Source organism: Pezoporus occidentalis, unplaced genomic scaffold (genome assembly GCF_034315485.1).
Source record: "Pezoporus occidentalis ecotype Australia unplaced genomic scaffold, CSIRO_AGI_Poc_V1 ctg26, whole genome shotgun sequence".
Taxonomy (NCBI): domain Eukaryota; kingdom Metazoa; phylum Chordata; class Aves; order Psittaciformes; family Psittacidae; genus Pezoporus; species Pezoporus occidentalis.
Window position 1 is genome coordinate 1,820,252 of NW_026914502.1, and position 108,234 is coordinate 1,928,485.

At 41.9% G+C, this 108,234-nt stretch overlaps 3 protein-coding genes and 4 long non-coding RNA genes across 11 annotated transcripts; 1 reads left to right on the forward strand and 6 right to left on the reverse strand.

Moving 5' to 3' along the window:
- Nucleotides 1-9,379: 9,379 nt before the first annotated feature.
- LOC134166414 (uncharacterized) lies at nucleotides 9,380-13,927 on the reverse strand. 2 transcript variants are annotated; one of them, XR_009965867.1, is made up of 3 exons: nucleotides 13,856-13,927; nucleotides 9,769-9,823; nucleotides 9,380-9,680 (listed from the first exon to the last, which is right to left on the reverse strand). It is a non-coding gene; the product is annotated as an uncharacterized LOC134166414 (long non-coding RNA). The 2 variants fall into 2 exon arrangements; XR_009965866.1 differs by lacking the exon at nucleotides 13,856-13,927 and having other exon boundaries at nucleotides 9,769-11,186.
- Nucleotides 13,928-20,314: 6,387 nt separating this feature from the next.
- On the reverse strand, nucleotides 20,315-42,974 carry CIP2A (cellular inhibitor of PP2A). The gene is made up of 20 exons (XM_062623935.1): nucleotides 42,773-42,974; nucleotides 41,140-41,287; nucleotides 40,820-40,932; nucleotides 39,654-39,748; nucleotides 38,920-39,016; nucleotides 37,956-38,078; nucleotides 37,660-37,805; nucleotides 36,795-36,870; nucleotides 35,111-35,338; nucleotides 34,476-34,632; nucleotides 33,688-33,829; nucleotides 32,921-33,020; nucleotides 31,582-31,700; nucleotides 29,046-29,238; nucleotides 27,187-27,261; nucleotides 26,993-27,103; nucleotides 26,048-26,244; nucleotides 22,864-22,946; nucleotides 22,214-22,353; nucleotides 20,315-21,149 (listed from the first exon to the last, which is right to left on the reverse strand). Exons 1-20 carry the CDS (start codon nucleotides 42,872-42,874, stop codon nucleotides 20,979-20,981), a joined length of 2,616 nt encoding a protein of 871 aa, XP_062479919.1. The 5' UTR covers nucleotides 42,875-42,974; the 3' UTR covers nucleotides 20,315-20,978.
- A 1,134-nt stretch (nucleotides 42,975-44,108) lies between these two features.
- SH2D1B (SH2 domain containing 1B) lies at nucleotides 44,109-50,037 on the reverse strand. 2 transcript variants are annotated; one of them, XM_062623943.1, is made up of 5 exons: nucleotides 49,855-50,037; nucleotides 49,599-49,755; nucleotides 47,229-47,292; nucleotides 45,123-45,291; nucleotides 44,109-44,518 (listed from the first exon to the last, which is right to left on the reverse strand). In XM_062623943.1, exons 1-5 carry the CDS (start codon nucleotides 49,862-49,864, stop codon nucleotides 44,481-44,483), a joined length of 438 nt encoding a protein of 145 aa, XP_062479927.1. In that variant the 5' UTR covers nucleotides 49,865-50,037; the 3' UTR covers nucleotides 44,109-44,480. The 2 variants fall into 2 exon arrangements, with proteins under 2 accessions (XP_062479927.1, XP_062479928.1); XM_062623944.1 differs by lacking the exon at nucleotides 49,855-50,037 and having other exon boundaries at nucleotides 44,114-44,518; nucleotides 49,599-49,842.
- A 1,804-nt stretch (nucleotides 50,038-51,841) lies between these two features.
- Nucleotides 51,842-70,188, reverse strand: LOC134166363 (uncharacterized). 2 transcript variants are annotated; one of them, XR_009965844.1, is made up of 6 exons: nucleotides 69,709-70,188; nucleotides 69,415-69,576; nucleotides 68,386-68,549; nucleotides 56,658-56,838; nucleotides 54,641-54,728; nucleotides 51,842-51,921 (listed from the first exon to the last, which is right to left on the reverse strand). It is a non-coding gene; the product is annotated as an uncharacterized LOC134166363 (long non-coding RNA). The 2 variants fall into 2 exon arrangements; XR_009965843.1 differs by lacking the exon at nucleotides 51,842-51,921 and adding an exon at nucleotides 51,965-52,366.
- A 669-nt stretch (nucleotides 70,189-70,857) lies between these two features.
- LOC134166415 (uncharacterized) lies at nucleotides 70,858-75,506 on the reverse strand. Its single transcript, XR_009965868.1, has 3 exons — nucleotides 75,250-75,506; nucleotides 73,828-74,002; nucleotides 70,858-71,533 (listed from the first exon to the last, which is right to left on the reverse strand). It is a non-coding gene; the product is annotated as an uncharacterized LOC134166415 (long non-coding RNA).
- A 4,547-nt stretch (nucleotides 75,507-80,053) lies between these two features.
- Nucleotides 80,054-98,483, reverse strand: LOC134166364 (uncharacterized). Its single transcript, XR_009965845.1, has 3 exons — nucleotides 97,699-98,483; nucleotides 97,308-97,427; nucleotides 80,054-80,142 (listed from the first exon to the last, which is right to left on the reverse strand). It is a non-coding gene; the product is annotated as an uncharacterized LOC134166364 (long non-coding RNA).
- Nucleotides 94,347-105,080, forward strand: LOC134166361 (T-cell receptor-associated transmembrane adapter 1). Of its 2 annotated transcripts, XM_062623941.1 has the most exons (7): nucleotides 94,347-94,550; nucleotides 99,004-99,123; nucleotides 99,468-99,572; nucleotides 101,118-101,154; nucleotides 101,769-101,830; nucleotides 103,054-103,112; nucleotides 104,253-105,080. In XM_062623941.1, exons 3-7 carry the CDS (start codon nucleotides 99,470-99,472, stop codon nucleotides 104,514-104,516), a joined length of 525 nt encoding a protein of 174 aa, XP_062479925.1. In that variant the 5' UTR covers nucleotides 94,347-94,550; nucleotides 99,004-99,123; nucleotides 99,468-99,469; the 3' UTR covers nucleotides 104,517-105,080. The 2 variants fall into 2 exon arrangements, with proteins under 2 accessions (XP_062479925.1, XP_062479926.1); XM_062623942.1 differs by lacking the exon at nucleotides 94,347-94,550 and having other exon boundaries at nucleotides 99,004-99,119; nucleotides 99,462-99,572.
- The last annotated feature ends 3,154 nt before the right edge of the window (nucleotides 105,081-108,234 follow it).

Below are 108,234 nucleotides of genomic sequence, written 5' to 3' on the forward strand. Positions count from 1 at the left end.
GTGCATAATGTTTGTTAGCCACAAAGGAGAACAATGAATCAGGGCTTTAGAAAGCTCAATTCCAAGGAAGAAAAGGGAGGCAAGGAGAGAGCTTACCCACAGCTTCACTGAATTCTTTGATGCCCACAAGAGCAAATGGTTTGGTTTGTGACCAGGCAAGAAGAAAAATGTTTGCGTATTGAGTCTGCTCTTTGGGAAGTCATTTTCCTGATGACTGGACAGCAACAGGTTGCACGGACAAAGCAGGTTTGTAACAAGCAGAGCAATTTATGGGAGCAGATGGACGTGGCAGGTCTGAGGACCTGGGTGCTTTAGCAACGTGGTATTTTTAGCATTTGGGGAACGCAACCAAGAGACAAAGAATCACTATGGCTTTACTAGAGACATGCACATCTCAAGACAGGCTTAAGTTGAGGAGAGAGACCTCTCCTAAAGCTGGGGGTGAAGCTTTCAGTCCTAATCTGGATATATCTGTGAAAGGAACATGCACTTGAGCTGAAGATGAGTGCTGTTTGTCACACTCCAGCACTTGAATGGCTGTTGCGCTCTTCTCCCTTGGTTCCTTAAACCAGATCACTTCCCACCCTTCCCAGCCTGCTCCTTTGGAGGTGCTCTGTGCCCCACAACACGGATGTATGTTGATATAGGATCTAACTCATCACCTTTTTGCTTTATATCTGACAAAATAGAAAACAGAGCTAGTAATCTCAGGCTCCTTAGGTGAATGGTGAAATGCTCAAGCAGACACTCCTGATTTGAAACAAGGTAAATTGCATGCATCACCAAGATTTATAGATGCTGTTAATCTGATGCGAAGACTAAGAAAATGATTATCTCAATGCCACGAGGATATAGCATGCTGATACCCCTCTTCCTGCTCCTCTCTCACATTGCCAGTAGCTTTACTTCCGAACACAATATTCCTATTATCATCTACTTTGCTTAGAAGAAGGCATCTCTGTACAAATGTGCTGCTATCACATTTTTCCTGTTCTGCAAATATTCAGCTTTCATCAGTCCTTTACGAACACCAAAATCTCACTCCCACGCCTCCCTTTTCTTTTTTGGGGCTGCAAACAACTGTTTCGTAGCTGATGCCAATGCAATTTCAGTGCTGGTGTCACTTAGAAAGGGACACAGCCAGCACTGGTTCAAACATGATCAATCTATTTTTCCTTGCTAGCCTGATGTGAATTGCGACTGCACATGTTATTTCTGCCTTTCTGGGGTTGAGTTGCTTTCTTTCAATGTGCACCAAAATTTGCAGCACATTTCCCCTAGATTAAATTGGTGACACTGACAACTAAAGACATTTGTCTCTCACAAGGGCTACTTTTAGAAAGGTTAATGCTGGTCACTGTTTCTAGGGAAACAAGGGACTTCGATAAGAGGCCCTTGTGACCAACCTATTTTTAATAACATTACATATTGGAAAGGAATGCAATAACGTTTATCAGCTCTAGACATGGATAGTGTCAATATTGTGGTCTTATATAAAAAATTTGGCATCTGGGATCTGTAAAAGCCCAGTTATGAACCCCCTCTATTTTCTTCGGAAAAAGATTGACCAGCCAGGTGTGTTTTGACAAAAGGAGGCCTTTAGACTACTAATAAAATGTGCGCTGCAATAACGTGGCACTCATGAAAAGCAAGATCAACAAGATAAAAGGATGCTAGTTCAAGATACAGATGCTCAGAGAAAACATCTTCTGAGTCAGAATCCTTCGGACTGCTTTATAAGCAAGCAGACAGACTAACCCTCCATGAGATGCACCTAGAGAGATTGAGAACCTGTTATTTACCTTGAGGTGGTGGTTGCTTGTTTTTAATCACTGGTCCCTGCTGCTATTGCAGTCTCCATTTAAAGGAGAAAAGGGAAAGAGCCAAAATGATCTAGTCAGATGCTTTTTGAAAGAGAAAGGCTATCCATATGGGAATAGTTTTAGCAGAAGAAAAATGTGAACATCATACCCAGCAGCAAACCTGGGGCCATTCTGTACGAAGGGATGCATTTTCTCTTGTGAAGAATTATGCTTTAGTTCTTCAAGCCTTTGAGGCCCCAAAGAGAAACTGGAGGGGGAGAGAAGCTTAGCTTTAAATATAGTTGCACTCCGCTACATCTCTAAAGGCTAGGAAAATTGGCACTGAACAGTACATTTAAAGTGTGTTTATGACAGCTCGATTCACATTATTAGAAGTGGGGATTTTCAGGTTTCTGCAAGCTGTTGTGCTCCCCCTGCTGCAGTGCACAGGCCAGGCAGTGGACACAAGCCTTTGCAACCTGAAGAGGCAGCGGGAGCTTGTGTTCAATCTCCTTTCAGAATCATCGTTTTAAATAGTTTCCTCCAACTAATTCTTTGCTGATAGCAACCATGTGGTGTATAGTATAAAGGAAGTTTAAATTTCCCTATGGGAAAGCATCTTGTCTCATTCAGGCATGCCTGGGGAAATAATTTCTAAGTCATCAAAAATGTTTTAAGCGCCTTTTAAGCCACCGAAATCCATGATCTACTGCTATTAGCATGCAGACCCCTGAAACAGAATACCACTTCCCACTTTGAACAGCTTGAAACCACCAGTGACTGTGGAGAATTAATGCACAAAACCACAAGAGGCAAGTAGCCGATGCCATTAGCTTGGTAGCGCAGAGCAGCATCCATCCCTGCGCCAGCCGGCCCCCAGCTCTCATCCTGTGCCAAGTGCCGAGCTCCGGACTGCATCGGCATGCTCCCTTCCTAACCCAGGCTAGGATAATAAACATTTCAGAGCTGTCACTGCTGCCTCTCCCCTGCTGACATTTGATCATTACGGTATCTTAAGAACGTTTAAATAGGTCAGGGTTTTAATGGGAGAGCTCGGCTTCTGGGAGCAAGAATGACAGGGCTTTGAGAGCAGATTAGCAGCACTGATAAATCAATCTCAAACTGACTCACGACCCTAAGGAAAGTAGGAAGATGAAAACAGTAAAAAGTGAGCCTAACCAAATAAATGGCCTCAGCTCTTCCACTCTGGAGATGTACCGGAAAAGGGAAAGAAGGAATTTTGCCATGTGCCTTCTCTCCCTTCTCTCTCCAAAAGCTGATGTTCCCCCATCCCATCTTCAGGCTTCAGTCTGAAAAGACTGAAAAGTCTTCAGTCTCCAATAATATTGAGCAGCCCTCCATGCCTGTCAGGTCAAAGAGTGTGCAACAGCATGTTTTCAGAATTGCTGTGCATAGTTTTCCCAACTCTCACCTATCTTAATGGCCATTAGTGAGTTTTGGCTACCCACCTCCACTTTAAACAGCCCTGCATTACCCATAACCACTGAGGAAAGGCAGGGAGTTAAAAGCCCTAATCGTGTATGTAAGTAGTTCAGGTTAGTCTTTTCAGCACTCATCAAGCAAGCATTTATTTGCACAGCACGTCATTAGAGTTACCATAGCCCATTCACCAATTCTATTATGCCTTTCTGAAGCTAACAGTCAGAATACTTTAGCCTTGATCAATGCGGGGGGGGGGGGGGGAATAACAATTTAAAAGAATAATCCATAAACATCTCTCTAGGGTTTGTATTACACAGACTGGCTTCAAAACCAAGGTACTTCATTACCCCTACTTCAGCCTTTAACTATAATGCATGCTCTCTGCTCAAGCTGCCAGAAAACCACATTTCCATTTCAATAGGCAGCACTGCCCTAAAACACTCCTAGGTCTTCAGACACAACATATTCTAGCTCACAGTGCCAAGCTCCTGCAAGACAACTTGCCTTTCTTTGCCTGCTTTCCATTTCATCCTCAAGGATTCAGAGCCTGCCTTTCAGGTATGGGCAGAGGTGGTCCAGTCGTGGCTGATCGCCTGGGGTTTGCTGCTGTGGAGGTTTGTTTTCCCCATGAGGTGAGGGAGAAAGGAAGGAAAACATTAATGCCTTTTTAGACACAAGCAATTTTCCAACTTGTGTTTCCTTATGAGTTATAACTCAACTTTCTGTCAAGGATCTGCATTTCCCTGATGCCGACTGCAGACTATTACTAAGAAATGCAGAGACAGTTTAATTGCTGAAATAATTACCATGGGGGGATATTTTATTAACATTGCCAGTGCTGACAGATTAAACCCAATGTGATTGGCGTGTCACTAAATAGCAAGAAGGTACTGAAGGAAGTAAACGGTGAGGCTTTCAGCATTTACATTCTATAAGCCAAGAGCTGGTCACTTCCCCCAGGAAGCTCAGGCAGCAAAGCTCCTTGACAAAATAAGGCCAGTTTCTAAAGAAAATCTATTTCCAGAGGTATTATTTTCTGCCATAAGCTTAGAAAAGCACAGGTCTGTGCTTCTCACATGGTCGAATGACTCGGTGCTTCTCATCAGTCAAATTTAAACACTTCCAAACATGGACATGACATCCTTCTCTTCAGCAGCAACGTTCTGCAGCAACTGCTGGTGTATGCATGTAAGTATATATACACACACACATGCATATATATTTATATGTCTGTGTGTATATCTAAACATATATACACACACATATATAGAATTAAAAGTGTGAAAACAAGTTGATTTTCTAAGCTCTCCCCTCCCAGCTATGATGCTCCACACTCAGAGCTTAATACTGTATAAAAACAACTTCTCCCTTGGAGACCTGCTGAATGGATCCGTGGCAGCTGAGCCATGGCAGCCTCTACCACTGCTGTTCTTCCCACTCTCACTCCACCAGACTCCTGCTACTCAGACTCAGCACCAGTGAGACAGAGGCTGACGCTAGAGCTGAAATCCTGCCACCGGCAAAGCCCCCGCAGCACTTTAGACTCAGCCTCTTTTTTGCACAGGGCATTTCAGCTGTGCTGGAGGAGCACATCTTGTCTAACCACAGAGTCGTTTCTGAAAAAGCACAGCAGGGAGAGATCAGAAAGGGGGGGGGGGCTGCAGCACACTGGGCTCCTGCAAAGTCCCACTACTTCAGCACTGTTTGGGAAGTCAGAGTTACAAGAGGGAGGCAAGGGTGAGAGAAAATGCCATGCTGGACCACCCAGAGAAACCCAGAGCCCTTTGGAGAAAGGCTGCACTACATGTCTAGACCAAACCCCATGCAGAGATGAGTGCCGAGGTCAGCTGGGCATTGCCTCTGCTGCACAAGCGAGCAGCAGCTGAGATTTCTAATGAGGTTATAGGCATAACTCCCCTTACAGTCCCACTGGCTTCCCAACAGCAGCTAATCCTGTTGTAACAGAATTAATTTATTTAAGTAATTGAAATACATATTTTGTCTTTACAGGAAAAAAAAACCCAAAGGAGATAGGGAGGGGAAAAAACCCAGAAGATATGCTTGAGGCTTACTGCACAGAGCCAAAGTACCTGCCACATACAGAGTTTTAGGCACTTCGGTTTCACACAATGGTCTAGAAAAGAAAAGGGAAAGAAGAAAAGAAATAGCACATCTGGCATGATGATGTAAAGCTGGACCGGTGCAGTAACACCAAGCAAGAATGGGAAATATGCCCTGCCGCAGCAGGGGCCTCTGAAGCTTTGCTTTAAATACCAATAGCTCAGCAGCATGAAACCAGTGAACAGCCCATTTGACAGGACCACCAGTGCAGCTGCCTAACTCGTTTGATTTGCATCAAAGCTCACTCAACAGAAAACATCAAGTTTTGATCCATCCAGCCTGGCCCACAGAAACTTCTCTCCAGCAGCAACCTCTACCTATGCAAATCTATTCACAAGAAAGCATTCTGCTCACCTTTCTCGATGCTGTTCTGCAGGTCTGGTGCCTGTGTCTTGCCTCTGCCAGAGGAGAGAATGGGATCCTAACAATAACTCTTGTAGGGCAACTACAGAAATACATCTATACACACACATATTAAAAACCATCCCCAATGTTTTTCAGAGAATCAAAATTTAGAGCAGAAGGCTTTGCTGCAAAACTTAACCCAGAACTTTGACAAAAAATAAAGGTTCTTTTGGGGTATGAAAATAAACTGTAGGCTGGGGGGAAGGAAGCTTGATTTCTTAAGTTGGTTTACCCTGCCTCTTGCCTGTCAAGATACACTGATTCTGGTAGACACTCTGGTCCTTCTTATTGCATTGCAATTGATGAACAGGGATTTCCCAGAGCAGAAAAGTCTCCCCTCACATCCTCACCCCAATGTGCACCAGAACCATAGAGAAGGAATTGCAGAGCTTAAGTGCAGATTATATCCACTATGTTGCCAGCATGGTCTGGATACCTGCATTCAACTATAACTGAATGGGAAAGGGAAGCTGGCTGAAGCAAAGGTAGGGGCTACATGTATATAACCAATGAGGCATTTAATTCCCACTGCTTTCTCTGTGTGGAGTTACAAAGCTGATACCTGCAAAGAGGGTCTAAGCAGTCTGCTCATGGTCATGTTGGACCAGGTAAAATCATAGGGCAATAGATCTGTGAGAATTTGGCAAGACTCGCTCCTCTCCGTGTGAGGATGGGCTTCTCACCAGATATGTCACCTCTTTCACCCTTATTTGGTTTAAAATGAGGAAAGTTTACCTGGGTAAATACTAATGGCCAGTTTATTCTGAATCAAGAACAAGAAGGATAGATTTTAGATACTGAAAGTATAAGGAGCAATAACACTAGTGTTCAAAACAGAGCAGGTAGACACATTCAAATATAATAGCAATACCCACTATGTCTCAAGTTACATCTCAGAAATATTTGGCTTACTCTTCACTGGAGAAAGACTTGAATTTTAGCTACTTGCAGCAATGAGAAAACTCACTTCAATGCACCTGAACTACTTAACAGTTTTTTATTGCCACAGGGTGTCTGTGTCTCAGTGCGAAGAAAGCATGAAAATTGGAGTGTGAGGTCCATCAGTAGAATTTATTTCAATGAGTGAGAGAATCAGAGAGCAGACTTATACACCCATTCCCCAGAAATAATAAACCAAATGCTGTATATGACTGAATGCAACAGCAGGCACCAAATCTATCCCATACCCATGCAATGCAGACAGGTCTTACCAACTTGATAGGAGTATGCATCAAGTTCAAAGAAAAGAACACCCAAATAATTTTAACTGGAGAGGACATGGTCTTTCAGACTACACCTTCAAGGTGGGGTTTTTAATGCTCATTAAAACACAACAAACAAGTACGAAAGAGCGTTTTTGTACAGCTTATGGAAAGGAGGCTCTGAAAAGACTAATGAAATCTCCCACTCTTTTTGTATTCCCCATACCACAGCCTGTTTGTTAGCAGTAACAACGTGTGACATGTCACACGGGGCTCTGCTGAGCTGAGTTCCAGGCCTCTGACACTACACCACTGATAAAGGGCTGCCCAAGTGCCTTCACAATTGCAAAGCTCTCTGGGAGTCAGCAATGCCTGCTTTAACCCAGCTATCTCGAACAAGTGCCTCCCACCACCATTATCAGAACCAGAAGTGAAAAGGTATTAACAAAGGAAAGATATTTTTGCACAGTGCTTTTTCACTGGATAGGGTTCAAGTCTGACTTCCACTGTCCAGCTCAGCAGCAACAGGCTGAGCAAGGAGAGCATGTGTGCAAGGGCACACATAAGGACTTAAGGACCTCAGCCAGATGTGAGGGTTGCTTGTAACTGTGTGCATTCAAGGAGCAAGCCAAATACCAACCATTCAGCTATGCCTTAACTTATCCATATTATGAGGTCATTTTCCTCAGCATCACCTCCTTTCTCTCCCTGCCCTTACCTAAGCACAAGATAATCTAGGAGCTGGCCCATCATTTCTCTCCTCACCACTCTCTTCTTGGACTCCCACGAAACACATGGAAGGAGAGCACCAGGAGAGTTCATTGCTTGTGGCTCTGCAGTTACAAGACAGCCATATATGGAGAAAAAAAGAATAATTAGCAGATATTGTTTCAATCTTACTCTTTCTTTACTCATTACTATCCCCAAAGACACCGCCTCCTCCCCCAAAATAAACTCCCCACTGAAACAACAGCATGGACACACTACCTTGGGTGTTTTTACAACCTGAAAAAATGTATTAAGCACTGACATGTAACTCTTCATTCTCAAGATCCAGCACTTGTGGTGTCTCTCAAAATTTCTTTAGAGATCTGAGATACCAGAAAAGGAACCCAGCACTTGCTAAGAGAGAATATTCCTATCCGTAAAGGAGGAGGGCCCTTAAATAAAATAGAAGCTGAAAATTCTGCATGAACTGATGATAGGAACAGATTATTAAGATATACCATCCTCCTACACCAACAGTGTTTCTGATGAGCCAGCCTAAGTAAATCTAGTCCAGTATTTGTGTATTCAACCTGAAGAAAAATACACACGAAGGATAAAATTACAGTTAGGAATATGATAATGATGCTGCCATTAGCCTCCAACCAAGAAACACTGATCCAGAAATCAAGAGATTAGACAAAAAGAAACCCAACTAAACTAAGCAGCAAATAGTTAGGGAGTTCCAAAAGTCTTAATGTCACTTTGTAGTGGAGACGGGCTATGACTAAGGTATCCACGTGTTTGTATTCCTACAAGCTCCGATTCCACCTTTTTGACTCATCAGTAATCAGTAGCTCTCATTCATTTTGTCAGGCTTTATTTTTTTTCTCCTTTTCTCCTCTTCAGGAAGTTCCTGTTTCAAAAGGGCTGCGTGGAGACAGAATGAGGAGAACCAGCTGGTGCTCCTGCACAAGATTCCTGGCCTTCTGGAGCTGCAGAGCAAACAGCAGAGCTCTATTTTAAGGGCAGGGCTACTGGAGAGGCATGAAAACCAGTAGTTGCCAGTCTTCTAAAGAGGCTTGCACCTATTTTGCATGACTGGCACCTCAAAACAGCCCATTCCACTCACAGGTTCGGCTCCTAATTTGCAATAGATGAACTGGTTTAGGGCTTTTCCTAAAGGGCGAACACATACAAAGGAATGGTGCAGAGATCCCACTCTCTGAGCCCTATCAGCACCAAGCTTCTGGCTTTCTCTGTGGTTCTCCTTCATTCCCACCAGCAGGCAAGGTTTCAGTGGCATGGGGGACGTTTCAAGCAGAAACATGCAAGCTACTCAACCATGGAGCATTTGAACCTTTAAAGACTGAAGCTAAATAACACAGTTAATCCACTGGTGAAAGTCTATGCGTGTGCTGTCTCTCCAATAAGAGTGGCATTTCAGCCAGTGCAGAAGATGACAGTAAGTGGCATTATCTCCGAGATCACGGCGGACCTATTTAAGATTCTTTTAGCCTAGCTGTACTCTATATGTAACATTAAATACAACCATCACTAATAACTTGTCTTAATTATTAGCTGATTTCTTCATATACATGCAGGCAGATGATTTCAATTATTTTAATTATATGGGAAGTTCAAAGTGCATTTTATTCCATTAAGATTGTTCAGAACTCAGTAAAACCCACAAACGCCTAATTCTTTAAATGACAGTTTTTAATTAATTTGAACTCAGGCTAATTAAAAGATTTGCAGATTGCAGCAATCCAGTCCGTTTTCAAAAGGCAAGCCTTAATGCCTACAACAAATACACTCTATTTTCTGTTAGGATTAAAGATTCAGCACCTACTTTTAGTGCAAAAACCTCTTCAGCCATAACAGGCTGAATCACAGCTGACAGCAGGTAATAGAAGTGCTCCATCAGTTTGGTCTCTAAGCTACAAACCATCACTGGAGAATATCCAAGTCCACTGCTCCCACTTACATGGAAATCCGGGCACTAGAGACAGGGACAAGAACTTTAGCCAGAACCTTTGGTGGCAATAGACTTGGTTTAACCCCCCCCCCAACACTTACCAAACACTCACCTGTTTGTGCAGCACTGTATAAAGGAGGAAACAACACCCAGCTCTGGCAATCACCCTGCAACAAAATAAGGCAACTCTATTTGCTAGATACCCCACAGAAACACTAGCCTCAGTGGACGACTTCCAAAGGAAAGATGGAATATTTTACTTTAAATTTGTAGCCAACAACAAAAAAAAATAGGGCTGTGGTTACACTGCAGATCTCTCCCCATCAACAGTTACTTTTGTTCTCACCAACTGATTCCAGTGACATTTGGCAAGGGAAAAGTGGCTCTGACAGTCGCACAAGTCAGTAGCTGGACTCTGAGGCCAGCACGGGCAGAAGATGTTTTTCTCATATCCCGTGCACCAGAGCCTGGGCCAGCTAGCATCTCTGTAATTTCCAGTCATGACTTGCTGTTTCCATCCTAGTGGAAAAACCTCCCCAGGGACACGGTCAAGCCCCCATCACTGGAAGGTTTTAGGGTGGGATTGGACAAGGTGTTGGATAATCTCATCTAGGCTCTCTTTCCCACAGAATGTTGGACAAGATGAACTTTTGAGGTCTCTTCCAACCCAGGCTGTTATAAGATCACTAGGGGCACAGAGGTGAGGAAACTGAGGTCACTTTCCCATACAGAAAACCACAGGCTTAAGGAGGACTAAGGACCCAATACAACAGTGCATAAGTTTTCCTGCTTTCAGTATGCACTGCTTTAAATGCATGAAAGTCACTAAGTCCTTGACTGGCATGAACAAAGTTGGATTTTTAGCATGACACCTTCACACAGCTGCTGGCAATGAGCTTCCTTCATATACAAATATAGTTAATGTATACAATGACTGTCGGCTTGATTTCGCCATTTAGAGTGAGTAATGCATATAGCCATAGTAACCAGCTCCCGCCACTGAGTCTTCCTTCTCTTCTGAAGTCAACCCACTTACGCATGGATCTACAACGAGGAGTTTACATTTCTCCTGCTTGGAAGAGTAGGCAAGGGAGACTTGGCTCCACAGTTCTGCAGAAACGACATGGAGTGACCTTGGTTATTGTTCTGTCAGTGGTTTTCCAGCATGTCACATGCCCTGTTACCCACTTATCGACCCACTTGAGTCTATATAAACCAGCCAATATTCCCTTTGCTAAACAGGGTTATTAAAAATGCAACATTGATGTGCAGTAATATCTCTAAACCAAATTTTCCAGTCAAGGTATTAATAGCTTTAAGGTGTTGGAAAACCATTTTTAATGAGTTGATGGAGTTTCACAGCAAAGTAGGTTTGTAGCCAGCATCCACATTAGCGTTTCTCCTGCCTGAAGGATGTTGAATCTGAGGACATTTAGCTTTTAATGTTTTAAAGACACAAGCATACCAGAGCCTTTAACACAAGATAACAAAATCCAATTTCACTTCCCTAGATCAGCCTTTGCAAGTGTTGCTACCCGAATGCTGAACTCAAGTCCCAAATCTGATCTAAGATTTATCCCTTTCTAAATGGGTAAAAATAAACACATTCTTTCTTATCCTTTACGGAGACAAAAACATTGCAAAGAAGGAAGATACATGTGTATCGTGAAGAACTTAGCCAAGCAGCAAAGATTATTCCAAAAGGACATGGAGCAAGTACTACTTCAGCTATCGCACTCTTTATAGTAAATAGTGGTGTTTACATATAAAATGAATAATTCAGATGGTAGCTTAGACTACAGACCTATTGCTGAAAGAAAGGAAAATCCCACCTCCTTCCTCTGGAAATGCTAAAGACATTAGAGACCTTTGCATAGAGGAATAAAATGTAGAGAGTAAGAAGCAGCTGAAAGCTACTGTGATTTTTCAGTACCTTATCGAAGGGGAAGCTGGCCATGTGCATGAACTATGGAAAGCAACTTATTTTTGACAGCAGTGAAACAGGTTTGACCTAAATTGCAGAGTTTAACTTCACCTTGGGCTATACACAAGAGCTGAAGTTACCAGAGCCCAGCTGGCACAGCAGCCCACAAAATCCCTTAGCTGAATCCCTAAATTGTGAGGCACCATTGTAACTATCCAACAAAACCCTGCTGGTTTGTATCACTGGTGCGATTGGTCTTTCATATTTCAGGCCTGCAGAGCTCTCATCCAAACACACGTCCTTGTTAGATTTGCCTGGGACTGATGATGCTTAATGAGTCTGGGAGAAATCCAGGGAAACGTTATCACTGAACAACAGACAGAGACTAATGCCAGGCTTCAGCTACCTGACTTTAAATTTTTATCACACTTCGACACTGCAGCGAATGGAAAATACTTCTCAAAGATTAGCACCACTCCTCCTATCTCCCCTCTAATCGCTTCCTACCTCAAGTTCTGAGAAATGGAAGAATTCTGGGGAGGGGAAAGGGACAATCCAGTTTCTGCAATGCCACCCCTTGCTTCTTAGCTTGTGGGGGTAATAACATTCCTCTGTCCTGGCTATCCGTGGCTGTTTGTAGGAGCTTTTTAAACTGCACGCATGATGCTAAGATTCTGACAGAATTTGAACAGTGACGTGTTAAACATGGTCCCTCTAACCTGAGGCTTAATGACATAAAATTTCAGTTTTATCTCAACAGAGGATTAAGGAAAGATAGATGAGATTTATTAACTATCACCCCCCCCACCCCCCATCAAACAGTGAAACCATCTCCTGCAGAATCATATCTCAGGACTTGGCTGAAAGCCTTTTCACCCTCTAGCAGTGGTCACTTGCAGTCCTCCTTGTGTGTGGATTTGGTAAGCTAATAAAATTCTATCTGCAATTTGGGACTAGCTTCCGTCCTTTCTGCTCACCAAGTTATGAATAAACATGACACTATCATCGGGCCTGGAGTAGTTACATTTATAATAAACAAGGCTGGGGAACAGGAGGGAAAGGGGGAAGGAAAAAATGTCATTTGAGTACTCCAGGCTTCAGAAATAGAACTAAAATTGGAGGTTGTGCGACCTCGCTTCAGCACCTGCGCGTGTGTAAGCGCTCTGCTTCCAGTGATGTGATTAGATGCTATTTTTCCCCTGGGGGCTCTGCCTCATTCTGCATATGAGAAAGGCCTGCGTGGGGAGGAAGGCAAAGTCAGGTGGTGAAGGAGATGCTGCTGTCTGCATGCCCCTTTCCACTCTGCTGCAGAAGCTGCCTTTCTGTATGAGTCAGAAATGGGAAACAAAACACTATTTTAAGATTCGAGTAATTGCTTGCTGCATTAGTATGACAGGAGGCTTCACCACAATGTACCTATGTGATGGCAAGCAAACCATTTACTCCACAGTTTAGACAGGCAATCACCATAACTGGTTTTATTTTCCACACAACTGAGAGCTGAACCCCCCCGATTTGCATGGAAATGCTGAGTGGAAAAGCACGGAAATACTGCATACCAGGGCTGCAGCCAAAGACACTAAGAACAACTCTTTGGAGCTACAGAAAGCATATCTGTGCACGCATGCTTCAAGTGTTGATGTACTTACAAACAGAGGCTTTCAGCTTTTCACATAAGGAGCCCCAGATTAGCAGTTTCCTCCAATTTGCATCTTGATTCTCTGCTGGTAACATGAAGGTAATTGTATGTAAATACTCAAACGATAAGTACCATACAGAAATGAATGGATGGGAATGGCTATGCATTAGATATTTTATCTTCATCTATTTCATAGCCACGTATAGGCAAAGGTTCTTCACACATACACAAGTATGCAAGCACACTCACAGCACGTTTGAGCAGCTACAAGCGGCAGCTGTGTTCTGCTCACGCAGGGAGAGGCAGGAGCAACCTCTGTTCTGGCACTCCACAGAGCTGAGTACCCCATTAACCTCTCTAGGGGAGAAGTCACCTTGGAGGGGATTGTGCATCAGCCAGCCCAAAGATTGCGCTCTCTAAGCGCACCATGCCTAAAAATATACAGCACTTCAGCCACAGACACTAAACAGGTGAAGGAGTGACAACAGCCTCGCATGCAGCGAGGATGCTGTTCCCCAGCATATCAACACCACCCCTCTCTCCCCCCCCTAAAAACAGCTTCTGCTTTTGCCAGTGAAAGGCATAAAAGTATTTACTTGGTCTTTACAGAACACAAGCAAGTCAACAGTACAATACCTTGAAGCGTATTCCGAGGAGCTTTTCAGTGTTGAAGGAAACCATTAAACTGATACTGAAACGAACACAATAGCTCTCAGATTTCCTGCTGCCTTAGAAAGCCACAACAAAAGGAGTTGTATTGATTCACCTTATCCTGAATATAAGCAAGAAACTTAAAGGCTTCTTTTAAAAGTAGATTCACTTCCACTTGCTGGATACATGATAAAAATAAACCAAAGATTTTTCTAAGCTTTATCCTCAAAAGATAAAAGAGAAACAATTAAGGCACTTGATATGACATACAAGGAAGCAGAAATAGCTCCTGTGGCCCCCACCCCCCAACAAAGATTAAACAAAGTATATTGTAATTGAGCAGCTGTGGATTCCCCCCCCACCCCGGACTTTATAGAAGCCTCTGGATTTTTGAATTACTGCAGCCTCATATTTCCTTCAAAGGTTATAGGACATTCTGGCTGTACTGTAAAACACAACTGAAATGCAACACTCGAGTATCAATATAAGCAAATAATACACCCAGATAGATTATTCTGAATTACAACTGAGCCAAAACAACAGCTGCTTAATTAAAAACCAATTTTGTAAGAACTTAATACACTGCAAAACCCTAAACCATATTGTTAGTTCAGTTACTGTGAAGAAACATTTAACTAACACAGTATTTGTTCTTGCGTGTAAGGACTTAGTTATGTATGGATAATAAAGAGCTAGCTGTCCCTGCTATGTGGGAGATCCCAGCAGTATGATGTGCTTGTTATCCATGCAGAGATAACCTTTTCAAAGATGTTCTTTGGCCCAAACGAACAGGATCCTACAGAATTTAATCAGCACATATTAAGTGACAACCCACAGGCTGGAGACTGCCTCACAAGCCAACCACATTAAAAGCAGCCAACTATTATACTCCCGTAGCTTAGCCAAGGAAATGTGGGATTTTTCCACTCCTATCAATTTCTTCAGGATCTGGTGACACAATTTTTCCTTCTCCCTGCACTCTCTTCTTTCCTTACCCCATAGCATAAGCGGTGCTGGGAACATCTACAGGAAAAAAAAGTTGCATTGGCTGTCTCCCTAGGCTTCCCACATTGCAACGAGGAATGTGTAAGCCACCTTCATCACATTTCTCAGACACTGAAGAGTTCATTTCTGATGCAGAGCTGTAGAATGAAAAGATGTTTTAAAGCCCTGCAAAAGCAAACACGGCTTTCAAAGCCCATCCAAGCAACAAGAGCTACAACGCCTACTTCCAAGTAACATGTGTTGCCCCTGGTTTCGCCTCTCCTTCTTTAAGGGTCCAAGAGGTTTGTGTCACATACACACAGACACAGAGAATATGCTGTGTGCATGCATTGATGGTCCTGCATATTCTCCTGTAAAGACAGGCTTGTGGGGCAAGTACCACTAAAGTTTTAACAGGGTTACACCAGTAGACTTGTATATTTCCATTTCCAAAGACATCCTCAATAACAAATACAATAAATCTGTTGTTATGAGCAAAGGGGGCTGCAATTTTTGCTCAACCCAACCCAACCTGACAATTGTGAGTCAGGAAGACAAACTGCAAACACATCAGCGGTAGCAACATATAAAGGCTCCCATTATTCCTGAGCTTCCATTTTCAGACAAAAGCTAATGGCCATAAAAAACCCCAAACCAAACCACCCTTCCAGATTCAATGTAGCATTTATAGTTCAGTTAGAAAACCATACAGGCATAAAAGGAGACATGGAGACTTTCTAATCACATAGACGACACTAATGCCAAGCATGACACACACGCATGGATCCAGCTGGCTCTTCTTACCAATCTCCCTTTACAAGAATCGTTCATAATAAGATATTTTTGCTGACCACCAGCTCTTCAGCCAAGACCATCAGTTAATCCCACATCAAAGGGCAACATGGCAGAAAGGAAGAGTTTAACATGCTGCAACTATGAGGACCTCAAGTATATCAGATCCAAACAGAGGCTGGACAGCAAAATGAGGCTCATACTACCTTGTTATTTCTGTCTGTTCTGAAACGGACACCCTCTGGGATACAAGTGCACAACTTTTCCAGCAGTGACTGGAACAATCCAGGCTGCAGCTCCGGAGGTGGGGAAGCACCTTGCCCTGGTTGCCTGGCATGGTCTGGGACTAGCAGGATATTTACATCAATAGCTGTACGGTTTCCAGTGAGGCATAATTTAGCCAAACTAGTTATCCCTCCTTTCTATGTACTCCAAGGAAAGTAGCCAATTTAAATGGGACCAGGGTAGATAGAAAGATACAAATGTGTCACTGGGGATCTAAAGCTAGCAGACTGTTCTCAATTCCATCACACTGCAGAAGGGAAATGGGTGAGAAAAAGCTGGAAAGGAAGCATGTTTCAGACAGCGAACAAATCTGAAGATTGCAAAAGTAACCAGATGGGAGTGCATGGAGGAGTTTATTTATATATAAACCAACTTTGCTAGGTTGAAAGCATTTTCTGTGAAATAAGTACTTGCCTAAAAATACCCGATCTTTGGCTGCTAACAATAAATTCTAACAAAAAGGAGCAGAGAACCTCTCTTCACAACACCACTTAAACCAAGCCTATAAAGCTGGGAGTCACAGCTTTAGTGGAGTTTGACCCATTTTTGGCCTGCATTTGTATCAGGAAAGTGCACTGCTAGAGAACTGGAGAACTAGGCACGTACCTCTTGATCAAGAAAATCATAAGCATAAGCATAAACAAGACATAGATCCAGCAGTCAGCACTTAGCACTGCTGAAACGGTAGCATAAGTGGGTTTTACACTTCTTTACTCAGAATTTTGTATCTGGTTTACACCATCACTAAATAATTCTTACTACTCATCCCTGAAAAAAAATCTATGAAGAAATCATATCAGCTCTTCATGATATTGCTTGTTTTAAACAGGCTTACTCACCTGCACTTACATTGAGGATCACCTTCTACACCAAGGCCATGCTTTCAGATTGTACAGCTCCTAAGTCCGACCGTGTGTGTAGGATATTAACTTCATTCTGAAGTTATGGAAACGCCAGTCAAAGTTTCACAAGCCTGGGAAGAAAGGGGGGTTTTGCCTACATTAAGTTGCACATGCTAGCACAAATATCATAGCATAAACCTGTTGACCACAATAACTAAGAAACAAATAAACACTCTGCCTTATTTGTAACACAGACAAGTGTAGGGGGAGGACAATGACAGCATGGGAACTGGTTCATGAAAAGCTTCACATTCCATCTTCTGTGGAGGCAAGGATAATCAATTCAATTCAAAAGTCAGAATTCCATTCCACAGCCTGTTTTATCCCAGAGGTGGTTAAGGCTCCACTACTAGATCCAAACAGCACACGAGAAAAGCTTCCTAATTTCGACACAAGACAGACTCCACCAGGGAAAAGCAAGTGGTAGGCACTGTCACTCTGAATCAGGGGTGAAAGAGAGATGGAGAGATGGAGAAGTGGGGGAAAGTGAAAGCCTAAAATAAACCACTAGCGTGGAAATAGAAAAAGATCAAAGAATGCAGAATCAAGACCAGGAAGAGTGGTAAGGTGAAGACAACATACAACACACGATGAATTGAAGAGCATCAACTCCAAACTGTTTACTATCTCATCACCCCCAAAATGTGCACCAAAAAAAAAATAAACAGAAAGCACAGAAAACACGGTACAGAAAAAAATACTGGTTTTACAGCAGCATTGAAATAATATACCAAGCCATGCAGAACCATGTGCCCAGTGGAAAACTCTCTCTAGCGTATAAAGAATAGAGGGCAGCTACTTTCAGGTAAGTACTAGTGTGCCTGGTATAGAGATGTGAGGTTACTCTGCACTAAGACAACTCAAGAGTCCCTGCACTTGTACAGCAGGCAACTGACAACCTGACGTGACACAGATAATTAAAAATCGACTTCACTGAATTGCTATTCACTGTGCCGGTGCCAGCTATTCTCTTCACTAACTGAGGGAGCCTGTGGGGAAAGAAGAAAAGTCCAATAGCATATTGGATACAGCATGTACAAGAATATTAAAACTGCGGAGGGAACCTTATTACAGAACTAGTTTGAACACTGATAATATCAGGATGCCTAAAAGCAAACCCTCAGAACACAGTTATTTCTTTGCAGGAAATAAGTATTAAAATCTACAGGTGTTTCTAGTGAAAAGAGCTTTACATTTTGAATAACATTTTAAACAGCCATCAATTTATATTTGCTAGTTCCATCAGCCACTATTCATTACAAATTGGAAAAGCACACAAAAATGCTGTCAAAGTGGCTTGATGTGTCCGTGCATTTATTTGCTATGCAACCCCACAGAGTTCAGCAACACTTGGCTTAGAACAGCATACTGAAGCAGCACATTTTTCCAGAGGTAAAAAGCAATCAATATTTATACATCCTCCATATTACTGTGGATTCTATCATGCAAACTTCAAAGATTCATTTACCATTTTCTGGGGACAAGAACCTTATCGCTGCATGACCTTACTCAGTGAGCAGCTTCACGTTTCTGCCCTCTCATCCCGCCACATGAGAATAAACTCAGGCCACCATTTAGCAGTTTAATTAGTAACATACTTGACATTCCCTACTTGAATTTCTTTCCATGAGCAGTTGCTGTTCTTGTACAGTCAGAAGAGGGAAAAAATAAAATAAAATATATAAAATCCATTCACTTACCCTTTCCTTTTTTGTTATTCAACAGAAATGAACCCACATCTGCAAATGTACTTTGACATTCAAATTTCTTAACCCATTAGACTGAAGTAATAATTTATGGTTAATGAAGCTTTCCTTCCCAGTTGAGTTTGCAAAACTAACAAAACTCCTCACTTTGGCAATTCTGATAGCATCTCTTTGACCCTAAGCAGAAACTTCATTTTATGCAAAAAGACAACCAACCTGCAGGCACTGTACACAAAATTGGCAGCGATACCTATAATTTACCTTACTTGAGAGAATATGCATGACACAGAAAATAGAACAAGTGATTTTTGTTTTATTCCCCTGGTCTTCACGGAGACCAGAACAACATCTGTCTCTTACCTGTGCTTAACTTACAAACACCGTGTTTCAGTAACAGGTTAAAACCAATACAACTCATCAGATGTGTATAATTGCAACAGAATGTATAAGGCTGTACTTAGACATGAGTTGAACAGATCCAGTAAGGCACTTCAATCATACAACTGAAAAACAAAGAATCTCAGGTATTTTAAAATCTAGCCATTACAAATAGGATACAAGTAAAGGCAGCAATGCTACAGAAAAAAATAGACATTAAATGGCTCAAAACTCTGGTTAATTCTACCAAAATATAGATACTAACAAAATAGCTCTGCCAACTGCTAAAAGATACGTTATTCATGTCACATGTAAACTAAGGACAGGAAAGTGTTCTGCTACTCAAAAATGTGCATCAGGTTCTAGTACTAGCCTTTCATATGAAAGTATATTTCTTAAAAAGCAAAACTGCCTAAATAGTTATACTATGAACAATTTATGAAATCCTGTTGGTGTAGAGCAGAAATGCTGAGAACAGCTAGCATGTGCCAGAGAAGATTGGCAACAAAGTGCAGATCTTTTTAAAGAATGCAAAGTGTTGGAGGATTAAGAAAGTATTATCTAGTATTTATGAAATATATGTACATTCATGTATTTCTCATTTTAGCATGGTTTCCCTAATTGATGCCACTTGCTGAAAAGTCATTCACATGCGGTTTTCATTTCATATCTCCTTGTAATAAGAAATGTCTCCACATGGGCCAATGCCAACCTTATGAAGTTTAACCATGACAAGTGCAAGGTCCTACACACCTGGGTCGGAGCAATCCCAGGCACAGCTACAGGTTGAGCAGAGAAGAGATTCAGAGCAGCTCTGTGGAGGGCTTGGGGGTGTTGGTCAATCAGAAATTGAACATGAGGCAGCTTCAGTGGGAGCTCGCAGCACAGAAACCAACAGTATCCTGGGCTGCATCCAAAGGAGCGTGACCAGCAGGTCGAAGGAGGTGATCCTGCCCCTCTACTCTGCTCTTGTGAGACCTCACATGAAGTATTGTGTGCAGTTCTGGTGTCCTCAACATAAAAAGGACATGGAACTGTTGGAAAGTCCAGAGAAGGGCCACGAGGATGATCAGGGGACTGTAGCACCTCCTGTATGAAGACAGGCTGAGGAAGTTGGGGCTGCTCAGCCTGGAGAAGAGAAGGCTGCGTGGAGACCTCATAGCAGCTGAAGGGGGGCTATAGGGATGCTGGGGAGGGACTCTTCATTAGGGACTGTAGTGACAGGACAAAAGGTAACGGGTTCAAACTTAAACAGGGGAAGTTTAGATTGGATATAAGGAAGAAGTTCTTTCCTGTGAGGGTGGTGAGGCACTGGAATGGGTTGCCCAGGGATGTTGTGAATGCTCCATCCCTGGCAGTGCTCAAGGCCAGATTGGAAAGAGCCTTGGGTGACTTGGTTTAGTGTGAGGTGTCCCTGACCATGGCAGGGGGGTTGAAACTGGATGACCTTAAAGTCCTTTCCAACCTGAACTATTCTATGATTCTATATTTACTGCATGAAGCACTTGCACCAATACACTGATAAATACAGCTTTCAACATAACATATTCTAATTGAAAAAAAATCCATTTTATTTTTATGTTTCTATCTTAAACGTGAGAAAGCAACACTGCACAAATAATGATACTCAGACGAGTTGAAATATGATATTCAGAAGAGTTGAAATAAGGTTATAGAAGTGCTTAACCTGTGAACCATTCTCCTTGCCAGGCAGCCAATACAAGAATATACAGGTAGAAAAGTTAGCAGTGACTCCTATTTTGCTTTCATTTCCCTATATATACTTAAGAACGGTTAGTCACCAGCAAAAGGTGCATGCAGCTCCCAATACAGGTGATCATAGTTCTATGAAGACCATCACAAGAACTATTTGCTACACAATAGCTCATTTTTTCCAGATCAAAGCTTCCACAGTTACTACTTTTTCTTTCCAACTGATACTAAAGCTATTTTTTGCTTGGTTCTTTTTTTCAAGTCAGACAGTGTGCTCTCCTCAGGTTTAAACATCTTTACATATACTCGCACATATGTATAAAATACTAAAGTCTTAAAAACAAAGCCCTATAAACTGAGGTTCACTGTTTCTGCACTTAACTTGCCACCACTTAGACTGTGAATCATTGCAATCATGTTGGAATGTTTGTTCAATTCTTCCTTCTGTAGTTTTACAAGTGCTTCTTTTTCTTCCAAGCGTCCTTCCAACTGGGATTTTTGAACTTCCAGAGAAGATGCCTGCAGAAGCAAACAAAATGTTATCATTTCCTCCATTACCAACTGCTAAGCACGCATAATGCAGTGTGAGCTGAGTGGCTTGGTGGTCAGTTTAAGCAAGTAAATTAAAAAGTAGTTTTAAACTTACAAGCTCCTTTTGGCAATCTCTCAGCTATATATTTGATGCACATGAATGATTACAGCAACTGCCACACAATGATACCACGGGAAACCACCAATTCCCATATCATTGTCCTGTTTCAGCAGCACAAGTGTTCACAGTTAAGCCATCCACATGTCATTTCAAGCCCCACACCAGCAAATATTTACCAAGAACAAGGGAAATATTTGCTATATGCTGGATAATACTGCCTGCAGAGATTAGGCTTTGCTTCCAGGGAACGGAAATACAGCAAATATGTTTGCCAGACTGCACACTTTGCATTTGCTGATCAGTTTGCATGAAAATGAATTGCTGCCTTGCGAGTTTACAGGGAGCCTTACCTACAGGCAAGGACATAGAGGCTGCACTGAAGTTTGAGGGATTTAGTTTTGCCTTTTTTAAATACTATTTTGTTAACTTGGTATAGCCAAACAGGTCTCTGTTTTGAAAAAGGACAGGATTTTTCTTAGAGACAAAATCAGTTATTAAAATTTCAAAGACCAAAAAACATCAGATGCATTTTGGTGTGCACATATGTAGCACATGCACCTTAATTCAGGATGCAAGCAAGGGGAAAAAGTAAGCTAATCCACATTTTACAGCAGTCAAAACTATTAAAGAGGAGTGCGGTACCTTCTCTTAATACTGTTCTACAGGTTTGCTTTGGGGTTTTTTCCTTCCTTCCAAACATATTCTGTAGTCACACACCATGCCTTATATAGCCCATTAGAACCTGATCCTGACTTCTTTTCTCTTAAATTCAAGCTCAACTACTCAAAAGGTATAAAATTAAAGTGGAGAGACTTTCTTCCTGCTCTTTCTTTAGCTACTTTACCACCAAAATACAGGTTTACCAACTCTAACAGTTAAATAGATATCTAGAATTCTGGTCTCTAGAATGCAGGTGCAAGTAATGCCTTACCTTGATACTCAGCTCTTTCCTTGCTTGCTCCGTTTTACTTAATTCTTTCCTAAGAACATCTATAGTTTGTTCCATATCTTTTTTTTCTTTCTGATGTGCTTTCAGTTTTTCTTCCAGAACTTTTATTTTCTGTTGCAAAGCTTAAGAAAACGAACACATTAAAAGATGGGCTGCCAAACTTAGAAAAGATACACTGCATTGCCTGGGAAACAAGGTTCTGGGGCTTGTTTCTCCTGTTTTCTTTTGATTCAACACAGCTGCTAATAATTGAATTACTGAGTAGTGCCACCTACTGCTAATCTGTAGTAACTGCTTCCAGTCATACTTGCAGAAGAGTTAAATTAAGCTCTTGTAAAATTTGCAGTCCCTGCAGAAAACAGTTTCAATGGACATGCTGTAAAAAGATCCCGAAGGGAAATATGATGCTGCGCAGGCATTCAGTGAATTCCATGTAGTCTAGGAAATCAAGTTTATGTATCCTTCCTAAACAAGATAAATCTGTATTCATTTCAGTCAACTGTTAAATTAGCTATCCCTGGCTAACTAAGATTTACAAGTTACTTAGTAAGACATAGCTTCTTACCCAGAACCCATAACAACATCATCCAGTTAGCTCTCTAGGCTCCGTGACGTTTAGGTAAGTGACTTACTCGCTATTTTGCCATCTCTCTCCTGTAGCTGTTGCTGTAATTCTTTTCTGTGATCTTCGCTTTCTATCAACTGTGCAGCAATCCTAAAATTGCAGAGAAATAAACTTTAATGATTAAAAGGAGATCTGCCACCATTTCTCTATCCTAAGAAGCTAGAATGATTTTTGTATCATTTCCAATTCCTGTCAAGAGCTTCAAATCAAACCTATGAATTTGCAGAGTGTGAGCACAGACAGATTTTACTTCCTCTCCCCCCATGGAACAGTCATTTCCTTTCTCTGATCAGGGAGACACAGTAGAAACCACTGAAAAAGTTACTGTCTGGAGCTTAAATACCACAACTGTTGCTTTTGACTACAGCCACAAAGCATCCAAAATACAATGGCAGAACTGAAATTGTCATTCAAACAAAGTCAAAATTCACTGCCACTGGTGATTAAGGATGCTGAGGTTTTACCTTAGTATGCTCCTGAGTCAACAATACCATTAATAAAGCCTGCTTCATGCAAGCGCATCTATGTATAAAGATTTTCCAATACTATATTCCAGATTGTCACAGAACACTAGGTAAACCCAACGATTTCATATCACCAAAATCCACATATACGGCTGTTTCAGTCTTCATTACATAGGAGAATACTTAGTTTCCACAATAATTTAATATAAAGGTACTGTCATCTATCAGCATTACAGTTGTCACCTGTGAAGCTAATCTACCTTTTCCATTACTAGTTGGCCTAATTTCTAAGGCATACTCTGTCTGCCACTTGCTTTGCCTAGATGGCGTCTGCTGTCACTCTTGCAGACTTGTTCATCCACTTCCTATCTACCAGTTTCTAGGCTGCAGCCTGCAGCAAGAGAGGTACAGAGTTAATTTCCATGGTCTACATTTTATTCATGACAGTTCAAGAGTATCTCTACAACAACTGCTCCCCCAGCCTGCCTTTAAAAAGGAGCAGCTGTCACCTGAATACCTTCCCAATTACACTGAGCTGCATATTGCACCACTGAAATTAAGTGTCCAAGTTTATTCAGTAGCAAACTCGGGTATCCGTATGAAAATATTTCCAAATGGATCAGAACTCAAGGCAGTGATTTGGATTGCTCTGGTTAGTGACAAGGCAAAACCTGGAAGGATGAAATGAACTTTAAAAGGAAAGCCAAGAACAGCATTTTATTTCTCAACTGAATACGAAGCCTGCCTATCAGCATATTGGGTATTCCTCCCCAACCCCAATACAGGAGCAAACAAAATTAACCAAGTCACTACCATGTGTATTCATCTAAAATACACATATAAAACCAACCCTGAATTATCTTTTGCTTCCCCAACTCCACTTCTCAGACGTTACTTAAAGCTCAATTGAAAAATTGAGATAAAATGCTACTTAGTTTTACTGTTTAATTTGCTTTAAAAAGACCAAATTTGACTTACCTATCATTCTGCTGCTAGAGTGATTCATTTAATTTCTTCATTGCTTCTGTTTATTTAGTGAATAGCATATAATCTGTAAATCTTTATGCTGTCATTCAGTGGTTTCATATGTACAAATGAATTAGGGGGCTATGGTTGAAGAGTTTCAGTGCTTTCCAAGAGCTTTTACTTTAATATAACAGTTCATTAAAGAAAAATACTTGATAACATCTGTGCAACCATCCCACTCAAACTAAAAGCAAGGTGTTTTGGGGGGGTGGTGGCAGTTGGGATGTTGTTTTTATTTTGGTTTTTTTAATGTACATACTTGGAGGAATTAAAATACCCCAACCCAACAAGCCAAGCAACACTGGATCTCTTACATATCCTTAAATATTAAGGATCAGGAAGCAACTTTCCTCCAGCAGAAAAGTCTTAAGAACAGACAAAACATACCAATGCCTTTAGAACTTTGACTAACATAAACTGCTATAAATTATTTGCAGTCATCCTCTAAAGGACTTTTTGAGTCAAGTCTGTGACCGTTGTCTTGCGATATCAAAACTGAACACACTGTAAAAATACAGAATGCCTTTAATACAAGTTTATGAGGTAGATCTCATGCTCTAAGCAAATGTTTTCCCATTTTCCTACCAAGAGGAAAATTTTCTCCCCTGACGTCAGTTATCCACTTTGTTTTAAGGAACAGTATATTTAAAGTGTGCAGATTGTTTAGAACATAAATCTTTGCTTTATAAACACATTGTAAGATCAGAAAGTTATTTTATGCCTGCTTTGGAGAACGTAAAACTGTTAGATACTAAATTGAGGCTGGTTTATTTCACATTAATCAGTCAAACACACGTCTGCAGAGTATGACTGCATACAGTTCAAGCAAAGAAGGAGATACTTCCACAGCAGCCATACCAGATAGTTATCCAAGACACCCCATAATGGACAAAAGTTGTACACATTTTTCCTCCCTCAGTGGCTCCCTTATTGGCAGCAATATACCTTCAAAATTGTCAAACATAATGGCTGCTCCCATTACTAAGCAAGAAACTTGCTGACAATTTCACCAGCTGCTTTGCCTTGCTGACACCTAGTGACGAGACAGGCTCATGTGAGTTGTAAAGCCAAAGCTCTTTTGAGCCTTTATTCTTCCAAAGCACACTCTCTTTTCATAAAGAGTTTTTATCTTTAGATACTTTGTGTGTCTCACATGTCCTTTTTCAGCTTAAAATCCTGAAGAAATTATGCTTATAAATAATTTGGGACACACAAGGTGCCTCCTTCCTCTCTACCTCACTTTTACCCAAGTTCAATCAAATTTGCTACAGAAGTGATCAAAGATGCAAGCCTCTACCTTATGCAGACATACTGTTATTGGGTGCTTCTCCTGACTACTTACAGCATGTCCTCAAGACAGCATATAAGAGCAAAGAAAGACATCAACAGTATGGTGTAATACTAACAGAAACTAAGCATTGCTAATTTTGTTTCTTAGAGAACAATGCTCCCTTTTACACAAAAGTCACGCTATTTCCTGAACTGGACCTTAAACTTTAGTTCTCATTCCATTTAACATAGTAACTTCTTGAATGCCTAAAGTTAGTCTCGTTGATAAGCATATAGAAGAAAAAATAATGAATGTTTCACCAAACAACATTAAGTAGCATGTACTTTGTCCTTCTAATGTGTTTAGCCCAGTAAAGGGCTTCCTCACCCTTTGAGTACCAAGTATTTGCATAGAGATCTTACATGCCTTACCTCTGAAGATGATCAGCAGAGGATTTTTTCAGTGTTTCATATTCTTCTGCAACTGTTTGTAACTTCCTGTTGTGTTGGAAAAGCTGTTCTATATCAGTCTGGGCTCTTTCAGATTCGGTCCGCTGAGCTTGCAGCAAATCACTGAGTTCTTCATTTTTTCGTTCTGCCTCCTTCAACATTGCAGCAAGAGTTCTCGCCTTCGAGTGGAAAGGACACCCCACCAACAAAAAAAAGCCCCACAGTTACAAACTATTCTGTTTCACAAGTCACTCTGTACTAGGCATATTTGAGACCATAGATCTAACACTAAAATGCCATCAGCTACATTAATTATTTCTCTCACTTAATATTATTTAAAAGCTAATTTGCTCACTGATTTTCTTTGGCTTCCTTTATAGACAGTGTGAGCAGAAAGGGAAGAAAGTAGAAGATGATGCTTCATATTCAGCAATCTGCAGTCCAATCTTTATTATAACCTTTAAATAATAGAAATTATTCCAAGTTTTCAATGCACACCTCAAATACATATTCCATGGAAGCAAGCTTTATTTGAAAGTTCATCTCAGATAAGTGATTAAAAGGCACAAACAAGAAACAGTTCTTCATATACCAGCAAATTCTACATAGAATTCTAGTACATGGCTATACTCATTTTCAAGATTACTACTATTAAATTAACGCTAATGCTTAAGGAATAATACTCGGGACAATAGGTTAGTTTTGTTGCCTTCCTATAAGGAAACGGACATTAAAGAAAATTGTTCCAAAGAAAAATCCAGAGGAAAACGGGATGTTCATAATAAAAATGAAGATTGCCTTAACTTCCAAGCAGAGCTACACTAAGCATTGTAGAGTTTCCACTCATGCGATCACAATTAGAGCTACCCAGACAATTATTACTCAGTCCCACCTCAGAGTCCCAGAAGGAAGCCACAGGCTACTTACCTCGGACTCAGCCTGGGCTCTTTGACATCGGTACTGAGTCATCAGCCTCTCAGTCTGAGCCTGAGCTACTGCCTTTGCTTCCAAAAGGTCTTGCAGCCTAGTTTCTTTAGACTGTACATAGGAAGAACATTTTTCATTAACGTTTTCTGAATGTACAGACAGCAATGTACCCATACACATCAGGCTGTACTCACTGCTAATGCAGACAGCTTCTGCTCATAGACATCCATTATGTCAGATATCCTCAGATCAGTGAACGACTCCTTCATCTGTGGAAATACATACAGATTATCAGAAAACGCTGAGAAAAGTCATTCTGAGAACAGAACAGAACTAAGTTTACCCACTTAGTAGAGGAAATTAACCATACATGACAGAAGTCTTAAGTGTTTATTAAAATATACGCCCAAAGTCAAGTGAAAATGCAACTTGGTGATTTCAAGATATTTTTTCTTAGGCAGTGCTACTATAACACCAGTTTTGAGCAGATGCTCATGCTTACGCATAACCAAATGCAAGCTGTATCAGCAGTTCTTACAATAAACACCTACTGAAAAGGTACTATCTTGACCAAGAATGTACAATTCTTGCACACTAACAGTAGGCCCCGTGCAGCTCCAGTTCTCAGCTCATTTTCCTGCCCTCAAGTAGGAAACAAGTAGTGTCTTTGCCTGCTTGCAAACTTGTGATCTCTATGTCCTTTTAGATACTACTACTCTAAGAAAAGCTTCTGTGAGTTCCCTTCACTCCCCTCACTCTATACAGTAATACTATTAAAAGTCTTCTCAATTACATTCTTTCACACATTTGAGCTTCACACAACACAGAGATGAAGCAGTGCATATTTCAAGTGAATGTGTATACTGATTTTTAAAGGAAAGTTCTACTAATTAGAAGGTTTAAGAAAAGATTCACCCAACAATTCAGCAACAACTTTCTCCTCTAAAAGAAACTGAAGCAGCTTTACAACCTGTCACACCTGGAAGCTGCTGCACTAGTGTTGCCAGGCACCCACAGCTGCTTTAACTGACATTAATGTATACACAGCAATGTACCTACAGGCTGTCATGTGCTGTCCTGAAAAGGATGATCAATGAGAGCATTCAGTGTCAGAGTACAAAGTAAGCTAACCAAGGCTCACTTAATCTTTTTCACTATTATTCTAATTCTGATTCTGACTGGAATCAATAGATTGCTGAGTTTCGTTCTTACCAATTATAAGACAGAAGATAGTTGCAAAGCTAAGGCTGGAGGCAATGCCACTAATACAAATATCAAGCCATTATCAGGCACTTTCTGTTGTTTGTTTTCCCCATCTGCATACTGTTCTTTTAAGCCAAAAGAAAAGAGAAGCAACAATCCATCACTCAGTCTAAAGTAGCTACAAAGCTGCTAACTTGTTATGTACAGAAAAGAGAAAGTGGAAATACATTCAGTATCTGACAGCACGGCCTGCAAAGCAGCACACTGTATGTGGGGCTTGTTTGGGTGCCTCATTCACCATGCATGTTGCTGCAGAGGGAAGCAAAAGCTTTTTTCTGAAGTAATAATAGCGCCTTTCCAAGAAGGCCACAAAAAATTTAACTGGAAACATTAAAGAGTCAGCTATAGGAAAGAAGGAAAATGTTCGTGTCCATGTTCAGGCATACAAGAGGTGCTCCATACCCTTCTAAAGCAGCATATCATCTCTTTTTCATCACAGGCTATTTCTTAGGAAGTGGGAAGAAGAGGCTCCCTGCACGCGTTGCAGCAAGCCTTGGCAGCTGCAACTGTATCCAACACCTGCCTCCACATCTGACAGCTAAGAAGCACATGGGTAAGCCTATTGGAGAAAGAGATCTCAGTAAGGAGCCCCTACCACTTCTGATGTACCACAAAAAATCATCAGTGAATTCTGCTCAGGAGCTCAGTAAAAGGAGCACATTCCAAACAGGCAGGAATCTAAACTGGACTCAACTGATACGTGCGCTACAGCCTAACACTCAGATGTCTGCACTGTTCCCCCAGTAAAAAGTGTCAAGTATTTAAAAAAGGGTATATCAATTCTACTAACCTCAAGTCCAGAATGAAGTTTTTGTATTAATTCCTGAATATTTGAAGTTGTGGATTCATCACTTGAAAGACAGGATGAAGAACACCTCACCGAAGTAACAGTGGTCACGGGTGAAAGCAGCTGGATTCTTTTTGATGCATGCTCCGCTTCTTGTTTTCTGTAAGCATTATTTGCTGCAATGCTTTCACCAAGCCTGTATGAACACCAAGACTATTAACGAAACAAGCTGCTACAAATATTGCAAGGACTGAAGATGAGAACCATTTCATAACCTACCTTCTCTTTCATTGAAAAGAGATTACACAACAGTCACATTTGCATTACCACACATTACGATGTGGTATTAGACACGTGCCCAAACTGTTTTTACGTAAGGCAGAGAAAAATTAAAGCCTGTCATAGGTAACCTTTAGAAACAAATGCAGTACCCTACCAGAAAGGGCATGGTGTTTAGCTCTTCTTGAGCAGAAGAGATCACCTGTCTCTATTAGCCTGAGAAACAGGTTATTTCACATATCATTATTCAACTTAACTAGGCCACTGTTTGTAAGTAGGAAGATTGAGAAGGGCAAGAACTCTTATTAGGCACAAAAATAAGATCAAATCATGAAAAGGCAGAGTGCTACCGATAAATCATACTTTTTCCTTATCTCTGATGCTATTTTACAATATGATATTGAGTACAGCACATTTTATTTTGGAAATTTTAGCAAAAATGTAAACATTTAAATAGAAAGTGCCATCAGTTAAAATCCGTACAGGGAACAGAACACAAAAGCTTAGACAGAAGTAATTACATTAAGTGTATTCCAGTGTATGCACATAACTTGTGGTTGGTATTTTAGAGGCAGCTACTCGTGACATGTTTCAAATTGGAGAGAAATCAAAAGAGCTGATTTTTGAAGCACCGGTCAAAAACCTTTTGCTACTAATAAATTCCTTACTAAGTCATCCCAGCCACTTCAGTGAAGTGCTGTCTCAACTGCTTTGTAAGTGAACAAAGCCTATTTTTAACTTCCGTTTATAGACATGTTATTTGGCTATTCCATTGTATGACTCCAGGCATATTATATTGTACGGATCCTTCATTCTTCCAGCCAGACTATTTGTTACTGACCTTTATAAAAATGTTTCCTGTATCCATAAAGCCATGTGACAATAGAATGGTTGAGATTGAAAGGGACCTCTACAGATCATCTGGTAGCTCTCCTGCTCTAAGCAGGTAGCCCAGGACTATGTCCAGTAGTTTTGACTGTATCAATATATCTATAACTGTGTCAGCATATCTATAACTTCTCTGGACAACCTTTTCCAGTGTTTGACTCCCCTTACAGTAAAAGTTGTTGGGATTTTTTTGGTTTTATTGTGTCCTCCCCGCTGCCCTTCTAAAGAAATTTAAAAGTTGTTTTTCCTTGTATTTCAGTTTGTGCCTACCTCCTGTCCTGTCAATGGACACACTGAAAAGGCTCTGGCTCCATCTTTTTTGTTCCGTTCCATTCCATCATACATTTATACACACTGATAAGATACTCCCCAAGCCGCCTCAAAACCAATCTCGGCACTCTCACCTTGAATAATATATGCTCATCCCTCCAACGTCTTAATGGCCCTTCACTAGACTCACCCCAGTATGACTGTATCTCTCAAATATGGGGGAGCCCAGATCTGGACACACTACTCCGGATGCGATCCCACTTGGGCTGAGGAGAGCAGGGTTTTTTAAGTTACTGTAATGCCACTATCTTTACAAGCTTTCTCAAAAACAACCAAAAAACCACAATGAGGCAAATCACCATGATCAGGTTAGGTCACCTTCTTTTTCTCCAATATAAGTAGTAATACAGTCACGATTGCAAGATTTAGTTATAGTACAAACCTTTCACTCGAAAAAGTAGCTGAAATGCCAAAAAGAAATCTGATCTGGAAGTCCTTTCAAGAAATCCCTATTTTATTTTACTTTTTTTTAAATGCTGGACTAACAAAAAGGGAAGAAGTTTCAGATTGGTTTTTGAGATTGCAAAGACCATGATACAAATTAAGATATTGTTTCCTATTTTATTACATCTACAGAAAGAGAGACTCCCTCAAATAGAGTTTCTCAGTATTTCTTCCCCTATTTAGACCACCTTAAATACTACCTGATCTGCATGTGTCTTATCCTAGACTGTTCTTTCTTGGAAGTTACTACACAAAGAGTAAACAAAGCTTTAGGAACTGAAGAGCGACATGCCTGTCAAAGTTCAGCAGAGAGAGCAATCTGACAGTCAGAATGTTAGATGCACTCCAAGTAGAAAGTTCCAAGCACGGACTACAGGCAAGTGAACTCTGAGGGACAGAAGTCAGACACCATTATTCTCTCTAGGATCCACGTTAATTGAACATCATCAGCATTTGAACTATTTCTTCCCTTCTGCCCTCCGAGATCACTACAGTTTCTTCACTACAAATAAAGACAAGTAACATGCCAAGAAACATCAATATCACTAACCCCATAAAAATGTCAAATCCTACCAGTCTGTCATAAAAAGAAACTTACACTATGGCAGGAAAACCTGGTAAGGGTGCAGCCTCAAACAATATTCCAAGTCCCACTTGGACTTGCTCTCTGCGGTCTGATGTTAAAGCAAACGTCAAAGGTGTAATCAAGCGTGGATCCTAAAAAAGAAACTGCTGTGGTCAAAACAAGATACAACAGTCAACAACAAAAAAATCCCCAAACCACCCAGACATCACAGTATCAAGGCCTATTGAGGCGTCTGTAGAGAATGAGGCTAAACACACATACAAACACACACGCAGAGCTTCCACAACTAGTTCCAGTTCAGTTTGTGTTCCGTTTGTCTTTATTTGGTGCAGCATGGCAATATATAGTATACAGATACGAGTCTGAGCTATGAAGCCAAACAGAGACAACATCAGTCACAGTGACTGTCTTCAGTCACTATAAATTCCATTCTATAAGCAATCACTCCCCAGGCTGCTTCCGAGCCTGACCTTGCACCCATACACACAAACACTCCCTGGCTTGCTCAAGACGCAGGTGCACTATCAGCAATTCTTCAGTTATTCACATAGCAGGAACAGGACAGCTTGCAGTTCCCACAGCCCATTAGCACAGAAAAGTTATATTCAGAACTTAAGCTACCTTCTTAAAGTTTGCCCTTCTAAGTTTCTGAGCCTGAAGTTATGGAAGAGAAGTGACTTTAAAAATAGCTTACACTTCCGAGTATTTAGAAACATGTCTTCCCATTAAAGCCGATGCAACAGGTAAAGAGACTAATCCCTTCAAGTTTTCAAGGGATTTCCACCACAAAGCTTAAGTTTCATAAGGATTTCCTGAGAACTGAAACTCCCATTGTTACCCATTAAATTACTTAATTTCCATTCTTGACAGGAAAAACTAGCATGAAGCGTTTGACTGTCTTGATTACTTTTCCATCTACAAAGTAAATTGTTAAGATACTATCTGACAAATAGTTACCAAGAACTGTTTCGACCAGGCAAAGACACAAATTAGATGTGTACATTTAATAATAACCAACCACACAAATAATTACATGGTTGTGATGGCTTTTTTCCTAGTTTGCTACCTTTAAACTGCAGTCTTAATGCAGACTTAAAAGGATAATTCTTACCAGGCAGCTGAAGTATGATTAAATGTGCATTACTGAAATAAATAATTGCAGTAAAAAGCCAACAGCTCTTATTTTAGAAGAATTTACAACAAAACAACCTTTAAGAAACGTGCCCAGGGGACTGTATTGTCCTTGAAGTTTTACCACTTCAGAGATAAGCATACAGAACTAGAACTAGCACTGCACTGACACTTCCCTTCACAGATACATTTCATATGACATTTGAAAACTGCAAAATACCTGCAAAATTTTGTAGAAGCTGACTTCCATACCAGGTACATCCTGTTTCAGGCTGCTCATAAGGTCAAGTGTTTTCAAAATAATTTCAGCAGCAAGTTTGCTTTTAAACATACAAATGGAAAAGCAAAGGGGAAAGAAGGAGGGAAAGAGAGAGATCTGTCAGATCAGCACTGATAAATAAATACCTTCACAAAGAAATTAAGTATGTCTATCAAGGCAACAATGCCGTCATCAAGAGAAATCCTTTGACCTGCTGCTGAGCTTCTCCAGCATGCCAAAGCTAGCAACAGTGAAGACCAAAAAAAACCACTTTCAAGTTGAAACTGAGATGGGTTTAATCGTAGGTCCAATTATATTTCTCTGATTTTTGGCCGTATAAGTTTTGGTTATATTGACATTGAGGTTAATGACACTGAGCTGAAAGAACGTGTATTCCATATTGCATAAAATCAAAATGAAAACTTAGGTGCATTAAGCAATTCTGGTAAGCTTCATCTTAGAACTACTGCATGAGGCCTAAGGTCTTGTTCCACAACAGTGGATCCCCAGCTCACACCAAAACCAATATCTGAATGTTTAAATTAGTTTTTAACTACTAAACTGACCAGCAACATTAATTTCTATTGCCGCAAAAATCCTAAATTGGATTTTAAAACAGTACTGATTTACATGCATTTAAATTGTATCTTTAACTACAATATACTGTCCATTGAAACAGTATCACAGAGTCTTAGCAGGTTAGATTTTATATAAATTTGTATGCTCACCACATTTTAGAGTCCCCTACTTTTGTCCCAAAACCAGTATCGATCCCACTATAGGTAAACTGGTGTTCTATTAGAGACGTGCATTGGCTGGCAGTCAGTACCTTCGAGGCATGCATTTTCAGTATGTCATCTCTACAGAGCAGTAGGCTGAGTTAAGAACAAATTTCATGCTTAGGTATTGGCACAAAAGGACAATATTTCCTAATAAAAAGAGGACACAAAAGCTGGTGTATCAAAGCACAAGAGCCTCCAAAAGTGCTTTTATAACCCAACTACATAAACCACTGTGTAACTGACAAACCAAGTAAGCTTCACCTGTCAATTAAAAACACTCACTTGGACCCAAACAGCTAAGGGAAACAACAGTAAAATGAGTGGCATAAAGATGAGCAAAAAGCAGTCAGCAATCAGTTCCCAAAACAACAACAGGTTATCTAGGAGTGAACTAGCAGAGATTTCTTCACACAACTCAGATTAGATGCAGTCATGTTCTCCTTACTACGTGACACCAAGGACTCCAAGAGGAGTGCAAAATTGTGTCATTTCACATCATTTTTCCTTATTTCACTGATCTAAATTTCATCCTGCACCAGTATATTACAAAATAATTTCTTAGCAATTAGAAAGCTACTTAAGGTCTTTCAAGATGACAGTCCTAAGTAAAATTAGGGCAGTTATTGTCATTAAAAGATATTAAAGTCACCCAAGATAGACATTTTGTCTAGTATCTTAGAGCAGATTATGGTGCAGGAATAAATTAACAGCCAATAGGCACACAAAAAGGATATTTGTCAGGACATTAATAGCCTTGGCCATTCTTTCACACTTCTTCACTAATAGCTCATCCACAATCTGTTCTGGCATCTGAAGATGATCAAGAAGAACAGGCAGCAAAAGATCCACAAAATGCTCGGCTGAGGCACTGTTCCCACTATTAATAACATCCTGTAATAAAGACATTTTATGGCAATTTTTGAAACTACAAAGCAAGGAAGCCAAGCCTCCTCTACCCGCTCCATCAGGCTGCCTTCTTGCTTTCCCAGCCTCTTGCTATTTCAGGTATAAGATGATCGCAGATCAGTAATATACTTGAGGAGGGATTTCAGTGAGAAACAGCGGAAACTTCCACACTGCTTCAAGCCTTAGTAAGCAACTGTTTGACAGCTTTGCTAGCATCTACCTCATGACTTCACAAACTACTGCATCGTCCACTTAATTTTCAACACTGGCGTATTTCTAAACTACAGCATGTCTGTAAAAGAAAAGTTGTTTTACCAAGTATGGAATTCTAGAACAGGAAGAATCTTATTTAGGATATTTTTTTACATGCTATTTTTCAAGTAAAATGCTAACAGTTGCTTAAAAATCAATTAAAAATATAGCTGCTAACAAGCTCTTTAAACTCAATTATCAGTCTTGGTACCTCAAAAATCTCTTTGAATAGTTGCAATGCTAGAACAGAAGAGTCTTCAAAGCCTTCCAATGGCTGGTTTGACAAGTGCACCAATGCAACAGATGGTTCAAAAGTCTTTGAGCGAGTCACAAATCTGGTATTTCCAGAGACTGGCAAGCCAGATGGTTCCAGTATTGCCTGCCGCAGGATATGACGCAGTTCTATCACGGAACAGAAGGCAAGCAGGAGCTCTAAGATCTGTGTGAAGTGAATGAGAGTTCAAACGCTTGATTTAAAGTACTTACACAGAAATTGCAACTCCCGTAGCACAGGCCTAGAAAGATATACTAATTCTACGCAACTCCTTTTAGCACATTAAGTTACCTGAAGAACAGTCATCTTCTCTTAAAGAAAAGTCAGCAACAAAACACAGTTCATTAGACTGGTGAAGGCTTGTGACAGCATTCAGGGTATTGCTTCCCCTTCTTTTTAAAAAGCATGACTGCTGGGTATCCAATAAGCAGTAGAAATGCATATACATTCAGAATGAAGATAACTATGGAAGGGAAAATACTCTAAAACATGAACAAATGCACAGAAAGTTGGGGCTGTTCAGCCTGGAGAAGAGAAGGCTGCGTGGAGACCTCATAGGAGCCTTCCAGTATCTGAAGAGAGTCTATAGGGATGCTGGGGAGGGACTCTTCATTAGAGACTGTAGTGACAGGACAAGGGGTAACGGGTTCAAACTTAAACAGGGGAAGTTTAGATTGGATATAAGGAAGAAATTCTTTCCTGTTAGGGTGGTGAAGCACTGGAATGAGTCGCCCAGGGAAGCTGTGAATGCTCCATCGCCGACGCTGTTCAAGGCCAGGTTGGACAGAGCCTTGGGTGGCATGGTTTAGTGGGAGATGTCCCTGTCCATGGCAGGGGGGTTGGAACTGGATGATCTTAAGGTCCTTTCCAACCCTAACTATTCTATGATTCTATGTGCATACTCGGGAATGAAGAGGAAAGCACCCTGGAAGGCTCCTTGGCAATGTCTTGCTAAATCAACAACAAGATCACATATATAGAAACCTCATCACTTATTATTTACTATGATGTGAAACACATTCATAGGAAAAGCTTAAGAGCTGTTTCACAGATGTATTTAGCCCAAATATTTTCACAACGTTTAATATTTTAGTCTTTAGCAACAGATAGCCAATATTTCATTTATGGAATGCGATAGTGAGTCAAAGTTGAATACACCAGTTAACTGTTTAACCAAATGTGGCATCAATTTGTTCAACTAATATGAGAGAATGTATGAATAAGTCTTGGAAGTGAGCATCACTGTTCCCTGATAAGAATCCTAGTAGTATTAATTCAAGCTTTAGCCGGTGAAGTAAGGTACACACTGCATTTGTGGTAGATCCCAAGATTTCCTACTAGCCAAAGCACAAAAGGTGTTCATGTTAGCTTTTTGCCTTTAGGTCTGCTACCTGAAAGCAGACACAACTGGCAAAAAACTAACTACTACAAATCCAACCTGACAGCCTTGTGAATAACTACAGTATAGAAATCTGGTGTATACTATAGGTCATTTAGGAATCCTGAAGTCAATATATTTCATTATCAATCCTTGTACACAAGGAGCTTACTTATGTAGGCAGAAGTGGAACTCAATCAGGAGTTGCACCCTCTTAGCCTTAAATTGGAAAAGTATAAATACCTTAGATGATGAATTGGGATCCCTTCCATGAAGAAGATCTAATACTTGACCAAGGCAAGAGGTAAAGTGCTCATATCTACAGCATGCATAGCGGAGGAAAGCAAAAAAATTAAAGGCAGATTTGTTACACTCAGACATTTGTACCAAGTGACGAATGCAAGTGCCCTATTCCTCTCCTCACTCCCAAACACTTAAAATACAGTGACAGTTTTGATAATGTAACTTCTATTTAAAATACACATAGATTTAAAAATATTTAAGAATGAAAGAAAAATCCTTAAAACAAGCCAAGATTTTCCAGATATTTTTACTATCAGATTTAGATTGAAATTCAGTAACTTAAAAATCTGCTAGCTGAATTTGCAAAACTAGTCAAGCTCTCTACAGCTTTAACACCCTTGGGTGATATGATTTAGCGTAAGGTGTCCCTGCCCACGGCAGGGGGGTTGGAACTGGATGATCTTAAGGTCCTTTCCAACCCTAATGATTCTATGATATGATTCTATTACAGCTTCAACCATACTATTCCACTTCAAGATAATATAGACCTGTAACAGGCAAAATAGCTACTCACCAAGTCATTTGACCACTAATACTGTCCAGACAAAGAATTACTGAACACACTATTAAATATTCCTTAAGGGATAATAAAAAAAAAAAAATACACTGATTGGCACATGCATGTGAAACTAGTAACACGAGAATCCTTCAGTTTCATATGCAGCCATTATTATCAACTAGTAACATTGAAAAAGCATCTAGGGACTTTTTTTCCAGTGTTTGGTTCAGAATACAAATAGCACAGAGCAAAGAAACTGAACAAGAACTTAGGAGAAGTATCTTGTACAAGGAAGTGAAGCCATACCTGCTAAGATAATCGGCAACTTTAGGGTTCTTCAGAAGATCCATGAATAGATCAACAGAGTATTTTCTTGTTAAAGTACCATCTCCATTTACAACAATATTGAATATTAACTGAAACGTCTGATGGATATTTCGAGCATGAAAGAGCTGAAAGGAAGAAGAAAGTTATCTACGGGTACGTACTTACTTTGCCTAGGTTTTCAGTAAAACTAGATGGAATTAGAAGTTTATTTGGCCAGAGTGAGCATTAGCTTTACCTACAAATTGAGAATATAACAGATTCAAAACATTACTTACTTTTTCTCCTACTTCTTCATTTAAAGTAAGGCTTGATAATAGTGAAAGTGCAAACACAACCATAGTCAAACTACTATGGGCCAGGAAGCTTATTAAGGTACGATAAAAATTCTTCACGTTATTCTAAAGCAAGAAGGAGAAACACAGGCATTACAAACTTAATTCTGTTCTATAAAAACCACCAAATTTGCAGATTGCACATACTTACAAATAAGCCATGCAAATAATCAACAAAACAAAAACCATATTAGAACCATAACAGTTCTCTACGAAATGTATTTTAGCGTTATACTGCCCAATACTGGTGTTGATGTCAATGACTAAATTATCTTTTGAACTTTAATACTGAAAATAAGCAAACAAAAAAAAACAAACCAAAACCAAACCCAAGCAAAACAACAAAACCATCCAAGGAAGAAATTCCACATTATTTTAATTTAATTTTACTGAAATTAAGTAGTTGTACTGAAATCTCTAACAGAAAATCACCACTGCAAATTGAGCCCTGTCCCTCCTCTCCTCAGAGAGCAGTGCTCATTATCTCTGCTTATCATGATCAGTGCTGTTTTAATGTCTTTTAAAAGGCAAATCCCTTTCTTGGTCAGAATTACCAACCCAGCTTATGGAAAAAAAAAAATCCAACTACAGTCTTTCTATGTTAACAACATTTATTTCTTCTAAGGAAGAATGCTCAAATTTTAAATTCACCTTTCATTTGCAGAGAACAGCTGCAGGCACTCAACACATAACACAAACTAGTGCAACAACACAGCAATGTAGAGAAAGAAACAGAACACCCAGTTTCCTGAGCTACTGTTTTTTTTACTCAAACATGTGCGGAACACACACCAGCACTGCAGAACAAGCAGGCCAGGGTTATTGCTGCCACAAAAAAATAGCGCCTAAGAAGTCAAGTCTTTTGCACTCAAGCCAGACAATCACGCCACAAAAGCGAAACTCTTACCAAAGATTTTATCCGAGTTTGAATAGACAAGTTGTGACGACAGAGATTTGCCAGGAGTCCCAAACACGGTATCGTTAACTCATCTTCAGTGTGCTGACTTCAAAGTCCAGAAGTTTAAAAAAGAAAGTATGGTTTCATTAAAGCACCCAGAATTTAACTACAAGAAGTTGGAGCATGGGGGACAGAGGGTATGGAGGACAGAGGGTATGGAGGATGTTTTGGTTTGGGGTTTTGTTTGGTTTTTTAATTAGATACCATCCCACTAAGCAAAGCAAAACTCCAACTGCAGTCACCACAGCGTGAGCAGTTTTTAATGGAGTACATCTGAAAAAAACCCCAAACCCCAGTACCAAAGATCAATGCTATCAAAGATGATTTATTGCACGGGCTTAATAGTCATTAGACCTTTTTATGAGTACATGTGCACAAAATTTGTATTAATCTAACAAGTTTACTCCTAATGACAGGCATGAATTTTATTCTGGCTTTTCTCTTTGTCAGCTCCCTGCTCCTAAAGGTGTGGGATGGCCTATGAGGCAAATTAATATTCAATCACCCAAAGGTCCATAATCACTGCTGCTGGCAATCTGTAACAGCACAGTTTTCAAAGAATTCAGAACAAAAAAGCCACAGCTTACTCTGGAGACCAGGTTAGTGTAATATGCTACTGGCCTTAAAAAGGTTTGGAAACGTAGCTATTTCCCATAAGAAAAGACAACCAAGTACACGCTTACACATGCTGCATTAGAAATGAAATCAATTCATCAATGTTGGCACCAGCGGAAAAGACAGGAACATTGTAGGTTAGCTTCTGCAGCAACTGAATACTCTGAGGAAATAAAAACATATTCACAGATGTCTTTCCTATAGCATATCACTGAAGACTGTTACAAGTTACAAAGCTGAAACTGAAAGAACAAATAACAAGACACCACCACTAAATTAATTTTCAGACTCTCTAATGTTAACATAACAATTACATAAACTGCTGCAAGCACAATGAGTAATGTCCTACCACACTGATCCACTCAGTAAAAGCCCAAACAGATTAATACCATTTTATTTTGACAGAGAAGTTACCTTTAATCCATTTAGTTCTCCCCATTGCCTCATTAGCAAGTTCTCCATTCTGTCAGTGAGAAAGGGGCTTTTCCCTACTGGAAGATCTAGAAGTGACACCAAAATCCAACAAGTACCTTGCAACCTCTAACAGAAAGTATGTTTACAGGAAAACAGGCTTGCTGTAAAGACTGCAAACAGATCCAGTGGTAGTAAAGTCCTCCCTTCAGCATTCTTTGGGCCCATAACTGCATTAATATGAAGTTAATAGAGAATCGTAGACTGGCTTGGGTTGGAAGGGACCTTAAAGTTCATCCAGTTCTAACCCCCCACCACAGGCGGGGACACCTTCAACTAGATCAGTTTGCTCAAGGCCCCATCCAACCTGGCCTTGAACACCTTCTTTCATTCCTTCACAATTACATGACAAAGACGACCAGTGTCCATGCTTTTGTTATGGACATCAGGAGAAATAACTAAATACCTCAACTGAAAGTTACCTTCCTAGCCCTCAAGCAGTGATTTCTTGAAATAATTTAAAATACAGGGTAGCTTTTGTTTGGTCGGTTGCTGGTTTTGGTCTGTTTGTTGGTTTTTGGTTTTTCTTTAATTTAAGCAGGTGAGAAACACAAGCAGGATTAAAGAGAGAATACAAAGAACTCTACGCAGTATTATAATCCTGTTATACTAGCCTCACACAACAAATAAAACACACAGCTAAGATTAACTCTCCCTCAACACATTATTTCAGATAGCACTTTAGAAGAGCTTTTATATGCATACAGTACAATGCACTCTACATAATTATAGTCAAATATTATTAAGGATTAGTTCTTATTACCTGTAATAAGACTGGGTCGCTAAGACTAGTAGAACTTCGATGAACCACTCCTGCCAGCACGCTGGTCAGATTGTAGGTATCTTGAAGAGTTTCTCTAGTCTCATTGTCTAAAGCTAGAATTTAAGAATTATTAAAAGCAACACAAATCACCTATCTAACAGCAAAAGCAACAGGTGCATTGGCTACCAAGCTAAGCAGAAACAAGCAAGAGGCAGCAGAAGCTATTTTGTAATTGGGAAACTTGATGCATACAGGCCCAAGCCATTGGAGAGCCCAAACTGAAGCCCAGCAAACACTCCAATGAGAGAGGTAAACCTTACCTAGCTGTGACAGCAAAGTAACCACAGACAAGGTTAGAGATGGGCTTATATTAGCATCCTCAAGGAGTTCTACTAGGCAACTGAGACATTCACTTGGCAGAATCTGATTTGAAGCAAACAATCGTGTAAGCTTCAGTCCAGAGATAACCTGGAAATGAAAGGAGAAAACCAACCTTAATTACTCAACTGCAACAAAGTATTTAACACAAAAGCCAAAACACAGAGCTGTATTAAATACACTCTGCCCCATTTGCCAGGCTGAGAATGTAAACGCACTCTAACAGAACAATGAAGAAGGAGGGAAGAAGTCTGAAAAAAAACTGACTTTCATTGTTGTGGATGTGCTCCCTTTACTTTTGGAAAATAGCAAGTTTTCATTGAGATCATTCATAACACATTGGGGCTTCTTTTGTTTGCTTGCTTACAGCATTCATAGTAACAGCATCCTTTTCAATCTCACAGCTGTAGCAGAGCAACACCTGTGTATCTTCACGCATTGAACAGAATCAATGCCAGGTTATTCTTCCTACACGTGTTTTAGCATAGATAGAATACAGGGATTATTTGTTTTGAAAGAACAACCAAACAAATTGCAGACGTTTTGTAACCAGCCCTCAGCTCAGCCCAACAGCCTGCTTTCTAATGATGCAGACAGGAACCCAAAGGTGCTGCTCAGCAGGCAGGATAAGCAGTAACAGGCAGTGCTGCTTTGGGACCACTCAGTGCTCGAGACGAAAAAACAGCAGTTCAAGGAAGCCTATATAAGAAGATGCTGAAAATTATATCCCTGCACATCAGGTAATTGATAATAATAATAATAACAGTAATATACACATGGGATATGCAAGAATAATAGCTCTTAAACGGATACAAAGAAGAAATCTAGGCTGAACGCTAACTCTTACAGTTGCGCTTTAGCAATTAAACAAATAAGTCTATATTTGAGAAAGATACCTTGCAGATTAAGCAACTCAGTCAGTGTACCAATGTCTCACCATACCAAGCGTGCCCACTGCAAGGTTGCATGCAAGGCTTTACCTGGAGGTCCGGGAAATGGACAGGCCTCCCCTGAGCAACAAACACTTTTGAGCACATGCTCCATTAAACCAGCAAACCCCGGATACAAGACAGCCTTCAAACTCGGTTTTTAAGGTGTGAAAATAAATGATCCTCGGGAGTCAGCAACAGGGGATGGCGGGAGGAAAGTGTCTCATTAGGCCTGCTATACGCTTGGCTCATGCCCATGTAAGCATCCTGACACAAACAAAACCACCCCAAAACGCTATAAAAAATAACACAGCAACGGCCCAGGAACACTGCTAGAAACCGAACCGGCTCCTCTGTCCGACGGCCTCCCCCGGCCACCGGCTCCCCTCACAATGGCACGGAGCTTCCCTTTCTCCACACGCTAAACACCGGCGCCCGCAGGCAGCGGCCGCCACAAGCCGGCCAAGGCCCCGGCAGCTCCGGAGCCCGGGCTGCGGCCGACCAGCGAGGCCGGGACCCGAGAAGAGCGAAACAGCCCCCACAACCTAAGAGACACCACAGCCACCGCCATGTTCCCGTCCGCACCATCACCAACCCCCCACCCCGCTCCGCTCCAACCCCGGCCCCAGACCAGCACCGCCCTCACCTCCAGGCTCCGCTGCAGGAGCGCCGCGTTGGGAGCCGTCTTGGCAGCCCGATACTGCGTGGCTGCCAGGAGCAGGGACTTCATGCAGCCTGAAGCATCCATGGCGCCTCAGCTCCGCTCTCAGCGGCGCAAGCGACCAACGCAACTCGTATTTCCCGCCGCCGCCGCCATTTTGATGGCACCACCCACGGAATGGGCGAGGCCGCCGGGCCCGCGGGGCATGACGGGAGGACGCGGCGTCTGCCATCTTGCTTCCGGGCGGGGGGGGAGACGGGGAGCGCCGCCCAGAGGTAATGGCGGTAGCTTCTGTACTGTGGTAGAGATGCTCGTGTGTACAGTGCCTGGTGAATAAACCAACGTCTTCGTGCGGACAGGCGTGTAGAACTGCCGCCCCTCTTGAATCTACCACAGTTCATCAACATTAGAAGTACTTCAGACCATTTTGATGTCGCTGATTCTTCACGGCAGGGATTCAACGTGGCCTTTTGGCTTTAATTTTGTTCGTTTCAAAGTACAGGATAACACCGGTATTCCCTGACACTTCAATACTACCCACTTGTCCAACGGTGTGGTAACATGAGTCATGCACAAAATAAGAGACGTGAGGGGGTTTTAAGCATCATATTGATAGCAGGGAATAAACGTTGTGCCTGCTTCCTTCAGCAGTCATTGTGCTTGGTGAAGCACAACCATAGGAGTCAAAGTTTTTAGAACGGTGAAGCAGAATTGTAGGAGTTAACAGCTGCAAGGCAGAATTGTGGTAGATAAGATTCGTAACTTAACATCGAAGACATTCTTGTTTAAATAGGATCCAGAGAAAGAAAAGGAACAAAAGATAAGCAGAGCAACAAAACTTGCAAACCTGATAAGTTTCTGCTTTAAGATACATAAAACCAGCTTGTACCGAACCTGAGGTTTGCACAGGAGCTGAAACCCCACTGAGTCTGCGTGAAAGCAAGAGGTTACTCGCGGTGATGAAGAGGAACTACAGGCCTTCATCCTCACAACCCCCTAACGGCCACCACCAGGAGGCACTGCGCAGGCGCACCAATGGGACAAATGCCAGAAAACTAATTCTAATACTAGACGGGAATAGGTTTTGCATATGTATGAGGCGTGAAGCAATCACATGTTTATGGAATCATTATATGTAATATAAACAAAGTGAGTGGCAAAGGAAAGGCGCGCATGTTTTTGGAGGAGCGATCCCCCATGCGCCTCAGCGCTGAGTAAAAGCATACCTACTTTACAACTTCAACGACTTGTGGAGTCTACCCGCATATCAATATGGTGCCGAGGGAGTATTTGACATGTATGTTTTTATATCCACACATATCACTTCTGCTTTATGCACATTTGCTCGTTGCATTTATATTGCTGCTTCCTGACGGATTGTTCATTTTGGCAACAGACATCTTGGACAGTTTGCTAACTCAAAAGCCAAAGTACACGTCCATGCGCACAGATACCCTTCCCCAACATGTGTCTCTTATTAATTCTTTTATTGCTGAACAAAAATAGCTTGTACTGGACCTGCTGGAGAAAAACACAGCTGTGCCTGCTCCGACAGTCTGCAAAGGAGGAGATTAACTCGAGAGGTGTGGATCCACAGTGGAGAATGCCCAGCCTGGAGCTCTCCTCAGCTGATCCCCTGTGCTGCAGCGCAGCCTGGAACAACAGCTTCCAGAACTGCTGGGTCGAAGATCCGTCAGGGTAAGACCATGATGTAATCGCTCTCATCGATCTCTGTACAGCAGTGAAATGAAAGACGTGATTGCAATTGGGTCCTTGGAATGAGGGTAACCAGGGATCCCTTGTAAGCTAAGAATAAATGTTTTCCAGGGAACGTGAGGAGGAAGGATGTTGAACTTCTCTGTCCATGAAAGCTGGTCTCAGAGGACACTTTGCAACTATTCACCCCAAACCTGTCAATGGAATCATCTTAGAATCATAGAATAGTTAGGGTTGGAAAGGACCTTAAGATCATCCAGTTCCAACCCCCCTGCCATGGGCAGGGACACCTCACACTAAACCATGCCACCCAAGGCTCTGTCCAACCTGGCCTTGAACACTGCCAGGGATGGAGCATTCACAGCCTCCCTGGGCAACCCATTCCAGTGCCTCACCACCCTCACAGGAAAGAACTTTTCCCTTATATCCAATCTAAACTTCCCCTGTTTAAGTTTGAACCCGTTACCCCTTGTCCTATCACTACAGTCCCTAATGAAGAGTCCCTCCACAGCATCCTTATAGCCCCCCTTCAGATACTGGAAGGCTTAAATAAAACCCCCCAAACAAACCAAACCCGCCCCCAAAACAACAACAAAAAAGGCAGAGCTAAATTTCTCACCATCATAAACTACATCCTTTCCTGAATTGAACCTCTGGCTTCTGTGCGAGGCCTCTAGTTTCTTCACTGGGTAGCGGAGGTTTATTACTAGGCCTTGATTTGGCTTTTCATAATTGTATATGAGATCCTTTAATGTTCTGAAGACCTTCTCTGGTAAACCTTCAGAAGTCTGCAGAGGGAAAATAAAGCTTGTTTGCAAGTGCCCTTTCACATGGAGACACCTAAGTGAAAGGAAAGACAGGTTGTTTCTGGTTTACCAAGGGCTGTTTTGCACATCGATTTGGGGACAGAATGTTGCACTGTCCTTTAAACACTAGGAACACCTATTAATGTAGGGCACTAAGTGTCTAATCCCTCACCATCTTTTTTCTTATTTTATGGAAACAAAGATCAGTTTAAAATACTGTCTCCAGTTTGTGCTGCAGCAACCTACTACAGCAGTGTCAAAGAATGATGGCATTACAGGCTCCTCTCTGGTCTCAGAACACAGGTTCAGGGGCAACATATTTAGTTCTCCCTTAAAATAACGTTGTATTTAAATAACTATTTGGCAAGCAGAAGAACGTCCAAACATTTCACAAAACATCAGCATTGTCAAGCAAAGGAAGCGTGCAAAAGCCGTGGCCAGCTTTCACTCTTAGGCAGGAGTTTATTATCTGTCTGGCTTTGAGACTTGCATTGCAGACTCCTGAGGCCAAACACAAAGGGTGGCACTCCTGAGCGGGGGAACAGTGTTCTCACAAGCTGCTTTTGGATGTGTGGGTTCACAGAGCTGGACTGAACTGCTTCCGCAGCACAGCCCTGCAGTGATCCGTGCAGAGACTTGGCTTAGGAAAAGTGTGGATGTTTGCGGTTATGGCATTTGTCTTCTAAGTAACCATTATGCATGCTGAGGCTTTCCAGGAGGTGGCTAAACATCTGGCTCCCCATAGGAAGTAGTGACTAAACTCCTCCTATGCTTTGTTTGTATGCACAACTTTGCTTCACCAATTAAAACTGTCTTTTATCTTGATCCTCACCTTTAAGGAGTTTCCTCACCTTTGCTGTTCGAGTTCTCTTCCTCGCACCCTGCCCTGCTGGGGAGGGAGCAAGCAGCTGTGTGGGTGCTTAGCTGCTGATCAGCTCAAACCACCATACTCTAGGAAGTTTACAGCTGAATCTGACCCTTTAAAAACCCAACCAATATCCCCTTCACCATCAATACATTATTTCAGTCTATGGTGTTAGTAAGGTGAACCAATCTGACTTAAGAACTTGAAGAACAGAACTCTTCTTTCACATTCTTGGTAAAACCCTGTCAGGAAAATTTGGGTTGAAAACACTGGAAGTGTTTTAGTTATTAATCTGCTGATAGGCATGACAGCAAACTGCAGCAGAGTGGCTACAGTCCAAATAGATCTGTTTGTTGACAAAGCCTATTCTTCATAGGAAATTGTGTCTTTCATACTCAGTCAAAACCACTAATAAGCAAGAAATTACCAGCATATGAGAGCTTGGTGTATCCTTTATGGAGCGAGTTCTTCATTCCACTTAAATGCTGCTTAATTGTTGGCACTCCTCTTGGCTGTCCTACTACAAGCCGAGGAGTCAGCCAGCTTTTTAAGTGTTCTCTCACCATGCCAAGGGAATTGATGGATGCAGCCTGCTCTTACGCATTTGAGTGGCATTTTCTGTGGTCATCCCTTCAGGAGTCTCAGCATCACACAGAATTACAGATAGGTCCCTCTAAATCAAAAAGATCATTGCAATATTCCAAATCCGTATAAGATGCTGGGTGCAATGGCAGCGTTTTCAAATAGCAAAAGCTAATTAGGTACAGGAGCAAGAACCAAAAGTGATAGATTTTTCTTCAATGCTATCAAAAAGAAATGATCAAATCAGAAAGCAGCTGGTCAACAAGTAACAGATCCACTTAGATTGTAAGGGAATTCTACTTCTAAGCTCGTATGCAATCATGAGCATAACATTAAAAAGTCAAGAATTGAATAGAGAAGAAAGCAAACTTGAGAAAACTTGCTAAGGTAAATGTGTTCATGTATACTGATTCTTTAAATCAAGAAAATCTCATTTAGTGCAGTCTTTACAGACAACATAAGAGTTACTCACCTGTATTTTAAAGTATCCTTGCTGTGCCCTGAAGATACGGTAAGTGTAGATGCATTTTTCAAATCTGTGAAAAAACGTTGTTGCATGCATTATGCTTTTTATCAACTCTTAGACCACTGCAACTTGCTTAGTCTGCTACAGCTTATCCTGGCAGCCAGCTTTTGGTTTTGCTTGTATCTGAAAGAAAACTGCAATAGCATAAAGACACAAGAGCTATAACAGAGATCTCCTTAGCTACAAACCCAAAAGTGAGGTGCTCTTCCTCAGGTGAGGAGGGTGCCATGGAATACACACGAGTGAAGCTGCACAATTGTTTTTTCATGTAACCTGCTTTCCTTGTGGGAGCCCTTAGGTAATTGTGGCACTGTAAATTCAAACTGTTAGTTTGCCCGTGCTGCCCCACACAGTAACCCCTTCAGCTGTCTGAGCCTTCGTGTATTCCAGGCGGGATCACATACCAGGCTCCTTCAACCTAGAACATGTTCGATTTGAGCAGAGTATAGCTGGAGATGTATATGGTACTGGACATATACTAAAGAGCATGTATGATATTAGGGACTTGACAGTGGGCTGAGTCTCTGACCTCTGCTGCCAAAATAGATGCTGTGGAGGAAGGAAGGGACACCACATTGTTAACCAAGCTGATACTGGAAATGCCTGCAAACAGCAGGTGGTATTAAAGACATGAGAAGTTTGCAGTAAAACTGAATGAGATAGAAAAGCAAAACTGAAGGGAGCCTAGAGTTTGCAAAATGAGATAACATTTCATATCTTGAAATATAAAGTTACTTTTACCAGAGGCTTTGAGGAACTTATGAACTAAATCTAACAGAGATCTTTATACAGGAGCAATTTTATTCCACAGATATCCCATCCTCTCATCTATCTTCTTAACCTTCCTCTTGTGTGATACCTCCCTAGACTTCATTTTACAGGTTGATAACAAGAAGGCTGTTGAATTCTTGAAGAGATGGTAGCAGAAAATGGCCTCCGGTCACCAGCATCCAGAAAATGGATGCAGAGGTCCTACTTGTAGGAAAATTACTCTTCCTTTGCATTTCCCTGGGTTTTACTTATTTTTAATAACACGCAGGTGTTGGAAGACTCAGGCTACTGATGGCTTTGGATATATTTTGTTAACAGAAGTAAAAAGCTTTATCAACTATGTCAATGGCAGCTATTCAGAAGATGAACTGGAGATCATGACCATGATCAAAAAAGGCAGTGAAGTTGCAAAGAAATATACATCACAAATAAGCAGGGGGAAAAAGTATCTGAAACCAAGTTCTTTTTACTGGTACACACGTTCCTCAGGACTTCAGCTGTAGCTACATGAATTGAGCTGTCGGGTTTTAACACTAAATCCCCACAGAGGCTGGAAGTCACATGCTTTTCCATATCCATGAGAAAAAGAAAGCAACTTGTGTGGCACCAAGCTTAAGCTTTATGTCAGCTTGCATCTACCCACAATGTACTCTATAGATGTGCCCTCTGGTGTAACTGATCGCACACACCTAAGTAGCCTTCACTTTCTCATCTACCCCTACTGCATGAGACCTCAACAGCCATCCTCCCATGTCAGGGACTAATATTGCAAATGTTCCTCTGTGCCAGGATTCCCGTTTGTCCCTTCTGGCATGGGATGCATGCCCTTTCCCTCCAATGCTCCTTGCCCCCTCTGCATCCCCTACATTGTCTGCTTCTACACCATACTGGAAGCCCCCCAAAGGTTCTGTTTGCCCCCAGCTTGTCATTTCTCTTCTTATTCTGTCAATTCATGGACCTCATTTCTTCTGCCCACCAACCCCATAGCGCTCCATTTCCCTCTCACATTTTCCCTTCCCCTTTGATTTGTTTCAAAAGAAATGCATTTCTGGTTCTTGAGAAAACATTTTCTTGTATTTTCAAATTAATTAGATGGGATGTTAACAATTTTTCATGTCATAAACAAACCCTCAAGAAGAGTGTAAAACCTCATAGGGTCAAACAGCAAAACCACTCAGTCTGATTTATTAACTTTTAACACATTAGGAACAGATCGATTATGTATCAATAGTGTAAGAAAAGCTTCTTGAAAGGGAAATCAAAGTGCTATTCCCTGTGGGAAGAGCGAATAACAGCATTTTAATTGTCTTGATTAAAGTTAGGGACTAGAAGTAGGTATTTATTTTCTGTGCCCATCTTGTTCATGGACCTGTCATATGAGTTTGAACAGGGCATTATAACTTTCTGTCTCAGCTTGTGCTCTTACATCAGATAAAATTCCTTTGAAGCATATATTCTCTTAATACTATTAATGTTAGAGAAGGTGAACACTTGTCTTTGGATCTATCTGAAAAGTCATGAAAAAAACAATATTAGAGTACTTACAAAACACAGAGACACAAGACTCCCTTCATGCTTTCACTCTCTCGTACTAAGTAGCTACCATTCTTTCCCTTGCTCATCAGTTCTTCACAGGTTCTTCTTGTTATCTTTCCATGAAAAAATGAGAGCTCCATGATCAAAAGAAAACAAGGTCTCTTGCCTTCCAAAGCAACTCCAGAGAAAGTCAGGAGCCTGGCATTAAAAGAAGCCTTAGTCTAAAAGCAGCTGACTGCAGGCAGCCAGCATTTGAGGTACATACATGAGTTCATCTGTGTTGTTATCACTGACCAGTGAAATCTGTTACTGGCCTGAGCTTACAGATCACGAATGCAGTGAAGGCAGGAAATGGGAAATCGTTTGTGTGCACTGGTCACAGTCCACATGAGAAGGGAAGAGTCTTTTGTCACATTATATCAGCAGATGTTTGAGTTGTCTATCACGTTTCTAACCCGTGTAATAGGTAAATTGACACGTATATTTTTAAGAAGTAGATTTATATTTTTAAGTTAACTTTTAGGTTTAAAGTGGCTCAAAGCCAAAAAGGACAGGATACAGCCACATGTAGAACTGCTGCTCCCTGAGGGAGGAAATGCTGCCCAGCTCCACGGAACATGTTCTCCCAGGCATTTTGTAAATTCCCTGGTGGAAGCCATGGACCAGGGGAGGAGCACACATACCTGGAGAAGCAGGAGGCAAGGACCAGGCTGAGCAGTGTTTGTAAGGGAAAGCAAATTGAAAGAGGACATAAAGATGTGGGGGAAGTAGTGGTTCAGAGGGCAAGAACGGCAGGAGAGAGAGAATCCTCAGAGGAGAAATACGGCCCCTGCAATACAGCCCATCCTTGAGGTCAAAATGGAGCCCAGATAGACAAGTGCTGGCACTGGCAAGAATCTTCCTCATTTCAAAACATGCTATTTGCACATTCACCTCCCAGCTCTCCCACCTAGGGCCACCTCTTTATGAGCTATGAAGCTGTATCATGATGTGTCATGATTTCCCTGCTGCCAAGTTGTGCCCAGAGGCAATGACCCCATCACTTCTGTTCAAGATCTGGCACCACTGCTGCCACGTACTCCATTAGTACTGGTGACATTGTCCCCACGCAGTGCAGTTCCAGGAACCGCCTTACTGATGATCCACACAGAAGACAAGGGGATGCCCAAAAATGACATTGTGATATTTCCTGCTTCTTTTTCACAAATCCTCCCCCATTCCACAACACTCCAAGAACCTTGCGAAGTACTCAACAGTTAGGTTATGGCCAAGCTACAGCACGCTGCTGGCAAAATCTCAGTTCTCCTCCCTTTGTGCAAAGGAAGTAGGATAAAGGATTAGGTGTGATGGTAGGAGTGATGTCTTATGACACTTAGTTCGTCTGTGTGTCATACACCTCACTAAAGCCATACCTTGGACTATGCTACAGGAATAACTCAGGACTGTATAGGGAAGGGAGAAGTTAACTATAGGAACTCTCGTCCTTTTTGTTCACAATTACTAAGTGAATTTGAGAAAAGAAAATGAGTGTTTGTGATCCCCTGATCATCTCAGTCAGGAAGCCATGGAAAGCTCCAGGAAAGCCTTGGCAATCCTCTGTTCATGCAGAGGTTTAAACAGAGGTGACCAAAATAAGCTGTAGAACAGCAGAAGGATTTTAGTAGAGAAACAAAGTGTGAGATACAGTGAGCAGTGGCATCCTGACCACAGGGTGCTAAATACTGACACAACACTAGCAGGCAAGAGCAGCAATATTGTATGTGCAGCTGTGACTTTCATGTTTCTTAGTCTGACAACTTTATACATACGAAAATCTTATATTATTAGCATGTTTAACTGCAAAAGTTAATCACGGATGACAATAAGAGCATTTCCAGATGGCATCTTAGTTCAGGTATAAAGCAAAAAGGTTCACCTTTGTGTCAAAGACATTTAGAGAGCTAGAAAAAAAGGCTCCCCTAAGAGAAAAGCCTAGAAATGGCAACTCCAGGGTGAAGGGAAAGCTGAGGTCTGTACTGCAATGACCACAGGCTGCCAATAAAACAAGTCCCCATCCCCAAGGGGATAGTGAGAGTGGGGGGAAATATTCCTCTCTCACCATGCAAGTGTTCTTAGAGGCATGTGGCAAAGGTTCTTCTTGTTATCAAACACACCTTTATTTTCCTACAGGTTAAAACTGTGGTTTTTGTCTACTCATCTTATGAACAAAAGATTTGCATGAGGTATTGTGATGTGAATGACTCTTCCAGAAGCCCAGCCCTGCAAAGCAGGAGGAGCAGCAGCTGCTCAGCCCCAGTGCTGCCCCACTTCAGGTAGGTTCTCTCTCCTCTGCCTTGAAAGTAAAGCAGATAGGCAACAACTTCAAATTCCTCTTTCAGGAAGGTAATGACTACACGTTCTTCACAGTTTTCCCTAAAGACCTCATTAGGCAGTTGCTGAAACAGAAGACAGTAATTTCAGTAGATCTTGCAGGTCTGAAACTAGAAGTTACTTAAAGGGAGAGAGCAGCAACATTCTGCCCACTGATTGCTCAGTAGAGTGCTTCTCTGATGGCAAAAAATCCTAGAGAGGGAGAAAGTGCCTGAGCAGAAATGGGGGTTGGGGGCTCCTTTCCGCAGCAGTCACCATCCATAGTGTTGACCCCCTTCCTCCTCAGGCAACACCAGGTTTGGTTTTGCCTGGCCTTTTCCTTTCCATGGCAGCTGCAGTGTTGGCACCAGTCCTTAAGTCAGCAGGCTTCTGTTTCATCAGTGCTCTTCACTAACTTGGAACTAGCTCTGGGAAAGAAAGATATGGTGAGGTCTGAGCTGATACTGAGACCCAGGCAAAGGGCATCAAGCACGGGGAAGCAGGGAGCAGGGTCTCTGGTGAAACCATGCCAGTGGCAAGCAAAGCATGAAGAGGGGATTCTGTGTGGGGCAGCAGGAGCAACAACTGGGGGGGACTGGAAGAAACAGAACAAGGAGCGAGACAAAATAGATGGAGAATCAAGAAAGAAGCTGTAAATATGGTCTGGTCTGTCACTAAACCACAAACATGAATTTGGTGGCCAGGCACAGGAACTCCACGTTGTGTCTTGCATGCATACATATATTTACATATATATGCTTTGCTCTGGCACTATGGGCTAGTTCAGGGCAAAAACGCAAGGCTCTGGCAAAGACAAAACAGGACTTGCAGATTGCAGCCTGGCATACCTGTGTAAATACCTGGAAGGCTCTGGGAGATGTCCCTTTCAACCACCACAAACCTGTGCCATGCGCTTCACCATGACTTGTACCACTCAGTATCAAATCTTCACCATGTATGCTGGGATCACATAACTGTATCTCTGTGGGCCAGTTTTAGCTGTAAACTCTGAGCAAGCATTTCCTAACAAGTATTTCTGGCTTAACAAATTTAGCGAGTATTTTTGGCTTTCAGGAACCTGTGTACCCAGCCTGTGTCTCAGGAGTGGTCAGAAATAGGAGGTGGTGGTATTAACTGCAATGAAATCTGTGTATATTTCAGTTTATAGGCCAGGGAGATGGAGAGAGGCAGCAACACTGGATTTCCTCACCACTGTTCACTGATAGAGACTTCTAGACTGCCTGATGTTAAGGGAGGCTCTTGTTTGAATAGAAAAGAACTAGCAGGGTTGCTGCCTACATGACAGCTAGGAGCAGAGTCTTTCTCGGTGAATTATCCCATGCAGGGATACTGCATGACGTAATAACATTTGTGCATCTGGAATAGAGATAGGGCTTCTAGTCAGTGCAAAGGAGCCCTTTCCTGCAAGCTGCTGTAAACCTGCCTGGTGAAAACCACAGCAGGCGAGCGTGGTCTTGTTTCTCACCTACAGCTCGTTCTCATGTTGGCTACGTTTGTAGCAGTGACAGAGTTTGAACCCCCTCAGATTCATGCTGTGGATGGTTTGTGACAATAGGGGCTTTTCACTGCGGAGGCAAAAAAAGACCAAGAACTGCTCCAGGTTCCGTTCACCTTCTGATAAGAGGCCTGGGAAGGCAGAATGGCAGTGATGCCCTGAGACAGTGGGGCTTGAGATGTTGAGCCAGTCACACCAGGCTGAGCCTCTGGGAATTACCAGGTATATCCTAGCTACACTAATCCAAACTGTTGCTGTTGTGAATCTTATCTTAAAATCATTTTACTCTGCTCCAAAGTAGGATCAGGTTGGTTTTTTTCCTCCTCATCCACTGCAGGAGGTCACAGTTCCTAGGATAGCCTCCTGCCTCAAACAGAATGAAACCTTTTCATTAGAAGAGCAGATTAGTTACTCTTGCTGTTACAGAAACAAGACCTGCAACGTTCTGGTAGCAGGGCCAAGCCCTGGTTGGCCATGTATCTGCCATACTGCTACCTTTACGCAGTTTCAGTTTTGCCTCCTGTTAAGGGCCTTAGTGGGGCCTTTTCATTGCGACACCTCATAATAGCATGCACATTTGGAGCTCTGGTTCTATAACCTGTCCTTGCTGCAGCTCTAGCACAGCAAAGCTCTCGAGCGTGCCCTTTGGAGGAAGACCTGGGTTGCTTGACAGTACTGAGGGTTAAGTGTTCAGTGAATAACTGAGGAGGGTGTGGGAGATCAGGGTTCGACTGAAAGCTGTCATCAAAAGCAGCTAAAAGCAAAGCCGGTGTGCATGAAAACTATAGTGCATAAAATAGGAAGCTGAAGGGTCGTTTGTGTTCTGACCACGTAACAAGATAGACAAGATAAGAAAACAAGAAGCAACCCAAATACTAGCTAAGTCTCCTTCCTGAAAATTCGAGTTCTCATTGAGCTGTGCCACTAGGCAGTTACAATACTTTGGCTTACTATACAAATGGAACCAACAGAGGGTTTTGCACAAGTACAGTTACAGTAACAAAAGAGGCTTAATTGTGAAAGAATCGCAACTGTAGCATAATATCTACACCCGCTTGTACTTTTGCAGCGTATTGTACCTGGGTGCAAAGGGGGTTTGATACTTGTTGATGGCAAGATTTACTTTAGACTAAAAGAAAAAGCATTATGTAAATGCAGGAAGAAACTTTGTGTGTCTATTACTCACTGATTACTGCTAGAGCTGTCGGCGCAGTGCCAGAACAATTCCCCAAGGCTCCAGAGCTCTGCTGTTAGCTTTCTAATCAAATGTAAACCTAAGAGGAAAAGAATGATTTGTAACCCTCTCAACATAGTGTCTGCTTTTATAAATACAGGTAAATTGAAAACGATCCTTCCAAATGTAAACTCCTCTGTGCTAAAAAACAGGATTAAAAATTCATAGAAGCAAACAATTACAAAAGGTTATAAAATACATGAGTATGTGTAATAGTGGGGTTTGGTCTTGAAATTGCCTAGGATTTGCCTAAAAAAATTGACTTGCAAGATAAAGTCCCAAAATAACATTTTCCTTCTCACCGGCAGCCCTGTTGTCAGGGATGTCTGATCTGTATTTGATCACTCCTTGGGCTTATAGGAGTTCCAATTTTGTATTTAAATTAATACACTTCTTGGGGAAAAAAATGATAGAAAACCTGAAAACTGAACAAAAAAATGGTTCCCTTGCTTTCAGAAGTGTTTTCAGCGTTTTTAAACTGAAGAAACTGGTGGCATAAAGTGGCCCCTCAAAGAGACCTTGGCGCCTCCTGAAAGACTTTGATCAGCCAGGGGGAAGAGATGCTTGAGGGGTGTGGAATCCCACTGGCATTGGACATTTTAGCTACTGTGCAGATGCAGAGGAACAATTCAGGCTGACTGGAAGCACATTCCAGGTGCTAGATGCCACCGAAATCCCACTGTAGGCCTCAGTGAAACACCAGTTCCACCAGGAAAATGATTTACTTGAAGTTCATTCAATCCATCCTAAATGGCATAGATCTTTGGGAGCAGAACACTTCAACATTCTTGTAACAGGCCTACACTACTGTGATAACACTGTCTTCAAGACATAGAAAGCACATTTGTTTCCACAGAAACAGCTCCCTACCCCTGTTTAACAGTCACGATGCACGTAAACCATAATACACCCTGATAATTCAGCTCCTGTGACAGCACTGGTCTCAAATACCACATAATTAATGAAATGCAGTAAGAAGTCAGTTCACAATATCCCCAAAATTCTGCCTTTCTATTAAGAAATGTGCAAATAAAGCTGTGAGAGATGACAAACCCCACTTACCCTTAATCACATCTATATATTTCTGCTGCGTGCTACATCAAATGTAACTCCCCTCTAAAACTGTCTTTGGTAGTTTTTGTCTTACTATTTGACAAGACTCTGACTAGGGTGTCCATGTGAGAATGCCCACCTCTTCTATTGAGCCTAAGAGCATCATGTTGGCAGCTTACTATTAACCTGTGAAGGCACCCCCTTGTCTCAGTGAGAAACATTCCCCCTAACCCCTAGCTGGTCTTCTACTAGTTTTCATTATTTTGCAAAGAATTAGACTGAGATTTAAGAAACCAGATTAGAATGTAGCTCTTGAGCCAAAATTAGCTCTTCTAGATCACCAGGTTAGTTAGCCAGCCTCTGCTCTCTTGACATAAATTAGTAGACGCCAACATTTATCAAGGGCTTTAGGTTTTTACAGCAGACTTGGATTTGAACTGCTGAGCCAGGCAGGAACTCTTTCCATCACTTGATTAAGAGGGGAAGAAGAAAGGACCTGAACTATGGCAGCACAGCTGTACCTGACTAACTCTTGCTGATGGAGTTCTCAGTTCTGTTTCATTTTGACTCCCTTTGGCAGAAAAAGCTTCCCACTGCTAGTGTTGCTACTATCAAATTCATATTCAAACCCAAATGCTCCATCTCACAGCATGAAAGCTGTGTGAAATGATTCTCTGACTCGGTGTCTCCGAAAATAACTCCACCACACTGGTTAAATTAATCATTAAGAACAAAGCTAGAATGAAAATTAGCAGTATGAAAACTTGAGTTTTTCTTTGGAAATTAGGGAGTTTATCAGCAAAGCTCACTTAACTCCTGTAGAGGAGAGAAGGATAAGAAAATGCGATCACATAAAGACTGTTATAATCTATGTATATAGATGTGCTCCATTAAAAAGTAGCAAAATAAATCTTACCATGCAAGTTTCCCAGTGTCTCAGCTCTTTGCTCTTCAACCTGACATGCTGGTAGTATGCTTGGCAAGCCCTTCCTGGTGTGTTTTGTTGAGTCTGCCCTACTCGCAGCTCACTGCCTCACTTCTGTGATGTAGAGAAGACATCTGTTTGGGTATGAATTCACAAGGACCTTGGTTCTCACCTATGAGGAAAAAAAGTGTAAGACACCACTGAAAATAGATGCAAAATCCCCCAAATGCTCACTAACTGGAGTAAGGACCAAGCAAAAGGAAATGCACTGCAGAAACTCTCCAGTTACAAACTGCAAGAGCCCCAAGAGCAGCCCTGACGTGGTGTGGCTGGCACAGCTGTCAGGGGCCCTGGGTGCCCCCAGGGGAGAGCAGCCAGCACCACGGGGCTGTTTTCAGTCGAGGCCCATCAGGACACACTGGTCCCAGCAGGACCTGCCTGGTCCGAGCCTGTCCCCATCGCCATGGAGCAACTCTTGAACAGCATTGTAAAACCATACGAGTGGAACATCTGGATTTACACCCAAACCAGGTTTTACCCAATTTGAGTATTATTCGTCTCAAACTGAAAAGTGATTTTTAACAGACCTATCAGCAAACTATCAGGTAGATCTGGTTTCCTGTGCTCTCCCCAAGAGAGCCCAATTCGACTCCTCTGCTCCACAGCCCTTGCTCTTTACTACATGCTGGGCATTTTGTTGCAGCGTGGAGTTATTTCTTGACTACTGAAGAATACAGAAGGTCTCTCATGCTGATTTGCCACATTGAAGTGCTCTGTCAAACTGAAAGGAGCTCGGTAGTTTTCCTCAAAAACTTCCATAAAATAACACCTTGCTCAGCTTCTTACAGGCAAATATTCAGTGCTTACGTTTCATATTGGGCAAACAGCAGGTAGACTTTGGCTTTAGAAAGGTACTCAACCGCTAAACTTTAGGCCCCCAAAACACAGGAGAGATTCCTTTCATAAGAAAGGGAAAGATACGGGAAAGAAACCGTATCTCTGGATAATGTTATGGAATTTGGCCACTTATTTGTTTTTGAACTGTGACTAAATTATGCATAAAAACTAAGAAGGAACCAACAAGGTAACTGGCATAAAACAACAAAACAAAGAGATCTCCTGCCTATGTTAGTGCATTATAATTAAGCAATGCACATCCCTCTACATATCTATCGAAAGGCAGAGAGTGTTTTTTACTGCCATTCTAAGGCTTGCCCTATGAAGGCATACGAAGGGACATGATCCGTACTTGAGATTGAGCTCAAGATACTTCCTCAGGGCTCCCTTGCATAAATTCTTTTGACTGGGTCATGCTGTCATTTTGTTTCCCCTTTTTCCATTTCACTCAGCTGAGTTAAATGAGAAAAAAGGAAGGCTCTTTCTTATCATCATGGGAAAGAGTCGAGTTATTGGGTACATGGCACTCAGTGTCTGGTGGTGACTGATAACCCCAACTGCACTGCATCCCTTTTGCTTGGACTTTATTCCTTGGATTGAGGACTGCAGCAGGATGCTAAGGCCAGCCCTGCAATTTCAGTATGTCCCATTTTCATGGAACAATTCTATTCTTGTATAAAGTGAAAAGAAACCCCAAACAGATTCTTACCTGTGAAAGAACAGGAACAAGCCAGCAAAGCAGGGTTTTGCACACCCAGCTCAGCACGGTTCCTCCAGAGCCATCACTGTGACGGTGCAGGAGGAGCAGGGCTGCCATTGGGCTTGCACAGCAACTGCATGAACAAAAAAGCAGTGGTATGCTCTTTATCACAGATTTCCTTTGGCTCCACGATCCTGGAATGCTCCCAACACAGACATTCGCTCAGCCATTTCAGGAAGGGTAGAGACTTACTCTGCGTGGTGATCACCTGGCAAACCCAGGGATGCAGATATGCACAATTGCTCTTCCTGGAGAAGGGTGATCCTGGGCTGGCTGTGGCAGTCGTCAAGCTCCTCTCACTGTCCTGCCTTCATTTCCAGAAGGGAAAGAACCCTTTCATGAGACAAAACCAACAGAGTGAGAGCAGGATATGATAGCTAAACACCTTCACATGCTCATGCCCGGAGCAACAAAACCGCATGGTCTCCCTTTGCCAGGAGAAGAGCAACTTCTTCAGGAAGATGTAGAGACTTACTTTTGGGAGACATGAGGGTCCAGATATGCCCAGTGTTGCCTGCCAGTGGTTTTCCTTCAACCCACTTCGTCATTGTTATCATGCAGTTACCCCATCTCCATTTATACTGTTGAAAAGGGAAGAAAAAATAGCTGTTAAACTTGCATGGTATGAAAAGACGACACATGTATTCAAGCATCTAGTGTAAAGTACCAAATTGGGAGGGATGGGGACAATCGTCATCTCAACTTTAAGGTAGCTTTACAGATACTGAGAAGAGCTGGATGTTGGATTGCTAGTACAGTGGAATTGCTGGGCTTCCCTATGTAATCTATAATTCCTCCCAGGGCTCCAAACCTTCCTTCCCCTTCTTCAAAGCACGGAGAATATGAAGTGTAAGCACAAATAACAGCACCTCTGTGGTCCCGAGTGCTCTTTTGAGGATTGAATGTTTCTATCTTCTCCACAGAGACATAACCAAACTGATTTTGGATGCCTGATGGAATTACACAAACTATGGCCATGGATGACCTACCTATGACCATGTTGCCTAGCTCCTGGTGCTGGCTCTTCACCCTGAGGCCACTGGAATTCCAAGCTTTCTGACAGCCACAGGTGATTGTTCATAGGGGCAGATCTCTGCACACATTACAGGTCTCAGAGAAATTCCGACTAGCCATTAATGAAACCTCTTGGATTTAACTGAAACCCCCCAAACCAACCCCAAACCACATTCCTTCTCTCCATTGCTCATCCCAGATTGTTAACCTTGGTCCTTCTGGTATAGGGTTTTTGGGCAAGCATTTGTTCCGCACAGATTACTTAGAGGAGCAGAAGCAACACTCCCCAGACACTCGCTTCACTGTGCCTGCAGCATTCCCTTCCTTGTAATAGCCGTGAAGCTGCCTGCTTGGAAAGAGCGCGTTAGCCAGCACTGAGCAGACAGGCTTCCCAACACAACTCCTGCTACGAAGGCTGGAAATGCAAAGGGCTTCCTACCTGATTCCTACCCCCCTCCCTGCTAAAGACAGCAAGGGAGAGGATATGCCACCTGCATTGGCTTGGAAGTTCACCAGGATTACCTTGCATGCCTTCTGGTGTGTAACATCACAGCTGCAGTTCAGGTTGCAAGTCCTTCAGGGATAGGATTCGACTGTCAGGTTAGTTTTGTTTAAGCCTGCTTGCACCAGTCCCCAGCCTACTTTGCTTTCTCATATTCAGGTTTCAGGGGGAAAAAGAAAAAATCAGGTTTTAAAAAACCCCATAAAAGCAAATGATAGGCCCGTGTTCAAAACTGTATCATAATAACCACAAAGCAAGGCATTGTTTCAGTGAAAAGCAGTGTTCTCAAGGAGTAATGTGTGAAACGTTAAGTATGACAACAAAGACTTCTCTGTTCTCCAGGACCTGAAAGCTGTTCAAATCCGTATGTGGTCTGTAGATGGCACTGTGACTCTGTATAACAGTGAATCTAAAGCGAGCAACCTTAACGAAGTGTTTGCGTTGCCAATTGGATAAGAATTCACAGCTGCCAAGTGACTAGTTTCCAGTTCTTCATATATCAGATGTGTAATAATAGCTGTATTTATGGTGCTTATTTACTTCTTGGGTCACAACACAAGCTTGTCCTTTGCAAGATACCCTCTTCAGTTGTTCCACAGTTAATACTGAAATCCAGCCAGCTGGGTACAGTTATATGTTCTTTCCTAAGTAAAGTGAATTAGCTCCTTAGGGTCTACCATTCAGTCCCTGTACTCTCAGGATGTAATATGTATAGCCAGGTTGTTATGTCAGATTAGAATCAGTGTGAATAGATCAGTGTTGTGATCAACCACTGTTTCATTCCTAGCCATCATTGTGCTAAAGGCACGGAGAGCTATATTATCCAGTGCCTTAAGTCAGTAGAGGTAATATTTCTTCTGCTTCCAGAGCAGAAGTGAACATCTTTTAAGTGTTAAAATGTAAATCAACTTTCCAATCTACATTACTAATCAGAACCGATAATTGCAGAAACACTAATGTAGGTGGTGGGTGATGCAGAAACAAGGCAAGTTCAAGATCACAGGGATCTGTATTATCAGAGAGATTGGGATTTAGGCACCTCCTGATTTATATTGATAAAAGCCTCTAACATTTCCTTAATGGAAAGCAGCATGATAGCTGTCATGATGAAAGATCAGGCTTAGCATCCTGGATAATTATTCTGTGTGTTTGGGCTGCGGTTGGATATCAGCTCTAAGAACATTAAAGAATTAAGATGAGAGAACAGAGTTTTCTACAAAGAAGCTTAAATCTGTTCCGACCCGCAGAGATAACCAGTGCATTATATAACCATCTTTCATTTTTAATGGATACTTTTAAACAGGGGTATGTCTCTTCATTATGTGAGCACACTGTGCTTCAACAGGAGCTACAGACAAATGTCATAATGAAGACAACAGTAGGAATAAAGTCATCACATAAAAATGACAAAGTTCTCTGTGGTCACATACCAAGCCTAAACTGTTGCGCCACTCACTCACTGTGCTCCTGCACGGCTATGCGTCTTTGCTTACTTCAAGTCAAATGTCTCCAATTTGCACAAGGATGATTTCAGTGCTATGAAACCAAGGAGAAGCCTAAGAAAAGCCCATGGTGCCACACCTGAGCCAGTCAGTTCAGTGTCTGTCAGCCAAAGCAGGGATGCAGGTTGTGTTCAGACTTGGTGATAGTGATTTCTTAGCACAGCTGGCAAGCAAGACAGTAAGAGGACCAGGAGAAATAAATGATCCCAACTGAATTCCATTCAGTCCTAGACAAATCTCTCCATGTAGCTAGGTTTTTTTCACAATACCCAAGAGGGACCAGAGACCTTTATGGTATAAGGATAATCCGTACAAATATGATAAATAAATACTGCCAACTCATAATTTGATGTTTCAGATTGCAGTGGGAAAAAAAGAGATACACCAACTCTATGCTATAATGAGGGCATTTCTGAAGGGATTAAGGGATGAGAAGCTTTAAACTACATAAGTAGCAGTAACATTTTAAAAAAGCAAGGTCCCTCGACCTTAGCATTTAGCCTTGTTTTGCTGGAAATTCATTGAGCCAGGGTCCAGATACGTGCTATGATTTTCCTCCATCTGGTTAAACAAAATCTGTTTGAACTTATTAAGCAATTGGTTGGAACTAGATGATCTTAAGGTCCTTTCCAACCCTAACTATTCTATGATTCTGCTGAGAAAAATGTTCTCCAGTTAAAGCAAGGAGGACTGATGTGTTCTTCAGTTAAGTAGATGATAGAACAAAAACTCAGCATCAACAGACACCTCACAGTTACGCTGTAACTTCCCTCTGTAAGTAAGTGAAGGAATAACAAACAAAGACTGGGAGGTGTATAACGGGAACTCACATCAGAGAACAGCTACGCCGTGGTTTTGAGCTTGCAGTGGCCACGGTCAGCTGTTTTTTCAGGATCCTCAGGACTAATTCTTTCCTGTAAGGGTGGTGAGGCACTGGAATGGGTTGCCCAGGGAAGCTGTGATTGCTCCATCCCTGGCAGTGTTCAAGGCCAGGTTGGATGAAGCCTTGGGTGAGATGGTTTAGTGGGAGGTATCCCTGCCCATGGCAGGGGGGTTGGAACTGTGTGATCTTAAGGTCCTTTCCAACCCTAACTGTTCTATGATTCTATGAATTCTTCAGCAGCTGGTTTAGCTATGGTCCTCCTTGCTAGCTGACATTTTCTGGTGAGCATTCTCCTAAGCAGAGCTTCCCCTGGTTGTACCACCTGTACTAACCAGGATGCTGCCATCTTCAATGAAGCATAAGAAACTGTTGCTTGCCTGCACACTGAGGGCCGGTGTGTAACAGCCTGCAGAAGCAGCGAGCAGCCACTTTGTTCTTGTGCCGGTGATGTGTGGGTTTTGGCAGATATCGCAGGGCTGAGGTATCTTGTGGCTCTGCTCCCAGAGCACCTGCCCCACCGCACACCCCAGGCACAGAGAGGAGGAAATTGTTGAATACTTTCTTTGGGAAGCTCCTCTGGTATCTATCCGATATTACAAATCATGCCTCTTTGTGCCTGACTGCCCTGGAAAAGTTAAGTTAGGTTTCTACATGCAAAACGAGACTGGGGGACATTACAGAGAGCAGCCCTTGTGCACCAGTTGAGAGCATTTGGATAGGGGCACAGTGATCCCTCCTAACTGGCAGTGGAGGACTGTTAACATTTGACTCAGCCATCTAACCAAGCACTCCCATGCCTCTGAACACGGGGCCGGAATGTTTTCCTCCCTTTTCTGATAGTTCAGATTGAAGTTACTGAGACTTGTTACAGCTAAACATGCTATAAATGAAAGCAATTGATTATTTTCTTTTTCCCTGAAGGAAAAACCCGCATTTGATTCTGTTTTGTCAGGACACCCTTCCCAGGCCTAGGCTTTGCTGGAGCTGTGTGAAACCTTTTGAATTGAAGGAATCATTACAAGTTCTCAGCATTTTAACTTGGAACTTTTCCGGGCTTTTACTTGAATTGAACTCTGGTTTGCTTTGCTTAGGATGTGGTGGGGTTGGTTGAGTGCAGGTATTCCCAGAAAAGCAACAGCTTCTCTGGGTGTCCAGCCTATTTACCATGCCCCAAGAGCCTCAGCTATTGTTCTTGGTTCTTTTCCTGTCCAAATGTCTCCTTGTTTATCCATAAGAGATACTGTGCTAGTACAAAATTACAGACTTACTGGATTGAGTGGTATTGAATCACTAAAGTCTTTTGCTACGCCTCCTTCAGCAGCTGCTTCAGCTTCCGTGATGTTACTCTCCTGCTTCTGATGTGTTTTGTGCTTCATTTTACAGCAATCCTTTTGTCTCTTTTGCAGGTGTTCACAGATGAAACAAGGCTCACCTTTGCTTGTTTACTTTCTTAATATAGATCTTAGAGTTATTCATTTTCAAAAAATGAAACACCCAAGCCATTAGCACAGTGATGTTTCTCACAGGACAGCATAAAACGGGATCAGAATGCGTTTGTGCAAGTCCAGCTTCTCGAAACTAGAGCTCTAGTACCACTTGAAATTGCTGTGATAATGTCTTTTCTATCAGCTGATTGCTGTTATCTTAGAGCTGTCTGGCATTTTGTTGCTTAAATGTCACTTTTTAGTCTTGCTGTACAGCAAGCATGGCTGCGTTTGATGTCAGCTCCTTCACACTCTGGTATTACATGTGTGAACCTCAGTCTGCCGAAGGCCACATCCAGATTACATGTGGCTGGATGTTGCTCTTGCTTCCTGCACTGGGTATGTGTACTCCTGGTGGGTGACAAGAGTCCTGCCTGCTTCCCATCGCAGGCCTAACACTAGCAGATACAGTAATCAGATCACAAGTGTAATCCCCAGGTGGGATATAGGAATAATCCTTTCACCTGTAAGAGGGACTAGACTACAGGTCATGTTGCCATGGCAGAGATTTAATTCACTGTACTTACAGGGGACCTCAGTAATCAATTTCCCAAATCAGAAGCAGGCCCTTGGATTAGATGACAACTCTCTCATGGAGTGAGCAGAGCTTGTAAGAAGCCCTTCTTGCAGTTCTGTTGTACTGTGGCTCAGATCTTACCTTGCCTTTCTAGAAAGTGAAAAAAGGGAAAACAGAGAAATGATAACCTCCATTGCACAGGCGGCTGTATGCACTCATTCCTGCCAGCTAGCTTGCCTCTCATTTGTACATCTAACTGCAAGGCATACGCTGCGGCATCTAACCACTAAACCCCCAAAAGAGAAACTCTGTTCCATCCCAGACAGACAGACAGACACAACAGCAACACCTATACCACTTCCCTGCTTGGGCAGGCTTGAAACCTCTGCAGGCTGTTTCAGCCTTGGGGGTTCAATGGGAACCAGGGCAAGTGTGGGAGGAGAGCTGGGCTCTCAGCCCAGCCCAGCCCAAGCACCAAGCTTGCACCCCCATCCCCTGGAGGTTTGGCTGACCTATCATTTGCATGTAAGATTTGCCTTTGTTTTCAAAGCTCAGCTCAGAGCAACTCTTTTGCACCCTCGGACCAAAGCACAAAGATGTTGTGAAACACAGCTAACACCCACTTCCAAATAACCCCTTTGAAAGGGCTTTTATTACTCCCTGGCCTTTACTTCAAGACTTCTGAGATCTGATTTGCCTGATCAAACACTATTCCCTGCTCCTAAAGAGGGAACAGTCAGAAAGAGTTTCTGACTGAGAACTTAAGTAGTTAGTTGTGTATTTATAGCCTGGGAGGAACCCTCTTAACTGAGCTGTGGTTATATGTAGGTAGTTGCTTTGGTGGTTTCTGAAGAGTAAAGCAGTGCTTTCCAGTGCAAATGAGTGTTTCTCTCTTACACAGTCTGCTCCTGTTACTTGCAGTAAACAGGATCTTGACAGGTGAGAATTGCTCTGGATCTAATCCAGTAGACTGCTTTACCTTTAACTATGCAAATACTCCTGCTGAGTTCAATATGTGCATGTAAGACAAAAACATGCTTTGCTGAATCATGACCAGAATGCACAAAACCTGCAGGATCACATCACACAGTGCTTATTTCCATTGTCCTCACTACTCATACTGATATTTATGGGAACGTCACTTTTAAGGCTATTACAGGCTGCAAAGTACAACAATTTAGTCTAAGAAAACAAGCGATCTGAAATGTCAAACTGTATATTCCGTGTTTGCCTATTAGGGAACACACACACAGAACAGGAAGCCCAGACAGAATATTGGTTTTACATTCAGCTGGATACTGTTCTTTCTTCTTCTGGTACTCACAACTTTAAAACTGCAAAAAAATGCCATAGTGGGTAGGAACCTGCCCAGCCTCCTTTAGACTCTTCCACTTCAGACTTTTCCAGTACAGTAGTGACAGAAATGGTCAGTGACCCAAAGAGAAAAGGATGTTAAGATTCTATGAAAGACATAGGGCGAAAGACAAGACCTTCACCAGGCTCACACATCACCTCCTCTGCAGCTGGAATAAGCGCATTCCCCACAAACAGCCTATCTCTGAATCTGTGAGACTGACTCAATCCCCATAGCTACAGTCCAGGATGGGCTTTAATCTGTAGTACTTTTCATGGCTCAGCTTGGAAGGCAAAAAGCATGATTACAACTACCTCAGTGATGTGTTTTCACTTGTGCAACTATTTGCAGAGCCATTTCTATTAGCATAAGCCCTGCTTGTGGTCTTCTGTGTGTCTCGGTGGAAGCCAGGATATAGTTTCCTATTCAGCTGTAGGGTAACAGCAGCCTTCAGAGATTCTGCTGTTAGTCTAGTAAATAGGAGAGATTTGTTTGGCGCGGGCTGTCCCCCCATTTTCTGATACCTTTACCATCCCTTACATGCTGTGAGGGCCTTTGCTGCTTGTACACTGCCTTTTCCTTCTCAATTCCAGGTTTTTGCAGGAGTGCAGAAGAGAAATCATCAGTTGGGGCAGGTAGGAAAAGACTGAGCAAGATTTTAGGCAGGAAAGAGAGGAAGTGCAAGTAGAGGAGGGATAAATGGGACTTTTCATCGATGCAGCTCTTGCAGAGCCTTAAACCCCCCCCACAGCCCAGCCTACTCTGTCTTTAGAATTTACTTCCAGCTAGAAGTAGCTTGACTGAATCATGCATTTAACAAGGATGTCTGGCTCCACTCAAATTGGGCTGCCACAGAGACAGGCTCCTGTCCTGAGTGAGGTGGCCATCATGAGTCCTAAGTGGAATAGCACTTATACTGGAGAAGAGGCTTTAGAGGCCTTCCAGTCTCTCAGCAAGACAAACTGGGGAAAGATGCCCTTAGCAAAGGGAACGCTTCACATTTCCATCCGCCAGTACCTTACATCCCCTGTTCTTCCCTTTACCCTTCTTCCCCAGTTAAAGATGATCTAGGGATTTTGGCAAGAGAGAACAAACTGGTAAATGAGCTTAACTTACCATGGGAACACTCAAGCCTTTTTTTCTGCTCACTTACTGAAACATGATTGGGGTTTCAGTGAATTCATTTATCTTGCTTTTGCAATGACTTGGCACCTCAGCTGCCAATTTTCTCTTTCATATTTTCCTGGGCATGGGAACAGTTTGCTAGTGAGAAAGAAAAGCCAAAGCTACTTGGTGAAGCAGCCTGAAGTATCTTGGGATTGGTGGGAAGAGACAGGAATTAAGATGTAATGAAGCAGCGAGATGCAACAGGGTACGTGCTGCTTGGTTCCAGGCATGCTTGCTTTCAGCCAAGAACTGCATGCTAGCCAGCCAGGAAATTAACTTTTTAAAACCCTGCTGCTTCTAGGAGATAATCAACAAGATGATACCTCGAAGCATTCATACCAGTTAATACTTCATAGCAGTTCTCACTTCCTCACTAACTAAACAAATTGTACTCTGTGGAAAAGAGGATTTCATACCACCTACTTTAGACAGTTTTCCTCTCTGAATGAAGTAAATAGGTGGGTATTTATTTCCTTTCAATACTTTATACTGATGGAATCACCCAGCACAGGCTGTAGCACGTGAAAGACCTTGAGCACTGACCACTGAAGTTTGCTTCCAATAGGCTTACCAAGATGGAAGTATTCATGGTTATTTAGGAGCTGCTTAAATGGAATCAGTAGCATTTCCTTCTGGTGTCCTACACTAATGTTAGCCCAAGCAACAGTCAACTAAACAGACAGAGGCTAGAGGAATCACATGTTTAATATCTCAGAAGCTAACAGTACTGATAGCAGAGCAGCTGGCCATTTGCTCTGATGGATAGGGTGAATGTCAGGTTTGCTTAACTGTAATAGAAGTCATGGGAATGACTGCTGCCAGGACACACTTACTACATCAGATCCTCAGGGGGCTGCGGTAGAGGAACACACTCTGTATCACATTCATCTTTAGACACAGGAATTACTTTCAGTTGATCCCCCGCAGTCCTCAAAACATCCTCTCATATCTCACTGACTTTATTAAGATCTGGAAATTCTGCTGTATTTCCTGAAAAACCTAAAATTCAACCTTCGGATGCAGAAATGCTTCTCTTGAGGTCTGAGGTACAGCAGGGTTGAACTTAGGCTCCGAAAGCATTTGTTAGTGGTGGAGTGTGCAGAAAACTATTCTGCATTTCAGTTTCTATCTATAAAACAGAGATGCTGGCTCTTCTCTGTAGCATAAGAATATTACATCTGTATATGCACTTTGACACCTGGATGCTGCAGTGAAAGAGACCAAACACAGTCCTTGGTGTATATAAAACCATAGGACTTGCTGCATGCATGGACTGCAACCTGTCCTTTTTACCCAGTCTCAATAGCAGCTCCACGCCTGGTTCTGAACCATCTCAGTCACTTTCAGATTTCAGACACAGGCCCCGTTTCTAGTCATGAAGTCATATTTTCATAGCACTTTATATGAAAGTACTATAAACAAAGCAGGAAACATGCAAGGCTTCCCCTGAGCAGCTTGCCTATCTGCTGTAGGCAGGCAATGCTCAAAGCTCATACCAGCTTGCCCCTTTTTCTCCTTGCTGTGGTGAAACATGGGACGTATTAGTCTTCAACTGAATATGAATTCGCTTGCTCCTACCTCCCCTTCCAAGTGCTTTACTACTTAATGTGCATACAAAATGACAGCAAATTGATCTCACCTGAATTGGAAATGTCTGCATTAGCCTTGCGTTGTTAAAAATCCAAGGTTTCGGTAACACCTTTTATGACCTCAAATGTAGTCTGAGACTCTGCATTTCAGTCTGCAGGGAGCCTTCACCTTTTTCCTTCTATACCGCTAGGAGTCTGTGCTTCATTTCCAGATCTGAGGGGAAAAGACATTAAAGTTTCTATTTATAATATGAAATACTGGCATTTCTTTATAAAAACAACTGCAATATTGATACCTTTTATGTTCTGAGGATGAGGGGCATTTAAACTTCTGAAACTCTTGATGGGCGCCTGCATTTGTCCTGATTTTATGCAAGAAGCTCATGTTCTGTTTGGTTTTGTGGAAGAAATGTGAAGCCTGGTAACCCTTCCATAGTTTTACATGCCATAACAAGCCTTCTTGTTGCCTTTAGAGTTCACTTAATTACGATCAGCTAAGCTTTCGGTCTGCCTGCCTCTGAAGCAGAGCACACTCTCAGCTAAAACTGAATGTGCCTCCTTCAGGCCGCTGCTTGTGGCTGGTAGTCCTGCTGAGTGAACCTCCAGCTAGCTCAGAAAACAATAATGGGTTTCAAGAACTTTTATCCTTTCCATAGACATTTTGCAGTGTTGAACAGGTTCCCACCTGCCATGCACTGCTCTTTCGTTCACAAGAGCATCGTTAGGCCACGTAGGACTTATGCAGTGCAATAGAGGAAGCCAAACACCAGAAATAACCAAAGCAAATGGTTTACGAGTTACCAGTGGGATGCAGATTCTTTCTCATCCCCTAGGAAAAGAAATAGTGGCTTTCTTTTCCCTCTCCTTTTCTTGCAGGCTGTTTGCAAGAGAAAACCCACAGTTTTATGGGTCACAGGCAATGTTTATCAGCTCTTGGAACATCAAATATTGGCTGTCTTCAGACACAGCACTTCAGCAATTAAAAACTTCAATCAGCAGTTCAAAAGGCAGTGTGGCATCACAAGCAACTTCTACTGTGTGACTGCATACTGTATCCTAGCTGCTGTGACAGGCCATACCTTTTCTGGGAAGCCACTTGAGAGCTGGGGTGAATGAAGGCATTTTACCCCGTCTGAATTTTTGCCCCAGATGTCTTCAAACTTTCCTCTCTGTTTTGGTTTTCGGTGATGTGTTTTCGTTGTTGTTGATATGGTTTGGTTTGGTTGTGTTTCTTCTAATAGCTAGAATAGAACACATTCCATTTTAAACCGTGAGAGTCCAGGAGCTGGGTGGGATTCTTGGGCTAAATCTGAACCCCTATACTTTGAGCCATTCTGGCAGCAAGGCAATTCCTATGAACTTCAAGTACTCACCAAGTATATTGTTTCTACAGCATTGATTCAGTCCTATTATAACAGCTAGAATAATAGTTACAAAATACTTAACAGATTTCACGTGTGTGAGCTTTTAATTTATGCTGAGTGCTTGACTCCATTGCAGCAGCTCTCAGGAAAAGGAATGGAAGCAGAACCTTCTGTACCACTCCTCCTCACTCATCCACAAAGTCATTTGCAGACGTCTATAACGGAGCACAGAAACCAAACCCAATTAATTGAAAAAATAATTGAAAAGCCATTAAAGTGGTTTGCAGAACCTTATAAATAAAAAGGAATGGAAAGAAATGGAAGCATGGCATTTGTAATTAATTTATGCAGTAAAAGTTTACATTTGATATTCCATACAGCTTTTAGATTAATTATGATGCCAACTATTTGGAGAAATGTACTGATTAGAAAGGGAAGAAGCAATAAATCTTGTTTTCCTCATAGGAAATATACCCATCTTGTTTGCAAACACAACAAGATTCTGTTTGCATTGAATTTTCTCCTTATTTGAAAGGGGTAAAGGGGTGCAAAAAACCCAAAAGGTCTTAAAAAAGAACCCCATCTAAGGTCTTAACTCACCTTTAAATGTGGGACCTCATTGAGAAATTTGTGAAACACCTGGTTTTATCTATATAGACAGGGAATAAGGAAGTAGGAGATCTTCAGTCACATCTGCCTTTTCAAAGTTCAGATGTGTTACGAATTAATCTGTGTTAAGAGAGGTGTGATTTACACGTATAGGTTAGCTGTTGGGATTAGATGCCTTAAAAGCCTTTTAGAGTTTGCATCTGAAAGGAACATTTTATGGCCTCAGCAGGCTTCCCTATATTAGGGAGCGACTAACCCTATTCCACTGGAGAAGGGAGGACAGGAACAATTCTAGGATGAGAAAAGACAGGGACTGAAATGTAAACCATTTTCCTGCATTGTCTCAATTCATTCCTCTCTTCTCTGCCTCAGCTTCCTCAGAGAGGCAGAAATGACAGCACTGCAAATACTTTGAATGGAAAGGCATTAGATTTAAAAGGAAAACAAAATCCCAGCAATTCCCAGGACACTCACCAGAGCATTCTGCTGCAAGGGTGTTTTCCAAGGAACAGGGGCACCAGGTAACAGCAGCACCTCAACAACCTCCTCATTCTTGCCTAGTGAATTACAGGGCACGTTAGAAAACAGAACTGTGCACTCACATGACCATATCATTTGAAAACCCATTCAGATTGCAAAGCCCAGATAAACACTCTTAGCTGAGACAGAAACATCATCAAAGTACCGACAGAAAGCAGAAATTCATCAAAACCTTCACGCAAGATGATACCCAGTTCAAAAAGGCTCCAGTGGATTAATACCACTGGGACAATCTTCCCGCGTCTAAACTGGACACATGTAAGTGATGGCAATTATGAAGAAGATTAGAGGCTGTATACTCCCAGCTTCTTGTCATGCTCCCAGTGCTTTATATCCACCTCAAGGCGTTTTTCCCCCCTCATACATTCAAACAGTTCAAAAGCATTTGTTTGGCATTTATTATGGTGCCAGCTGCTTATTCCTGGTGGTATCTAATAGGATTAGGGGGATGCAGAAAGTGGGGATGCACTGCTCCTGTAATCCTCTGGGAGATCAAATGTTATCTTTGCAACATTTTAAAGCCTTATTCCATTTTGCACCAATTTATAATGGAATGATCTCCCCTCTCCCTTCCTTCCCCGCCTCCTCCTGTGTTTGAAGAGCAGCATGTCACCTTGAGAAACGGCATGTGGGATCTAGATGAGAGAGGCGGGAGAGAAAAGCTTTCAGGATCAGATTTGTAGTCCTGTGGGAATCAAAAGCGTAAGTCTGAACAGCACAAGATTAACTGTAATCTCAGGTTTCAATGTAAGAAGTAATGCAACTGTATGCTCTTTACGTTCTTGTTAAAAGGAAAACTAGTTTTCTCCTTAGATAGTGACAAAAACATCAGCTGAGATTTATCATTTTATCTCGGAAGCAATTCCAAAGGTATCCGATACATTTGCAAGAATTCCGCTGTTAATGTAGCTACTTCCCTTTATAGGGAAGAAATAAGATAAGGGAATAAATAAAAAATAAATTAATTAATTAATATAAGAATAAATAGCTTCTAGCAAGTTGAATGGCAAGGGGGTTGGAACTAGATGATCTTAGGTCCTTTCCAACCCTAAGTATTCTACTATTCTATGAACAGTGAGATAATAAGAAGCCCCACTGCCTTCTAGTTAATGAGAAGCATACCTAGAAAGAGCCCATAGATCCATTTATACAAACTACTAAAGAAATAAAGGTACATTACCTAACAATCCTGTTACAGCCTTGTTGATGTTCCTGTGTCTGAATGTAATCTAAATGACAGCAGATATAAGATACTGTTCTAGGTAGGGACATGCTGCTATAACATATACCTGTGAAAGCCTTCATCCTTTGCAGAGTATTTGGAAACGAAGAAGGAGCAGGGAGAGGAATATTTAAAGAGACATAAAGGAAAGGGCATATGTGCTTCACAGGAGGCACTACTTACTTTAATTTTGCCTCAGCTGCTTCCAGGTACTAAGCAGGGTACATTTACTTAGGATAGTGGCCAGGCTTCAGCTGGCTTGCAGCATTGGCTTGCAGCATTGGCTTGCAGCTAAATAGGCTTGACCTACTGTGTGCAGGAGTCTCTTAACTACTCACACATGACGTAAGTTCGTGCTATCAGGAAGCAGTGTTATTCCCATGCTGCAGACAAGGGCCAAGAGCTCTTAAGTGAAACTAAACCTCAGGTGCTTGGTCAGAGTGGTTCCAGCTCCAGGTTGTGGTCAAGAAGGATTACCTCTTCACTCTCTAAGTCACTGAATCAGTTAATACCCACAGAGATTATTGTAAGAGAAAAAGAGCAGCTTTCAGTTGTATGGATTAGTTTGCATTTTAGCTTTAACTTCCTTAGACTTTTCTGAATCCTGGCTCTTCTACCCTTTCTTTCCTACCCAGTTCTATACCTTGTTTCACCTTTTCTTCCAAACGTGCGTTCTGCTGCATTTTAACTTCTCACTTTCCCAGTTATAATTTTGATCCACATGTAGGCAAATTTAATGGTCAAGAACAGCACTAGTGAAACATTAAAGCTGCTAGAATGAGCTGAACTATGCAAGCTGACAGTTAAGTAAGAAACCTGCCTTTTACCTATTTACTTCAGCAGCTCCCGTAGCAGATGCCTCAATTTGCCATCAGTAGGAAGACACTCAGCATCATTCTAAAGTCGAGATTCCCATCCATCCTCCTCCACTAATCTTTGGGAGCATTTGTCTTGAAAGAGTCATTCATCCCGAATCCATCTCACTCAGCCTCTCTATTATGCCATTTTATTAACATCTGCGATATGACTGAAGCATTCAGGGTTTCATTCATAACCTGTACAAAACCCAGCTACAGACATAGCTGATAAATGAAGCTCCAGGTTCTACATGAAATGTTATTACATAATACATCAGTTTTATGTCAGAGCTACTGATGTTTTTATGGCCTCTGTATTCAAAGTAATGTGCCTGTACTCACAGGGGCTTCATAATTTGAATAGCAAGCATCTTTTAGATTGACAAAGTCATTTATAAAACCTGCATCATGACTTAAGGCTAGTTATATAAATGAGACGTTTTTCTTGAAGTGAGAATTGCTGTTTCTTTCTGGTGATGCATGTGGTCTGCATGTTCTCCAGAGAAACTTCTAATCCCTAACAGTATCCCGAAAATAGCATTATGCTAACGAAGACCATTTTTACTTGCAATCCTACCCAAATATATTTGAGCAATGGCTTTTTGCATATGGACATATGTAGCTTAATGTCTTAAGCAATTCCTTTCTCATGCCGTAACCAGCATAAGATCCCACAAATTCTGAGGCACAGCACCTGCAACAGCTCTTTGGAGTCATGACAAAATGGGCATCCCATACTTTGGCCCCAGATAGTGTGAAAAGTGAAGGCTGAGATACAGCAAAGGGTCTGAGCCCTCTTGGTAGACCTGAGCAGCACTTTGTTGAGCTAAAGAAAACAAGTCAAATATTACTAAGCAGCTGCTGGTTTTGATCAAAACTATGTTTTTAAATGCCTCTTACATGCATCTCTCAGGTGTAAATTAAGGAAAATTGTACTGAAGAAATGGAGGTGACCAGTTGCAAGCAATGCCAGATTTGATGAATTAACTCAAACTCTCTTGTTATTCCAGTTTTTCCTACAGATCCCCTCTTCTGAATTTGTTGTTTCCTTTTTCTTTGCCAAAACCCTGATGATCTGAACAAAGGCACACCCAAGCAATGTTAATGCTGGACATCATGCTACGTTCTCTCTTGCTGTCCTTGTTACCCGGATGCAAAGGAAGTATGTCACGTAATTAAGGTTGTGTCTTGAAACTTCAGTGTGACAAAACTGTTTTGCAGTGCTACTCAGGTGTGGAAAACAGGGAAACTGGAAGAAAGTGCAGTCAGTTTAGCACTACAGACCCCTCAGCCCTAAGCTGTTTAACAATACATTGCTTCAAGTTTCACTATGACTCCACTGTCTTTTGTTAACCCTTTTATTCTAATGTGCCACAAAAATGTGGAAGGGATTTAGGACGGCTTTGGGAAAATGGTTGAAAAGACCCGAGTCCATCTCAAACCTTGAGTCCCAATCTCAAATGGGAATGTTTCCCATTGACTGCTGATGGTGAAAATCAGGGAACAAATTCCTGAGTCACCTTTTCCTTCTACTGAAGCAGGGAGGGTCTTACTGGCTCAGCACATTCCCCTCTGAGCCTGTTGCAATCTCTTGTTTGGTAATGGGAGGCAGGAGCTTCCCACAATTGAAACTTTTACTCTGTTCCCATTAAATACTATGTTCTGATCTCCTTTTATATCCCAAAAGAAGAAAGATGAGCTTTCAAAATGCTTAGAGTTGTTTCATTATCTAACAGAAACAGATGTTAAGATTTAAATAACTTCAAGTGGCCATTTAAAGATCTGCAAGGCATTTGGTCTTTTCATATCATTTAACTGCTATGTGACTCGGTCAATAGCTGTGAGAGAGTAGAAGCATTCCTAAATTAATGACAAAGTCACTAGGAGAAATCTAGGAGGTTGGTGGAGATAACCTAGCTACACTCTCTTCTGTTTAGTGTTTCATGGTGAGCACTTTCTAATGCAACGCTGTGTCACAGCATTTGCATTCTAGATTCTGGAGAGGGAACATCAGCTTCCATAAGCAGGTTCAGATGGCAGGGAGGTTGAAACTAGATGATCTTAAGGTCCTTTCCAACCCTATTCTATGATTCTGTTAGCGTGTTCCAGCTTTCAGAAATGTGTAAACATGAGATGGGGGAAAAGGTACCATTGAATAGCTTGGTAGCTTGCTTCTGAAGAAAACAAAGGTAACTAAAAGATACTTTAGCTTCGTGATTTCTCAAGAGATCACTTGAAAAGAGCTTAATAGGTATTGCCTATCATCATCTCTATGAACCCAGAACCTTTATTTAGTACAGGGAGAGAACACAAAGGACTTACCTATTATCAGCTTATTTTTAGCTCTGTCTCTGGCACTTTGCAACCACAGATAAACACAGTCTCTCCTCCAGTGTGTTTTCTGCCCTCAGGGAAAGGAAGCTGCTGAGTGGACAAAGCAGTAAATTATAACAGTGACAAGATTTTACATAAACGTTATAGTAGTTGTGCATGTAAACAGCTGAGCTGCTCTGGGAGCCTGACACTGAGAACTGGAATGGAAAGAAATGCATACGTGTGTATACATGCTTATGCATGTATATGTATACACCTATGCACATGTACATATGCAAATGTATATCAGCAATGTTTGGCACGCAATGTAAAACGGATGGTCCTTACCTACAGCATCTAGTTTTTGAAACAGCACTCCTCTGTCTGGCATCCCAGAAAATTTAACATCCTTACCTAAACTGTAATAACTTAGTTCCGAGAAAATCTACCTCCAAATCCTTTAAGGTATACCTTTACCACTGCAAGAATAAAGTAATGCGTTAAATAACTTAATGCTTCCTTTGTGTTCTTCCCAGCTTCAAAGAAAATCTCCATCTGCTAGATCACGTTCACAGCCCTCAAGGGATTCCTCGGTATATGTGGACATGGATATTAGAAGGCTGAGTACCAACTGTGAAAGATGAATGACCCTGAACAAAATTTAACAACCAAAGTTCTCCTCCTCATCTTCCTGTGTGTTGCTAGGAAAGTTATAACTGCAGATGTAGTGCATTTCATCTTGAAAACCCTACTGATTTAGCACTGCATACAAGTAGCACAAAGCCTCACTTGTGGCTTTTTCCTTGCCAGCCTTAGAGTTGGATTTTGTATAGCAACTTGCAAGCCAGGCTCAGAGCCAACAGGGTACCTCAGTTTCCTGGAATTAAGGCAATCCCCGGGTCTTATGGATGTAAAGGGACTAGTTATTTTATTGCAAATGTCAACCTCCTTCAAAGTTTTCTGTAGATTTCAGGGTGGTTTCTGTTCTTTGGCCTCAACAAAAAAAAACCCTGCCTTTCCTTTCTCTAATGGGAATTATCTTAACAAGTCATCATCAGCTCTTTTTATCAGTCAAAATAATGGAATCCCAAGCTGAACCGGTGCAGGTACTGTCTGCACGCTGCACTGATCACCCAGCTGATCCAGTGGGCACTTCTCACAGCAGCGTGTTTCTTTAGACCTACCATTCAGGTCAAGTACTAGCTGGATGTTTGATTTCAGTATGCCTCCATCCATGAACACTTGTGATTAGACGCTATGGTTCTTTCCCATTTGGTTCAAACAATAGGTAGTACCTCTGGAAGGTGTTGCTGCTCTTAAAGAGAGCTAAGAGCCCAAAATTATGGACCAACCTCATAGCTCCTTGCAGGACAATCCATCATTATGCAATAGTCATTGAACACTGCAAATCACTGTTTTATTCTTTCCCCTCCTGCTAAAATAAGGAGTTGTTATTCACTAGCACCAGAAACAACTACCAGCTCGTATAATTCCTGTTTGTTCCTATTAGCCAGCTTTTGGTAAAAGGGGGCAGGAATTTGCATACTTACATGGATTCGAGAGAGCCACCCTGCATACTTTATGCTATGGACTGTATTCTATGCTGTTGTCTTCCACACACGTTTACTGCTGGATGTCACAGGGCAATGCCTGTTTCTCAGTGACTTGACTGGGAGCCATGACAGCCTAAACACACGACACAACGCCTAGTATGGAAACAGCTAATAGACCAAGAGACAGGCAATTCTTATGGATCTCTTTCATGTCTACCCCTACAATGAAACAGGATTTATGTCTCCCTTGTAAATATAAGGATTTGAAGTTAACACGTACAACAATATTGGGTTGCTAGCATGAGCAACCTATTAAAAAGATAGCTTCGCATGGAACTGCATTTTACTCTACATGGTAAAACACTGAAACAGGTTGCCCAGAGATGCCCCATGCCTGGAAACATTCAAGGTGAGGTTGGACAGGGCTCTGAGCAACCTCATCTAGTTAAAGATGCAGGGGTGTTGAACTAGATGACCTTTAAAGGTTCCTTCCAACCCAAACCATTCTATGATTTAGAGGATAAAGAGGAAGAAAAGAAGACACAGGAAGAAAGGAGTTGTCTTCCCTACTTAAATTTTCCTGTTACAACAGAGATATTTCTTGCAAAGCAGAAAGGGAGCAGATTAGGTAAACCAAACATTTCCTTCAGTCAGACAATTTCCAACCTTTGTCACTGCTTGGGTAACAGATTCTTACAATAGCCAGGATGTACATAGTACTGTCATTCTTACACCGGATTTTGGTATTCGTGTGATCTGTACACATGTCCCTCCACTGCCTTCTTTTCCATGTATGTTTAGGCTTCAGACAAACTCTGGAAGCAAACCCAAGCATTTTCCAAATGCAACTCCCTTTCAAGATTTCAAGTTGATGGGAAAAGCAGGTTTACGCTTTGTGCTCCCTCTTATGGTAGCACAGTAATGAACTAAGTGCTAGAGCCAAGAACAGCAGAGCTGGAACTGTAGCTGCAAGGATATAGAGTCCTGGGTTGCCAGCACTGACCAAATGATGAGAGCTCATAAAGGCTGAATGAAATGGAAATTATAATACCTGCCATAAGATGTGGCATTTCAAAGGTTCACATCCCACCTTTCTGGGTTCAGAACAGCTTACTGAAGGGGACATTCATTTGCCCTGCTATGCTCTGCTCAAGCCATCCAGGTGAAGGGCATCCTGTCACCAGCCCTCTTGGAGCCTGCTCTGTTCACTACAAGCCAGTTTACTTCTTCGCTATAAATCATCGATCCAAATGGAAGTGTGGGTGAAGGAGGAAAAGCAGGATTCACATACTGTTCTCACAACTCTCAGGAGGAAAGGACTTTTGAATTGGGTCCCTTTTTTAGTCTAGAATTGCCATGGTAACCCTTCTTTGTATGGATGTCGCTGGTATCTATCTCCTCCAGTAGTTTATACACCCACCAAACAACTCTGTAAGTCTTTTGTGTGGCTCCTGGTTAATGAGTTCAAGCTTGCTTTACTTGGAGCTCTTACAGTTGCTTTCTTCCTGACCCTCAAAAGGGAGCCGATTTCTCGCTCTCTTCCCCAACCTGAATTACTCTTAGGAATTCAGAGGAGAACAACTAAGGTGCAAGATACTGGCTGAAAATTACTAACATGGGGCTGAAATCAATAGAAATCATGCTGCCAAGACCCCCAAGGAGGCAATTAGTTTTCCAGGACACCGTATCTCCAGCCACACACAGCTTTTGCTGTCAGGACTGCTCAGGTACAGCTATGAGGAGCCTGCACAGTGTGGCTAGCTAGCCTTTAATTTCTGCAGGAAGCTTAAATACAGGTTTTAGCCTCACTGATTTCTGACAGAGCTGAAATAGGGGATAGGAGTAGAGGGCAGAATTGAGATTTGAAGAGGGTATGGTGAATTGTATCGGCTTGAATTGCAAAGGTTTAAATGGCCTTATCATCCAGCCAGGCCACTGATATGAAGAAACTAGGATATTCGCTAGGTAGCAGCGCTGATAACAAAGGTTGAGTATTATGAAATGACCTTTTCTTGTACCTTTGGCATTTATCTTCTTCACCATTATCCGAGTCCTCTAAATTGCCTGTGTTCAGCACTTGTGAGGCACAGAATCTGGCCTTGCAAATGCCTCTGTGATTTCCGAGACACCGTTCTCACCCACTGACTGCCCCAGAGCTGCTCCCTGGAAGCTGGGCACATCACTTAATGCCCCAATAAAAGCGTTTTCCTCCAGCATGCTCTCTGGCTTGTAGGCAAGTATTACCATGCAGAAGCAGGCAGCGTTTTGAACAGTGTGGAGGGAGCAGAGACCAGTTCACTGAAGCCTTCAGCAAGTCACTTAACATCTCAACAGGGGTTAACCAGTTACAGTACCTGCTAGCTGCCTCCTGTAAGTAAGGGATGGAAATGTTCCAGCTCCTGGAGAGCTTGCCTGAACCTGCTCAAAGCACCAACAGAAGATGTCCCTTTTCTTCCTCCACCTGCCTTCTTTTCCTCATGAATTCACCACACTTCTCTTTTCTTATAACTCCTCACATCTCATTTCAACAGTGATCCAAATCCTTCTTTCCTTTCACTTTTGGGTCCTCTTTTTTATGGACATGTTCCCCTTTGACCCAGGTAACTTCAGTGCTGTTCATTGTTTGAGTATACATCTTTTGTTGCCTTAATAACTGCTCCTTGCCATGTATTTTTCCTCTTCCCTTACATTACATTCTCTAATCATCTGCACTAAACTGAACCCAGCAGATTGTTCTGTTTCGATAAAACAAGGTTTGTAAGAAGAAAACCCTTCTTACTAAATCAACTGATTCATGGAGTGGAAAAACGTACTCCGAGCTGGTAGCACTTTGCTATCCAGAAGATCACTCTGGGGGTTTTGCCCCAACTGGAATAACCAGTCTAAAATTCTCTCTCTCTTGTTTGCATTCAGACTTCATTCAATCTGTCCGTATCCATTAGAAGTCACAGAAACTTAGTGAGATGGAGCTTTAAATACGTAACTGCAGCAGTTGCCAGATCTATAGCTTAGGAATTGACCGGCTGCTGGCTGGCAAAGGGTGGTCCAAGGAATTAATTGTACCCTCTAGATTCCAGTGCATAAGCTGTGTACGTGGCAGATGGACTTCTACAGTAGGAAAGGATGCTGCAAGGTGCATAAAGCTGGGGCAGGGAGGGAAGGGCCATCAAAGATGAAACAAAAAATAGATGCTCCTATAAACTTCCGTGTAACACAAAGCCTCCTGAACTTGGGCTTCATTTACCAATGGAATACCATCGTGTACAAACTTATTTTCCCATTAGTGACCTCTGGAACGTCTCCGCACTAAGTGGTGCTGGAGTACAACAAAAAGGGCAGCCTTCTGCTTCTGTAAAAGATGAAGTAAGGTCATGCTCCTTCTTCCATATATCATCAAGCAGTAACAGAATAGAGATAGGACACCAGATGAGGCCCAGGAATCTGTGGAGGTCTCATTGTTCCCATCAGAGGTCACTGAAGGCAAAGCTAAATTAACTAATGTAGGGACTCTACTTTGTGCCCATCCTGGCACTGAACCAGAGGTTCTGATGAAGGAGAACCAGTCAGCGGTGAGGACACAAGATTGAAAAGGCAGGCAGTCCTCCATAGCAGAGGAGTCAGATCAGGCTGACCGAGATGCAGAGAGGCAGTGAGTGAAGGGTACTCTAGAAACACTTTCCTCACTTCAGGATGAAGCCAGATTTCTAAGGTCAAGGCAGTGCAGTGTGCCTGGGAGCTGGCAGCAAAAAGGACCCTCATGACCCACTCCCACACACAGCAAACTGTGTCACTGGGAAGTCCCTGAAGTTTGTGGCGTGTTTCCAGCATGGAGCACATAAAGCTGCCAGATGAGGTTGTCACAAATCAGTCAGCTTTCAGCTGGGAGACTGAAGGGAGCTGGCACACATGGCAAGAGACCACGTCTGCGGAAGCTCAACGTATTTTTCTAAGCTAATACTGAAACTGTCACAACACTAAGGGTTAGGGGGGCAGCTAATATATTCAGCAGACATATCTACGTGTATCGAGGGTACCAGATAGGCCTGGTTTTTGCTGGGATTGCTGATGGATGGGACAGACCACGTACAGATAAAACATGCCGTCTTCTCTATCAGCACCATTAGCAAGGGGAGTCAATAGTTAACATACCTTGACAACCAAAACCCAGCTAAAGCTTGCATTCAGCCACCAGCATCTTGACTAAGAAGGAAAATGAAGAAAAGGCTTTGTAGACAAAGAGCTCGTTTTCTTCTGCATCAGTAGATGGTGCTGTTTATATTCTAGCACAGGTTACTTCTGAGAAAGTGCTTCTGTGCCCGGCGGTGAAAGCTCTAAGTGCTTTCCCTACACCCTCCTTTCCATCTCCTTAAATTGACAGACCTTTTTCCCTCTAAAGTGGCTGGACAATAATCATATTAGCACTCAATGGGTTCAACCATGAACTTTAGATGGGTCTGTCACGGTAAATAACCAAAGGAGTCAGAGAACACACAGGATTTCTGTGCCACTCTGGAAGGCACCACTCAGTAAATGCTAATGTGATCTTCCCTTTCTAAGTGCCCCTGAATGCATCTCGCCACGGTTCTGTCCATAGCAGGACTGTGCTGAGCAGCAGATGACACCCACCGGACAAAGCCCAAACACAGTGCGTGTGAGCGCGCAGTGTTTAGAACCAGCATAAAGATTTGACGCATTGGAGACACATCAAAACCACCCTGAATGCTTTCGTTACACCACTTACTCCCATTAGGCTACCAGAACCTCAAACACCCTAAACTGTCACATTCAGATCAAATTGGCAAGGGCAGAATGAGGGAGGACACGTCCTGCAAACCCCACATGAATACCAGCCCCTTTTCTGATTGCCCAGAACAGAGGCAGCCGTGATCCAGCCGGTAGTAAAACCAGCTGTCCACAGGCAGGCACAGATGCCCTTGTCCTCTGGAAATGCAGCATCTGGGTGTTTGTTCCAGTCTCCTCCCTGAAACTCAGGGAGGTTGTGGAATATCACGCAGTCTGTAAATAGCCTCAGAGGCATGACGAAACAGAATCAATTTCTGGGATAATAGGAGGAAAATAAGCCCAAATATACACACATAGATCAAGGAAGTTGGCAGCTTACATAAAAGCACTATAAATGATGCAGAGCTGTGCAGGACTCTGTCCTTTCCCATTTGCCTTGTAAGATTATAGCCTTCCACACTGGCATTTATTTTTCTCATGGCTTCCTATTGAGTCTGGCACTAGAAGTTGCTCTAAAGACAATGTATTGTAAGAAATGACCTGGAATTAACCTATACCACAAGATGCATTCAGCCCATGACAACAATGGTAAGACCACAGATCACAAAGAGTGGCACTGACACCACTGAGGTAGCAATACAGTGCAGTGCTTGTCAATCAGCTTTCCCAACAGGGGGTAAAAAAGCAACCAGCTAAACCAACACCAACCCAAAATATACCCCCAAAACCCAAGGAGGTATCTGTTCCGTTTGCTGCTGCCTTAATTTCATGCAAACCTGGTCAGGGTTGTTATTCTTCAGAGGCCTGAGATTGAGTCCATCTCTGGCAGTGAAGGAAACCCACAATGAACCACATGGAGAAAACTAAGTCTTCCTCAAGAATCAGCTCCTCCACAGATGCCCTGTGCCCTTGGCAGGAGGTAGGGTATTTCCTCAGAGCAGCTGAGAAGCAAATAACTGGGATATGAGTCTCTTTCCCAAGTGGCAAGATTCAACACGTCCACAGATTCTTCCACATAAACGGATAAGGTTTATATGTCCAGTACAGGTTTCCAGTGCTGCCCCTGCCCTGGCACAGTCCTTCCATATGGACTCAGTTTTGCTCTTGCAGTGGGCCTCACAAAGGTTTCAAGGACATGTTAGCACCACCATCCAAGGGTCAGTGCCTCCGGCTACTTTAAAGAAGCATCATGGGCACCTTTGTTAACTGTCCTTTACTGAAATGATTCCAGTTCTCCTCTGGGTCTTTCTCCCACCTCTGTCTCTTTATTCCTTACCTCTTCCTCGTCTCAAATCTCACCTCTCTTTTCCCCCGCAGTATTACGCAAAGACCCATGCTCCTATTCAATCTTGGATGCAATGGGTTCATCATTAAACTCAAGAATCCATAACCAGAGGAATTGCCTGAGAGCAAAGGAATTAAGCTCAAAGTGCTGCACAGACACTCAGGAACTGCCTGCCCCAGCCTGCATTTTCACGATCTCTTTCTGAGCTAGAACATTCACCTTGAGAAAGCACTGACTATAGCACACAGATAAATATGGTTTGGCACTCAGTGCACTCTGCTTTTTCCTTCGTCATTCTAACGAAGCACCACAAACCACAGTTCTTTACTCCCGACAGAAGCCATGCACCTGATAGCCCAGAAAATCCTTTCCTGTACCTGAAGCATCTGTCTCAGAACTGCCATCCTGCTGTGGTATCTTGACCTGACATTTACTGTACATACATATTGGTTTGTTTTCACTCCATGCTTTCCTCTCTCAATTTAAGCTACCCTTTGAACAGGGATGGGAGGAGGAAATGGAAACAAAGGAGGATAAGACAATAAACTGTCATTGGCAAAAGACTCCAGCTCCTGCTGAGGGACTGGGTCTGGTTCTGTGCTTAAAGGAAGAAAGATGAGAATAGAACAGAGCTGGCCTGAAAGGAAGAAGCTTGAAAAGCTCTCCAAATTAACACAGTTGTCTGCTGGAAGGGTCTGAAGTTCTGGCTGCTCAGCTTATCATAAGAAAGTCTTCACACAGGACAGATGGATGTGTTGAGCATTGTAAAATCCTCTAAATAAACCTTAGTTTGGGTTAAGGTAGCAGAAGATGCTCGCCATAAATCACAGACATCTGACATAAAGCAGCAGTTCTTGATCCCACTTTTGGATAACAAACATCTTCATCTCTGAGCTACAGCAAGGCGGCTGCCCATTAACTGCTGACCTCAGTGTGCTGGGGAGGGGAGGGAGGGATGTGGCTGATCCGTACAAAGTAACCCTGCAGTACAGTAATACAGCATCTCTCTGGCCGCTGAAGAAGCTGGTTTGCTTTATGAAGTGCTGATTGTGTGGATACATCCAACTACTTGGCCAGCATTTTTTAAGTTTTGAAGATCTGCATGCCCTCCCCTCTGGCTCCTAATAGGAGACATCAGTGACATGCTGCTGAAGGCTTATGCATGCAAACAAGCTTCTTGTTCTCCTCTTAGCACTGTCAGGTCTCTCATATGGGGTAAGAAGCTTGCCCAATTGTGGCCCATCCCACGCTTCCTCATCATTAGAGCTTTACCTTGTGAATCAGTGCAACAGAAGCACTCCAGCCCTTCGCTGCAGCTAGGGAGGCAGGTCAGGAAGGAGTGCTCAAAACGTAGCCTGCCCACAGCAAGCTACGAACTGTGCAGCTCAGGGCAGGAATCCCTCACCCCCTTCAGGACCAGGATGGTCAAAGCAGTAGATGTCACATTGGGAAAGCAGAGATAAAGGATGTACTGTAAGTACTCTAGCCACGCATTAGTGAAACTCCTTATACTAGTGCTCTGCTTCCCTCCTTTACTTCTCCAGACTTAAAATTTAACCACCTAAATCATCAATACAGCATATTTAAAAGCACTGGCTTCAAAGTGAGAAATACGGGTAGTATTTCAAGGTTACTTTGTCAGGCTCTCTACAACCACAGGGAAACATTATTCAGTTGATATGTAAGCGTTGTTAAAAGCCTCCTAGGTAGGGTGGAAACTCCCTCACTCCAGGAATTTTAGAAGTACTAGTATAACACCCTTCCTGAAATCCTGGACACATTTAACTTTAAATACCTTAAATATCCAGATTTGTATTGCAATAAATGAGATGTGAATTAGTGCTTTCAGCAAGTCATTGCAGGTCTGAACTTGCAAATATAGAACTGTTCAGGAGAAAAGCAGAGCCAAGACTGAATATGCATCCTAGATTTGTCTGCACAAAGAAGAAAACGTTACTCCAGTGTATGGAGGAAATCATGTTTCTTCTCTACTCGGGAGAAGCCAGCCTGCATTCCTCATTCAGTGATATCCTTCCATCATGGCTTTAAACAATCTCACAGAGCTGCTGCTGGGTAAGAGGTGTATTCTGTATCCGAACTGCCTGCAATTTGATGTAGGATCATGCTGTATATGCATGCACAACATTTATGGATTCCACTTGATAAAGTGTTCTGATATGTTTCAAGGATAGACAGTCCAGTAAGAAGTCTTTTATATCAAGCTTTAAAAAGCTCTTCAGTACAGATTCATTTCTGTATGCCTTGTCTCTGGATTTCAGCATTGCCTAAGCTGAATGGATGGGCACATTGAAATATGACTGATAGCAGGGAAAATAAATCAGTGTCAAGCCACAGCATTAGTGTAGGAATCACGCATCCAATTTGTATCTGTTTAACCAGTGAAATAGAAACCTTTGTGAGCTACAAATGGCCTCAGCCAGAGCTGGGTTTTTTTGGTTTGTTTTCCTCAATCAAACAAGCTATCAACAGGGTTATTTTAAAGAATGTCCTTAGCCTTTCGCTATAGAGAAAAAAAAAGCGCTGGGTTTTGCATGTCGACAGCGTTATCAGTGCAAACTTTTGATGTATACTAGAAGTCAGTGGTGGTTAATAGAAAAGCAGTCTTATATAGAAAATTCTAACTTCCTTTTTTGCACTCCACAGTTTTGTTACTGCTGCTGAGTTGTAGCACAACTCGAGGAAAACTGGTTCAAGGCACATCAGAACCTGCACATCTGTGCAGCTGAACAGCCCGCTGTGAACACAGTATGAACCCTCTGTCCCACAATGTAAAGTCACGATGTTTATGCTTCAAACACAGAAAAAAAGCATTCACAGAATCATGGAATAGTTAGGGTTGGAAAGGACCTTAAGATGATCCAGTTCCAACCCCCCTGCCATGGGCAGGGACACCTCACACTAAACCATCTCACCCAAGGCTCTGTCCAACCTGGCCTTGAACACTGCCAGGGATGGAGCATTCACAGCCTCCCTGGGCAACCCATTCCAGTGCCTCACCACCCTCACAGGAAAGAATTTCCTCCTTATATCCAATCTAAACTTCCCCTGTTTAAGTCTTAACCCGTTACCCCTTGTCCTGTCACTACAGTCCCTAATGAAGAGTACCTCCCCAGCATCCCTATAGCCCCCCCTCAGATACTGGAAGGCTGCTATGAGGTCTCCACGCAGCCTTCTCTTCTCCAGGCTGAACAGCCCCAACTTCCTCAGCCTGTCTTCATACAGGAGGTGCTCCAGTCCCCTGATCATCCTCGTGGCCTCCTCTGGACTTGTTCCAACAGTTCCATGTCCTCTTTATGTTGAGGACACCAGAACTGCACACAACTGTATTTTACTGTATTCAGTAAAAGCTGCAAACCAGAATGGTCAGCCTTTACAACAATTCGCTCCCTTGCCCAGTAGCTGCAATATCCAGGTTTGGCTAAAACAGGATTGCTTCCAAGAGCTACAGCAAATAATTCACAGTCTCCTCTCCACTTTAGCATGGTGCTATAACTTCTAACATAAAGTTTCACTTCAAGTACAGGTTAGAGCAAGGGATAAGACTGGTGCTTTATGCAGGATGCTTGGCTCACAGCAAAGATGAACAGCTTTAAGCATGTACTGAGAGGAAAATAAAGCTCAGTGCACAAAGATCAAAGAGTAACACTAACTTGTAGTTAGCATAGCAAGTAACTCCCTTGCTTGCCTCATTTAATTTTCAAGCTTCAGGGGTTAATCCACCTCCCTTTACCCCCTTTCTGCATTCCTAATACGACACTGTCTGTTGGGGAGGTGTAGGTAAGGTGGAAAATGCCTTGCTCTACATATTTCCTCCACTTGAAGGGAATGCTGTCAAGTTTCTGAACTCCATTTGGAAAAACCTGTCTTTTCAGTAGCTACAGAAAGTGGCCTAAGTAGTATTCTACAAGCTACATATTTTTAGCACACTTTCTCCTAAACCACCAACCAGTTTTAAAGACAGAAATGCCATCTACTTCTACAGTGCTCACACAGAGGGGAAAGCACTGCTGGATGCTTTGGTGTCATTCAACTCCCATCCAGTCACACTCTTTTGACACAGATTTGAGCCTACATACATGTACAGCAGTGGTGATGCGGAAGGATGCTCAGCAGTTAAATCAGCATCTGAACAGAAATACCTAAATAGTAACCAAGCTGCACAATTGCCTTCTGCATTTAAATGCTATGCAATTGTGCTCTTTAGGTTATAACAGGAGAAAAGCCACTCATGCAAATATTTCTGCATCTCTGGACAGTGCTACAAGTAAAGTACTGACTAAGCAACGTAGCAAGAATTTACTAGCACCAATAAAAGCATGTAGAGTAACTCTTTCCTAAGCATCCACTGTGGAAGTGGGAGCTGCACACACACAAAAAAGGTGACAAAACCACTCTTAAGCACCATATTGTCATAGAAAAAAGCCTTTCTGAAGTAGTCAGACTCAAAACAAGAGTTATTAAGCACAGGACGTGAATGGAAGGACCACAGTAGCCTAGATTAGAAACAAAGCAATAACCATGGGATTCTTCTGCTGGTTTATTAATCTGAAGGAGCAAAACCAGCATGCTTAGGGATGGTCAGTTTTCAGCAGTGCCATCCTTCCAAGAGAACATGTGCTTGTTAGCCAGGAAGCCGAGTGAAATGTGTCATAGCGCTTCTGTTGGGAAAGCTTCCTCCTGCTGAGGATGCAGCATTTGTGCATGAGAATAAAGCCACCCATGGCATCCAGCAGGGTCCGTGACTGCATTTTCAGCTTTTACATGGAGACAAGTTAAGTCCATGCCTTGCCTTTTCCATGCAGAAACACTAATTCAAGATTCTTACGCCTAAAGAAAACACCTTAAGCGTATTTAACACTTACTTTGGCCTCTGGGAAGTGCCAGAATGTTCATGTGAATGTCAAATAATCACTTTATAGCCTTGCAACAAACGTTTTGTGGGACAATACAGCCATTTTCCATGCACCTCTGCTCCCTCTTTCTGCAAATGCTAACAAGTCGCTGACAGCTTATACTACAAGGGAGCTAGGACACACTTTGCTGTGCCCAAATGTGCTGCTGAACAGGAAGTAGTAAAAAAAGTTCTAACAGCCGTGGATGTGGTGAGACAAGCACTGTTATCTGCTTACCAGTTATTTCTTTAAATAGAGATGCAGCCACAACACTGTTAAGATGAAAGGTTCAGTAGTTGAGTGGTTCGGTTCAAATTCACTACTCCAATGCATCACTGACCACTTTTCAAGGGTTACCTTCACAGTCATCATTTCGAATCTTCACCTTAACCTACATGTGCACTAACTAGATCTAAGCGGCCCTTTGGCTGCACTGCAAACGTACCTTGGCTTACTGTTAGATATTCCTCATCACTGTTTCTGACTTCACAGACACGTGCATGAATGCATCCCTTGATTCCCAGTGCTGGGAAGAAGCAGCATAAGAGATTGAGAGTTCAAACCTAGAGACAGCAGCCTGAGTTACAACAATTCATTAACTGTGATGCTAGTTAAACAACACTGGAGCGCAGGTGGTGTTTTGCTCAAAGCAAGGGTTATCTTCATTCAAAATTGTATCTGGGAATACTTCACTTAAAGCAGAGCAAATTGAGGTCACTGCAACAGAGAGGACAAGCTTATGACATTCTCTTAGCCAAACACTTAAGCCAGAAGCAATGGGTGAGAAAGGAGAAAGTCCACTGTGCAGGCTAAGCTGGTTAAAGGGCATACTGCGGAACTGGAATCAGCTTCATCACTTTAGCATGAAGCACAGTTGAAGGAAGAGTCAGCTATTAGCTCAGGTTTCTACTTCAGGAAGGCACTAAGACTGCTAAGGGAGATTCTCTACAAGGCTCCAGGCCACATACATAGAGTTTGGGTTTTCTATGCTAGCTTTAACTGAGCTGCATGGACACTCTCACAGGAGTCCCAGACAGCTTTTAAAAGCATTTACAAGCACAAGCTCAGTAGTTTTGGAGCAATATCTTGCTCGCAGTTTCTTCTTGCGCTGGGGTCAATGGTGGTAGAGTTGCAAGCTTGTTACAAAGCATGGAGGGCAGCCCATTGGCTTCACTAGGGAGTCTCACACGAGGAATAGTTGCAGGATCAGGTCTTTGACTTCCCAGGGGAAAATATTTGCTCACGCTCTTTGTATAAGTGTGTCAAGGGGGAATTACAATAATCCTGAAACCAGGTAAATGGATTATAGCAACTTCAATAGGACATCCATTCTTCTTGTGGCTACTGAAAGCATTATCACTGGAGATTACATCTCTCTTAGGATATAGCATGTGTCTGAACAGAAAATAAGACCCACTGAAGTCAGTGGAAAGGCCACACTCCTGCCGGTTTTGGATGAGGTGGCATCTGTTCAGTTTTCTCTCTGCTAGTCATGCAGAGACTGCTCAGCTATCTCACAGCACAGAGCACAAAACCCCCACCTCAAGCTGCACACGTGCAGAGTTAGCTTCCAATGGAAATTTCGACAGTGCAGAGTTACCCAGATAAGAAGTTTTCTCTTTACAGCTCTCAGTAATAAGGTTTTGCAGCATTCAAAAGAAAAACGTGTGGTTTCTCCGCAGGAAACCCATGATACCGTTTGTAATCAGAGCCATAATTTCAGGGGCAGTAAATGTGCTTAACGCTGGTCTGAGAAAATGGTGAAATTCAGGACTTTGTCTACAATGCACAAATGACACTGATTTCTTAAAGACATTAAGTGCAAATTTCCCTGTCAGGGTCAGCAGAGCTCTCTGCAGCGTTTGAGGCTGGCGGGAAAGGCCTCGCTTTTTCTGGCAGGTATTTTATGCCAGCCTCCCTCCCTTCTGTAGCATCATTGCTCATTTATGTTCACTACACAAAAAGCACCAGGTCTGCACCTGCAAGCTAAGCAAAGCCCACGCGCTAAGCTGGAAAGAACAGTTCCGCTTCTCTGATGCGCTGTGAGGTTAGAACCAGAGCAGACTCCACTTCAGCATAAGCTCCCCTCCAAACACTTCTGCTGCAGTTACTTGCCCCAGCAAAGCCTTGAAGATCCCTTACTAACAATACCTAAGACAGCACATTCCATACTTCAAACAGTCATTTACATCTTGCAGGAATACCTACGCTTCCCAAGACTTCTACTACAGTCGGTCTCCCTTTCATTCTTTGCAAGGGGGTTTCCACTACCCCACTTAGCATTAAAAAGAACAGTTTCTCCAAGAAAGGCTGTAATTTGAGTAGTGATAGAGAAAGCAGGCATCCGAGGCCTGGTTCTGTGGTCAGCTGTGCAGTTTATTTCACCTTCAGGAAGCCACAATAAACATGCACGCTGCAGTCTTGGGAAAGTACCGGCAACACACATACAGTGCAAAACCGTGCTGCGCTAAGCGACTTCCTAAGTAAATAAGAGACCCAGATTTATCAAGCCAAATGCACTGGAGCCTTGTGCCAGCTGCCTATTCAATTTGCATTGCCTCCAGCCACACTTGAAAAATAGCTAGTTTTAATACTCATTTTCTAAGAAACAGCATAGGCAGTCCCCTGACGCCTTCTGTTGGCAGCATAGCAAAGACTTCAGTCTGAAAACAGAGAGGAAGGATTCAAGAGGGCTTTTCAGGGGAAAGCTACAAACTCCGAAACGTCAAGCAGGCAGTGTGCACTCACAGCCCAGAAAGCCAGCTGTATCCTGGGCTGCATCAAAAGGAGCGTGACCAGCAGCTCGAAGGAGGTGATCCTGCCCCTCTGCTCTCCTGAGACCTCACTTGGAATACTGTGAACAGTTCTGGTGTCCTCAACATAAAAAGGACATGGAACTGTTGGAACAAGTCCAGAGAAGGGCCACAAGGATGATCAGGGCACTGGAGCACCTCCTGTATGGAGACAGGCTGAGGAAGTTGGGGCTGTTCAGCCTGGAGAAGAGAAGGCTGCGTGGAGACCTCAGAGCAGCTTCCAGTATCTGAAGGGGGCCTGTAGGGATGCTGGGGAGGGACTCTTCATTAGGGACTGTTGTGGTAGGAGAAGGGGTAACAGGTTCAAACTTAAACAGGGGAAGTTTAGATTGGATATAAGGAGGAAATTCTTTACTGTGAGGGTGGTGAGGCACTGGAATGGGTTGCCCAGGGAAGCTGTTAATGCTCCATCCCTGGCAGCGTTCAAGACCAGGTTGGACGAGGCCTTGAATAATATGGTTTAATGTGAGGTGTCCCTGCCTATGGCAGGGGGGTTGGATGATCTTAAGGTCCTTTCCAGCCCTAACTATTCTATGATTCTATGATTCTGTGACTGTCAGAAGAAATTCTTTTCCCTTGAGACTTCCAGTCGTGTACAGCAAATTCCAGACTTGGAGGAGACTGCTGGGAATGGCAATGGTATTGTTATCCTTTTGAAGAAACCACAGGAAAATGTTCTGTCCTGCCACGGTTCATCTAGAGCCAAAAAAGCACTTCAAGTATAAGATTGCATTGTCTTCCTTCTGGAAACTTGCTGACCTCCTGTGTTGGTGTTCCAACAACATTATAATCTTGCCTTGGTCAGCTACTCCTTTAGCTCCATGCTCCCTGGGAAGAGCCTGCTATCTCATCACAGGAATTAGATATAACTAACATGTTTGGCTGCTGCCATATAACTCCTTCCTCAAAAAACACGTGTAAGCCTTTCAAGCTCATATATACCACTGACGCATAAACATATCAGTTGAAATAACGTTGTGGTAAGTGTGTTACTGTCTCCTAGAGCACGAGTACTTAACAGGCCACTTCCAGGCTTTCTAACTATTCTGTTCTGCACAAAGCACCATGCATTTTCAAGACACATCCTCCCATACACATCCATAACATGTTTTTTGTTGGGTTTATTTCTTCAGCTAATGCCAAAGAAAGAAAATCAAGATCCCTTTCTATGGCTTCCCTTCCCAACACAAAAAAGTTGTCTTTCATGCCTCCTTTAGGATGCTTCTGCTTGCCTTTCTCTAAAACAACAACATACTATTTCATAAGCTTTTCCTACTTTGTCAAGTGATCTTTCAGTCTGTTTCCCTCAATCATCCAAGTCTTCTGCCCAACAGTACTGTTTGACTCCATTTAAGCCCAGACCTGCTCCTTCACATACATCTGGGCACATCAATATTTAATAGTACTCCACCTACCTTCCCCCAGAATGTAAAGAGTAAGAGCTATTCTTGGCCAAGTCAGATGTCTACGTGACATAGATTCTTATTTTGGAGACGCTAGCAGCGTATCTTTACCAAAGATCACACGAGCTAAGCAGTCAGAGACACTTTCCAAGAATACACACCCAGCAGTTCATAGCTTGGAGGGGACTTCTAAAAGAAGAGGAAATGCCTTTGTACACAGTAGATGTGGGCAGAGCAGCATTACCTTACGTTCTTTCTCAAGTTAAGCACCATTTGTCCTTGTCTTCATTATACTGAATAACACCTCTTTAAGCAGACTACGGGCTCACTAAGTTTTTAATGTAGCACAAGAGAGAAAAGTAAGAAGTCTTATATTCACAAGGGATTTCACAGCCTGCAGCGAATAATTTCTTGCTATATCTAACAGAGCTTCCAGTCTGTTGAAGCCTGCCCAAAACTGTACCAAGCTCATATCCAATCCAATAGACTTTGCTTCTCCAAGCCAGTCAAAGCTAATACTGTACAACAATGATTTGCTCTTGGAGAGCAGATTTATTAACACACCACCAGGACTACAAACCCAGAAATCTCTTGCTGCATTCTTCGTGTCCACCTTTCCATCATCCCCCTAATTATCTGCAAAGGAGTTTATTCCTTGTAAGCTTCTTGTTCAGGCTGACAAGCATTTCATTCTGAATCCTCTGCAGATCTCAGATTTGCCCCTAGTGCTCCTAGCATAGAAACCAAGCAGCTGTCTCCCTTTTGACAATGCATACCTCCCACCCTCTCCAGCTTCTCTCTCAGTTCAGAATCCTTCCTTTTCTTAACAAGAGGCCTCCTCTTGAGATGCATACTCTTATCAGATGGCCCTGAGACACTTTGGTTCACTTGATCCTACAACATGGAACTGCTAAGGCCATTCATTATAACTGGTTAAAGCCTTCTCCTTCCCTAGGCTTGTAACAAACCCTTTACTTTCAAACATATGAACTGCAGTGTCCACAAAACTGGATGTCTTAGCTTCTTAAAGCAAAAGTTAAGACTAAGATCACAGAACACATTACTTACTGGAAGGAGATCTAGTTCTGCATTCTGGGTTACAGTGAAGTGTGATGGACCCATGCATTTTGGTTGAACAATGAGAAATTTTGAATCTACCTGTATCTATGAATGGGGTGTCTAAATTCAGTTGCTGGCAAAGGCCAAAGCTATGTCCACTTTAAAATAGCATCATTTTTCATGGTGATCATTACAACCTCAGAACCAGTATAAAGTGTAAGAATTCCCACAACTTTCAGTATTTTTACATCAATTTCTCCCCATCAGCTCACTTCATTATAATAAAGCTCAAGTAGTTAGGAGTCTATAGCCCCTTTTGGACTCAAATGGAAGGGTAAATTATATTAAACAAGACTAACCCGCTCCTTCATGTTCAAATAAGATGCTAATCCTGTAAGTTATTTTTTCAGCACTGATCTAAGGCAGTTAATATAAGAATAACATTCCAAGGTAATAACATCCCAAATAAGCATATGCTGCAAAGGACATTTTCTCACATAAGAGCCTTTCTTGAAGAGTAATGTTTTAAATTGCTCCTTAGAATACACTGAGGGCTATTTCTATGTATGTATTCCAAAAAGACAAACATTGCTATGTGATTCATTTCTTCTCTTGAGAAACCCTTCCCACTTCTGCATTATACATAATTGGAAATAAAACTGTTTGCTCTGCAGGAAATAAAACCCAAGAGATCCTCAGAAGTGAACAGAAAGCTTCTTTGACAGTGCTCAGAGTGCAAGCTTCCTCTGGAAGAAGCTACTCTGATTCAGAGGGCTTCTCTACCCAAACACAGGCATGTTCTCTTAGATTGTAAAGATAAATACACAGTAAGCAGCATGTTGATTTACCCTCTCTTTCCTCAACTGTTCTGGATTGTGAAACAATTCATAGACTTTAAAGAATGGAAGAAACATATTATGACATCCTTACCTGACCTTCCAGAGCTAGCAATGGTATGATTTCAGCATTACCTCTCTAAATCCTGTTTCAGATAAACTGTAGGCTCTCTCAGCAGTGCACTTTCAGACATGGTTCAGAAACCTCAGGGGAGAAAGAGTCAAAGAACACTCATAGGTAAAATAGCTCTGTAATTTAGTTTAAGAGGTATCTAAATACTTTTGTGGAATTCAACACAACATCACAAACAGGAAGGCTTAGAGTATGGGTCTCATAGGAATGCTACAGAAGTAGGTTTGTATCAGGAAAAACTGAACTAACCGTCCTGTATGCGCTCTTCTGTGGCAGGGCAAGTGGATAATAAATGCAAGTATACACATAAATAGCTTATCCCTGCCTTGGAGGCAAGCACTGAAGGAGCCTGCCTGTTTGCTAGCGAGGTTGTAAAAGCCTAAGCCACATTTCCTGTTTGTAAGACAGCGAGTGAAAGAAAGACGACCAGAGACATTTAAAATTGACAGCAACTCTAGAGGTAGATTCACGCTGCCAGGTCCAAAACAAAAGAGCATCCCAGATCTGCCAACATAACTTGATTTCCTGTTGGATGAAGGGCCGGGGAGCAGTCCTAGAAACAACACCTCCAGGTAAGCCTTATCTTTTCCCTATTATAAACTTGTGAACAAAGGAGCAGTAACAACACGCTATGGCAGACTACCAGTCTTCAAGAAGGTTGTTCTCAAGTCTAATTAGTAGTAATAATCAGGATGCTGATGAGTCGTCATCAACAGCTTAAAGCTGCATCAGTCAAGGTTTGTTAAGCAAGACTAAGCATTGGTGTTAGTTTTGCCCTTAAAATATTTACTGTGCTGAGGGCTTTACTTTACATTGCGCCGCCTCCCTTCTGAAGTTGAATCTGACAAAGCAATTAGTTGTGTGCTATTTAATTCCAGTTTAAGGAATCCTTTCCGGAGAATTAACCCTGTCTTAAAAACTCACACAGGTGGAAGCATCTTTAATGCTAATTTAACAATCATCAGTCTCTTAATGGCTTGCTTTTTCTAAGGGTCATTAACAGAACATTATTTATCTCACCATTTAATTGGAGAGAGTTCAAAAAGAAGAGCTAGTTTTATCTCTCTTAGACAAATTTGAAGACAGAAACAACAGGAAACAAACCATTACCTTCCTGTCATCCTTTGCCATGGATTCTCTAAACAAAATAGCTTAGGACAAGAAGGAATGAAACTTAGCACTTCTGCTACCTATTCTTTGCTGTTAGGAGGATCAACAACTGTTTCTAGCCCCAGTTTGTTAAATCTGGCCCCTTTTCCCAAAGGCAAGTACATGATTATGTCTGCTCCTTTGCTCATTTTGTTTTATTTTGTTTGCTTCTTCACTCCCCCCTGCCTCCAATTACAATATAATGAAGCCTGCAAAGAGAAAGCCTAAGAAGAAACGCCCAAAACTCTGTTGATTTCCATGTCTTGTCTCTGTTGGTGGAGAAAGTTGTCATAGGTTTAAACAGGAGAAAGAGCAGAATGAACGTCTTTAGAAAGTCTTTTGTTTGTCCGTATTCTGTTGTGTGAACAAAGTCCCTTTAGCTTACAGCAGTGTAAAATATTCTAAGAGGAGGTGAGTAACCTCATCCCTCAAGTCAGAAAAGTAAGAAACCTCATCCAGATGGAGTAAATTACCTAACGTAGATGTTCTACTTGGACACAGCTCCAAGATTGACCCTGTTTCCAAACAGAAATGAAAGCACAGCAGAATAGGAATGTATCATTAACACTAGAAATCTTCTGGCACTAAGTATTCAAAATATTGTCATCTTTATATTAATTAAATATAGTGCTCTCCCCACTCACCCATCCCAACTATTTCTAACAATAAAATGAGAATTGCCATAGAATCATTAAATGGTTTGGAAGGGACCCTAAATATCATCTAGTTCCACCCCCGCGTGGCGGGTAGGGCCATCCTTCCACTTGACCATTCCAAGGCCCTCGCCATGGAACCTTTGGATAGACAATGAACTCTTTTCTTCCACAGAGGAGCGCTTTACTTTAAGAACAGCTTCAATATGATTTCTTATGGACAAACTACTATCACTCTTAAGTATTCCCATCACAGACGGACTATCACAGAAAAGCCTGATGGATGTGAGCATATCCTGTTGGAATCATAGAGTACTATTCCCAGGGGCCTAATTTTTCCATAGGACTTTTCTTCAAAAACATAACAAAAGGTTAAAAAAATATTCAATTTGACAACAGTTACGCGAAGAAACCCCCTCAAAAGAGTGTTATGGGCTCTTTGGAATAAAGATGTAGTATGTAAATAATAAGACTCTGTTTTTTCTACATTTGACAATAGGCGACTTGAATGAGAATTAAAATTAGAGAACAGAATAAAAGACACTATTTCAGAAGAGGCTATAATTACTGATAAACTTCTTTTTTGGTTTATTTCTCACTCTCCATCCACATTCACCTTATCTTTCTTTTGTCTTTAGCACCACCAGGCTACTGTTGCAGTTTGCATCTGCTGTTATACATACAGGGACATCAGTGTAGTTATCTGAGGAAAGAAATTATTCCTCATACAGGTATTCATATTTACTGCTACTGCTCCTGTTGTCAAAGTAGTAAATATATAAATAAGGCAATTATAAATGTAAATAGCTAGCACATTGGCAACAACTATAAGGGTAGTACAGGAGCACCTGGAGAGAGCTGGGAGTTGTATAGCTGTAAAGCTAAGATATAAAATCAAAATCTCTCACGATTTGTCCTTGGAAATTAAGATTAACTTGAAACCAACATTAGTCAAGCACAGAGCACTCAGAGCAGCACCCATGTGTCTCCGATCAAGGTCTTTACTATGGTTTCATGGGCTAAATAAAAACAGCTGCTGTTTCTGAAATAGAAGTAGTGTTTTCTGACAAACAAATAGCTCACATTGCAAAGACAAAAAGCCTAAGAGATACTGAAGTCGCACTTAGGTTTGAATACATGCTACTGAAATACACAAGGAGAGGTTTAAGTCAGAGCTGTGGAAGATAAACTAAGCGGTGTTCAGCTAGGAATACACTTAAATGTTGTTTTCTTAATCTCCCCCCAGCCATGCAGTTTTCTAAATAACATTTAAGAACTATTGATTGTGAGATGTACAACATTGGTATGTTTTCTTCGAAATCCAAGTTTCACATCTTCTGTTTTGATTGAATGCTTTTAAAGTCCTAGGGAAGTGGGACTTGGCTTCCTCCAGTTCAGTTTAGGGGCTGAAAACATCAGACTGAAACTAAGAGATCTCCCATCCTGGAAATATCAGGGAAAAATAGGATTCCTCAATCACTAAGATAAATCACAGCATTCAATATGAAGAAAAAGGTACATACTTACGCCAGAGCTGTACTGTAGGTATTCACTCATTGTTTTTATTCTAATGAATCACAGGGCTGTCGTTTCTATCACAGTTAGATGCGCTTCCCTTCTCGTAGGCCACAATACTACATCTCATTCCTGGAAAAGGAAAAAGGGTTTGTAGGAGAAGAAACACAAAAATAAGAAAAATGGAAAACAATCACTTCAGAAAACGTATAAGAAGAGAAGGAAAGATGACTTATATAGGTACTACGTTGAGACTGATACAGCATTTACATAGGATGCAAATATCGAACAACTAACCAGGTTCCAAACACTAATGGTTCTTCACATGGCCTGATAACAGCTTCTCAAGGTCATATCTCCCTTCGTTTTAATCCCTTCTCTGAAAAGTGGGAATAATACATACCTGCTTTACAGCAGTGTTGTCTCTCCTCATGAACGTCTGTACCTCATTGAAAAAGTGCCTCTCAACATGAAAAGTAGCATTGCAGTGATGGAGAAACCCAAAACACCTTTGGCAGGGCTTAAGTAGGAGAACAGAAAGGAATGGAAACAGGATGTTTAGGTTAAAAGGAAGGCTCGACGGCCACTGGAAGTACCCTGTGTGAAAATCGGTTACAAGTCAAAGTTACAGCCTACGTGCTCCGTTTTGTTCCTTTTAAGAGAGTTCTGATCAGGAAGGAAACCTGCATTGTAGGAGGCCTTATGATTTGTGATTATTTTCACTACCAAGTGTCATCTGGTTTCATTGTCATAAAACATCTGTGGCTTGGAATAAAAACAAAACTAAACCAGCTTTTTCAACACCAGCAGAATTAGGGAATGGAACTTGTAAGGAGCAGTTCCTAAAGTGAGCTAGAGCCAGTCAGCCAAGGAACAAAGTTCTGTTTTCTCAGCAGGAGCAAAATGCATCGCCCCCTCCCACCCCTGACCGGCAACATGGGAAGGAGTAGTCCTGTACTTCCTTACCTCAGCTTCCATTAAGAAGCAAACAAATGTCGGCCTCCTGAAGGAATTCAGCTATATCAATACCAAATCAGTGTATTAAGGACCTGCTTGAATCTCTCTCTGACAGCATCATCCAGTCTTTCTCATGTTGACTGCTCTGCTCCAGGTAGAATTTTCATGTGATGCTAATGGAATTCCTAAGTTTTTGGGACAAGTCTTTACTTCAAACACTCCAAACCCGAAACATAACCATGGTGGAAAAATCCAGCTTCAAGCTCCTTTCACTCCTGTATTTGGGCTCAGCATTTCCTCTGTCAGGGAATGGTTCCGCAGGCAATTTGCAGCCACACTGGTCATTCTGGCCATTAAACTGCCATAAACAGGCCAGCTATCTTCTTCAGCATTGTCTGGGATGGAAAACTTGTACCAGATAGGTTAACTGAAGAATTAATTAAATGACCAAATACATTCAGTGCAGGGAGGTTCCCTCCTGGGTTTCTAATAGGGCTCAAAGGAGAGGCAAGTGCAGTGCAAAAGGAGGCTTTGTTCAGTTAAGTTGACCTGTGTTTCATCAAGTGATTCTTCAGGAGCTGTTTGGGTTTCTCTCTGCAGTCATTCGGGGGGGTTCACTGGTTCTCAGCTACCGCTCATCCTATGCCACTACATCCTCTGCTTTCTCAGGAAGGACAGTGAGGGTATGAGTACAAGTGGTTTTAACAGGAGATGCAAGAAAGCACATATCAACCTGTGAAATTTCTTGCAGGTATTGTTAAACCATGATTCAGAGACATTTCAAGTGAAGGAAGTTGTTTGGACTGACTTCATCTTCAGAACTACATCCATGAACTCCAAAATTTAGCCGGAAACTCGCTGCAAATAGTAAGTAAAAGGCAATTAGAAAAATCATTTAAAAGCTATTCACTAAAATGAGTTTTTTCTTTAGCAAGTTCTGATTTTTACTGCTTCGTACAGGCAAACCGATGGCCCAGCCTTTGGCTGAATTCCTATGAAGCAGTAGTTCACTTTATTGATGTTGCTTTCTTATTATCTAGCATCTGGTTTTGCTATGAATTATGTAGCTTGTATAGCAATGGCTGTCACAGAGTAAACAACAAAACAGCAGCTTCAGTTACAGAAAGCAAAAATCAACCAACTTAAACCACACAAAAGAATAGAGCAAAACTGTTAGACACCATGAAATACAGTACTATTTTCTTTCAGTTGCAGACATGGACTGCCATTTTTCTGTCTGGGGAGTTCTGGCCTTTTTGAGTTTGGCCCTGGTTGTTTCCTTGGTACTGAACGTTTCACATTATATGACAAAGAAGCAAGGTAAGTAATGTTGTCTCTCAGTAAGGAATGGAGCGATTAGAGCGTCTGTAGGGAAAGCCATCACTGCTGGGAGATTTCAAGCCAACAAACTGACTCATATGAATCATCTTTTGGCAAGAAAGATGCTAGTAGAGAGGATATAACTTAAAACCTTATAGGAGTTTTAAGTCAGGTATGATTCCAGAATGCTCGCTAGCTGCCTAACCCACTGCTAAATACAGCTACCCAAATCCAGACTCTGAAGACAAACCAACAACGTGAAGAACCTAGTTCTGGCTATATTTTGAAATCTATTTTTAACACCTGTAAGTTCCTTTTTTCAAATGTATTGACTCAAAACACATTTGAGGGAATTTTCTCCTCCCCAAGTTCCCGGATGCTTCTTTGAATTTCAGATTCATCCGCATTTTGTATGTAATCAGTTGACTTGGGAAAAAATACAAATGAAATAAAGATCCAATTGCTTTTCATCACGGGATGCTAACCTAGCTCTTAAATCAATGTGTCACAATAAGGAACTGATTTCATTTGTGCTAGAGGGTGACTACAGTCATACTCTGGTTTTGGTGAAAATTAGCTATGACTTTATGCCAGTGCAACCTCTCGTATGCATGCGGTTCTATAGGTGTTTAGTTATACAATCCCCACCACTCCCACTCAGGGCAAGCTGTCTTTACACAGGGTAAACCTTATCTATGCAACACACATAAGGGTGGGCAGACAGTGGTGGATTCAATCACATTAAACACACACACGTACATGATCTACGTGAGCAGAAGGTCTGTAGTTATAAACTGCACTCATAAAGTATTGAAGAATTAGATTATTACAGGATATTAAAAGAGCTAATGGAGTGTTGTGGGATGGGGGAGCTTTTTGGGTTATTTTGTCTTTTAGTGCTACTAGGCAGATATTTCTATAACGAACTATCACACTCATTTCCAAAACTAACCTTGAGCAAGGCTTCAGTCAGACTGGCTGCTGCTGCACTGTCATGGGATTGGAGATAACCATAGTAAATTCTGGAGTGCTGGAGCAGAGGTCAGAAAGTCTGGTGTTCCTGAGTTATTCATCAAGCTCGAGCAACAAATCTCTTTGTAGCCATTGCCTTTCTGTTTCAGAATCTTCATCTCTGTGGATCACAGGATATCTCTCAGAGATACAAGCAACAGAACTAGTAAAATAAACCCTTCATCATGTAATGTGAACACGATGCACGATGCACCCCCCCATGGCAGAGAAAAAGATGAGGCAGAAGGAGGAGGAAATGAAGAATTAATCACATTGCAGTGCCTTTTTGGGGGGCTGCAAGCTAATGTAGGCTTTACAGCACAGGGTTATAACACAAACATTTCTTGTATTAGTCAAAAGTATTTGAGGAGAGCAGGGGGACACCCAAAGGTCCTGAGAGGCAAGAGCTTTCAGTTTTATTTCTGACAGTGAAATCCGAAGTATGAAAGGTGACACAACTGCGCTGACGTGCTCTAAAAGGAGCACCTTTCATTTTCTTTTAACTTTATCTTTCCTCTTTAACAAATTTTCCAGCTAAATTATATAACGACTACGAAGGGACCAGCCCAAGGTAAGCTGGACAAAACCATCTCTTTCTGACAAGGATGAAAGAAGCAATACATAATGGCAGATGGCTTTGGAGGGGTGGCATGGGGGGAAATCCAGTATCTCATGCAGCCTGTCTGGAAATGTTAGGTTGTGGGAAGGGTGGTTGTAGGGAAAAAAAAAGAAGTTTTCCAAAGAAAACAGGGGGAAAAAGAAATAAAATCATGCAGGAGAGATATACTCCAGTCGTTTTTTTTCCAACAACAAAATAATTGCATCCTTATATGATAACTTTATCTATGAAAGAAATCAAGATAGAGCAAAATCACTATTTACTATCACTCAAACTCAATAAAACTATAATAATTTAAGAGAACTCTCAGAAAACAACAATAAATTACAGGCTGACACTTGTGGAGCAATAATTTATCTGTATTTACATTTCATACTCTTTTACGCGTGATGCTCAAAAGCGGTAAAACAGAGACGTTGCCAGTCCTCGGTATGTTTGGTCTTGTCTTTTAGATCACATGCAATTTGCCATTGTTACATGTGTGTAAAATGTTTTAGAGTAAACCAGTGGAATCCTAAATAAAGTATACTCTATGAATTAGAAGTATTTTTCCATTCCCCTTGTAGCTACAATAACCATCACGCAGAAGATGACCCAGTTTATGGCAACCTTAATCAAGATATTTTAGGTAAGCTTCACTTTCAGAGCAGGTGTGATTAAAAGATGACTGACCAGTATTGTCTGTGTTTCTCAAACCTGAGAATCCACTGCTTTTCAATTGCTGTATTAATACCTACTTGGGATAGAACTGCAAACCATCATACTGCAGTACTGCTAAGGCCAGATCTCATGCTGAATTTGAGGTTTTACAGTCCAAATGGTTCTGTTCAGCCAAATATCTCAAAACCAAGAGCGTTTGTGCATATAAAGCTGCATGAGGTGAAATGACATTGAAGCATGTTAAAGCAATCCAAGACATAAACTACTCATTACCCAAAGTCAGCGCTCCCACGGAAGCTGACAGAAACAGTTCTCTGCTATGGCTATCCACAGCTCATCAGCAACATTAACAAACATGCTGAAACAAGCCCAGCAGCTGAATGGTGAGCACACATAGCTTTTCTCTGCTCTAGTGGGCTGTAGTTAATAACCCTTTGCAGAGAAATACAACATTAAAGGCAATAACATCATAGAATTGCAGCTAGAGCTCAATATGATGAAGGTATCCCTCCCAAAACCCTTACAGTGTTAAAGCAGTATTTAGGTGACATGAACACAACTTTTTGTTAGCCTTATGTGGGGTTAAGCAAAACCAAAGTGTTTGAGCAGTAAAAATAAACTACAAACCCCAAACTCTTTCATATGGGGATTGCACAAATTTAACCAAGCCAACACTCAACTGCACGGGCTACAACAGTCTGAAAACTGCAAGGAATTAATCTGTTTTACTGATGACAAAAATCAAGACAGAACACGAGCAAGTAACTTGAAACCAGCTTACAGAAAACAGAGGCAGGAATAGAAGTTAATCATTAGCTGCTGCAACTCACACTTTCTCAACTGAAGAAAAGACTGCCTGTGCTGACAAATACACCACTATGTGGTTACCCAACAGCAAGACATCCTCCTAGCAGGCCAAACTGGTGCCCACTTAGTGAATAATGAGAAGCTTTTTCTCCGTATGAACACAAAATGCTTTTCATTTTCATTGTATGGCTGCATTTCTTAGCTCTTTGCCCCTCTGTAAGTAGAGGGAGAGCTCTGTGTGTGATTTTCATACAAAACAAGCTTCCATGAGAGTGCACTGGGGGGAGTTAGTTCTGTAACAAGGGAGGATCTGTTGATCCGAACATTTAAGACTCAGTAGTGTGTCTTGATAACTAAAACATTTTCTGCTTTGATACATTACAGAGGAATGTTGTTATGAACAGATGACGTCCCAGCCTCAAAGACCAGTTAATCAGCTACAGGTACCTTTAATTTGGGGTTTCTGAATTAGGGTAATGTGCTCTGCCTCCGCTCTTGTGTTTATCCCGTGACAATATATAACAAAAAACCTTTACGCTGCTCATCATGAAAATTACCATGCCTTAGTGTCTCAGGTCATCAGGGAATATAAGCACAGGCTGACCCTTTGCTCAATCTGGGTCATTACTGAGAGAGCAGGAGAATTATAGGCCGCTCATTTCCATCCATATGGCATGATGAAGCTCAGTTGCAGGCATACAGATCAGGCTGAATTTAGCCTGCATCTAGTGCAATGGCTTACGTAAAGAATTCTATTTAGTTTGGAAATTGAGCAGGTGAAAACACAATCTGCCTCACACAATCATCATGACTTTGACTGCTCTGCCCTGCCCAGCACAAAATATATATGTCTTAACAAATGAAAGAAGACTGCTTTGCTATTGATTTCTATTTCGTTGAGCTACTTGGATGCCTAAAAGCATGCAAGCTTCAATAAGATCTGTCTCTAATTGAAGTGCTCCTAGCATCAATTTCCTGAGTTGATTTGCAGGTATTTCAGAAGGACCAATTTCCAGCCTTATCTCTCAGGATACTTCCAGGGGGCAGAAATACTCTTTTCTTATCTAGACATTTGTTTTCATTAACTTCATGGAAACAGAATAAACTATGAAAGTCTAATGTCAAAAGTGCTCGGCAATCTGGCTTGAAAAGCACAAAGAATCAGAGGAAAGACACACACAGCATACATTTTGCACAGGAAATCGCAACATACATACAGACAAGAATTGCCCATATTTGATATTCTTTTGTTTCTGGGAAGAAAACCAGATCAAATAACGTCTTGCATCCCAAGGAACTCGGACTGGTTATGTAAGTGACCCTCATTCCCACAGTCTTTCCAACAATACCTTGATCTTTTCCTTGCTGCCACCTTCCTGAGAACATGTGTTATTTGCCATTAGGTTACACTGGTCTGTTTTCTGTACTCCGACAGCTTAATGCTGTGCATCATGAATTCATTTGCAGCTAGTTGGGGTACACTTCAGCCGCTATGGATGATTAGAATACAAACATACTCAAAGTCTTAAGCACAGTTTTAAAGCAAGCATAACTACTGAATGCTAAAGTGAATGTCCTTCTAGGTGGGGGCTGCCAATCAGATGTGTTATGCCTCGCTTGATCACAGTGTGAAGGGAAAACGCAGAAAACCGAGGAGAAAGACAGACCCTTCCTTAGAAGAGGGTGAAGAAAGATCGTCTAACCACACCACGATGGCTTCCAAAGTCAGCATTTACCTCAATAGTGAGCAGCTGGCTGCTGAAGACCCAGCAAAAGCAGAAGCCATTCATGATGACCCCATTCGATTAATGGGTTTAATTCATACTGCAAAAGGAGAGAACGTTTGAATTGCCTTCACGAACCAAATACGCAATCAGAAATTGAGATCTGCTTGTTCAGTCTGAGGGGACAGTGAATCACTGGAGATAATATTCTGGCAAACAGACATACCAAAAAATGGTATAAAGCGGGTAAGTTAAGTGTTCCCAAAGTGTCTTCCGAGCATATTTACAGCCTAAGCAAGAAATAAATGTAGATCCAGTCTGTGAATTTGAAAGACCTGGAGACATTTTAAAAGGCAGTTCGTTGTAGAAGTTGGTATCTCAGCATTCACATGGGACTGATTCCAGTGAAAATTAATCAGCGAATATTTGGGGTTGCAAAGGACTCTTGGAGATCATCTTGTCCAACCCCTCTCCCAAGGCAAGGCCACCTAGAATCCTTAGTTTAAAACAACTATCAAGTTTCAGACAGTCCCCAAAGACCCCCTCTATTTTCTGTAGCGCTTTGACAGAGCCTAACGTCTCTTCCAGAACGGTTTCAGCAATACTTTTGGCAGGAATCCATGTTTCATACTTGCACACCTCATGATTTAGTTGTTTTTCCCAATTAAAAACTGATCTGCTGTTCAACACTCTCTACTTTCCCACTGTGACCAGTCTGTGGTAGCAACACAGTATATCTAAAGAGAATTGCAGAATAATTTAACAGCTTGTTTAAAGTCACAGCTGCCCATCTTGCAAGATTTAACAATATCCCTACCTTTAGTTTCCTTCTGTGAGCAATACCAGGATACATCTCAACTCACAGCTCCTCCACTAACGTAACGTTGTATCCAGCTGCATTCAAGAGTCCACAAAGACATTAGTAAATGATCTGTAACAATAAATCTCTTAGACAGGATTTTTTTTCCTTCTGATATCCTATGTGATGTCTACATTGCTATTGGGTTTTACATTGCCGTTGTTCCCACCTATTTTGCAAAAGTCGAAAGAGCCTTTTATTTCCCCAAATAATTCACATACTGTGTGAACATTCATCTTAAGACTCGTCAGATGATAAGCTTTGATGGAGTGGGGGTTTGCTTCTATATTCTGGGAGCCATTAATTAGGAATAGCAGCAGGAAACAGCAAGGCATCCTGATGCAGCGTGCCTACCTCTAGGTGTCACAGTTAGTCCTTCTCAACAAAAGGATTCGTGCCTTTAAAACCTAGGCAGGGCACAGTGTCAAGGAGCTTCAAACTCTCGAGGACATATAGAGAATCATAGAACCATAGAGCAGTTAGGGTTGGAAAGGACCTTAAGATGATCCAGTTCCAACCCCCCTGCCATGGGCAGGGACACCTCACACTAAACTATGGCACCCAAGGCCTCGTCCAACCTGGTCTTGAACACCGCCAGGGAGAAGCCTGCAAGTGTCTCAGGCCTTGAAGGAGATAGCCCTGAAAGCAGTTACGTGAAACAAACCAAAAAGCCCATAGTACAAAGAGCCAACAGCTCTTCTAAGAGCAGAAGAGAACGGATTCATCCAGAACTGGGACAAATTTATGAAGAAAAAAAAAAAGATCAACATAAAAGAAACAGGCACGTCTATGCTTGACCAAAAGGAAGGGCCAACCCCTGCAGCCCAAGCTGCCCAGCAGCACCACCCGTCTTGTGCAAGCCCTTGCTTTTGTGTGCAAAAGTCAAGTCAATACACACTTGGGCTGTCACACCCCAGAAACAAGGTAGACTAGGAACTGAAGTGATTCTTTATCAACCAAGCACCCCTGGATAAGCAAAAATAATGCCAAAGAATCAATTAAACCCATTTTAATGGAGAACCATATAAAACGACAATCCTGACTAAGATCCTGAGCGGGGAAAGGAGGAAGGCAAAGCCAAAGATCCAAAGCTAAACACTAAGATACCAGTACATAAAGGACTAACTTAGTTTTACTAGACTGGAAGGAATTATACTTCATGTTACAGTAGGAACAAAATGTTAATATACATCACCATGAACTTGCTTAGACTCACATATCAAAATTATTTGAACAGTATTAAAATATATTTCATATAAAACAGTGCAATTTAGCTGGCACCAAGCAGATGCAATACTCAGCCCTCTGAGACAATTGAGAGCTTTCTTAATCTCTCAAGCAAATAGCCCAGGCCCGAGTCCTTTGTCACTGTTTTCCAGCATACAAAACAAGGAATGCTGCATCTGCAATATAAATTGTGCATGTTTTGTACAAAAGTTGCTATTTCCCAGCTCTCTCACAGGATTTGCACTCTTGATTATGCCTTTCCTTTAAGGGTTCCAAAGTCAAAGAACTGAGTTAGCCAAATTCAACCTGCCATGTCAGCCTTATCATTAATTTAAGGGAAATGGAGTACACCCTTCTCTCATTGAATGTACATGGAACAATAAGGCCACTTCACGAGATTCAGGTACATCTAGTTTCCTTTATTCTTGGCCTTCATTATTTAGTCCTGCTATTTATTTAGGCCAGTTTTCAGCCAGTGCTTTCCCTTGCAACATAGGCTGCTAAAAGAGCAGGGCACTTCTGTAAATATTCTCCATCATATACTTCCTTTCAATATTTAATCACTGCCTCCATTCAGTTCTTCACTGCTGCCCTCACAGACCCCACTTCAGGATCATCTTTAATGGCCTACCAGCTGTTTCCAAGGCATTTCTAATGCTGCTGCAGGCCAGATTTACCTTTATTCCTCCAGCTCTTTACCCTCTGTCTACCTGAATAAGCAACCGAAAGACCTACCTTTATTTTCTAATGACTTTTGGAATGGGTCTCAAATGACTACTGAAATTGTACATGGAACATTGCTCCATCTTCAAGCCAGGAGAGAAAGATCTACCTAAATGATCATATATTAATTAAATTATTTACATATAAAGTACAACTAATTACAACAAAATAAGTAAAGGAGATGCTAGCCCTTTGTTTATGCTACCTCAGTAACTTAACCCATTTTTCCAGTATTCCTCACAATTTTGAAGCAGAGGGAAGCAGCACGAGGCTGGTTTTATTAACAGTAAACTTAGCATTCAGATATCAGTTCAACAAAACAGCAAAGGAAGAGTAACCAAGGAAATAGGGTGGAAGGAGCAAATATGATTGGAAGGGAAGAAGAATGGAGCTAAAAATAGGAGAGACACCAAGTAGTACCATGAAATATCTGTAAGTGTAGGAAGGTATAATCCAGGAATCATACACCTGCAGTGATGCTCAGATGCTATCTGTTTAAAGAGCATTGTTAGGAAAAGCAACACAGGCTTCTGTTTGCATCACACTTTTAAGAGTCTGCTGACTCAAATGGATGTTGGAGAATCAAATTCTAAAAGCAATTGTGTAACTTAATCCCAATTTTTGCTACTGCTGGCACCAAAAAGGTGGCATTGGGATGAGCTTATGTTCCAACGACTTAAGAGAAATACTTCCTAAAACTCTTTCAAAGTAATTGTCAGGGAGACAATTGCTATGTTGTCTGAATAAACTTACCTTCCTAGGTGGGTTAGCCTGCATTCAGGCGGCTGTGTAGAAGTCATACCCAGAATCGGAACATGTCCAAAACCCAAGTCCGGTTTACCTTTAAGTTACTTGAGGACAGAAAACATGAATGGAGTTATGTAATCTCTCAGTACTGAAATAAAGAGAAATAGTGTGAAATAATTACCTCAACAAATCCGAGGGGAAGGTAGTTCATAAAGCATGTTCCCTACAGTGCATCCATGTCTGAAACAGGAAGAAAAATGAGCCACAAATGCATTTCTATAAGAC

Bases quoted from the DNA above. Each gene is read 5' to 3' on its own strand.
- CIP2A (XM_062623935.1), bottom strand. From the start codon at position 42,874: ATGGATGCTTCAGGCTGCATGAAGTCCCTGCTCCTGGCAGCCACGCAG. The intron at 33,830-34,475 runs ATATCCTTTTTG...AACTCAGCCTAC, and splicing joins GGCTATTAATGTCCTGACAA to TGCTCTGTAGAGATGACATA. The intron at 27,104-27,186 runs GTGAGTACAGCC...TCCTATGTACAG, and splicing joins AGAAGCTGTCTGCATTAGCA to TCTAAAGAAACTAGGCTGCA.
- SH2D1B (XM_062623943.1), bottom strand. The intron at 47,293-49,598 runs GTAAGTACTCTA...GTTTTTTCACAG, and splicing joins GTCTTGTGTCTCTGTGTTTT to ATTTGAAAAATGCATCTACA. The intron at 44,519-45,122 runs GTGAGAAATTTA...ACTGCTGTACAG, and splicing joins AAAGGATGTAGTTTATGATG to AGATCGATGAGAGCGATTAC.
- LOC134166361 (XM_062623941.1), top strand. From the start codon at position 99,470: ATGGACTGCCATTTTTCTGTCTGGGGAGTTCTGGCCTTTTTGAGTTTG. The intron at 101,155-101,768 runs GTAAGCTGGACA...TTCCCCTTGTAG, and splicing joins TACGAAGGGACCAGCCCAAG to CTACAATAACCATCACGCAG. The intron at 103,113-104,252 runs GTACCTTTAATT...ATGTCCTTCTAG, and splicing joins GACCAGTTAATCAGCTACAG to GTGGGGGCTGCCAATCAGAT.